At 38.2% G+C, this 144,179-nt stretch overlaps 3 protein-coding genes across 6 annotated transcripts in view; 1 reads left to right on the top strand and 2 right to left on the bottom strand.

Moving 5' to 3' along the window:
• Positions 1 to 8,120: 8,120 nt before the first annotated feature.
• APLF (aprataxin and PNKP like factor) lies at positions 8,121 to 90,141 on the bottom strand. Of its 4 annotated transcripts, none has more exons than XM_019943189.3 (10): positions 89,857 to 90,141; positions 74,984 to 75,055; positions 64,001 to 64,173; positions 54,692 to 54,836; positions 54,025 to 54,157; positions 45,397 to 45,581; positions 33,091 to 33,446; positions 28,123 to 28,248; positions 13,600 to 13,646; positions 8,121 to 8,642 (listed from the first exon to the last, which is right to left on the bottom strand). In XM_019943189.3, exons 1-10 carry the CDS (start codon positions 89,950 to 89,952, stop codon positions 8,440 to 8,442), a joined length of 1,536 nt encoding a protein of 511 aa, XP_019798748.1. In that variant the 5' UTR covers positions 89,953 to 90,141; the 3' UTR covers positions 8,121 to 8,439. The 4 variants fall into 4 exon arrangements, with proteins under 4 accessions (XP_019798748.1, XP_019798747.1, XP_073647399.1 ...); XM_019943188.2 differs by lacking the exon at positions 89,857 to 90,141 and adding an exon at positions 80,629 to 80,745; XM_073791297.1 differs by lacking the exon at positions 89,857 to 90,141 and adding an exon at positions 80,629 to 80,745 and having other exon boundaries at positions 8,457 to 8,642; positions 13,600 to 13,642.
• A 214-nt stretch (positions 90,142 to 90,355) lies between these two features.
• FBXO48 (F-box protein 48) lies at positions 90,356 to 95,638 on the top strand. Its single transcript, XM_004330783.4, has 4 exons — positions 90,356 to 90,480; positions 91,204 to 91,328; positions 92,703 to 93,044; positions 93,481 to 95,638. Exons 3-4 carry the CDS (start codon positions 92,739 to 92,741, stop codon positions 93,640 to 93,642), a joined length of 468 nt encoding a protein of 155 aa, XP_004330831.1. The 5' UTR covers positions 90,356 to 90,480; positions 91,204 to 91,328; positions 92,703 to 92,738; the 3' UTR covers positions 93,643 to 95,638.
• Positions 95,639 to 138,459: 42,821 nt separating this feature from the next.
• The window catches only part of PLEK (pleckstrin), a 24,888-nt gene continuing 19,168 nt past the window's right edge, over positions 138,460 to 144,179 (bottom strand). The window contains exons 7-9 of the mRNA XM_019943344.3: positions 142,585 to 142,668; positions 141,671 to 141,740; positions 138,460 to 140,170 (exon numbers count right to left, since the gene is read on the bottom strand). Coding sequence (XP_019798903.1) covers positions 140,034 to 140,170; positions 141,671 to 141,740; positions 142,585 to 142,668 — 291 coding nt within the window. The 3' untranslated portion in view covers positions 138,460 to 140,033. The remainder of the gene's footprint in view (positions 140,171 to 141,670; positions 141,741 to 142,584; positions 142,669 to 144,179) is intronic.

The raw sequence follows: 144,179 nt of genomic DNA on the forward strand, positions 1-144,179 counted from the left end.
AATTGGTTTAAAATTGCACTTTTATCATAAGTTAAATTCCTATATACACATGGGTCTGTTTCTAGAATCTCTATGCTGTTTCATTCATCTGTTTGTCTCTTCCTGTATTGATAACAATTTTTTAAAAGCACGTATACTTCTATTGTTTAGATATAGACAATTTGACTAGGTGGTTGAGTCTTCTCATTGTTCTTGTTCAAAAATTATTGATTTGTGAAGTATATTTTTCTTCAAAATGAACTTTAAAATTGCAAACTTGTCAAAACTTTAGGTTGTAAAACTCTATAAAAAATACATTCAGGGCTTCCCTGGTGGCGCAGTGGTTGAGAGTCCGCCTGCCGATGCAGGGGACACGGGTTCGTGCCCCGGTCCGGGAAGATTCCACATGCCGCGAAGCGGTTGGGCCCGTGAACCATGGTCGCTGAGCCTGTGCGCCCGGAGCCTCTGCTCCGCAACGAAAGAGGCCATAACAGTGAGAGGCCCGCGTACCGCAAAAAAAAAAAAAAAAAATTCAAAATTTTACTTGAGATTTCATTGAATTTACTGATTAGAGAGATTTATATATTTTTCCACTTCATTGAGGTATGATAAATAAAAATTGTATATAAGGTATACAACGTGATGTTTTGACATAATATATATTGTGAAATGATTACCACATCAAATTAATTAAGGTGTCTTTCAACATTGCATTTTTAATCTAGAAATATAGTGTGCATTTCCATCTATGTCAGTCTCTCATGTCCTATAAAGTTTTAATATCTAATTCTATAGGTCTTACACATTTGTGTTAGGTTTATTACTAGGCATTTTCGACTTTGTTGCTCTTCTGAATAAGATACTCATTCATTACATTTTCTAACTTGTTCCTGCAGATGTATAGGGAAGCTGTTAATTTTTGGTGATCTTGTATCTAGCCAATTTTAAAAAAATCCTTGTTAGTTTTAATAATTTTTCAGTTCATGTGTTTCCTAAGTAGCCAAACATGTTGCAGATAGTAACAGGTTTTGTTGGGGTTTTTTTCCTATCCAATATGGAAAACTCTTATTTCTCTTCATTTCTATTACCTGGGGAGGAAGACTCAGAAGACCATGAAACTGTAAAGGTGATCGTGGAGACCGTCTTGTTTCAAACTCCTTCTCTGGGAACACTTCTAATGTTTCCCTATGAACTGCAATGTTTGCTGTAAATTTCAAATAAACACTTTCATCAACTTAAAGCAGTTTAATTCTACTCCTAGCTTACCAAGCGTTTTCTTCTTGTTATTTTGTTTTTTGAAGAACAATGTTGAATTATCCAGTACCATTTTTGGCTTTTCAGGAGATCATGAGAAGCTGTTCCTTCTTTAAACTGTTAGTGTGATGAATCACATTAATAGATTTACTGACACTGAACTACCCTTATACGCTCAGCATAAATCCTGGTGCATCATGATATCTTAATGCACTGTTGGAGACAAGTGAGTCATTATTTAGGATATTTATGTCTATGTTCAAACTGAGGTAAGTCTGTAAGTTTTTCAGTGCTGTCTTTGGCTGATTTGAAGAATTGGAGAGTTTTCCATGTTTTTCTATACTCTGTAATAGTTCTTATAACAGGAGGACTGTATGTTGAATAAAGGTTTAATAGACTTCACTTGTAATCCCCAGCATTTAGTACCACAGTAGGGGCAGATCTTTGAATACTTTCCATTTCCTCTATAGCTATTGATCTATTCAGATTTTTAAATCTATTTTAAAGTAAATGTTGATTAAATTATATTTTTATAGAAAGTCATACATTTATCTAGATTTACAAACTTACTGACAAAAAGTTGTACATATTATCTTACAAAAATTTTACAACATTTGTATGTATAGTTCTAACCATTTTTGTTTCTAATGTCTTTTTTTGCCACGTGTCTATTTTATCAATCATTTCAAAGAATCTATTTTTGTGTACTACTGATCAAGTCTACTGCTTTTTCGAATCTTTTATTTCAAGTTTTCACTTTACTAATTCTGTCCTATTTTCCTCGGGTTTATCTTGATCCTTTTATCTTGCTTCTTGCGAAAACTTAGTTCATTTATTTGTATTCTTTTTTCCTAATATATACATTTAAGGCTATATATAACTGTAGAGGCCAAAGATTGAAGCAGGGAGCCCAAGCTGATAGCAGTGGAAGTTCAGAGATAGAGTCAGATTCTGGATATATTCTGAAAGTAGAACCATCAAGACTCTGCTGAGTGTGGGAGAAAATGGAAGGTCAAGAATAATATCAAGTTGTTTAGGTCTGATCAGGAGAGGAAGGTTTGGGGGGTAGCGAGGAGGGCAGTTCGAATTCAGTATTGAACATGTAAAGTTTGAGATGTCTATCATACATTCAAGCGGAGATGTTGAGTAGACAATTGGGTATGTAAGTCTGGAATTTAGTTAGGGAAGAGGTCAGGTCTTGAGATACAAATTTAGGAGTTATCCATACATAGAAAAAACAAAACAAAACAGAAGATTGCATGAAATCACCAAGCAAATGAATGTAAATAGGAAAATGAAGACCAAGGACTCTGCTGCAGGGTACTCAGCATTAAGAGCTCATGGAAAAACTAAATACCCAGCAATGGACACTGGGAGTAAGGCAGAAAAATCTCAAGAAACTCTAATTTCCTAGAAGTCAAATCAAGGAAGTGTCTCAAGGAGGTAGGAGTGACTTATTGTCTCAAATGTTGCAGAAAGTTCAAGAGGAATGAGGGCTGAGAACTGACCATAGGATTTAGAAGAGTGATCATTGATGCTCTTGACCAAAGCAGTTGCAATGGAGAGGTGATAAGGAAAGCTTGAGTTTCAAAGGAGTAGAGGCATTAGTGACAACAAGTATAGACAACACTCTTGGGGAATATTTCTGTTAAGGGGAGAAGAGAAATGGAGTAGTAAAGCTGCAGAGAAAAGTGAAGTCAGAGGAAGATTTTCATTTGTTTTCAGGATGGAAGAAATATTCTTTATATGGTGATGGGAATGGTTCAGTATATAGGCAAAGACTGATGAGATGAGAGCAAAAGGGAGGAATTACCAGTGTGATATCCACGAGCATGAAAGAGGTGACTGAATATGGGGGATTGGCTTTAAATAGGAACACAGACAATTCAACTGTAATATCAGGAAAGACAACAGAGAATATGGGAATAGCTGGGAGATAGGTAGATACAGGTGAGAGTCTGTAAGTTCTCATCTAATGGATTCAATTATCTCCATGAAGTACGAAGTCAAATCTAATCTCAGTACTTAGGCTTGTATCCATTCTGTAGCAACTGACATTGTTCGCTACTTTCTAATAGTTCCTCAACTTTTAGCTTCTGCAACACAGCAAGTTCCTGACATCTCTCTTCTCCAATTCCTTTGAAGTCTTCTTTATCTTCCTACTCCTTAAATGCTGACACACAAGATCTTGTCTTCAACTCTCTTCTCCCTATTTATCACTCACCCCTTCAGTGATTGTGGACATTACTAGTGTTCACTCCATCTGGTTCTCATCTTTTCTGGGCACCCAAATTGTACTTTCCAGGGCCCTTTCAGTGGGCAAGGCGATGTGACTACTTCTGGCCAATGGGCTGTGAGCATGAGTGACACTCCCAGCATGAAGCATTTAATTAACAGGGTACAACCCTCCACTTTCTTTGTTCCCCTTGCAGTCATGATTGATAAGTTTTCATATTCCAGTGGTGCAACTACAAGATGACAGGTTCTGAAAGCCTGGAATGATGAGTTGCCACATGAAAGACACTGGCCTGGAGAGTCACCCAACACAAAAAATCTTGGCTTATGAAAACTTTCCTTGTGTTCAGGCACTGTGATTTGGGGGTTATCCCACCATAACTAGCCTAGTTGAATGGTACAGTGATCTAATTGAGTGGTTCTCAAAACATTGAGGCTTAAGACTCCTTTAACTCGTAAAAATTATTGAGGACCCTAAAGAGCTTTTGTTTATGAGGGTCATATCTATACTTACCTGTTTTGAAATTATAATTGAGAAATTTAAAATATTTATTTGCTAATGCTTTTAAAAATAATAAATCCATTATACATAAACACAAATAATATATTTTATGGAAAATAATATTTTAATTTAGTGAAATGAGTGGCATTGTTTCACATTTTTGTAATCTCTCATTTTTTAAATCTCTTTAATGCCTGTCTTAATAAAAGACAGATTCTCATGTTTGCTCTCGTATGTTGTTTTGCTCAAAGTATATAGAGAAAATTAGGCCTTATACAGATATATACTTAGAAAAGGAAGTATTTTAATAGGCTTTTCAGATAATTGTGAATATTATTTTCAAAAAGTCACCCAAAATAGACAGATAGCAGCTTCTGAGATGTTAGGTGCAATGTGTAACCTGAAATCATATTAATGAACTTTACAGACTCTGTTACACTAAGTTTCATTGGTCTATCTTATGCCTTGAATGTATCTTTTACCCATGCCTGATTTTATAACATACATGGGTCATTTGTAAAATAATGGCTTGCTCAGTTTTGTAGATCTCCTAAATGTGGACACATTTCATTGTATTATATCACCATCAATATCATCAGAAGAGTTTTAAAAGTTCTGGGAAGCTATCAAGCTCACAGCGACATACACAAGTTTTCTAAAATTCTAATTTTTTCTCTGAAAGCTCAATTTTTACAATTACAACATATACTGTTGGTTGCTTTCCTTGAAAAAATAGGCTAAGTTCATTTTTGAGGAACTGTCTGCCACATACTCAAATGTGAATAACCACAGTATGTCTGCCAGTCACTACTGAAGATAAAAATTGTGTACCATGAAAAAAATTTGCTAGTTCAGATTGCAACTCAAATCAGACAAGGGCTCTTCCTCAAGAATGAGACTGTATTTCAATATGCAGCAAGACAGGACATTTAAATTATACTCCAGTATTCCTTTCTTGGACTATTTCATTTCTACCCATTATGCTATTTGCATACTTGCCTCACTGCCTTTGTGAGCTCTCTGACTGTAGACCCCATGTCCTTTTCTTCCTTGCATTCTCCACCGTGTTCGGTAGTCACCGTTACTGAATGAATAAATATCCTATCTTCCCAAATAGACTGTAAGGACACTGAAAACAGAAACTCTGTGTTATTCTTCTTTGAATCACCAGCACCTAAGACAGGGTCTTGGGCACAACAGAGTACAACTGTGGTTGTTTATGATAATCAAGTTTATTATGTATATTATATCAAGATGGCCGGTAACAATCTCAGCAATAATTACTCTTTATCATTTTTCTTTCAATAACTACTGTAGAGGAGCAGCTTCATAAGTTAGGTTTGCAGATTGGCAGGAAGAAACCAAACACATATACACACACATGAAAGAGAAATTAATTGCAACAAGGTGGTCACACAGAGCAGGGTTGGATATAGCATGTTGGTGTGTGGTTTCCGCCTCCATGCGGTGTGTTGGTGACACTGAACTCTGCATAGATAAATCAGAAGAAAGTCACTATCCATTTATTGTCAGCTTTATATCACCATTCTGGAAAAATTATGCTCACAATCTATTTGCTTTCATTACAATGAATGTTTACAACCACTAGGATCGTCTAGTTCTAGAAACCAACAGTATCAACAAAGCCATCCTCAACCTGGGAGAAAAGCAGAATCAGCACCCATGTGTCACTGAAAAATCTTCATCTCTCCAGCTTCCCAAGGTCCCAGAAAACCCACCTCCCTTCAAGAAGTCAACAAAAAATATCTGCTTTTAGAATTAAACATGTAGGTGAGAAATGTATATGTGATCATTTTTAGCTTGAAGGAGGAGGCTGGGATATAGTTTAAATTCCATGAACACCACGATAGGGAGAGTTGGCTCTTTTCCACGTTCAGGACAGCAATTAATTAAAGAATCAAGTTTTTGTTAATATTGCTTTTGAGCCCACAAATGTCATCAGTTTTCCCTCTATTTCGAGAATCACAGACTTAAATATAGTCCAATTACAAGTGGCAAATTTTTCTTACACTTTAGTCAATTGAGTTACATATTTATACATTTGTTATACTCAAAAGTGTCTTCAGGATGATTATGAAAGGCACATCAAACTATCCTTAAAAAACAGCTACCATGAGTTATCATATTACTCTACTTCCAGGAAGAACATATTCTGATATTGAATGCTTTTTTTTCTTTCTAAAAGACGAGTGTCACCTTTTGCATTTTTTTATAATACCCTTATTGAGATATATAATTCATATGCCATAAAATTCCCCCTTAGAAAGTGTATAATTCAGTGGGTTTTAGTAAATTTACAGAATTTTGCATCATCACCACTAATTTTAGGATATTTTTATCAATTCATAAAGAAAGTCTTCTATGCATCAGGAGTCACGCCCTAGCCCCTCCCTCCTCTAGACCCTGGCAACCACTCATCTACTTTCTGTCGCTATGGATTTGCCTATTTTGGATATTTCATAGAAAAGAGTTTACACAATCTGTGGCCCTTTGTGTCTGTCTCCTTTCACTTACCATAAGGTTTCCAAGGTTTATCCACGCTGTAGCATGTTTCAATCCTTCAGTTCTTTTTTATGGCCAAAAAATATTTGGTTGTAGAGGAAGACCACATTTTGTTTATCCATTCATCAGCTAATGGATATTTAGGTGTCTCCACTTTTTGACTATTACGAATAAAGCGTCTATGGACATTGTGTACAAGTTTTTACATGGACACTTTTTAATTCCTTTGGGATAGATCTGTAAGTGGATCAAGAAACACTTTAAGGATTAAGTTAGTGCAAAATGAGAATAAGTTCAAAGAATTTTTTTCACAGGTTTTTCAAGCCCCCAAGACTAAAGGGACATTAGGAAAGAACATTAGTTCCTAAATAACAACAGACAGAAAAACAGAATAATAGACAATAGAGAAATACTTACCTTTTCCTTGCTGTAATTTAAGTAAATTTTAGTATTATACAATTTCTTGAAAACAAATTTAAAGACACTAAGAAAACAATTATAAATCTGTCTTGCTCTTTCTAGATATACATTTTTAGGTTCTTTTAGAATAGAAAATATTAGTGTTTAACAAGAAAACTTTTGGTTTATGATTTACGATTTCAATACTGTATCTACTGCGTTGTGTACATACCCAAATTAAAGATTCTAAACTATATTTCAAAGATTCTAAGTCATCTAAAATGAAGAGTATTACAGAGCCTAAAGTAGTTTAACAACAGAGATACAGGGAGTTCCCTGGTGGCACAATGGTTGGGAATCCTTCTGCCAGTGTGGGGGACGTGGGTTTGATCCCTGGTCCAGGAAGTTCCCACATGCCACGAGCAACTGGGCCCGTGCGCCACAACTACTGAGCCTGCTCTCTAGAGCCCGCATGCCACAACTACTGAAGCCTGCACTCCTAGAGCCTGTGCTCTGCAACAAGAGAAGCCACCTCAATGAGAAGCCTGTGCACCGCAACAGAGTAGCCCCCGCTCGCCACATCTAATGCAGCCAAAATAAATTAATTTTTAAAAAAAGATACACTACATAAAATTGGAGAAGAAGGAGTTTCTTCTTGAAATAAAAGGCCAGCATCTTGAATGCTGGCAGACAACTTGCTACTTTCATCTGAGGATAAAAGAACTAATATCGTTTGAGAAAATTATGGTTAAAAATACTGTCTTTATTCTTAATATAAGGACAGCACATTGAGAGCTAAAATAATCAGGCAGGACTTCAGTTTGTAAAAGAAATGGTCAAATTCTTTGAGTTTTCCTAAATACTTTTAAACTCAGACATACAGTAAATTACAGAGTTGGGACGCAAAATAACATCCCCGACATGGTGGACATTTCTCTTCTACAGTCTAGTTGAATCTATTTGCAGTATCCATTTGGTACTGATTTCCCTGTTTCAAAGAATAAAAGTGGTAAATGAAATTGCAAAGCTCACATCTAGGGTTCTAGAAAAAATAACAGCCATTAGATGATGGCTGTTATTTTTTAAAGCCTGGTTCTGCTCGAAGAATCACTTTTAATAGGAATGAAAGAAGCATGCTTTCCCACTAATTATGCAATCTGCCTGGTTATACTGGCATAAGTATTCTATATAAAGACAGAATCTTTGGAAAAAAGAAAAGAGACCAATGTTTTGTGCAACCTATGGCTTTTAGTTTTATTATAAACACACGAAGTACATGAAAAATATCAAATTATTTCTTTTTAACTCTCTGTCTGCTTATTATTTCCAGATGCTTTAAATAGGATAGAAAAAGCAAAGCAACAAAACAAATTCCATCCACTACACTGAAGGTTGACATTTCAGTGTTTCACTTGTAAAGAGTCAATAGTAAAGTCGTAACTATAAAAAGAAGGAAAACAATTATCACTTAAGTGCTTCCGTGGTTCCTGAATTATTTTTCCACAAAGAAATGGTAAATATGAGCCATATATTACTGCAGAGGAGAGTTACTTTTTTCTTTTCATGAACTTTTTCGCTTCTTTCAAAAGCCCTTCCACATCTTCCTTTTCTAGGTCTTCCTGTCCTGGTTCCCAGTCGGAATCTTCATCTGTTGGCTCATATTCTTCTCCCTCATCATCTGTAACGCTGTCATGCAGGTTGTACTCACTGGGTTGGCCAACACTGTCATCTTCATCTGAAATGTTTCTCACTGAAAAACAGTTTAGTACATGACACAACAATTGCCACTCAACCTGGGATTAGAAACATCTAACTGTAAAATATCCTTTTCTGCCAAGAAGAATTAATTTTACTTAATACAAAGCTAACTACTACAAATTTCTAGAAAGGGGGCTAAAGCTCTCATTTGTTATAATTCTAACTTTTTTTTAACATTTGCTTAATTCTAACTTTTCCTACCATGAGGCTCCCAAGACTAAAATGTCCTCTGAGATTCATAATGGTTCCTTAATAATATCATAATCATATTCATGCTACCCTACCTTCCACTGTGGTAGAATGTATTTTTGTCCCAGTTATTCACTGTCGCTCCCTGTGATGTGATTCTATTTACCCACCCCCACTGACATCAGACTTGGCCAAAGAAAAGTGAGTGGAAGTAACAGCTTCCATGGAGAAGCTTTAAGGGCCTTTCTGTGGTTCTGCTATTGCCATTTCCCCTCTGCTAGGAGAACAGTGTGTCCCAGATAGAGGCTGATCCTTCAGCCTGGAGTTAGGATGAGAACACACATGAGACAGAGCCACAGCCAACATGCAGCTACATGCATGTAACATGAAGGAGAAATACACCTATTTATCGTTGTAAGGCACTAAAATTTGAGGACTGTTTGTTTTCGCTGCAAACCTAGCACAATCTGATTGTGACCAAATGAGGAAATATAAGCTTCCAAACTTTGGAAAATTGAGCTCATGCTTCAATAAGACTAGGATTACTATGGTAACAGCCATTAGACTTTACAGATTTCTAAATAACATTATAATAGTAGAATTATAATTCTAGAATTCTTCTGTCTCAAAGATCCTTTGACCTCAAATGACCTCAAAGATCCTTTCCAACTCCGAAGTTCTAATTTTAAGGACAAAACAGGAATTTTCATTTTCTCTACAGGAATATGAAATGCAGAGACAGGCTGACAGCTTGACTACTTGAAAGCAGCACAAGAGAAATAAGCTGTCACTTTTTTAAAAAAACTGATGGGTAACACTGTTCTACCATAATAATGAAAAATAACAACCTCTAGAAAAAGTAACAAACTCTTTAACATATTTGAAACAACATGCTATTAACTATTTGGTATTAGGATATGGTAATTTCTGACTTTTCTATTTATGCAGAGGAATTTATAATAACAGAATGACAACTCTGAAGTTTGTATCCAATATTTCCTGTACAATTTAAAATTTCACCATCAAAGTCTGCAGAACCAAGAACCAAGTCTGCAGAGCTACTGAAGAGTATACTGTGTCACATACATGCTGGAAGATTTTTACATGGAGAAAAAAATCTTTCCAAATTGCTGATTTTCTCCAAATAGTTTTCTGGTAATAGGCAATAATAAGACAGATGTCTCACTACAGCTTAACATCAATAATTCTTCAGGTTTTATTTTCCTTTCTTTTCCAGTATATCTTAGGATTAGTTAGGATATTAATTTTCATTTAAGTGAAAAAATACTTTAGCCCAGCATCTCTAAAGATGAAAGCTTACTACATACTATAAGAATAAACATTTTTAAATGCCTCATTTTACTACTAAAGACCAAGCTACTAGTTGGGTATTCATATTTTTAACTTTGGGAAAGCAGTTTGTGCAGGTCTGATCCACTTTATTATACATTAAGTTTATTTCTTTTTTAAAACACCATTGCATTAGCCTTTTATATGTTCCAAAATCTCTCAGGTTTCCTCACAGTAAGCAGCAGTTTACAGAATCTCATTTAAGTTTCACCAACCTTCCTTAATAGCTTTCTTTCTAGATCTTTTAATTTCTACTTCTGAAAAGAAAAAAGTCTACATAAGCACATGTGTGCATACAACTGCAGAACTAGAGAAATAGGAAAATAGTTATCAGTAGGACATTCTAAATTTTGAGTCATGAATGGTACTGATCACCTAGAATCATGACTATCACATAATAATCAAAGCCAGAAAGAATGACTCCAATAATCAAGTAATAAAATGCTAACAACAATTTCTTTCAAATGCTGTCAACAAGCAAGGTAGCTAAGAAAGTTTAAAATAAAATTTTCCTGGCATTGATCACTCTTGTATTCAATATGTTGTGCTAAAACTGCAGCACTATGAAAAAGTGTGGAAAGTTAGTGAAATTTTAAACCAATTAGTTATACAAGAAGCTTAACAGATGATAGCAGTCAAACCTACAGAAATTGGAATACACTGCATAAACTGTTACATGTATGGAAGAACTTTACAAACTGAAGTGTCTTAGGAGTGCTACAAATCAGAAATTAAATAAGGATTTCATGTAGTTATTCTGTATTATAAAATTCTATAGTATTTGGTATATAGTATATGGGTCTATATTAACTTTTACTGTTTTATTATGTATTTATGATACCCCCACCTCAAATTTAACATGTGTTAAAAAAAAACAACCCACAAACTACCTAGTTCTTCCTCCTGATCTCTATTATCATCTCCAGCCTCCTGATAATCTGTACTTCAATTTTCAGTCGTTCCTATTTCCTTTACCTCACCCCACCCCCCACACCACAACCAATCAGTTGGCAAATCCTATTGACTCTTAGTTCAAAATCTCACTTGTATCCAATCCTATCTTCCTACTCTCATGGTAGCCTAGTTCTGGTCCTTTATTCAACTACCTAACTAATCTCCAGAAGGCTTCCCCTACTCTAATTCAGACTGCTCATCATCAGGGGTAAAATACTGGCTCACCATTGTTTGTCAGTGCACAATACCTCTTTGGTCTAGCTTTCAAGAGCTTCTATAATCTGACTTCAATACACCCCTTTAGTATCATTCACAGTAACTAGAGAGACTCTCCCTGTCAATTAAACTGATCTACCTTCTAACTCCAAACACAACTTTCCATTTTCTACTCAATGTCCTTGACTCATCTATTATTCACTTTGTCTGGGATGGCCTATACCCACCCACGCAAAGCTAAGAAACAAAGATAATTGAAATCCTACCATCATAAAGACCAACTTAAAATTCCCTTATCAAGTCCACCCTGATAAACCCTGGCAAAAAGTGCTCCACCCCTTTCCTCCAAGATTTTAGAGCATTTCACCCCAAGCATGTAGAGCCAGAGCTGGTTCTCATGTATCTCTGTAACTCTGCTCACTTGGAAGACACATAATAAATGAATAAATGAGTGAATGAGTGTTACATAAATCAGATTAAGATCTTGGGTAATGTTAAACTTTAAAGATTTGGGAAATAAGAAAAACAAGTATGTTAGCATTTTATTTTAGATATCTCTAAATTAAGAAATATGAGACCTCAACATTTAATATTTTAAATACCCCAGACACCTTAATTTATAGGATTTTAGAGTAGGAAGAGATATTCTGACTATATTGCCACATAACAACTCTTGAAAGTACATTAAATATACAAGGCTAAACTGTTACATTAAAATATCATACTTAAAAAAAAAACCACAACTGTCTTTCCAACAAAATAAACAGTTTTTTTTTAAGAAAAGTTAATTGTTCTAAAAATACGTTCTTCATTCAGAAGACACTTCAATGATAATTCAAAGAGATTTTTCAAAGAAAATTCAGATACTTTTAACTATGCCATATGATGCATATTGTCGGTTTTAGGAAAATGGTTCCTAGTTCTGTAAAGATATACAAATGTGTCAAATGCTCTTTCATGGGGCAGTGCTGAAATCTGTCAATAAAATAGAGTTTTAATCAAATATTATTACATTATTGTTCAAAGGAAAGTTAATTTAACAACCATAAAAGCTATAGCTTGAGATACAGCCCCAATAAAGAAAAGGATAACATATAAACTCCATACCACATTAGCTCAGATAAAGTGATTAAATCTGTATCCGCAGTATTAAAGCACTGAAGTGTGTTTCAATAAGAAACAGCAAATAGAATTCCCTTGTGGTGAAATTAATTATTTTTATCACTTGGTTACAAGTTGGCTGTGTTTATACATATACAAAGGCAAGTGAGCATAGCCCGGATAGTACATTTTATTCTCTCACTCTGTGGGCAGAAATACTGGATGATGAATTGGCCTCTGCATTATATAAATGATATGAAGAAGCCAGAATTTGTTAACGGGAAAAAATATTAGAGTTCAGAAGCAGGGGAAACAGAAGGTAAAACAGACTGATGTAAACAGGAATGACGGTCATTCGATAGTTGCATCTCTGGTGTCTATCTCCCCTTCTTCCCCAAAACTAGCTTCTACTGGGGATCTCTGTGGTTCTGAAGAAAGGGACTCTGAAGAAAGGAACTCTGCCTTGGTTCCAAGGGTGGAACAAACTAATCAGTGGTCACAGTGATTAATTCAAGAATAAGAATGTAACCTAAGCCAGTTTAAAAAAAGTTAATTTTATGATTTTTCCTAGGAATAGCAAGAGTCAAAGTTGTTCTCTCTCTCTCCTTACATATAAACATGGGGAGTTTACCATGTTAAATGGAGTTTAGCCAGTTGAATAAGGATGCATATAGTTCCTTGGTGGGGAGAGGAGCCAGTCTTAGGATAAAAATCACCCCTCTAAAGACAGGATGATGGAAGGAAATTGGGTGTTGGTGAATTATTGACATTATTAATGAGCCAAAGCAACAAATCTTGTCCAATCTAGCCTTGCTTCTGGACCTTTCAGTTATAGAAGCCAATATGATCTCTTTATCATTCAGGCCAGTTTGAGATTTTGTTTTAAGGTACCTGCAAACAAAAGAATCATAACAGATACCAAGGCAACTATATACTGTTGGACAATGATTGTAGAAAACATCTGCTATATAAAAACTCATCAGTTATTAAATCTAAGAAAATTATTAAAATCAGCAATTCAACAAATTCACAGGAGCAGAGATTTTAAAAATTCACAATAACTGGAAACTGTATCTAGGTTTAACAGGAGAATCCATTTGAAAGTTTCATTTGGAGTTTCCTGAAGGAAAATTACTTACCTGGAAATGTACTATGTCTATATTCTATCTTGTGCTGGGGATTCTTCCTTTAAAAAAAAAAAAAAAAAGGGAAAAAAAAGAAAGAAAGCAAATATAAGGTCTAGTTTGACAATCACTGAAAAGGAATAGGACTGTTCAAATTAAACTAGAGCACTCACTAACCTATGAATAAAATTATCAGTAAACCTCTTACTGAAAAGCATTTGCCTTGTTATTGTTGTTGCTGTTAACTAGAGTCACCATGCTGCACAAAGCATTTGCTTTTTAATTACATTTACTGAGTGCCTACTCCATGCCAGGCATACTTCTAGATGCAAAGACAGAGTGATGAACCAGATAAAGTGCTGCCCTCATGACTGACATTCTACAGAAAAGCAGTATGAGACAAATAAAATATAATACAATATACTGTATCTCTAAACTGTCAATGCCATATATCACATATATAAAGATATGAGGTAAATTAGTATATAAAGTATATAACACAAAATATCAAATTGTGTGTGTGTGTGTGTAATATCTAAAAGGATACTTCTAAGGCTCTTCTAGAATCCAAAGACAAAAGCATGTAAGTCATGTCTCTCCAAAGAATACCAATCAACTGTTATGAGAAAACAAGAAAGTCAGTTTGCATCGAGAAATTTATAACATATCCCAAAGTCAAACAGAAACTACTGTTTGAATATCTACTTTTGATTATATACATTGATGATCGCTTCTATCATTTCATTAAACAAATGTTTGGGTACACTGTGTATACAACACATTCTCCACAAAGTACAAAACTACCCAGGCAGCAGAACCCCAAAGCGGCAACTGGTTTATCATGATCCACTTGGTGGGTACCTTTCTCTTAGGGGACTGACAAAGGAGAGCCGGGGAGCGCTGACAGTAGACGTGTGCTGAGGTATACAGTTCACATGAAGCTGTTGTGAGGATTCAGGAGTAATACACAGTAAGGCCTCAGTTTAAGGGCGTAGTAGGCGGTAAGTAATTAATCTTAGCCATTGATTCATTCATCAGTGGTCCAAGTAATAGGCATGGGCCACTTATTACATGCCAGGCTCTGTGTCAGGTGTCAGCAACGTTTCTTATTGCTAATATCTCTTCTTTTGGGGTAACTTCTCCTACGATATGAGCATTAAACACAGTACGAGACCACACAATTAACTGGGGTCATAACTCAATAGTTTTGAAAAGTGGAAAAAAGATTCACCAAAAGATTGTGTGTTTGGGGTAATTAACCCAAATCTGACCTTTTGATGGAAAAGAAACTTCAAAGTTGAAAGAAATAAACTGGATAACTTAAACGTGATGAAGGGAGCTGCAAATGAACAAAGCTGCCATGATGCTTCGTGGGAAGATCTTTCCTTACTGAACATGCTGGCACAGGTCATTAACTTGTTTAATTCAGTCTTTATTAAAGTACAATTAATGTTGGACATCAGGGGAGGTAGAACAGAAAAATGGGGGACATTAATACCAAAGGTATTTTCATCAATAATCTGGATAAAATTGCTGATCCTTTGAGATTGTTTTTGGTAACCTTTTTAAAATCTTTTTTTTTTTATTGTGGTAAAATATACTAGTAACTTTTTATTTTGAAAAAATGTCAAACTACTGCAAAGTGGCAAGATTAGTACACAGAAATTCCATATATCTTCATCAAGATTCTTCAAGTGTTAACATTCTACACAGATGCCTCATTATTATTATTATCTATCTACAGTCATTTGAGATTTAAAGGCTTTTTTCTCCTTCCTTTTAATACATGTTTGCTTCAGGTCCCTAGAAGTCCTAACCTTTTCCTGTTTTGCCCTTAACAGAGCAGGATTATTGAAAAGTTCATTATGGTCTTCATTGTTTGCTACTGGAGCCTCCTTCAAAAGCTGCTTTAGAAACTCTCAAGTAACTAAATGTCAGACTTTAAAAACAAGTATAGAAATGAAACCAAGTGAGTTAATGGAGACAAGTACAGTTTGTGTACCAAATACCAGTTAAAAGACTGTGGACATCCACTGGCAGGCTAGCAAGACTGAAAGGAAGAGTAACTTTTTAAAAGGCCAAATGAAGACACAGTATCAGGATTGACATATATATATTAATATGTATAAAATAGATAACCATTGAGAACATGCTGTATAGCACAGGGAACTCTACTTCACTGTACAGTAGAAACTAACACAACATTGTAAAACAACTATACCCCAATTAAAAAAAAAAAGAAACCACGGTGGGGATGGAGGTAATGGTTCAACCCTAAAGTTGCAGAAGGTAAGGTTCCCCATCATCTTGGAACACATACACAGTTGCACTCACATACTCCATTTACATTATCTAACCTCACACACTACCTAGGAAAAGGCAAGCCATTTCAGAATAAACGAATAGGGAAAAAAGTTTACCCTGGTATATTGCAAAAAGGAAGAGCAGAAATATGTGTTATGAAATTCTGTGCTCAGAAAATTTCAGCTCCATGTGCAGATTCTCATCTGCCTTAGAGGGGAAAAAGCTGTTTCTCTGAGGTTCTGCTAATAGTTTCCATCCTTTCCTAGGAGAACTTGCTATTTTCATTAAAAGGCAGGTGTTAAGACTGCAATGTAGACCAGAAGAAACTAGCTGAGTTGGTACTTTTCCACATTTAACTTAGAGATCAAACTTCCCATTTAAAACAAAAGTATTAATTAATTAATATCAATAGAGATTCTGCTAGTTAATTCATTGAAAATGAAGAAAAAATATCCTCTGGGACAGGTTCAAAAGTTTCCTGTTTTGGGGTATTTTCAAAAATACTTTATTCTTTCTTGATGCTATAACTCACAGAATAGATAGACTTCAATATGAAAATGAGCCAAAGCAGAAACAAAAATGTATCATCACATTTATGTGCAAAAGCACATACTCAAAAACAAATTTTAGGCATGTTTTGTTTACATAGCAATTTAAATGTAAAGAAGTTAAGTATTCTGAATGTTAAATTATCCTCTCCTTCAAGGTCCCTCCACCTTTATTTGCAGCCCAATCCTTCATTTCTACGTTGGGAAAAAAGTTTTTGATTTTTTGCCATTGATAGGCACTTGCTCACAGCCTTTTTTTTTTTTTTTTAACATCTTTATTGGAGTATAATTGCTTTACAATGGTGTGTTAGTTTCTGCTTTATAACAAAGTGAATCAGTTATACATATACAAATATCCCCATATCTCTTCCCTCTTGCATCTCCCTCCCTCCCACCCTCCCTATCCCACCCCTCTAGGTGGTCACAAAGCACCGAGCTGATCTCCCTGTGCTATGTGGCTGCTTCCCACTAGCTATCTTTTACATTTGGTAGTGTATATATGTCCATGCCACTCTCTCACTTTGTCCCAGCCAGCTTACCCTTCCCCCTCCCTGTGTCCTCAAGTCCATTCTCTAGTAGGTCTGTGTCTTTATTCCCATCTTGCCCCTAGGTTCTTCATGGCCTTTTTTTTTTAGATTCCATATATATGTGTTAGCATACGGTATTTGTTTTTCTCTTTCTGACTTACTTCACTCTGCATGACAGACTCTACGTCCATCCACCTCTCTACAAATAACTCAATTCCGTTTCTTTTTATGGCTGAGTAATATTCCATTGTATATATGTGCCACACCTTCTTTATCCATTCATCTGTTGATGGACACTTAGGTTGCTTCCATTTCCTGGCTATTGTAAATAGAGCTGCAGTGAACACTGTGGTGCATGACTCTTTTTGAATTATGGTTTTCTCAGGGTATATGCCCAGTAGTGGAACTGCTGGGTCGTATAGTAGTTCTATTTTTAGTTTTTTAAGGAATCTCCATACTGCTCACAGCCTTTTTGCCAAGAATATTCTTCTAACTCTACACTGCTTGTCTAAGTACCTTGCGCAGGAAAACAACTCTGATAATTACTGGGAAATATCTCCAGAACATCTTGTCCATATCCACCATTTGGTACTTATCACATAATTTCTTATACTGCCATCTAAATTTTCAACACAAATGTTTGTGTGTGTGTGTGTGTGTGTGTGTGTGTGTGTGTGTGTGTGTGTGTGTGTATTATCTCATCATCTGTCAAATAAGCTGCTGGAGGTCATGGGTTTTTCTTACATTTTTAAATATCTTTTATAGCACTTACAAGAGTACCTTTTACAAGGTGGCATTCAACTATATTTTTCATAAATTATCTACCTACTACAATATAATCAACTCTTTTCCTTCAAAAAGAGGTTTTTTTTAAATTGAGCTTTACATGAGTTTCCAAAATGATGAAATATTTTCTATTTTCCTATTTAAGAGGAAAAAAGACCCTTGTTTTTGCTACCTATACTATTATTTCTTAAGAAAATGATTGTTGAAAAGAGCTTGAAAGAATCATTTGTGGGACTTCCCTTGGTGGCGCAGTGGTTAAGAATCCACCTGCCAATGCAAGGGACACAGGTTCGATCCCTGGTCTGGGAAGATCCCACATGCCGCAGAGCAACTAGGCCTGTGTACTATAACTACCGAGCCAGCGCTCTAGAGCCCACATGCCACAACTACTGAGCCTTCGCTCTAGAGCCCGTGCTCCACAACAAGAGAAGCTGCCGCAATGAGAAGCCCACGCACCACAATGAAGAGTAGTAGGCCCTGTTCCCCGCAACTAGAGAAAGCCCGCGCACAGCAAAGACGACCCAACGGAGCCAAATAAATAAATAAAATAAAATAAAAATGCCAATCTTTAAAAAAAAAACATTTGCAATAAAATTCTCATTGGCTGGTACAAAACACGATTTCTAATAACTTCTAGACTGATGAGTTTTCCTACATTAATGTTAATTTTATTTTTTGGAAATTGTAATCCATGGATCGTGGTGTTTTCAGAAGTCTATCCTTTGAAAGGCAGTTTTTCTGTTGGATATAAGCCAAAGAATGCCTATTCTCATTAGGCTGAAAAGAATGTCAATGTGCTGAAATTGCTCTGCGTTCACACCTACAAAGTTAATAATCAAAGTGCTCACGGAAGCTTTTTACACAAACCTAGGACTGAAATATGTTAGAATTTCCTGCCATTAACAATTCATATTACTTCCCCAGGAAACAATGAAAATCCGACAACCATATTAAGCAGACACCACTGCAGTCAGGTTCCTGAGATACTGACTGCTCAGCATCATAGGACACTTAGCTCTAGTCAATCAATCACTCCAGTTGACAGGAACACAGAGTGTGTCCTTCACAAACGCTTAAGAGGCAGATGCCACTGTGACTTGGACCAGTTGTCATCTGGCTTGTTAAACTTTAGATCACCAGCATTATGTTGTGGAAGGGGTTCAGGTTTCGAGATCAGAAGAACCGAGTCTAAATTCAAACTACAGTTTACTGGTTATGTGATTCAGGGCAAGTCCTGTGACCAAGTCTCCACTTCCTCATCTGTAAAGCAGGGAAAATACTGCCTACCTCACACAGGGTTATTTGAAGCATTAAATGAAGTGATGTGCATAAACATTTGTAGGCCATTAAGCATTTTACAGGTGTCAACTATTTTTATAGAAACAGAAATCAATTTTACTTTAAGATAGCCAACAGGGTTTCCCTGGTGGCGCAGGGGTTGAGAATCTGCCTGCCGATGCAGGGGACACGGGTTCGAGCCCTGGTCTGGGAAGATCCCACATGCTGCAGAGCAACTAGGCCCGTGTGCCACAGCTACTGAGCCTGCACGTCTGGAGCCTGTGCTCTGCAACAAGACAGGCCGCGACAGTGAAAGCCCTGCGCACCGCGATGGAGAGCGGCCCCCGCTCGCCGCAACTAGAGAAAGCCTGCGTGCAGAAACGAGGACCCAACACAGCCATAAATAAATTAAAAAAAAAAAAAAAGATAGCCAACAATGTCTAAAAATTCTATATGCCAGTAAAAGTAATTGCCAACTAATACTAGAAAGCTGAATTTTTCCTTCAATAATACATATAATTATTATTGTTGAATATTTCCCCAATTGCATTTCACATATTTATAGAATATTTTATAACATTTGCCCATGCATATCCTATTTTTAAAAATCAGTTATTAATAATAAAGCAGAAAGTCTTTTTCATATAACCCTGGGTTAAGGCTAAGTGGCAATACTGTACAGCTCTTTGGGGACATATGAACCTCTGAAATAACTTTCAAGGACAATGCAAAATTCCACCCAGGACTTTTTCCTAATAATGAATGGAAATACTTAGAATTCATTCATAAAAGATTTACATCAACCTTTTCCACAAATAGTATTTTCTGTAACTCAGCAGGCCTCAAAATCCTGTTTTTGGACTTTTTTTAAATCTTTGGGTTCTAAAGATAGACGTATACACCCAAAACTACACCAGGTTTTTATGAGCTGTTATATTTTAAAATATACATTTTCGAAAGCATTTCTGGTGTTAATGATATAGACACATGAATAACAAATACCTATCTGAAGGAAGAACACTCAGTAAGAGAAAATAAAAAATGTCTTCAAATTTGCCATGGCCGTAGGGTATCTGGAAAAACAAAGATTTGTATAGCTCAAGGAGAATGAGGGAGAAGGACAAGAAGTCCTGAATGAAGTCAGAGAAGAACTTGTAAGCCATGGGAAAGAGTTTCGTGGGAGGCTATCGGATGATTCTGAGTAAGAAATCAACATGATATGACTTATTTTTAGAGAACTGCTCTGGCTGCTGTGTGGAAAATGAACTATTAAGGGGCAAGAAAAGAAACAAGGATATCAGTTAAGAAGCTACTGCGGTACACCAGGTCAGAGATGACGGTGGTTATGACTAAGACGACTGAAGTAGAGGAAGTAGGAAATGGTCAGGTTCTTAATGTATTTAAAGGTTGAAATGGCAAGAACTGCTGATGGATTGAATGCGTGATGTGAAGAAAAGAGAAGAATCAAGGGCATGTCTTGGTTTGGGGCCTAAACACTATGTGAATGGTGAAGTCATTTACAAAGGTGGAGAACACTTGGGAAAGAGTTGTTTTCATGACCAAAATCAAGAGGTCTGTTTCTGATATAAGTTTGACCTATTTTACAACCAAGTGCAGGCATTTAAACATTTGAGTCTGAAGCCATTACCCTGAATTAGCTCACCTAGGGAATAAACAGAACAGAGAAGGGAAAGGATCAAAGAACTGAACCCTGAGGCTCAGCAATAATTACAGGTGGGAAAAAGGAGACAGCAAAGGCGGCTAAGGAAGAGTAGCCATGAATGTAACTGATCTGACTTTATGAATATGACTATATTTCTCTCTGTTCTAGATTTCCCCACTATTGAATGGAGGCCCCCAGAGCACAAATGATCCAACCTTCTTGTTTTCATGAGGAACTGAAGCCTAGGAAAATCAAACGACATTGAAAGTTTTGCTACAGAACTGGCATAACCATAACTAGAACCTAAGTCTGCTGATTTCAAAACCCATTCTCTCTCCATCATAAAGAGCTACCTAAAGATTAACTAGGCAGTAACAAGAACAGAATAATATTTATTTTTGTTTACTTCCAAAAATTTGATAACTTAATACCAAACCTACCACTCAAAATTTTAAAATGAACCTAAAGTACTGTTTTACATCAACTTCTATAAAACTGACTAGTATATCAGATGCTCAACATTCACTCAATGAATAAATGATCATACTATATGCTTTTCATTCCAAAATAATTTATCTTGCACTTCTGAAATTCAACACTTATTTTAAAACCTAAAGCAAAAACATGAATCCTATGTTTTCAAATATCTAAGTCTCAAATTTAGGAGAAAAAGGAAAATTAACAAATATGGTCTTTATCAAATACTGAAAGAGTAAGGCAGCATAAAATAAGAGAAAGTAGTCAATCTGCTAATTGAAAATCATTACAATTTACTATCTCTGCCAAGAGAGCTCTGAAAATTTGTATACATGTGCAGTTAACACTAAATATAACAAAGAAAAACAAACATTAATATGAAAGGGAATGTATATTCAAATAAAGGAGAAAGAAAAACAAAACCACAGAAGACACTCCAGCACATTTTGTCAAGGCTATATGACACATTACATGTCAACTAGCAATGTTGTTACTGCTACTTCTTTTTTGTTGCTGTTACTGCTATTTCTAAATGAAGTTAAACAAAAATTTATAGCCAAGTCTCAGGTAAAACTGTGCAGCCAGTGATTAACATTTACTTTAAGATACTTTCTTCTAAGATTGTATTCTTACATATGATTAAAGAACCGTAAGCGTGGCAAGTGATGACAGGTTACTTCCTATATATGCAGATCCTATAAAAATGCGATCAACTTTGATTATTCTTAACTACAAATAAAATAATCGACAGCCTCACATGACTGATTCTGGGAATCTCAACTACGAGGCAATTAGAGTTTCCCTATTAAAACCTACTTATTTTGCCTCAAATAATATAATATGAATTTACACTAAACACACACATTCCTATTTTTTTAATTAAGCAGCTTCTAAAGATCAGTATCTTGTAGTTTAAGGTGTACATTTGCATACAGGATCTATTAAGATAATACTGCAATAACTTGGAACACTTTGAAAATAAAAGAGAAAATAGGAAAAGACTAGATCATAGCTATAAATCTGGATCAACAAATAAAAAAAGACAGTAATTTTAATATCAACGAATTATGCTTGTGGCAAAAACACTTATGTTTTTTCACACTATACAGATCATATTGCAGATTCACTACAATGAGAGCACTTACAGTTGATGACTGATACACTTCCTTATGTCATCCCTCTTAGAAGGTATTATAATTAATATTTTAAAAAAATGGGGCATTGGCTTCTGGAAAACATGAAGGCAACAACACTTTCATTTGTATAATACATGCCTGCCTAAGGTTTTGTAAATCTAAGACAATATACGTGTTTGACTTGACATTTTTACACTAAGCTGGTTGAAGATGGATTCTGTTCATTTTAGTGTATATATATTTAAGTTTAGTGCTTAATTTAACAAATAAGAACAGGAGTAATGCACTGAATAAAATCCTATTATGCACCAGAGGAGGTAGGTCAGAGGCAAGCACAGCAATCACTGGATTATCCTGGACATTAAGTATCTAATGTTCTAATTTAGACAAGTACCTTAAGCTAATCAAATGCATTAAACAGAACAAGTCTTCTGACAGGCTGCAGTGTATAGCGCAAAGGGAAGAAAACTGGTTAAATGAGTGAGATACTGAAAATGATAACAACTAGTTCTTTCAAATTATCATTTTTCAAGTTGATTTAACTTTGTTAGAGTTTTAAAAGTATAATGTCAGAGAAAATATTAATAATGCCTGTAGTTTTAGAAGAAATAAAATTTAATAATTAAAGATCCTTTTTTCAACATCAACCTCCTATATTATATGGGCTATGGGAATCTTTGTTTTACTATAGATTCAGATTCAGAACTTAAGTCTCTCAGACCTCCCAGGAACTCAGCAAATATTTCTTGGGAAAAATCAGCCTTGTGTTTGGAGTTCCTTTAGTTTCTAGACTGTTGTGACAACACCATGAGATCATGATAAGCTGTACTAGCTGATACAGTATAAGATTAAGATTATTTAATGTATTATACAACAGTTGAGATCACCTAGATTTATCAAAACGAGAAACTGACTTGGACACGTTCAAGGGATTAGAAGGTAAGATTGGGAAGCAAACAAATTAAAAGCCAACCTAGTATTTCACTTGAGAGAATACTTGTTTTTACTTGAGAATAATTCTTATCCTGTTTTGTGAAGGCAAATTTTTAAAGATAAAAAGCAAACAAAGATGTTTTAGCCCATGAATTTCATCTCTCTTCCAAATGTGTCAACCACCATGGAATACAGGCTTATCACAACTTTACTTTTAAAACATATATATCTTTACTTTTCTAAATATATTAATTTCTGGCTGATTTCGTGGGTTATTTTATGATCCGTGAGGCTTCAATATTTTTCTTCTATGGCTACAGGAAAAACCTGCCATGCATTTACCTGAAAACTTGCTTTTAAGCAAAAGCTAATTTAGAACATTTTATCATTCTGATACAGTAGGCTTATATTCTAGCGCTACTGAAACAAACATCTAGGACCAAGATGGAGCCGCTCCTGCCTAGGGTGCCATGTCAGCAAACTGAAACTTAAGATAACTTTCAGGTCCCTGTAAATGCTCTGCTTGACCAGAGACACCGTGTATCCAGTCAGCCAATCCCCACAGGCCAAGCCAATTCTCGGCTCTATACTTATTTCTTTGTTCCTTCTCACCCCAAACAAGGTTGACTATGGGGCCCCAGCCAATCAGACATTTTCTATTTTTCTCTTCCTTGTTCTTTATTCTTCATCCTATAAAATCTTCCTGTCTTCTGCCCCATGTTGCACTTCTCCAAATGGAGACTGTCTGTTTCATAAAGTGTTAAAGTTAATTTGTATCACCCAAACTGTCTTCTTTAAATCATTTTTTAACAGCACTAAACAGTATATGGCTAAAAAAATAATTTATTCTTGCAAATCAATATTGTTAAAGAAAAAATAGCTCATAACATTATATCAATTTAGTTATAGAAATGATAAAACATAAATTTACTAGATGTGTTTTTTGCCTAACTAAAAATGATAATGTGACAAGAAAGGATATATAAATATATATCATGCTTCTACAATCTAGTTTCTAGTATCTTGTTGATTTGAAAAACTCACGATTTCTTTAAGGTACTTTATCTGGGTTTTGTTTTTTTTTTTTTTAACTCCAAAATATTATTTTGCTATGTGGCTAGAAAGGCAAGCACTATCAATACTTTGGAAGCGCTAACAATGGTGGAATCAGGCCACAACACAGAGAAATGCTGGACCGGAGGAGAGAGGAGACTTGGTTTTGAGCTCACTAGCTTTGGAGTCTTAGGCAACTCAATCTTTCTTTGTTTCCATTCCCTTATTTGTAAAACAGTAGTCAGAGTAAGCAATCATATCTAACATTCTCCAAGAGTCTCTCTAAACTGTAATTAAAATTAATGAGGGAGAAAAAAATTTTACGATTTTATCTTCAAGTGGAAACAATGACACCAAGCAGCTCAACAGATGAAAAAGAAAAATACAATATACATACATATAAATATATTTAGATACAGATATGAAAGTTTCTACTAGTACATGTGAGTCACTGGTCTTTGAGTAATTTCTCCTGACTACTCCCTACTCTGCCCCCATTTAAAGAGACTGACGAAATAAAGGCAGCAATTTTTGACATCACTATTCTTAGCAAGGCTTTGCATTTTGTTTTTATTCTCCTTGAGAATAGGCATATTTGTATTTTGCTTCCGAAAAGGGTGCAGGACATCATGGCAGACCGATACTCTTGTTTTAACAACTAGAAAAGAAACCCTTGATAAATGGTTAAAAATATATTTATGAGAGAATTGTGGGAGCAACGAGAATTTTATATTATCTAAAATTCCAAAGAGGAAAAAGTCCTTCCTAGGTGAGCTGACAATAACTGGCTCCTTTCTTCCGTAGAAGCCTTTGACGATTCTTAGTGTGGGCTAAGGATAAGATTTGGACCAAGTGGAGGCACACTATCTTAGGAAAGAGAAATTAGTACAGCTTATCATGATCTCATGGTGTTGTCACAACAGTCTAGAAACTAAAGGAACCCCAAACACAAGGCTGATTTTTCCCAAGAAATATTTGCTGAGTTCCTGGGAGGTCTGAGAGGCTTAAGTTCTGAATCTGAATCTTCAAAAAGGCAGAGTGAAATGTCTAACTCAGGTAGTGTTTCAGAGACAAAGTACTACTAGAAGTAAGAGATCTGTAACAAACACATAACTAGCTTCTAACAATCAATTATGAGGAAATACAAGGGAACATAATGACAATTTGGTAATGCAATCAGCAAAATACAGACTAAGGGATACTCCTCAGTACAAATGGTCAGCTTTCTTACACAAATATATTGCAAGGGAAAAAACAAAGAGGAACCTATTGATTAAATAACTTAAGAAACATGGCCACTTTTTGTCATACATGGACCTTAACTGGATCTGGATGCAAAGATACAAAAGGAAAAAAAAATATTATGAGACTGTAAGGGAATTGGGATACCTGACAGAATATTGAGATATTAAAGATTTATTTAATAATGGTATCATAGTATTGGGTTGGCCAAAAAGCTCCTTCGGTGTTTAAAGTAAAACTAAAAGACGGATTTTTCATTTTCACCAAGAACCTTACTGAACAACATATTCGCCGTTTTGTTCCACTACCATCTGCCAGTTTCCAGGCAACTTCATAATTCTACCTTCTCAAAACCTTTTATCTTTTTGAGCAAAGAACTGTTCCAGGTGCCTTTTACAGTCTTCCAGGGAACTGAAATTTTTTCCATTAAGAGAATTTTGTAAAGACCGAAATAAGTGGAAATCTGAAGGTGCAATGACTGGTGAATATGGCAGATGAATCAGGACTTCCCAGCCAAGCTCTAACAGTTCTTGCCTGGTCATCAAAGAAACGTGCAGTCATGTATTATCCTGAAGGAAGATTATGTGTTTTCTGTTGACTAATTCTGGATGCTTTTTGTCGAGTGCTGTTTTCAGTTGGTCTAATTGGGAGCAGTACTTGTTTGAATTAATCATTAGGGTTTCCGGAAGGTGCTCATAATAGAGGACTCTCACCATATACACAACATCACCTTCTTTGGATGAAGACCAGCCTTTGGTGTGGTTGGTGGTGGTTCATTTCACTTGACCCACGATCTCTTCCGTCCCACATTATTGTACAGTATCCACTGTACAAAAAAAAGTGTACAATGTACACTTTTCATTGCCCGTCACAATTTGTTTTAAAAACGAAACGTTTTTGTTACGTTTAAGTAGAGAATTGCACGCGGAAATATGGTCAAGGAGGATTTTTTCGCTTAACTTACGTGGAACCCGAATAAGGTGACATATGGTCACCTTATCTTTGATTAAGGAGGCAAGAATATACAATGGAGCTCAATATCAAAAAAAAAACTACCCTATCAAAAAATGGGCAGAAGATCTAAATAGGCATTTCAGCGAAGAAGACATACAGATGGCCAAGAGGCACATGAAAAGATGTTCAACATCACTAATTATTAGAGAAATGCAAAGCAAAACTACAATGAGGTATCTATCACCTCACACCAGTCAGAATAGCCGTCACCAAAACATCTACAAACAATAAATGCTGGAGAGGGTGTGGAGAAAAGGGAACCCTTCTGCACTGTTGGTGGGAATGTAAATTCAGCCACTATGGAGAACAGTATGGAGTATGGAGGTTCCTTAAAAAACTAAAAATAGAGCTACCATATGACCCAGCAATCCCACTACTGGGCATATATCATGCCTTCTTATTGAAAACCAAATCATAGAAATAGCAACAATTTCAAAAACGGCAGTAGGTTCAGTAACCTGTATTCCAAAATTATCTAAGAAAGACAGTTGTCTAGAATTAAAGCTCTCTAAGAATGGAATCCTACTTCTTTCTTTGGTAGTTTGATTTATTTCAAGTTCATTCATTCATTCAACAAAGTTGCAGATAAAAAAGTCCTTACTGGAGGGACTTCCCTGGTGGTCCAGTGGTAAAGAATCTGCCTTCCAATGCAGGCTTCAATCCCTGGTCAGGGAACTAAGGTCCTACATGCCGCGGGGCAACTAAGCCCACACGCCATAACCACTGAGCTTGCGCTCCTCAATGAGAGCCCACGTACTGCAAACTACAGAGCCCACGCGCTCTGTACCCTGCGTGCCACAACTACAGAGCCCACACACCCTGGAGCCTGAGCACCACAACTAGAGAGAGAAAACCCGTACTCTACAACTAGAGAAGCCCGCGTGCCACAACGGAGAGCCCACACTGCAACAAAAGATCCCGTACGCCTCAACAAATACCCCAATGCTGCAACTAAAACCCAATGCAGCCAAAAAAATAAACAAAATAAATTAATTAATTAAAAAAAGAAATAAAGATGCTTAAAAAAAAAAGTCTTACTGTCAAGGAACTTACTGTCTGGAGGAGAAGCCAATCCAGGAAAGAACTCAACACAATCTCATGAGATAAATTCTACTGTGCATGATACAGACGAGTACAAGATGCTATGGAAGGAGAGAGGGGAGGTACTGTTTCCTTTTAGGATTGAGTTTCATGTGCTGGCAAGAATGGTGGCCTGGTGGGCGATGAGGGAGGCAGAGATAACATCCTGAATTGATTTATGTCAAACTAAGGAGTCTGGATAGAAGGTATAATGGGGTAGCACTGACAGCTTTTAAATTATCTGATTTACACTTTAGAAAGTTAGAAATGAGGAAAAATTTTAGGCATTTATAATGTTAGTAACTTCAACAATTTAGAATTATCTAAAAGAAACATTACAATCCTACCTATTAACAAAATGAAAACCTATTATCTATGGAAGTTTAAAAACTAAAAGTTAAAGGCTTGAGATGAGAAGCTTGCCTGCAGTTTCTCCTGAATAAGTAACAGAGATTAAGCAGAAAAGGAGTATAACCAAACACTTCAGGTTTACGTACCTATAACAAGATGCTCCATAGGGACATTCGGGCCGGTCATCAGCCTCACCTTGACACGTGATGTGTACACCTCCATAATCACTATCACCAGGGTGACTGAAGTGTTGAAAATGGACAGGATTCTTCCTATGAGAGTGATAAACATACTGTCAGAAAAAAAGAATTAATAGGATATAGTAGACTTCTAGATAAACTAGAAAAAAATAATTAATAGGATATAGCAGGAAACCAAACAATACACATTTGATTATTCTAGAACGTGAACCAACATGCTACATGACATTTAGTCAGTGCGGAACTCTCATGGTAGCAAATTAAATTTCTGGTGACATGGGGAAGACCATGAATGTCAACGGACAATCTGAAAACAGTACTTTATATGGGCTATATACAACAGAATATACAGGATAATATAAATAGTATCAGCATACAGAGCTTTTAATTAAAGACTTTTAATAAAGTGAACACATCTATACTCCCTCTGCTAAGATAAATAACAATATTACCAACATTCTAGAAGCCCTGCATGTCCCCTTCGAATCATTAAACCCATTTTACTACCCAAAGCTAACCACTATCCTGTCATCTGCAACAGTGTTTCTCAAACTTTTCAGTCTCAGGAAAAAAACTATTAAAACTCCAGAGAACTTTTATTTATGTGAGTTATTTAACCTATTAGAAATTAAAAATGAGAAAATTTTAAAATAAATTTACTTTATAATAGTAATAAACCCTTTACATATTATGATAAATAGCACATCTTAATGTAAATACCTATTTTCCAAACAAATTCGTGGAGACATTGTTTTATACTTTGGAAATTTCTTTAATGTCTGGCTTAAAAAAGGGCATCCGAATTCTCCTATCTGCTTCTGCATTCAATCATTAACACAAATCATGTAGCCTCTGGGAATACTGTACACTTGTGAGTGAGAGAATCAGAGTGAAAAAGGCACACACACACAAAGTATTATTATGAAAATGGTTTTGGCCCAACAGGTTTCCTAAAAGCATCTCGGGGACCAGGACCTGCAAGGGCCTCTGGAACATACTTTCAGAAGCAATGTTACGAACAACATATTAGTTTTTCCTGTATTTGAATTAAAATGGAAATATGTAGTATGTACTTCTTTGAGAATGACTTTTTATGTTTGTATGATTACTCCACATTACTGCATGTAACAGTAGTATACTTTTATTACTGTGTAACATTCCACTGTATGAAAGTGCTACAATTTATTTGTCCATTCTACTATTAATAGACTTTTGGATTCATTCTAGTTATTGGCTTTTATAAATAATACTGCTGTGAACATTCTACTTTTGGCGTACTGTTAGAAGTAATAAACTAATTCAGCAAAGTTGGAGGATACAAAAATCAACACCCAAAAACCAGTTGTGTTCCTATATACTTGCAATGAACAATCCCGAAAGGAAATTAAGAAAACAATTCAATTTACAATAACATTTAAAAATAAAATAGGAAATAAACTTAAGGAGGTGAACGACATACACAGGTTTAATTTCTATTAAAGAAGACACAAATAAATGGAAAGACATCCCATGTTCATGGAATGGAAGACTTAATACTGTTAAGATGTAAATACTACCCCAGGCAATCTACAGATTTAAAGCAATCCCTATTAAAATCCCAATGACATTTTTTTGCAGAAATAGAAAAATCCATCCTAAAATTCATGTGAAATCTCAAGGGACCTCAAATGGACAAAACAATCCTGAAAAAGTTGAAGGTTTCACACTTTCTGATTTCAAAACTTATTACAAAACTACAGTTATCAAAACAGTGTTGTACTAACATAAAGACAGGCATATAATATAGACACATGGAAGAAAACAGACAGCCCAAAATAAACTCTTGCTTATATGGTCAAATGATTTTTCAACAAAGTTGCCAAGACCATTCCAAAAGGAAAGAATACTCTTTTCAACAAATGGTGCTGGAAAAAGAGGATATTCACATGCAAAAGAATGAAGTTGGACCCTTCCCTTACACCATATACAAAATTAACTCAAAATGTATCCAAGACATAAAAGTAAGACCTAAAATATAAAACTTCTAGAAGAAAACAGGGGGAAAGCTTCATGACATTGGATTTGTCAAAGATTTCTTGCCAAATGCAAAGGCAAGAAATGTAAAAGTTGCCTAAGTTCCATGAGACTGCCCCAAACTCTGCCTGTCCTCTTAGCCCTCAGTCTGAAACACTAAAAAATTGGCAAATGTCACAAGAGAAAAAGAAGCCTCAAGGTCCTGACTGCCTCTAATGTTCTCAAGCGTGAGTGTTTCGCTTTGCTAGTTGTTTTCAGTGGGAGCTTTGGTCCTCAATAAGACACATCACCTTTACTAGAGACAAAACGCTTATTTTATAGACTATTAACTCATAATTTATATGACCTTATGGAGATAAAATCTACAAGTTTTAATTAAGGTATAAATTTCTTACAAGTTAATAAGAGACATTTCAATTTCTATCCAATTTTTAAAGGCAGTTTACTAATGGAATCAGATGCTATTAAACAGAAAAACTATATGGCCCCAAAAGAACAAAATTTTCAAAAAGAATGTTTTGGAAGCAACAGTTTCTATAAAGTTAAATGCTATTTTGTTGTTTTTTTGCTTCACAAAGGATTGAAATAAGATGTGACTGCTTTAGACAGGTTGAATTTGAAGTGCCTGTGATTTAAGTGGTGATTATCTGGATCTAAAATTTAGTACAGAAATCTGTGTTGGAGATACAGACTTGGGAGTTAATACCATAACATCAAGGGATTGAATAAGACTACCCCTGAGCAATAATTTTCTATTAAGACAGAACATGTAAATAAATAATTAGAAATCAATGATTAGATAGTAAATATCAGGTCTAATATCAAATATTAGAAAGTGTACGAGGAAATGTTGTGTAGAATAGAAGATGAGCAATTTAGGGAAGAATGAACATGTTAGAAAAGGGCTAAGAAAGGAACTGAATGTGTCTTTAAGCAGGACAGGAGACAGGAAAAGGGAACAACACATCCAAAGGACCTAACAACAGCATGACAGCATGGTGCATCCAAAGAATTACTGGGAGTTCAGGGTCTTCTAGACTATGCTAAGAAATCTGGCCTTTAGCCACTGAAGGATTCTGTAAAGGAGAGTAATATTGTCAGATTTTTTTCTCTCTCTTTTTTTTTACCTTTGTTTTTATTTTCTTAGCCAGATCATTCAGGCAACAATGAGGAAGGAATGTGAACCTGACGGAAAGTTTGGAGACTTACGAGATTATTCACTTGTCCCAGAGAGATCATTGCATGAGCTAAAGCAGTAGCATTGAGGCTGGAGAAAAGATACATTTAACTAATTGTTAAGATGCATGTATATAACAAGAGCTCAATATAGGTTATTTTTCCCCCTTTGTTACAAATATAAACATTTTGTTTTCAAGATTTCAGTGGCAAATATTTCTCAGGTATTAATTATGTATATCAAAATTAGGGAAGAAGTAAAAAAAACTATTCATAAGCTATGACTGGTTAAAACTAACGTGTATCATCATCAAATATGTATGAATTCATTATGATCTTGATAAAACATTCAATCACATTTAACAAAGACAAGTACCAGCCAAACACCGTTATGGACTGAATTGTGTTCCCTACCCCCAAATTTATATGTTCAAGCCCTAACCCCTAATGTGACTATATTTGGAGACAGAGCCTTTAAAGAGATAATTCAGACTAAATAAGGTCATGAGGGTAGGGCTTTAATCCAAAATGACTGATGTCCTTATAAGATGAGGAAGAGACTCCAAAGATGTACATGTACAGAGAAAAGGCCATGTGAGGACGCCATGAGAAGGCACTGTCTGCAAGCCAAGGAGAGAGCCTGCAGGAGAAACCCAACCTGCCAACACCTCGATCATAGGCTTTCAGCCTCCAGAACTGTGAGATAATAAATTTCTGCTGTTTAAACCACCCAATCTGTGGCATTTTGTTATAGCAGCTCTAGTGAACTGATACAGATACCAAACAGGATTGTTCAAAAATCCAAAATAATAGAAGGTTTATATACTTCCATTTCACAAGTTTATAAATTATGTTCCATATGCAGGACTAAGGCCATTGCAAATAGACAAAATTGTGAAAAAACGCATAAATTATAATGGTTGAAATTGAAAAATATAATTATTCAGGTGTTATAATGGCACTGCATTTTAAAGAGAGATACAATGAATGAGAAATTAACAGAATATGTGATATAAATATGCTATCGAATAGAAGACAAACTGCACTAGAATGTACTGATAAGATACTTGGTTTGATAAGTTGGAATGGCAAAGAAATACTTCTGAAATAGGGCTAGGTAATTACAAACATGCTAGAATAAACAGAAACTATAGCCTAAAACTAATTCACAAAGCATGAAATTAGAAAATATGGTACAGTGTTATCAAATGAAGTAAGTATAGGAGTAACCAATCAATCCAGAAAATATATATTTAGTTGTTTCAGAAGGCATCACGGTGACTCAGAAGCACCATTAGAAAAATATAAAGGAAAATGCACAAATATAAGATGCTTAAGCACAACTTAGAATTCTCTTGAGAGTTATACTGTATACAGCAACTATTTATGAAGGCATCTTTCCAACAGCTAAATAAGACGTTACATAAGCAGGTATTTTGATCTGAGTGATTCTGTTTTCAAGTCTGGATTCCCCAGTTCAGATCCCTGTATTAATCAGCATATCTACAATGAAACATTTAATTCCCCACAATATTTTAAAAGCCTCTAGCAGGATTTGCTAGAATGCATACTGAGAAAGTGCAAACCAGGAGAAACATGATAAAGCTCCTAACCTTTAGGCCAATGGGTTTTATTAGGCTTTTAACACACTATAGCATGTATCTACATAGCTGTTATGCTGTTGAAATAATGGAATTATATGCTAGCTGTAATTTCACTTCATACCTGTAGCAGTTTGCCCCATACATGCAGGATGTCCTCTTGACCTTGTTTTCTTCAGAACCCTGTGGAACTGAATCAGCTGCCTTTGCATGCAAAGTTTCAGGATTGGAGGGATCAGAGCCAGACTCAGGATGAGATCTTTCAGGCTCGTCATGGAAGGACTTGCCTTGGGCACTCAAACAACTCTCAGAACAACTCCTCGCCTTGCTGTCTTTATTTGGTGTTCCCTTAGTGGTGATTTTATGTTCAGGAACCTTACCAAGTTCCTCTACTGGGATTTCATTTCTCTGTGCATTAGTCTTGATGTTATTTACCTCTGTGTTATCTAACGTGATTGCAGAAAATGACTGTGACATTTCCTATAACACAAATCAGAAAGTAAATAATAAAGCATGTTTCAAAAGAAATATGTAAATTTAAGCATAAAAGCGTGAAACTACAAGATTCATGCAATATGTATATTTTAAAACTTTAAGATTCACATTTTAAAGTTATTAAAAATACCATTATCTCTGTCTCTAATTTAATAACTTTGAAATGGTCTACCGTTATCAGAAAAGGAACTTATAGCTGTATCAAACCTTTACAATCGTGTCAAACATTCAGTGACAAATAACCAGAAAAATACAAACGAAACATAAGAGAACACAACAGTTGCTTTCATTTGAATATAATCTTTCCCAAAAAACCTACTAGGCTCTTAAATTTCCTGTTCAAGAATGTGTCACACTCTTATGCCCTGTTCTTATAATTTCTTATAAGTTACTGTAATACTTTATTTCTACCCTCTAAATATAATCATGATTTTTTTCCTACAGCTGCATGATGAAATTGCTCCGCCTTCACAGAAAAATTTGCATTAAGTTATGAGCAACTTAGAAAATAAATGATTCCTTTGAAGTGGTAGGAATAACAGTTTCAGTTTAACCAATTAAAGGCATCTTGAATCAAGTAAATATTCTCATTAGCACTACAGAACCTTTTTTAATGTGTACTTACCACCAGTAAGTACAATGAGTAAGCCTAGTCTTATCCTATTAAAAATGACCTATTAATTTCTTATACTTCCTGTGGAATGAAAACATTGCTCAGATAAACCCCAGTCCTCCTGGTAAGGATGTGATGACCATGTACTAGATACACGTGAATGTTCACTCCCATGTATAACTAAGAACTCATGTATGCTGGCTGTCTTCTGGGAAAAGCTGGTTTTAATGTTATGTGATATCCAACAGCTCAAATTTCTTGAGAAGGTATCAGCATGACTTTTTTTTAGACTAATTACTTAGGTGTTTTGATAGTTTTTTCTTTTCTAACACAGTATGCCAACTTTAAAATGTTATCCAAACTGACTAAAGACCTTGCAAAAAGAACCTAGATCTAATCATGGCTCTCGTATAGTAGGTAAAAGATAACCAATCGTGTGACTACCTCTTGGAGCTGGCCCTCAGGTGGTGGCATTCATGCCACATCCCGCTAACATATACACTATTTCCTCCGAAGCTGCTCAAGTACACCCCAATCTCATCTCCCTCTGCTATAGGACCAACTAACACATGCCAGGATCTGGACCTGGGGGTGGGTGGGGTAACAGAGCAATTCTGATCCACCTCCCCACTTGGCTGTCCCCACACTGGGTTAACTCTCACCAATTTTCTTTTTTTCTGTTCAGACAGTAATGGGGTAAGTCAGCAAATCCACTGGCTAAGCAGGTCCAATAAAATGTCAGTCTCTTCTTCCTGTTGGCATCTCGAAATGCCACAATAAATTCTCTTAGAGCACATCTCTTCTCTTGATTTTAGAAAGGGAGAAAATAACTTCTTCCCCCAAACACAGCCCTCTCCCAGATCTTAAAACCTCCTTGTCTCTCAGTTCTCTTTGTATAAAGCCTGAGGGTGGAACAGTGAATACTTCTCACCCCTTTCAATAAGCCCCACAGGGAAAGTCTAGCTCTCACTGCTGGGGTGCTCTTTTCAAACATGAGATACTTAACAGTACTTCTGTCCTCAGTGTTGGGCCTCAGCAACAGTTTTGTTGACAATAGGGAAAAATATCCCATTCAACGTCCTGTCACATTTAGTATAGGGGAAAAAATACAACACAACTAGGGAAATGGTTAAATAAAGTAGAATACATTCTTACCATGAAACACTGTGCAGAGGTTGAGAAGAATGAGGTAGATCTATATATATATCTCTAAGGATTTTTTAAATTAAACAATATATATATACTATGATTCCATCTAGCTTGTAAAAAAAAATTCCCTATATATCTATGTGAGTACTTACTTGTGTAAATCCACATGAAAAGATTTAGAAGGATGCAAACTGAAATACCAGTAGGCAATAAGACTGAAGGATGAGGCAAATCAAGATTTTCATTTTACTTCACATGCGTCTGAATAGTCTAATTTTTGACAATAAGCATCTACTATATTACCACTTAAAAAATGAAAAGCAAACCAAAGAAATGAAATAAAAGATATGAAGTGTAAAGCATCATATTTCAACTCCCTCTACTTCCATGAAATGTAAAGAAGGATTTGTTTTTTTAATATTTTCACAAGGAATATGTTGAACATGTTAATTTATTCCAAAAGAGAAAGGAGTAATAAAGTCACAGATATCAATACTATGGATCAGGGGTTCTCAAATATTTTAAGAGGCATAAAAACTGGAATTCATAATGTTCTTTATGGAACTCCATGAAATATTGATATTCAGTAGGCCCCTGGCATTTAACATTCGTGGTTTCAATTATTCATAAACGGTCTCAAAAATCTATTACATGCAGTATTTTGTAAGTTTGCTGAGACATAAATTCGTACTGTGCCAATTATAAAACTCATGAGCCAGAGCAAGTCACTGAACTGGCAAATGAGAGAAGAGGAAAGATGGAGGGTGCTCTGTGCTGGAAGAAGTAGGGGAAGGCAGAGCTCCACATTTTATGGTACCCACATGGCTTATGTCCTAGATAAGACGAAAATGTGAAGAATGAAGTGTGGCAGGCTAGAGATTCATGACAGAAGAGGCAGATCTACACTTTATAAAAATACATGCTAGAGACCTCAGGGATCGGGGAGCATGGAGCTAATGGAAGGTGGCCCTGGTGCTTGAAGGTGGCTAAAATGCACCATATTAAGGCTATTAAAGTAGCCTGTTAACTTGCCCAATAAGCCCTTCCTTGTCCCTCAACCATCTGAAGTTGTTTTTTTTTTTTTTGGCCCCGCCATGCAGCCTGTAGGATCTTAGCTCCCCAACCAGGGACTGAACCAGTGCCCATGGCAATGAAAGCACAGACTCTTAACCACTGGACTGCCAGGGAATTCCCCATCTGAAGTTTTAATACACTACAAGGGACAGGATAAAGAACTTTCCCCGATACAAGTTCAATGAAGTAATTTGTTGTTGTTTCCAAGCTGCCCTTGGAAAGAATGTCTGTGCTAATAAATTGCCTTAAAAGTCCTGCATCAATCCCATTAGCACCCACATGCTAAGGACTAAAAAATCCTAAACTCCAGCCCCAGCCTCACTCTTGAGCTTCAAACTCATATACTCAACCACCAGCTAGACATTCCTTCCTCAATATTCTATGCAACTCAAACTCAAAATGTCAAAATTGAAATCCTCCCTCTGTATTCTGGCCATAGTTTTGGCCAACATAATTTATCTATTCATTCTAGCCAGAACCTTGGAAGTCTATCTTTCATTTCTTCTTTCCTTCACTTTCCCCAGATCTAAGCAACTAGTGCTGCAGCTTGTTTCTTAAATATTTCTCTAATCCAATGCCTTTGCATCATTCTTCATGTCAGTGCCTTGGGTCAGATTCTCTTCATTTCATGACACTGTCAATGCCCTTATCCCCCATTTTTATCTTATTCTCTTCCAATCTCTCCTCTGAAGAGCTGGCTTATGTAGTCCTCCTCAAGGCTCCCATGAAAATCAATGTGTTGTCACTTTATTTTAGGATTTGAATCATGTCCCCCATAAGACTATTTGCTTCTTATCAACTATATCTTATTCATCTTTATTCATTGAATTCCATATTCTAGCATACTGCCTTGCATATAACAGAAAGACTGCTTTAGTGTAATGATTATTAGAATGGTCTTTGAAATAAAAGAATCAGATTTTGAATATCAGCTTTGCTATTTCCTAACCTTTGACCTTGAACAAGTTGATTTAAACTTTCAGACTCCCCTGGTCTGTAAACCAGGGATATTATCAACCAACTTTACAGGATTTTCTAAAAATTAAATGAAATAAGTATATCTTAGTACTGGGTATAGCCGATAAAAAGGGCTCAATAAATGACTGTGGGTGTTTTTTCAGTTGTTGTTGTTAATAGCATTATTAATGCCACCATATTACTACTATTTGCTTAGTGAGCGCTTGTTAAATGAACGAATGATTAAATGAATGAAAAGGTGTTTCTGTGGGACTGATCAGAGACATGCTATAAATGGTACAACCTAAATGGCCGATCAGGAGCAAAGGATATAGGATTCTTTGACGCAGTAAACAAACACTAAGAAGCTCTGGGGGACGCAGTCTTACTTAAGAGATAGCTATGTACGTAAGAGTTACACTCTTCACCTCTCCTGTTATCTTGGTCAGCCAAGCCAAGAATCTAGTGTACTCAAGACAAATGAAGATATTCTTAAAATATCACCTCCCTACCAGCTTTCAGGAATAAACAACCTATTTTTGGTAATGTTTCAAAGATTTTATTGAACATCTAGATCTTTTGATATTCCTGATAACTTAAAATGTTTTCTTTCTGAATAACCTTGATTGCAGTCCTTACAGTTGGCAGAAAAGGTCTGACCCTTCTTAAAGGTTCACTTGTGATTATCATACTTTATGGGTTGGTATAAACATAGGAAAACGTGTATACTACAGATTTTCCTCTGAAAAAAAATTTCTCTTCTTGGAAAAAAAAGGGCAGTTATATTGATATTGTAAAAAATCAATAAAAAGAAACCTCAATTAAATAGAGTCAGGATACCAGAAGATGGAGCTCTCATGCCCTGTGATGAGAGCAAAGCCCAACAGAAAGAAGACTCCTCTTCTTTCCTGGCAATGATTCAGCCAATAAAAAGCCATGGACTCTTAGTTTACTATAGTCTGCCAACCTCCTTTTCCTCTCTATAAAAGAGTTCTCCTTCCCTTGTAAAGCGAGAACTTGCAGCACATGGCTTGCCATGGTTATAGATCTCGAATTGCTGATCACAAATAAAACCATTTGTTTTAGGTCAACATTTTGGTGGCCTGTATGGGAATCAGAGAAGACCCCCAATAGCTCCAGGGCTGGTGAGCAAACAGGTGCAGTCCCCACAATTGAGTCCACTGTGCTCACTGATTTTTCTCACAGACCCTGGAGTTCGCAGACCCATGTTTCTCCAGGATCCGAGCTCATATCCTCTTTGCATTTGAAGCTCTCCAGGCTTTATCTGGAATCTATTTTAAGGTTCTGTCTTCCAGGTTAAGGCCTTGTTCTGCATGAGGGTACTCATTTGGCACTTTGGTCCGACTCTGAGATCAGATTGTTTTAACTGAAGCTGGCTGAGAAGCCTCTAGCCTGGCTTCTCCAGGACCAAACTGTTTCCTTAGAACTGTCTGGTATTAGACCTGCGAGCTGTTTGAGTTGCGAGCTGTTTGAATTGAGCTGCTTAAGCTGTTTGAAAATTGTTCTTTTATTATAGAGAAAAACCTCTGAGAATTGGCACCCACCAGTTCAAATATTTTGAGGGCAACCCACCCCCACAACAGGTACTTCAGCTGATTTTGTGTTTAAAAACCACAGTCCTTCCTCACGGGTATTTCCAACTAAATGGACCAACCTGACCAAAGGCAATTTAGAATATCAATGGCCATTATGGGAAACTTTTGAAATCCCCTAATTAATTTTCTTAAAACCAAGCTGGATTACAATAGCTCAAAAACTTCCAGAGCTGAATGGAATGACTATTTTGATTTGAAATTTTGAGGCTTCCCAATGTTATCAGAAATCTAAAATTGACTCTCTGCAAAATAAGATTTTAAGATTAACTGAGGCAAATGATTAAAGAAAAACAAAATAGCTTCTGAAGCTTCAGGCTCTTCTCCCTTAGCTTCTTCATCTCAGGTTCCACCTCAGGTGCCATCTTGTCTTTCTCCCTCAGCTCCTATGGTCAGACTCTGCCTCTGGCACAAACTTCCTCCTTCCTTTTATACTGTCTATACCTCCTCTGTACCCTCAGTGCCCCCATACTAATTTTCTTGCTAAACTTCCCCTTTTGTCTGAAACTCTCCCTACTCCCTCTTCCTTTGAAATTGCCAGAACCTGTTGCTTTAAAATTAAGCCTTCTGAGGAGCCAGAGGCTAAACCCTTAATTTCTTATATTCCCTGGACTAAAGCTGAACTGTGAGCAATAGTCAAAGGTTTTCCCAAAGTAACAGAAGATCTTCATAGATTTGCTGAGGAATTTAATATAGTCATTCACACTTGACAACCTGGTTTCTCTGACTTACATCACCTAGTTCATACATTTGTCACTGAAGGCCAGGCCCAGCATTGGATAAAAACTACTAATTGGGAAAATCTTGAAAGATTTTAAAATTACAAGTGGGAGACCAGCCCAGTAACTTATTATATGATCACACTTAAGCAATCATGAGGCGACTTCATCAGGTAATTCCTACGGCTTTTCCAAAGCCTGTTGACTGGAACAAAATTCAGGCTTGCACACAAAAATCTGATAATCCTGTTTATGACTATTACAATCAACTTCAGATTGTTTTAAAAGAAAGTTCTGCTCTTCTTTCAGATGTGGATTCCACCTGGGTATCTGTTAACTCTATGTTTATTACTAGGCTGAACTGGGTCCTTTCCTTTCTAGTAAAAAGGAGCAGGATAGAATGGAAAACAATGTCTACTCCAGATTTAGCTAACCTGGCAAACCAGCTCACTCCAACTCTAGGTGGGTAACCCTGCCCCCCCCCCCAAAAAAAGACTACTAAAATTCTTAATCTTCAAATCCAGCAACTAAAAGACTCCTAAACAAAACCAAAACCCTCCTAGTTTCTGCTATTATTGTGAAGAGCCAGGACATTGGAAAGAGACTGTTAACAAGTGTAAGTACTTCAGGCCTTCAGCCCTCTAACTAGCCTTTCCAACATCTGCCCAATTCTCAATGACAGGACTCTGATAAACTACAGGGGCTCTTCCCAATCCTCCCTCTCAATCGACTTGGAGAAACATTTCTCCAGATTGGGGATGAATCTCTTCTAGTCTTAACTGACCCTGGAGCCATACTCTCAATGCTCAACCCCACTACTATAAAGCAGTCCCTAAAACAGCTCAAATAGTGGGCTTTCTAAAGAGCCTCAAGAGTTTCCTCTCCCTGAGCCTATTCCCTTGTTTAGGCCCTTTGAGAGACGCACACCCTTTTCTCCTTAGTTCCTCTGCCCCTATTCATTTATTAGGTTGAGACTTCTTAAAGAAGTATCATGCTGGAATTTCTTTCTCCCAAAAGGGGGAAATAATTCTAGAATTTAACAATAGTCATCAAAGTAACCAATCAGGTGAATTAAATGATCCTTTGACATCTTTTATTTGTTTTGCCTCTGATGGCACTAGAGCTAATTCTGGAAACACTGATCATTTGTCCCTAGTGAATCAGCTGCCACCCTCCTTACGGGCAAAAACTCCAATTGATACTGGCAAAATTCACAGCGCACCTCCCATCAAGATTCAAATAGAGCCCTCAAAACCACTTCCAGAATTAATATTCCATAAGAAAAGAAGCCCTTAAAGGCATAAAGCCATAATAGAACATTACAAGGCTCAAGGCCTCATTATCCCTTACACCAGCCTGGTAAGAAAACCTAACGGCTGAGGGTGGAGGTTCATCCAGAATCTCTGAGCAGTAAACAACATTGTTATCCCTTGACACCCCGTTGTTCCTAATCCCCGTACATTACTAACATCCATTCTTACTGGAAGTAAATTCTTTACTGTTACTGATTTATGTAGTTCATTCTTTAATATTCCAGTTGATGAAGCTGGCCAATACCTTTTTGCTCTCACTTGGGAAGAAAAACAATTCCCCTGGACAGTGATGTCCCAGGGTTTTGCTGAGGGTCCTTCTAATTTCTCACAAATCCCAAAGGCTGATCTGGATTATATAAAGTTCCCTAGAGGTTCTACTTTGTTGCAATATGTGGATGATTTGCTTCTTTGCTCTCCTTCTCAATCATCCTCACAGGAAGACAGTATTCACTTGCCAAAGTTTTTAGCCTGAAAGGGACATAAGGTTGTCAAAGAAAAATTGCAGTTTGCCCAAACCCAGGTTCAATATTTAGGGCATCTGATATCAGAACAAAAGCTACATGTAGATCCAGATACACTTCATGATGTCCTAAGTTTTCCCAAACTCCAAACTAACCGCCAACTGCAAAGTTTTCTCAGCATAGTTGGTTACTGCCAAAATTGAATTCCAAATTTCTCTCTTATGGCCAAACCTCTGTATGCTTTATTAAACAATAACAACCATGACTCAAACTTATGGGAAGAACCAAACAATATAGCCTTTAAGGCCTTAAAGTTGAGTCTGATGAACCCGCCTGCCCTTGAGAATCCCAATTATCAAATTCTCTCTTTTCCTTTTTGTATATGAAAAGGAAGAGAATGTCCTTGGCGTACTCACCCAAAACCACGGGGTCTACCATCAACCCACACTGCATTATTGCCAATAACTGGACCCTGTGGCACAGGGATATCCCGCTTGCCTTAAAGCCATTATGGCCACTGCCCTTTGGGTTAAGGCCACCAAGAAAACTGTGGGATCCCCTCTAACTATTTTTGTACTTCATGCAGTAGAAGCCCTCCTGAATTCTCATCACCCTCAATATTTCTCAGCCAGCTGCCTCACCTCCTATGAAGGAAGTCCTTTTGTTAACTGCTCCTCGCATAACTCTTTTATGCTATCATAACCTTAACCCTGCTACTCTTCCCCCCTCTGTCACGGAAGAAGTCCCTCTTGACTGCTTAACACTGACTGATCACCTCCTGACTCCTCATGATGATTTACAGGAAAGATCTCTCAGTAACACTGGCTTCTCATGGTTCACTGATGTTCTTATTTAAAAGGTAACAATGGCAAATATTATGTTGGGTATGCTTTGCAACTCCTTTTGATGTTGCTGAGGCAGCATCTTTGGCCCAACAGGCTGAATTATACACTCTCAAATGGGCTTGTACTTTAGCTAAGGGCAAAACTGCCAATATTTATACTGACGGTACACACTTTAAGAGTAGCTCATGATTTTGGAATACTGTGGAAGCAACGTGGCTTCCTTACTTCTAGCGGAAATAAAATTTTAAATGGCTCTTATGTTCAGGAATGCAATATTTTTATCTGCCACTTTAGCTATTACTAATATTCCAGGGCATTCTAAACTTTACTCTATGGGAGCTAAGGGAAATCACTTTGCTGACATTTCTGCAGGGAATGCTGCCCTGAAAGGGGCTAACAGCATTCTGTTGGTCCAAAGGAACATTTCCCCAGATGATAACTTAGAAAAACTGGCTAAAGAAACCCAACAACTGGCCTCAGAAAAGGAAAAACAAGATCAGAAATTCAAAAATTATTGGTTTGATAAAAAGAGAAAGCTCTGGTTTAGACTAACTAACAACCCAGTCCTACTGGAGACTCTAAAATCCCCATTCAGCACCCCTGTACATGCATTAAACCACTGGTCTACTGACAAAATGACAGCATTCATGAATCAGTATTGATGGGGAAACATTGACAAATCCACCAAAAGTATCTACCTCACTTGTCCCACTTGTCTGAAATACAACCCAAAGAAGTCTGTTTGTACTGCTCCTAAACAATTTAAACTGTCCAATGGACCACTCAAGTCTGACAACTTGCTCTGGCTCATGGATATAAATATGTTTTAGCAATGGTCTATGTGTTTTCGCATACAGACAGGCCTCCCTTGCAGACAGGCTACTGCTTCTTCTGTGGTTAAGGTCCTTTTAGAAAAGAGTATCCCTACCTGGGGAATTCCTCTCAAATTTCATGGTGATCAAGGAACACATTTTACTGATCAGGCACTTCAACGAGTCTGCTATTTAGCCAGTTTTACAACACTTTCACTGTGCTTTCCACTCTCAATTCTCGTTTAGGTGAATGCGCTAATGGCATTATTATGACTCAATTGGCAAAATTTGTAAAGGCCCTCCAGATACCTCGCCATTGGTCCTTCTAAATCTCAGATCCACCCCTTTTGGAACTCATAAAGCTCTCACCCTTTAAGACAGCCACAGGATGCTCAATGCACTTGGCTCTTGCTTCTTTTGACTCACAACTGATAAGAGGAGAGATACTCCAATATTGCAAAGGCCTAATTGCTTCTATTAAAAATAACCATGTTTTGGTAGAGCAATCTTTTCATAGTGTACTTGTGGGAGATGATGACCTTAAACGTCACCTGGCAACCTGGATATTTCGTCTATTGGAAAGAAACACCTCCAGAAGAACTCTCTTCAACCTCACTGGAAAGGCCCCTATCAGGTACTGCAAACCAGCCCTTGTGCTGCCAAACTCCAAGGAGTGGACTCTTGGATTAATGTGACACACTCAAAACTGCACTGAACCCTGACTGGCCCTGCACATCATCTGATGACCTGAAGGTAAAGATTTCCCATAATTGAAGCCACATCTGATGAGACAGCTTTCCCAAGATATCCAGACCAGGCCTGTTGGAACCTTGTCTGCCAAACCTCTGATGATGACATAACACTTCAGATGCTCTCCAATCTCTATGATCTTTATAACATAGAGACTTTAGATTAAAAGTGCCTGAAAATTCTTCCTCCTACCTCTCCTTGATACTTGAATGTGACTTCAATAGGTTTCCAATCTGTACTTTCTCTCCAATGTGAGACACCACACCCAGCAAAGGCCCCTCCTGGCATTAAGGGACAAAAAGCCACTGAAACCAGAAAACCTGATTCTTGATCAGCAGTGCTTTCAGAGAAAGACCTTGATCAAAAGGGGTAAAATGTAAAATATTAACAAACAGAAACTTCAGTTAAATAGAGTTGGGAGACCAGAAGGCAGAGCTCTCATGCCCTGTGATGACAGCAGAGCACAATATGAAAAAGAAAGACTCCTCTTCCTTCCTGGCAAGGACTCAGCCAATGAAAAACCATGGACACTGTTTACTACAGCCCTCCCAACTTCCTTTTCCCCTCTCTAAAAGCATTCTCCTTCCCTTGCTGTGCAGGAACTTGCACGTGGCTCATCCAAACTGCACTGATGACCTTATTAAGCCTTTATAGCCAATATATGAGTCAGAACACATTTTGTTTTCATTTATTAAACTTGACTCCATAAGTAAGCAAAGGAGTTGAGCCTATAGTGATTATACCCCACTTCTCTAGCTTGAGGAAAGGATCCAGTGAGAAGCAGGATCTCCTCTAATGGGAGAGGAGGCAAGAGTGAGGGGAGAACTGTAAAAGGTCTGACTCTCTGGGATAACTGCTGGAATTTCCATCAATCCAGTGCATGCTATTCTAAAACCAATCCTACTCCTATGGCTCTCAATGAGACTAAATAGATGGGGACCCACAAAGCTTAGCCATCGGTCTACAAGGATCATGAAAACTGTCATCTAAAGCCACCCTACTCCTGAAAGGAAGAATACCTGATCTTTTTGTCCTAGGGCCATCTCCCTCTCTCTTTTTTTTCCCCTTCTCTCTCTCTTCTTAAATTCATCCAATAAATAGGCCTCATTTTCTTAGAGTATCCAGTATCAAAGAATGCTTCAGTCAGCCAAACAATTCTAGTGACTTAGCAAAAACTGAAAGAGGAAAGAAAAGATTTATAAATACTGCAAGTTAGCCCAGAAGTAATCCTGCAACAGGCTGTTAAGAACTGCCCATTTGTTGTTCCTCTCTTCACACTTATCAAGAAGGTAGTTACAGGCAGTCTGAGAATGACCAATAGAATAGAAGAAACCAGATTTTCAAAATGGAGGTACCAAATTATGACCAAAGTCAAGTGGTCTCCACCTTTTTTTCAGTCTGAAAATGTCTAAATTAAAAGCTTTGTTTTCTACATTGCAAGTGCTATATTAAAGATTAGTTTCAGTAAGCCAAAAACAAACAAAAGAAAAACTGGGGCTAGTTTTTATCTTGATAAACTCAATATAAAAAGCATTTTTGGTTTTTCCTTGATATATACAGCATATAACTATTCCTAACTAGAACACCTGATGAAGAAAGTAATCAAATTATGAATTTTTAAAAAATCACCTTGGATGAAATGACAGACTCTTCCTGGTCAGCATTTTTGCACTTTTTTCCTGTGTCTTGCTCTGCTGATATACTTTCTGTACTTCCTGATGAAATTAATCGCTTTCTTCCTTGCTGTGTGATGTTTACTTGGGTTTTGTCTTTGCAGATTCCTTCTTTTCCACTTTCTTGGATTACATTATTATCTTAATCACACACAAGTATATAAACACAAAGAAAAAGAAGAAAATTATCTCCTGTACCTTCAAATGTCAATAATCCATACCAAAAAAAAAAAAATACAGAAGGAAAGAAAAAGGATAAAAGAGCAAGTAAATTTAAAGTTCTATTTATATTAAGGCCAATCTCCCATCTGAAAATGCATATTTGCAAATCTCGAAAAGTATTAAGCAGCACCATGGCCAAGAGCTCCAGCCCTGAAGTCATCCTGGCCAAGATGCTAATGTGGGCAGGCTCCATCCTCTGTTTCACCTCACCTTTCTCAACTTTGGTTTCATCATCTGGAAAAAGGGAGTTATAATAATAACTGATGGAGTTATTAGGAGGAGTAAATGAGGTAAGATACATAAACTCTCAGAGTACCACATGTATGTTAGTTATCATATACATTTTTTTAAATTTTGGCATTGAATTTCTCTAACAGAAAATCTGACATATAACTATCCAATGAATTTTACATACACTTACTGAGCCTCTATCATCCACAGTGAGGAATACAACTTAAGTTACCTTAGATACAGATTAAGTACCTAAAATAACTGAAAAGGAAGAGCAACCTCTACAAACTTCACTGATAAAGAAAACAAGTCTCAACAACAATGGACACTGCATTGCCATAATACTTATTCAAGGTTCAATGTAGTGGGGAAACTTAAATCAGCATCATATTTTGTTAACAAATTCATGAATTGTCTAATCAGAAAAGAAAAAAGATCTGCTTATTTTAAGAGGAAAATCTTCATGGTTAGTTGTCTTTCTCCTCTACTTCATGAGGGCAGAGACTTTCTGTGCCTTGTTCATTGTCCCCCATTTTGTGTCTCTAGTATCTAGACCTATGCCTAACACAAAACTGATACTCAATGAATATGTTTGAGTAATTGAATTGTTAGCATACACAGAAATTGTCCAAAGATCCTTTGAGAGACTGGATACAGGTATGTAAGGCAACCTGTAGTCACTATTTTAATGTTCTAAAGCAAAGGTTAGCAAACTTCTGTAAAAAGCCAGAGAATAAATATTTTAAGCACTGTGAGCCATATAATATTTGTCACAACTACCCAACTCTGCCTTGTAGTGTGAAACCAGCCATAGACAATACATACATGGATGAGTATGGCTATGTTCCAATAAAACTTTCTTTACAGAAACAGGCAGTGGGCTGAATTTGGCTCATGGGCTGTAGTTTGCTCAGAGCTGTTCTAAAGGATATTCAAATGCCCTGAAATGACACACCCTCATTAAACTCAGAAAAGAAATACTAATAGAATACTGTCCATATTATTGAACAGGAAAATCACTGAACCAATATAAAAGTAATGTATTTATCAAAGGAAACTTATGAAAAAACTATCTAATAACTAAACTCAGCCTCAATTGTTTAAATCTTTGTTTTGAATCTAAATTAGGGAACATTTCACATCATTTTAGAAACTGGCAGAAATAGGACTAAATAAAACTGACTATACAGTTTGGTGAAGCAAATGACCAAATATTACAACAGTTATGAATTAGTGAAACCAAGGGAAATAATCAACTATGATACTGTTTACTATGCTAGGAACTAAAAAACTGTATATTAAATAAGGCACAGCTTTTCCACAAATGACAGTTCACCACATTCCAAGTGTCACAGATGTATATAAAATTCTAAAATTAAATATATATATGTTTAAAATATCCAATTCTTTAAAATTCCAAATGATATACTACAAATATCCCTTCTAGGGACCAGAGCTCTTTTTTTTTTTTTTTTTTTTTTGCATAGGAAGAAGTCATTTTGATACTGTTAAAATGTTCTTCACAAAGTGTACATAAAATATGTAAGTTAATTGGCTCGTAACAATCTTTATATCTGGCATATAAAATATTTTTCTAAATCCAGGATAGGTATACTTAAATGATAGAAATATAAAAGAAATTAGCTATTAGAGCAAATCAGTTTATTTTAAACAATTACTAACTGCATTTACTTACATGATCAGTTACACTAATACTATATGAATACTAGATCAACTATATGCATATATGTCATTAAAATCACAACCATCCAATTTTATCTTCCAAAGAAACCACTCCTAACAGTTATAGTAACAATTTGATGCATATCCTTCTCAACTTTTTCATAAGTATAAGCAAATATATTTACAAATACATAAATATATACAGGGCTAAAAGTATACATGCTATTATTTCTCTGGGATAAATACCTAGAATTGGAATTTCTGGACCAAAATGTTTTATACATTTAAAGATCTAAGAGATATTGGCAAATATCTCTATTTAATGTCTCTAAATAACTTTAAAAGGCTATACCAACTTATACTTCCACCAACCATGTTTGCTGATACCCATTGTGGTCAGTACTGAATATTATCAATTGCTTAGATTTTGATGAGCTTAATAAACAGAAACTGGTATCTGGTTGTTTTAATTTACATTTCCCTATCTGATAGTAGTCATATATTTATTGGCTGTTTGTATTTATTCTTCTGTAGTACAGCATATAAAATGCCCCAAATTTCTACCAAGTTCTTTCTTTTGTGTTACTAAGTAGACAATCATTAAAAACCTTCTATCTATTTTATAACTGTGACAGATAATATCTCCCAGTATATTGTTTGTCAGTCTGCTATTTGCCTCTGACTTCGTTTACAGTGTCTTTTGCATTAAAATTTTTTTTTACCTTTAATCTAAATAGATCTGCCAAATTTTCCCTTATGGTTCTAGGCTCCCCATCATCTTAAGAAAGTCTCCCAGAAGTAATAAAAAATATTTCCCCATATTTTCTTCAAATGCCTTAATAGTTTCAATTTTTACATTGGTTATTAATTCAATAGAAGTTTATTTATGAATATGGCATGAGCAGTGAGTGCTCTATTATTATTTCTTCCAAATGGAAAGCTGATTCTCCCAACATCATATTTAATAATGATGCATCCTTTCCCCATCAATTTAACTGATAATTTCTTATATATTAAATGTGTGTTATTCTAATCTGCTTTGGGGTGTTTCATTCTTTTTTACTGGTCTAACTTACCTATTCCTATGCCAGAACTATCAACTACTAAAAGTAGGCACCAGCCTAGATTGTGAAAAAGGAAAGTTCTATAAAGAAATGAATATTTCTGTCATTCAGACTGTCCTTGAGCATATATAAAAAAATCTCCTAATGCACTTTATACAATGCTGACATAGCTCTAATGTCAAAATCTGACATGGATGGCACAAATGGAGAAAAATACTAACCACACTTATGAATATAGATACAAACCTCCTAAACTAAATATCAGCAAATCTAGCACAGCATGAAAATAATAAGTCACCACAATAAAATTAACTTATTCCAGGAACACAAGCATGGTACAACATTAGGAAATCTACCAACATCATTAATTACATTATCATATGAAAATGCAGGACTGTTTCTATAACAAAATTTCTTTTCAAAGAATTCAACAGTTATTCCTGAAGGAATCAGTCAATCACCCTAAACATGATGAGTATCAGAATCAAATACCAATCATATTAAGTGCTGAAACACTAACAGAATTACTGTTAAAATCAGGAATACAGATGCCAATTTTATCCATTTTTATTTAAAATTTATAGGATCTAACTTATGAAATAAATGTTTTTAAAAGCAGTAAATAGATCAGAAGAGCCAAAATTATCATAATTCTGTAGATATGACTATACAGCTAGAAAATCCAAGAGGCTAAAAAATGATTAGAATTAGATCATTTAACAAGGATGAAGTAAATGTTTATAAAGAATAAGAAGAGCTTTAAGTAAACTGAACCATAATCAAATTAAACAATGTCAGTTAAATATTTATAATGTGTATTGAGTTGTCAAACAGAAAATATTCAGAGTACAAAATTAAGTGTAAACTAAATGGTTTGGGGACTACTTACTACTTCAACCTTTATCAGCATGTGCCATTTTTCATAACTCCATGTTGGAGGATTAGAAGATGGGGAAAGAATACTAAAGGGTTGCATGATAACCAGTGAAAATATAAAAGCTGCCTTTTCAATCTAGCAAGAGTGTCATACCCTAGGAGTTCTAACTTGTCCTGGGGTCTAGAAGGTTGAGGAAGCAAATGGAAGCAAAGAGAGGGGAGGCTCTAATACCCTTTGCCCAAATATTTATATTCACTTACCAATCACTAAGGGACATGGAAAAATTTTAGCCCAGGCCTGAGAAGCTCATGATAACATCTAAGGGCTAGTAGCTGGGGACCCAGAAAAGTAAATAAATTAGAAGTATACTGGTTGAAAGACAGAAAGGATAGCCTGATCACAGCAAACATTCACGTACATATAAGAATTAAACTAACAGTTAAACTGAGAAAAGATCTAGGAAAGAATGCAAGGGCATATTAATAAAATAAAAAGCAAAACCCAAACCAAACCAAACCCCCAAAGCATACAGAGGGTAAATTCAGGTGGCCATCCAGGTATAGTGGTATGGTTCAGAGCATGGGCTTCAGAGCCAGACAGAACTAGGTCTCAATTATAGCTCTGGCATTTATTATGATCTTAAATAAGTTAGTTAACATCAGTTAACATTATTATTTGTCCTGTAATTAATGTCACAGATGGTTCCAAAATATCAAGACGGTTTCAGATAGTCTAAATAAAGATCAATGAACACAACAGAGTACTAAAGCTGCAAAAGACGTAAGAAAGTATCCTACATCTAAATGAGCCTAAAATGCATCTTGGAAATTGATTTTTCAAAATCATTAGCATCCGTCTATTGACCTGGATGATATATTACTTAAACAAACAGAACAATAACAATAATAAAAACTACACAGCAGAAAAAGTCAAATTATTCCAACCTTTAATTAGCTGGATTCAAGTACGAAACTGTCCTTTACTTCTAGATCTTTCTGTCTTTAAAGGAGTTAAGTAACCTAACTTCGCTTTTTTAAGTATTCCCCCAAAGTCTGAATTTTTAAGACATGCCTGAATGCAAAGACTTTTTTATCTTATTTTGAAGCGTTAGCATTTTAAGTATATTATGTACTATATAATATTCCTGTCCAAATCAATGTCAAATTACTCTCATTTGTATTTTCAAGGTGAGGTGCCAAAAAAAGTGCTTCTTATTTTATATGGTGCATTTATCAAGTGAAAATTAATGGATATTTGCTTCAAATTTATAATTTGAAGCAAGTATATTTTAGACGATTATAAGTCATGTAATAATGGTAGTACAGAAGCAGATAGAGTACAAAATAACTCTGAAAGAAAAGAACTTGTTTGCAAGGAGGCAGTTCACACTGGTCCAAGTTTTGGTCAAATAATATTCTTTCTATATTAGAGAAAAGGTTCTACTGAGGGAAAGTGCTGCCCCCTCTCCACTACCATCCCCCATTCCCATCCTGCAAACTGAGAAGAACCACACTTAATGAGAAATGTTACTGATAAAAATATATTATACATGTAATGATGGGGGGTGGGGGATTGAAAACCACTGTCCTGGAATAAAACACTTAGCAGGAAATCTTATGATTTAAATACGAAAATTCTCTAGATTAAATCACATCTCCCTTACCACATGATATATAAGCTATTTTTGCCACAAGACCACTCCTATCCTACTACAATCTAAATTAGCATTAAATAAGGAATATTCTGTACACAACATATTTGATCAAAAACTTTAGAAGACTTCTATGACCACTATGCTGAACATGAGAAATAGTAAGAGTCGGAACATTCAACTAACATATACTGTGCTGTTAATTGTACTGTCAATTGTGCTGTTAATTTATAAAAGACAATGTTCAAGGTAAAAAGGCAAATTGACTGAACTGATCATCCCAAACAAAACCATTACAAATTTTAGACAAAGTATTTTTTTAAAAAAACAACTATTTGAAGGCACTAGAGAGTAACCAAAAAGGCAGAAATGACGAGTCTGACCTTGAAAAATTAACTACAGTCTGCGAGGTTTATCAATTTATGGCTTTTTCCCTGAGGGCATCTCCCAATTCGCAGGTGACAGAAAGCTGCAGCCTTACTGGCTTAAGTGCTGGCTGAGTTTGAGGCTAACAGAGTAGGCAGAAAGTTAAAGACAAAATTCCAGAAGGAAGAAAGGCTTAGAGAGCCAAGAACCAAAATCTACATTTAAAACTGACCCAAATCCCTGGCTGTTGCTAAACTACATGCGCAGAGACTGCAGCTGCTGTCCACATGGAGGAAACAGAGTTTAGGGCCTGAATTAAATGCCCATTAAGAAAACAGGAAGTAAATTTCCTATTAGGCCCAGTTAATTGCCTATTAAAATAAAAGTATTTATTCAGAGGGATATAAAATCAAAGTCTCTATACTCTATCATTCATAACATCCAATAGCATAAACAAGAAAATGTGACCCATATAAAGGAAAATAAGCAGCCAATTGAAACTAAACCTGAGATGATGAAAAGCTGCAAATAAAATGCAGACTGAATAATACAATGTAGCAAACATTTTAACAATCTTGAATCAATGGGAATACCCAGCAGATGACACAAATCATTGTGGTATCTGCTATAACAGTGAACTATGCTAGGACACTGCTCTCATCTTTGACTCCTTCAGCACGTACCATTGGGTGCCTGTAGTTTTTTGTTTAATTAAATAATTAAATTAATTTTAAACACGCTTACTGTGCTTGTCTTTTACCTTAGACATGACCCCAACAGGTCTGTTTGAAAACCTACTTTAATAAGTCGTCTGTATTGCTTTCAGTATTAAAATGAATAGTATTTTTCTACATATTAAATAGCACATATTGTAATGGGTGAAACCTAGAGTTGACCAGGAAACAATTTTTCGAAATTTTTTTTTCCACTGTAGTATAAAGGGAGTGCTTTAGCAACATATATCATGATCCTTTAATATTTACACTTTTTGATAAACTAATTTCCTTTCTACAATTTATACCATAGTAATAATAAGAGTAGACTTCTAAGATATTCACAGTTTTTAATTGCACTTATTAATGAAGCTGCAATTTGGGACAGTGAATAAATATTCAATAATAAGATAATTCTTAAATGATGATGTATTAAGACCATGTATTACTGTGGTTGGCAGAATTCTAAAATGAACCCTCCCCAAGATTTCCTGCCCTAATCCCCAGGACTGTGAATAAGATGAGATATCATGCCCATGATTATGTTAGGTTATATGGCAAAATAAATGTTGCACCTATTTTTAAGGTTACAAATCAGTTTATCTTGGGTTAATTAAATGGGAGATTATGTACATGGGCATGATCTAGTCAACAAATCCTTTAGAGCAGAGAGTTTTCTCAGCTAGCCAACGAGGGGAAATTAAAGAGACTCAAAGCTGGAGAAAGGTCTGTTGTGTTATGCTGGCCTTGAAAATGAAATGCAAGAACAGAAAAATGCCCTCTAGGAGCAGAGTGAGCTCCAGCCAACAGTCAGCAGGAAACCAAGTCCTTTAGTCCTCCAACTGCAAGGAAGCAAATTCTCCACAACTGGAATAATCTTCTAAGGGGATTCTCCCATGACACCCAGGTCAGAACCCAGCCTGACAGACACCTGGATTTCTCTTGTGAAAATCTCAACAAACAACTCAGTTGAATCTGCCAGACTTCTCATCTTTAAAACTGTGAGCTAGGGCTTCCCTGGTGGCGCAGTGGTTGAGAGTCCGCCTGCCGATGCAGGGGACACGGGTTCGTGCCCCAGTCCAGGAAGATCCCACATGCCGCGGAGCGGCTGGGCCTGTGAGCCATGGCCACCAAGCCTGCGCGTCCGGAGCCTGTGCTCCACAACGGGAGAGGCCACAACAGGGAGAGGCCCGCGTACCGCAAAACAAAACAAAACACAACGAAACAAACTGTGAGCTAGGGCTTCCCTGGTGGTGCAGTGGTTAAGAATCCGCCTGCCAATGCAGGGGACACAGGTTCGAGCCTTGGTCCGGGAAGACCCCACATGATACCGAGCACCTAAGCCAGTGTGCCACAACTACTGAGCCTGAGCTCTAGAGCCCACAAGCCACAACTACTGAAGCCCGCATGCCTAGAGCCCATACTCTGCAACAAGAGAAGCCATCGCAGTGAGAAGCCCGCGCACCGCAACGAAGACCCAATGCAGCCATAAATAAATAAATAAATAAACAAACAAACAAATTCATTTAAAAAAACCCTGCGAGCTAATAAATGGGTACTGTTTTAAGCCACTAAAAAATAATCATAATCATAATAATTAGCAGAATGGTGTTTGATAAATGGCATAAAATAATAGTTTATGTTTAAAATTAGACTTCATGAACACATCTAAAGAAATGTTAGGCTAAGTTATACACTTACATAACTGCTATTGTGTCTTCATTCGTTCAGAAAAACTTTCAAATTCTGTTAAATATTTTCCTGAAACAAAACCTACCTCCACTGATGACTGGTAATGAAAGGTTCTGATCACTTAGATTTTCTGTTAACATCCACGCTGGAAGGATTCTTTTCCTCTGGGAAGGGTTTGGCTGTTGCTTACTCAAGTCTCTACTTTCATCTAGGAAAGACTAAAAAGGCACTTATATATGAATTGCTAAAAATAATCCTGCATCCTTAATAAAACCATAAAAATTATTTACTTTGCAGAAAACTACCATTAAAAAAATCCATCTGGGCTTCCCTGGTGGCACAGTGGTTGAGAGTCCGCCTGCCGATGCAGGAGACACGGGTTCGTGCCCCCGTCCAGGAAGATCCCACATGCCACCGAGCAGCTGGGCCCGTGAGCCATGGCCGCTGAGCCTGCATGTCCGGAGCCTCTGCTCCGCAACGGGAGAGGCCACAACAGTGAGAGGCCCGCGTACCACAAAAAAAAAAAAAATCCATATGCAACTGTGGACTGAGTTGCTCAAAGTTCTCAAGGAAAGAAATTCAATATCTCTGTTAGTTGAAGTGTTGGTCTAGTGTGATATTCTCTAGAGCTTAACTTAAAAACAGCAAAAGCAGATCAATGCTAGAAATTTTGTCATGATATGTCTAATACCAGTTGTCTTTTCTTTCCTTAAGGAACATGTTATAAATGGATGAGCTCTTAAATTTCTTACCACACTATTTGCAGCGGTCTGGGTCTTTCCTATTTCTGTGCTTCTTTCCAGCTGTGGGGCATCAGGTGTCTCATCAGGCAAATCAATCGAGGAAGATTTTGGCGCTTCATTCAATATATCATCTTCATCATGTATTTGACTGTTTCTATGAAATACAATTGAAATTCATTTATTAATCACTTAAATTTAAAACATTTCTATTGCCTACCATGCCATTATGTGATTCGCCCAAGTACATCTAACTAATGGGTTATGCTACTTTTCTCAGACTTAGGAAGACAAAAAAGCAGATTATAGTATGCTAGAATAAAATATATAGACTAGAATATGTTCCTCATCTTCTGCCCACTCTATCACCATAAAATACATTAATCTTTCCAAAACATGGGCCTAGAAACCACAGCTATTTATAAGATGGGCAATGGCCATCTCTATGAAGGCTTAAGAGTTATTTACTTACTATATAGTATTTGTTCAGATTGTCCATAAAAGTTAAGATCTCCTCCAAGTATCCAAAAAGAAAATGCAAACTGTAAGAACATCAGCTAAGCTAGTTAGGCTCTTGAAGAAAAAAGAAATAAAATCCTGAGGTCAGGTTCACACACAGCTGCTACTGGGGTCCTGGCCAGTGCAGCCACTTGTGAAATCTCCCCAAACTTGTAGTCCGACACAGGAGCATCCACAATCACATGTGGAACATACTAGCAGAACCAATTACCTCCTACTTGCTGCAAAGTGTGGTAAGATCATCCAAAGTTCTGGATCATTATTCTTTATGTATGCATAGAGATGATCCAACAGACTTATCTTTTTTTTGTTTTTTCTTTTTTTTGTTTTTTTTTTGCGGTACGCAGGTCTCTCACTGCTGTGGCCTCCCCCGCCGCGGAGCACAGGCTCCGGACGCGCAGGCTCAGCGGCCATGGCTCACGGGGCCCAGCCGCTCCGCAGCACGCGGGATCCCCCCAGGCCGGGGCATGAACCTGCATCCCCTGCGCCAGCAGGTGGACTCTCAACCACTGCGCCACCAGGGAAGCCCCAGACTTTTCTTTTTGAAAATTTGAAAATATAGATGGAAATACCACTCAGAAATAAAAAGGAAAAAAGTATGATATGTACATTAACTTGGATGAATCTCAAAGGCAGTTTGCTAAGTGAAAGAAGCCAGACACAAAAAGTACATATCGTATGAATCCATGCATATGTCATTCTGAAGAGGTAAAGCTACAAGGACAGAAATCAGATCAGAAGTCGCCAGAAACAGTGGGTGGCGGAGGGGAATGACCACAAAGAGGCAAGAGGGAATTTTCTGGGGAAATGAAAATGTTCTATATCTCACTGTGGTGGTACTTACATGACTACACAAATTTGTCAAAGTGCATTGAATTATACATTTAAAAGGGGTGAATTTTACTATTGGTAAAATGTTCCTCAGTAAACACTAACATTAAAAAACTTTGTCTAGCTGAGAAAAGAATAATTAATGGCTTGTTTTATTTGTTTTAGTGTATCTTATAGGAATAACCTCCTTCAAAGGCCGACTCGAATTCATGGCAGGAATCAGTCAAAAGAGAACAACTTACTTAGACTAAATTTCCCTGCAACACCACTGTTTTAGTTCATTCAATAAATATTTTTTAAATACCTAGGGTGTGTCAGACACTGTGCCAGGCACTGGGGACTCAGAGTTGAAAATGTATGATTGCATGAAATTGCACTCCCATCACAATATTCAAATCCATTTTACTCACAACACACAGGTGTGCTTCCAAATTCTGATTTTTTTCCTCAAATTTTCTTAATATTTAATTTGAAAAATATTAAGAAACACTCCAGAGAAATGCAATGGTTTTTTACAACTTACAGTGTTACAAATTAAGCAACATCATCCATTCCATTTCTAGTTTTCCTATTCTGGCATAAATTCAAGACTAATACACACACATCCTATAGCCATAGGGAATTTTTATTAATATTTACCAAGAATAAATATAACAACAAAAAAAATCCTATCCCAGAACAAAATTCCAACATTTAGTTTCAAATAGGTCAAAGTGCAAATTATTCTCTTATACTTTTATTTAAATATAAATATTGTCACTGTGATATGGACATATTCTTATATTATCTTCAAATACTTCCTCAAGCAATCAACTATCACAGATTTATAATACAGTGTAATCAGAATTTGTTAAAAAATAAAAACTTGGAATTTAATCTAAATACAATATAACAAAGGTAAATGAGTTACCCTTTTCTTTGGTAATAGCTATCAAGACATAATTCACATAATCATGAAATTCATGCTGTTAAAGTATAAAATTCAGTAGTTTTAGTATATTCCAAAGTTGTACAATGATCACCAATATCTAATTTTGGAACATATTCATCACCTCAAAAAGAAATCCCATATGCATCAGCAGTCACTTCCCATTCTCTTCTCCAGCCCCAGCAACTGCTAATCTACTTTCTGTCTCTAGAGATTTACATTTTCTGAAACTTCATATAGATGGAATCATACAAGTTGTTTGTATACAGATGTTTTCAATTCTTTTGGGTACATTCCTAGGAGTGCAATTGCTGTGTCACATGTAATTCTGCGTTTAAAATTTTGAGAAACTGCCAGAATGTGTTCCAAAGAGGCAGTAACACTTCACAACCCACTACCAAAGCATAAGAGTTCCAATCTCTCCACAACCTCATCAACACTTGTTATTATGTCTTTTTTACCATAGCTACCCTACTGAACGTGAAATGGTATCTCATTGTGGCTCTGATTAGCATTTCACGTTGAGCATCTTTTCATGTGCTTGTTGGCCAGTCAGGTATTTTCCCTGAAGAAATGTCTACTCAAATTTAGTATGCATTTTGAAATTGGGTTGTCTTTTTATTACTGTGCTGTAAAAGTTGTTTACATATTCTAGATAGAAGTCCCCTATCAGATATATGACTTGCAAATGTTTCCTCTCCTTCTGTGGGTTGTCTTTTCACTTCCTCGATGGTATCCTTAGAAGCACAGAAGTTTTTAACTGTGATGAAGTCCAATTTATCTATTTTGTTTGCTTGTGCTTTTGTTCTTCTATCTAAGAAATCATTGCCTAATCCAAGGTCACAAAAATTTATACTTGTGTTTTTTTCTAAGCATTTCATAGTTTTAGCTCTTATATTAGGTCTCTGGTGCATTTTAAGTTTAGTTTTTCTATGTTGTGAGGTAGGAGTGTAACTTCATTCTTTTGCATTTGTCCCAGCACCACTTATTGAGAAGGCTACTCTTTTCTCCATTTAAATGTTTTGGCACTCTTGTAGAAAATTAATTGGCCATAGTGTAAGGGTTTATATCTGGACCCTCAACTGTATTCCACTGACCTGTATGTCTTTCTTCACACCAGTACTACACTGTCTTGATTACTGTAGCTTTGTAGCAGGTTTTGAAATTATGAAGTGTGAATCTTCCAACTCTTTTCTTCTTTTTAAAGACTGTTTTGGCAATTAAGTTATTCTTAACTCTTAAAGATATATTCCAAGTTATATTTAAATATAAGTTATATATTTTGTCTTTAATACAAAATGTACTGCTAATATGTATGAGCTGGATCTAAAAGTAAGTTTTAAAATAATTATAAATGAATTGTAAACATGCACACTTTCATATTACAATGGCATTTTCATCAACATTTTATTGTTTTGTCCTGTCCAAAATTAAAGTGATTAAAATTAGCTATTTATATGGAATCTAAGTATTAAGAACTTTAACAATTTGAAAGAAAAATGTAATTTGGTACAAAAGATTTACTTTCCTTTCCTCAACAGTGTTTTAAAGAAAATAATCCCTCTAGAGAGAGAATGTTATACTTCCTTATCAGCAATGAAATTCAGATAAAGAAAATGTTATACAATATTTCATTCATGTATTCAAGAAGCCAATGCCTGCTAAGCACCCACTACTGGGGAAGCAATAGGAATGCAAAATTAATGTTGGTCCTTCTATATGAAATACGTCAAAATTTAACTAGCTAAAATTTAAAACTTTTTTTTGGCTTTCTTACTTTGACTTCTCAAAAAAGTATGGATTTTAGTACTTCTCACAGAATAATTTCACAGAAACATATACAGAAAAGAGTGAAAAATGAACACACTAGAGCTGATATATATGGACCCATATGCTCTCATTGAGTTCATTATGAATGGGATTTATTATACAGAATGTAAACACTACATGAAAAGCATGTTGACATGAGTGAAGTGAGAACCTAAAGAAATGACAAGCTTTTGTACAGTTGTTTTGTTGTTCAAATCTCTTTCTTAAATTCATAACTGGTTGGAAGAAAAAATTTACAATGATATCAGGGGTCCTTACAACTGACACAAAGCACATAGGTTTTCTTTTCTGTTCTTATTCAAATTTAAAAATATTTCAACATGTAGAAATATAGAGAAAATATAATGTATGTATTCTATCTACCTATCTATTAATATAAATACTTCTGTATCCACCACCCAAATAGAAACATTTTGTCACATTTGCTCCAGATTAATTATAAATACAATCAAAGCTTCCTCTGTGTCCAGTCTCAATCTTGTTCCTCTCCCTCTCATCCCTTCTTTGAAGGAAAATTATTCTGATTTTATTATTCACATGCATGTCCTTATACTTTTACTACTATATGTATATATCCATTACTTGTGTATATATATATATACACATAATGTATATATTATTCATGAAGTAATCCAAATAATCCATAATACACAGGTATAATATGTAATATATATCTATATACAAACGGTGTATGCTTTATATATATGTAATCTTTTTGGGTTTTTTTTCCTCAACATTACATTGTGGAGATTTATCCACATTTTAACCTGGAGCTCTCTCTAGTTCATTCACTTTCACTCCATTTTAAAACTACACCAAATTTATTTAGCCACTCCCCAAGTGTCTTCACTATTAGAATGACTGCTACAGTAAGCTTTCTTATACAGTCAGGGAAGTCAGTAAGAGCTATAGTCCTAGTCAGCTTGTATTTGAATTCTCTGTCACATATTAGCTATGAGACCTTGGGCAAGTCTCAAACCTTCTGCGTCTCAGTTTCCTAATCTGTAATATAGGGATTTTAACAGTACCTATTCCTTATAAAGATGGTTGTGAAGATTAAAAAGTTCATACGTGTAAATCTTACACAACAGTACAACGGTGTTTTTATGAGGTAGACAGTACAAAATGGAGCTAGTTCTAAAATATATGAGAATCCCAATGGTATCAAAAAATGTCTAAAGTATACTTCAATACTTCCACAGTCTAAGACATGGTTCACTCCCCCTTGCTAGAGGATAGCAGCCTTTCTTTGTCTGGAGACCAGGCAGCTGCCTCCTAATGGTATACGTGTCATGATGATACTTGCCTTCCTCAAGACCTGCCCTCCCACCCCTCGTGGCTTCTATTCCAATAACCAAGGTCAACTCATCATTACCTGACTAGAAAAGTACTGTCCCTACTTCAACAGGAAAGCAAATATTTACTAAAGAGCTACAGGACCTGGCTAATATGTACTGACAGAAACCAGAAGACCATGCCCAAGAATAGATCTTGAAGATGCTAAAACAGGGGATGCAGAATAAAACTGGAAAAAAAAACACTGCAACCTGTCCTGCAACCTGGGATTTAAGGTACTGGCAAGGACACCTGAAGCCAGTCGTAATATACAGCTGAAATGGCTTGTTCATGCTTGGAAAAAGAATATGTTTACAGTAAATAGGGTAGAAATAGAGAATGCCCTGGCATGATACTGAAAAGGGGGTCAATAGGCTCTAAGAGGTGGGCATGCTAAAATGGACTTATTACATGAGACTAGAGAATCCCCCACCTGACCATGTTCCCCAGAAGGGCCCAGAACACTAAGCTATATACTAGTGAGGCAGTGTTGAAGAGCTCAATGGTAACTGCCTCTATAGGTCAATGTTGATGGTAGGAGAGGCTGCCAAGAACAAGGCTCTTTAGCATCAATGGAGATGACAGCATTCTAGAATTGCAGAGGCCAGGTGGTTAGCATTTAACTATCAGAGGCTAAGTGGACATTATTTGCATAACAGTCAGCAAAGTTGTAATGGCACTGATCTATAAGCACCTTTAACAATGGCTATCCACCTAGCTGGAGATTACATTGCCCAGCTTTCCTTGCAACTCCGTGTAGCCATGTGCCAAACAACCCGATCAAAACGTGGGCAGAAGACTTAAATAGGCATTTTTCCAAAGAAAACATACAGATTACTAACAGGAACATGAAAAGTTGCTTAACATCACTAATTATTAGAGAAATGCAAATCAAAACACCATGAGATATCACTTCACACCTGTCAGAATGGCTATCTTCAAAACGTGTACAAATAACAAGTGTTGGTGAGGATGTGGAGAAAAGGGAACCCTTGTGCACTGTTTAAGACTATAAATTGGTGCAGCCACTATGGAAAACACTACAGAGGTTCCTCAAACAACTAAAAATAGAACTACCATATGATCCAGCAATCCCACTCCTGGCTACATATCCTAGAAAAACAAAAACACTAATTCGAAAAGATACATGCACCCTGATGTTCATAGCAGCACTATTTACAACAGCCAAGATATGGAAGCCCAAGTGCCCATCAACAGATGAATGGCCTGTTGTTATACAAAGATACATACATACATACATATATATATATATATATATACACACACACACACACACACACACACACACACATACACACACACACACACACAATGGAATATTACTCATCCATAAAAAAGAATAAAATTCTGCCATTTGCAACAATATGCAGGGACCTAGAGAGTTTTACATTAGTGAAATAAGTCAGACAGGGAAAGACAAATACTGTACGTTATCACTTATATGTGGAATCTAAAAAATACAACAAATGAACGTATATAGCAAAACAGAAAGAGACTCACAGATATAGAAAACAAACTAGTGTATACCACTAGGGAGAGGGAAGGGAGGATGAGCAAGATAGTGTTATGGGATTAAGAGATAAAAACTACTGTGAATAAAATGGATAAGCGAAAGGATATATTGTACAGCACAGGGAATTACAGCCATCTCTCAGTAATAACTTTAAACGGAGTATAATCTATAAAAATACTGAATCACTATGCTGTACACCTGAAACTAATATAATATTATAAATCAACTATAATTTTTAAAACGACAGAGAATATATCCAGCACCCCCAAAAAGCTCCCTTGTGGCCCCCCTTCCTAGTCAATCCTCCAGAAATAAACATTGATAGATTAGTTTTCTTATAATAGAACGCAATATAAATGTAACTATACAGTAGGTATTGTTTTGTGCCTTGCTTCCTCAGGATTTTCTAAATAGACAATCATGTCATCTGCAAATAAAGACAGTTTTGCTTCTTTCTTTCCAGTATGATGCACTTTATTTCTTTTTCTTGCTTTACTGGACTGGTTAGGACCTCCAGTCAACATGGAATAGAAGTTGTGCAAATGGATATCTTTGTTTTGTTCCCAACTGTAGGGAGAGAACTTTTCAATACCTCACTACTAAGTATTTTTTTATAGGAAGGAAATTTCCTTCTTTTCCTAGTTTTCTCTAAGGTTTTTTTAACAGGTATTAAATTTTTGTCACAATTGTTTTTAGGCATCTACTGGAATGACAGTTCTTTAATCTGTTATAGTGAATTTCACTGATTGGTTTTTTTTTTATATATATGATAAATTCACCTTGCATTTCTCAGACAAATTTCACTTGGTCATAGTGTATTAAAATCTATTTCACACATTGCTGGGTTTGACTTCTAAATATTTTGTTTTAAGGAATGTGGGTTTGTATTTACTTTTCTTGTAATGTTCTTGTCTGATTTTGGTATCAGGATTATGGAAGCTTCATAAAATGAGTGGGGAAGTGTACTCTCTTCTATTTTGGAGAAAAAAGTATAATATTGGTATTATTTGTACCTTGTAAGTTTAAGAGAAATCACTAGTGAAGTTCCTTGCAGGAAATTCTTAAATCGGGAACTCAATTTCTTTAATGGACATAGGATTCATCAGATTTTCTATTTCTTCCTGTATCAGTTTTGGTAAATTGTGTTTTTCAAGGAACGCATCCATTCATTTAGGCTATCAGTTTTACTGGCATAAAGTTTTATGTAATTATTTCTTCATTATTCTTTTAAGGTCTGCAGGATCAGTAGTGATATTGCCTCTCCCATTCCTGATACTGATAATTTGTGTTTTCCAGCTTCTTTTTCTTGGTAAGCCTTGTCAATTTTATCAATTTTATTAGTCTTTTCAGAAAACTAACTTTAGGCTTTGTTGATCTTCTTTGTTATTTGTCTATGTTCTATTTCATTGATTTCTAGTCCTATTCTTCTTATTGTTTCCTTTTTTCTGTCTATTTTGGGATTAATTTACTCCTGTTTGTCTATCTTCTTAAAATAGAAGCAAAGGGCATCAGTTTTACCTCTTTCTTCTCTTCTAATATAGGCATTTAATATAAATTTCCCTCAAAGGACTACTTTAGATATATTTCACAAATGTTTTTGTTATGTTTTCAGTATTATTCTGTTCAAAATGTTTTCTAATTGCCCTTTTCTCTGGGTTCCAGAGGTTACCTAGGTATGTGCTGTTTAATTTCAAAACACTTGAAGATTTTCCTAGATATTGTATTTTTATTGATTTTTAAATTTAATACCAGTGCCGTCAAAGAACACACTCTATATAATTTTGTCCATCTACTTCTATAGGTCCAGTTTAAGTATTCTATAATTTAAAAACTAAAACAAAGGGGAATAATCTGCTAATGACTGCCTCAACAAAACTAGTGTATTAATTTCAATTTTACATCAGCTATTTATTGTAACCTCATTTCATCCATTTCCCTATTCTATATTTTCTGTTATTTTTATAAGAAATAAGAGTTATACAAGCATAATCTAAAACAGAGGTTAATACCTTAAGAAAATTTTTAAAACTAAAAAAAAAGATTAAGAAAATGTAGTCAGTTTCAAATTAACTATCCTGGTTATTGTTAGATGCGAAATATATTCTAAACACAATGGTAAAAGATACAACATATGGAAGCAATCACTATTGAAGCATAAGTTTCCAAAATCTAATGTTTTCTAGAAAAACACACACACACACACACACACACACACACTCACCATGTAAGACCTATCGCCAATTTAGTTGAATTCTAGAGTGGTGTCTACTGAAGCTTTTGTGGATGACTGAGGAATTAGATTACAAATACCATTACTTAATTGCATTTCATCAGGCAATCTTACCTTAAAGTACATTCCACTTCCGTTTCAGAATGTGTAGACAAAACACGAAAAATGTATTTGTCAACTAATAAAGAGAAACTATCTCCAGGATTCAACCAGTGCCATAGATTTGTCTTCAATGGTAAGAGCTGGCTCTTCTCAGAAGACTGATAAAAGCACGGATTTGTATGTATCTAACAAATTAAAGAAAAAGAATACAGTGATGTAGTAACTTAAAATCATGACTAGTTAAAACTACAACTAAATACGAACTGATTCAAAATTTGTGTCAAAACAATTCTAAGTATAAACTTACACTTAAAAGTCTAATAAATCTGGCACTTCTAAGTATCATAATTATTATCTAAACATAAAAAAATAGTTGTAACATACCTCCCATTTCTCTAGGAATCAAAGAAAAAAGCAAATTTATCAATTAACTGGTTAAAAGATACTTCTATTTTGTTTGAGAGATGACTGGACATTGGAAAGAGAAACATGAAAAATAATTATCAGTATGGAAACTGAGTCCCCCAATTTTGATATCCAAAATTCACTAATCTATTGAAAATTCTCTTCTGCTTATTTTCCCCTAATAATTTCTTACTATGATTAAAAAATGAGAAACTATGGGAAGGAAATTCTTGATCAAATTTCTCAAGCAAACAACATACCTTTTTTCTTTACTCCTCACAGAGGAATCTTCTTATTTTGTTTAAATGAAATTCCCCTCTGAAGATCATCATCCATATTCAAATTGCAAGAGGTAAATATATCTCAATGTCAAAACTATTACAATATCCCCGATTTTGAATTATGTTTCCACTGATTACCTCACGTTAGCAAAGATAATGAGAGCTGCCTCCATAATTAACACCTATTGAAAGGCATCTTAAAAATTCTAACTAAAATCAAGCTGAATTTAACCATCTCCAGAATAGCCTTCTTGTCATCTAAACCACTGGGTCTTTTAATAAGCTTTAGCATATACCAAAGCAATCCACATTAATGCAGATCTTCAGTTTTTTAAAAGAATTTTACATAGAGCAACTCCCCCTACCACCCATTCATCTGTCTACTTCATCAGTATAAATGACATTTTTTTCTAGAGACATCAACCATCTCTCCATTTATAGCAAGGTAAATGTCACCCTGAGATTGGACATATGCCAAACATTCTCAGTTTTTCTATTTATACTTCATTAAAGTATCTTGAGATGCAACTAAATTTTCACACATCAAAACCTTTTCTGATCCCAACCATTTAATATATCTATAGGTGTTAAGATACGTTTTATTCACCCTGAGTTTGAACAGACTAGAAATGAGTATAAATTCAGTAGGTAAAAACTTCTGGTCCTACTGTAAAAAATATTCATTATGGAAAAATTAAGGAAGCTTATAATAGTCCTCTTTTTAATGTATTTTGAAATTCTAGAAATGCATCAGTATTTTTTTTTCTTTTTACCCCTCAAAAATTTTCTTTTCATTGGGAAACTTGGTTAAAATTTTTTATTAAATATAGTTACTTTCATTTTTTAAAAATCTTAATCATTTATGGAATATAAACTAAGTAAGATATAAACAAGTCTAGAATATTGCTATAAAACATGAAGCAAATAATGTTGTTAAGTTAGGTAGATTACTTTGCATTATAATTTATTTTTCATTTGTTTTTATTTCTTAAAATGCCTATTTCTATGGGAAAAGAATAGGGTATTTCAAGTGTAAATACAAGATATTCTGATTTAGTTTCAATTATATATTAAAACACACCAAAATATCCACAAACTTTTACTGAACATCTACAACATTCTTTCATTCCATTCACATGTCAAGCCCCAGATCATTTACCTCTGAAGTCCATCTCTCTTTAGCATTTGCAGTCACTGCCCTAGTTCAAGCTCTTACCCACTGCTTGCGTTTCTTGCTTGTGCTAACATCATATCAAGTCTCCCTGATTTCCTTTACTTCACTGCTTCCTAAGTTTTTTTTTTACATTTCCCTACATAAGGCCTCTGATGCTTCTCCAATATAAGCAAAGCATAGCAGTGAAGGCTCTTCATAAAGCTACAGTGGTTTGCAACCTCATCTCTCACCTTCATACACCAAAATCTTCACCCTATACACACAATCTTTGATCCAATCATTGAGACCTACTCAAAAATGCTCTTTTGTTTACTACAGCCTCAGTAATGTCTTATCCCACCCCACCTTTCTGCTTGAACTATTGGAACCAGTCCCTATCAGTTCAAAGATAGTCATCTGATAAATCACCACTAGACTCCAAGGTCCATGGGTGCAGATAACTACCTAACACAGTTCTAACAGTCTATGATTAAAATGACTACAGAAGCCTCTAGCAGCAGGAAGAATCAATGATAGTTCAACTGTCAATCATTAGTGAATAATCTCAGGAACGGTTCCAAATAGTGTACCATAAGAAGTGAGGCTTGAAGTCTAATGTACTTAATATAAATGCTACCTGTTGAATCACTTAAATAGAGTCACCCCTAAAACTGTTTGACTGCATTCTCTATAAGATGTCATATTAAATGATTTTTTAAAATTATAATTGGTACAATTAGGTAAACTAAATTTCAAACAGAATCCACTTTCATCTGCTATAAAGCTACTGGAAGCACGCAACTCGGCACCTGAGCTTACTGGCTTTCAAAATCCCAAGAAAATCACAAAAGTAACTTTAGTTGTCACTTCACATGACTTCTTCTGATCAAATACCATAATATACTTTTTTTAAAAAATTATTTACTTATTTATTTTCATTTGATGACTTGAATAATATATATTTTTTTATACGGAAGGTTCTTATTAGTCATCCATTTTATGCACATTGGTGTATACATGTCAATCCCAATCACCCAATTCATCACACCACCACCCCCACCACCCGCCGCTTTCCCCCCTTGGTGTCCGTACGTTTGTTCTCTACATCTGTGTCTCAGTTTCTGTCCTGCAAACCACTTCATCTGTACCATTTTTCTAGGTTCCACATATGTGCGTTAATATACGATATTCGTTTTTCTCTTTCTGACTTACTTCACTCTGTATGACAATCTCTAGATCCATCCACGTCTCAACAAATGACCCAATTTGTTCCTTTTTACGGCTGAGTAATATGCCATTGTATATATGTACCACATCTTCATTATCCATTCATCTGTTGATGGGCAGTTAGGTTGCTTCCACGACCTGGCTATTGTAAATAGTGCTGCAATGAACATTGGGGTGCATGTGTCTTTTTGTGTGTGTGTGTGGTATGCAGGCCTCTCACTGTTGTGGCCTCTCCCATTGCGGAGCACAGGCTCCAGACGTGCAGGCTTAGTGGCCATGGCTCACGGGCCCAGCCACTCCGCGGCATGTGGGATCTTCCCGGACCGGGGCACAAACCCGTGTCCCCTGCATCGGCAGGCGGACTCTCAACCACTGCGCCACCAGGGAAGCCCTGCATGTGTCTTTTTGAATTACGGTTTTCTCTGGGTATATGCCCAGTAGTGGGATTGCTGGGTCATGTGGTAATTCTATTTTTAGTTTTTTAAGGAACCTCTATACTGTTCTCCATAGTGGCTGTATCAATTTACATTCCCACCAACCGTGCAGGAGGGTTCCCTTTTCTCCACATCCTCTCCAGCATTTGTTGTTTGTAGATTTTTCTGATGATGCCTATTCTAACTGGTGTGAGGTGATACCTCATTGTAGTTTTGGTTTGCATTTCTCTAATAATTTGTGATGTTGAGCAGCTTTTCATGTGCTTCTTGGCCATCTGTATGTCTTCTTTGGAGAAATGTCTATTTAGGTCTTCTGCCCATTTTTGGATTGGGTTGTTTGTTTTTTTAATATTGAGCTCCATGAGCTGTTTACATATTTTGGAGATTAATCCTTTGTCCGTTGATTCATTTGCAAATATTTTCTCCCATTCGGAGGGTTGTCTTTTCGTCTTGTTTATGATTTCCTTTGCTGTGCAAAAGCTTTTAAGTTTCATTAGGTCCTATTTGTTTATTTTTGTTTTTATTTCCATTACTCTAGGAGGTGGATGAAAAAAGATCTTGCTGTGATTTATGTCAAAGAGTGTTCTTCCTATGTTTTCCTCTAAGAGTTTTATAGTGTCTGGTCTTACATTTAGGTCTCTAATCCATTTTGAGTTTATTTTTGTGTATGGTGTTAGGGAGTGTTCTAATTTCATTCTTTTACATGTAGCTGTCCAGTTTTCCCAGCACCACTTACTGAAGAGACTGTCTTCTCCACTGTATGTCCTTGCCTCCTTTGTCATAGATTAATTGACCATAGGTGCATGGGTTTATCTCTGGGCTTTCTATCTTGTTCCATTGATCTATGTTTCTGTTTTTGTGCCAGTACCATATTGTCTTGATTACTGTAGTTTTATAGTATAGTCTGAAGTCAGGGAGTCTGATTCCTCCAGCTCCGTTTTTTTCCCTCAAGACCGCTTTGGCTATTCAGGGTCTTTTGGGTCTCCATACAAATTTTAAGATTTTTTGTTCTAGTTCCGTAAAAAATGCCACTGGTAACTTGGTAGGGATTGCATTGAATCTGTAGATTGCTTTGGGTAGTATAGTCATTTTCACAATACTGATTCTTCTAATCCAAGAGCATACGATAATATACTTTTAAATTAACCACAGAATCATGGAATTTGGGGAAAGGAACCAAAAACTACTTAGCTAAATTAGGAAAGAAAATGACTACATTTTAGACGCTAAACCATCTAAACAGTACATTTAACCAAGGCCTGGGGCAGGCCGGTGAGACTAATACAGAATAGGGAATGTTAAAGCAAAAGCTGCCAGGAAAATTAGCACTGTTACCTACATGCTCAAATTAAAGAAAAAGAAAAAAAAGACAATTCTGAAAGCTGCAATGAATATAGTCTATCCAGTTCTGGCAATTAAAATTCATGAGGATCTGGTTAAGTCCTTCCTAGGTGTTTCTGCAATTGGAAACATTTCTATTTCCTTTAAGTCTGTGTTAAAAGAAAGCAGTAAAATAAAATTTGGAGAGAAAGGGTAGAAGTAGAAGTTAAAAACAGAGGCTATATAAATTTGGTAGGCAATTATTTCATTTATCAGTCATTTTATAAACTAATATAAAATTTTATAAACAAGATGGTATAACATTGGAGATGCAGTGCAATTTATGCAACATCATATTCCTAAAAAGAGCTGTGAATGTTTGATTTTTTTTTAAGTTATAACTGAAATGTAATGTTTAGAAACCTTTCATTATGTTATCAGCCACCCCTAATTTATCTCTCAATGTGGTTCTCTGGCATATGGCTAGAGCTTTTGAGTGTTTTTGCATGTTGCTGGGCTTGGAAATGTTCCCTGTTACTCCTCAGCCTTTAAAGTGAAGCCTCCCCTTCCTCGGGTATATGCCATGGTCACCCGTGAGGAATGGTGGGTAGCAGGAAGGACAAGAGTCAAAACAGGAATATACATATCTTCTGCCTGAACCCTGAATATTCTCTAAATGAGGTTTCCTGCTTATAAGCTAAGAGAAGACCATGTTCTTATTCATGAGTATTTTAAAGATTCAAATGAATCTCTAAACAATATTAAATAATGATATAGTCCTAAGTTTATAAAAGCTAAGATGTTCAATACAAAGGCATAAAATTGTAAGAGAAGAAAAGATAAAATACTTAAGAAAGGAAAATGATTATGTTTCTTTAAAAACACATCACAAACCCAAAGTCAAGAAAACAGTCAGTTTGAGTATTTTTTCCTCAGCTGAAAGCACTTAATATTTAAATGATAGGTGGTTAAATATTAGGCATTTAGCAAATCATCCACAAAGAAAGTGGACCAATCTGTGTGGTCCATGATCATCTTTTTCTTTTCCTAAAAATGTTCATACAGGAGATCCCAGAACTAAGAGCAAAAATGACATACCAAGAAATCTGATGTTCGCTCCTAAAACTCACATCTAAATAACTATTACTCATTGAGTAAGCTTTTTAAAAAAATCTATATCAAACAATATACACTCCAACTAAAAAGCCACACATACAAGAAGTCCAAAAGGTTGTTTCTTAAAAGTTATAAAATGACAAAAATTTATCAATATTTATAAAAAAGGAGAAGACAGACACAACATTTTCTGCCTCTATTCAAAAAGAGTCATGTACCACAATGTTCACTGCAGCTCTATTTACAATAGCCAGGACATGGAAGCAACTTAAGTCTCCATCAACAGATGAATGGATAAAGAAGATGTGGCACATATATACAATGGAATATTACTCAGCCATAAAAAGGAACGAAACTGAGTTATCTGTAGTGAGATGGATGGATCTAGAATCTGTCATACAGAGTGAAGTAAGTCAGAAAGAGAAAAACAAATACCATACGCTAATACATATATAAGGAATCAAAAAAAAAAGAAAAAAAGTGGTCAGAAGAACCTAAGGGCAAGACGGGAATAAAGATGCAGAACTACTAGAGAATGGACTTGAGGATACAGGGAGGGGGAAGGGTAAGCTAGGACGAAGTGAGAGTGTGGCATGGACATATATACACTACCAAACGTAAAATAGATAGCTAGTGGGAAGCAGCCGCATAGTACAGGGAGATCAGCTCGTTGCTTTGTGACCACCTAGAGGGGCGGGACAGGGAGGGTGGGAAGGAGGGAGATGCAAGAGGGAAGAGATATGAGGACATATGTATATGTATAACTGATTCAGTTTTTTATATAGCAGAAATTAACACACCATTGTAAAGCAATTATACGCCAATAAAGACGTTAAAAAAAAAAAAGAAATGGTGCAAAGGATGCATCATCCCTGAAGGACTAGAACTAAAATACAAATCAATTTTCTATAGCTTTCTATTGGAATTATCATTGAATATTAAACAAAGATTGATGTATACTGAAAAAAGCGCTCCTCTTATTTTGTGTTTTTTTAATTTGGAAAGCATTTTTTTAAAAAACAAAATGAGTTGTGGAAAAGCTATTTTAGTATTTTATAGCTATTTTACAAGTGCACCCATAATTTCATGGGAAGCAAAACAATCACAACTCAGAAATTTCATTGTGCAATAGAAAAGGTACAATCACCCAAAGCTGCATATTTTGAGAATCAATACCAAATGGCAAAAAATACATATCTTTTGCAATTTATACACAGTTTAGAACTACTCTCTCAATCATCCAAGAACCAAAGAGTAAGTTTTTATTAAAATGAAATAAAAGCATTGACAGGGCTTCCCTGGTGGCACAGTGGTTGAGAGTCCGCCTGCCGATGCAGGGGACATGGGTGCATGCCCCGGTCCGGGAAGATCCCACATGCCGCGGAGCGGCTGGGCCCGTGAGCCACGGCCACTGAGCCTGCACGTACGGAGCCTGTGCTCTGCAACGGGAGAGGCCACAACAGTGAGAGGCCCGAGTACCGCAAAAAAAAAAAGAAAAAAAGCACTGACAGCTATAAATTCACCCTGATGACATAACTAACCACTGGTGATACAGTCATTTACAAAGAACATCATCATTTTGCCTTCAGAATGCATCTTCTCCCTGCTGATACCAGACTGTACATCAAATTTAAACGACACACAAAAAAGCTAGCATCATCTCCCCATGAGCTAATATTATCTCCTCATGCACTATTTCCAAGAACTGCTAAGAGCTAGAGGCTTTTCTAAAGGGAAATATTAGAGCAGGAAAAAAAGACAAATTCATCCAATTTAAAAGTCCAAATTAGTTACTCCCCTAATTGCATTCATCTATCATTGTCAAAGCTACTTTTTTATTTACTTAGATTTCTAATTTGAGGGAAAGCAAAAAAACATTTAATTACTTAAACATAAAGTGGAATATACAGCATACAGAAGGGATCATCAAAACAAAATATCTGCTATATTTATTTATATAATTTTACAAAGTTTTTTAAACTAAAACTTCTCTCTCAACACTTTATTACAGTTGTATATATAATTTGCTTTAGCAGATCAAATAATTTGTGATTGAATAGAACAGAGAATAAGTGATATTTAGCACACATGATAAAATGAATAAACTGGAAGTCATCTGTCCATCTCATACTCATTATTTCTAATCTTAAACTTCCATTAACAAAGTCAGTGTTAGAATTCCTCTCAACTTCTCTAAATTGCACCTTGAAGGTGCAGCTACAATAAGATGCTGATTAAATAAATAAATCTATTTCAAGGGGATAGGTATTTTATTGAACCTATATTAATATAGACAAGAAATCAAGCATTACATAAAGCAAAGAACCCATACGTATATCACTAAGTCCAAGAAGCAGCTTTCCTTCAACTAATATAAAGTGAATTTCGTAATTCTTGGAATAAAATTCAAAACCCAATTAAATATTTTTCTAAAAGAGCAATCAAATTCTAGTACTAGAACTGCACATTTCCTTAAAAAATCATTTTTAATGTCTTCCAATGTTTGGTAGTTTGGCATTACAGAAATAACTGCAATATACTGTACTATTCTTTACCCTTTTTTGATGTTATAAATATTCCATAATAATTTTTTAGAGACATAATACATGTAAGATATTATGTGTGGACCCACCACCCAGTTTAAGAATATTACCATTACCTTTGATGTTACCAATGCGTCTTTACCTAACCACTCTCTTCTCAGTTTCCTCAGATGTAATTATCCTGATTTTTGTGTTTATCACTTCCTTGATTTTCTTTATGGTTTCACCACCTATGTTTATGACCCTGAATATATTGTTTACTTTGTAGGATTTTTAATCTTACATAAATGAAGCCACACTGTAATATTCTTCCAATGCTTGCTTTCATCATTCAGTATTATGTTCCTGATTTTGATCCATGCTTTTTCAGCTTTCACAGTAATGTATCTTCACTGTTGTACTACATTTCATTAAATTAATATATCACAATATATTTATTGATTTTACTGTTGGTGGAAATTTATGTTGCTTCTAGTGTTTTGCTATCACATAAACAATTTTGCTCTTCAGGCTCTGGTACATATCTATTGGTACCTGTGTGTGCGTGAGGTCTGCTTGCAGGGAATACAAGCCTTCATCTTTAGGAAATAGCGTCAAGCTATTTTCCAAAGTGGCTGCACCATCTAAGCTCCCAGCCACAGCTCATAACTATTCCACTTGTTCTACTGCTCCTCCAACACTTGAAATTGTTAGACTTTTCATTTTTGCCAATCTGTTGGGTGTGGAATCGTATCTCATTGTGGTTTCATTTATTTCTCCATCTAATAAGAAGGCTGAGCACCCGCTTTTCATGTTTACTAGCCAGTCAGGTTTCCATTTCTGCAATGTGCCACTCAAATCTTCAGCCCGTTTTTCTATTGGATTATCTTCTTCTCATTGACTGAAAGCATTTGCTTTAAATTCTGGATATCATTCCTTTGTCAATTATATGTGTTTCAAGTATCTTCTCCCTGTTGTATTTTTCGTTTTCATTATAGTGTCTTTTGATCAGCAACGGTTCTTAATTTTAATGTAATTGGCTTTTTTTCAATCTTTCTTTTACAGTTTCTGCTTTTTATATCTTATTTTAAAACCGTTCCCTACTCTAAGGTCATAAAGGTTTTATCCTACGTTACCTTCTAACAGTTTTACAGTTTTGACTTTCACATTAATCTATCTGGAATTGATTTTTGTGTATGGTTTGAGGTAGGGGTCTAATTATTTTTTTTATTTTTTTGCCCAAACAAACAACAAACTGTCCCAGTACCATTTACTGATAAAAAGTTCTCTTCTCCATTTATATGCAATGCCAGCTCTGGCCCAAATCAAATTCCCACATACAAAAGCCTGAATCTAAGATTGCTTTCAGTTCTAAAGTTCTACTCAACTGAAGGCACTAAAATGTCTTGTGAAGATAAGTTGAAACAATTAGTTTCAACTTCAAGAATTTTTTTTAAAGAAGAGAATATGGCAAAAGAATCCTGACTTGGAAAATGTGATGAAAAAAAAAAAACTGCAGAGGGTTCAAAGAACCTGAGTTCTAATTCTCATTTAACAACTTACTGACTATGTAGAATTAGACATTCTAAGTTGTCAAAAATAATAGTACCAAGAAAAGGGTAAAAACACTTACCTTTTTCCCATGTGTATAAGGTCACTTAATAAAAGTTCATAAAATTATACTAAACAATATTTAAAAGATAAATATAAACAAAGGTATAGTTTAAATAAAATGTTACCATCCCAAATTTTATTTTTAAAAGTCTATAATCTAATGTGGAATTTTTGCTCTAACTTCTAATTTGGTATCTACCACAGTTTGGTGCTCAAAAGACACTTGTTGACTTATATCAACACAATCTAATTAAAGACCAAGCAAGGTACAGAACGTTTTCTAAAAGGTGTCTTCTTTGTTTGAACATTGTTAAACACCCATACAGAAATCTGACCCACTTCATAAGGGATAAAGTTTAACCTGAAGAAAGAATTTTCCATTAATAAAATCACCTTTAAGTATATTTATCTTATATTATCGATACTCTTTTAAATAGTCACAGAAGTTCAAAATACACCTGAATACTTTTCATCCAAGTATAGACATGACTCCAATTAAGCATCTCTATTAAGCCAATTTGGAAAATACTCTAGGTACAGAAATCTATTGAAACAAGTCTATAACACTTAAGTGACTTTGGTTGCTAACCCATCCCCCAAAAGCCAACCATTACACAGTTATGGACTTTCTTATAGAATCTTATTTGTAATACCTACTCATGAACAAAATCATAATGTACACATGAACTGGTAGTCACCTTTCATTAAGATTCTAACTACATAAATGTAGCACTGCCCCATGGGAAAAAAAAGTAGCTTAAACAGTTTAGATCTTTATCTCCCAATTATCTTCTGGCAATAAGAAAAACATATTCCGACATTAATTCCCTATTTTCATAACCTTAAAAATAAGCCCCTCCAATCAGGAGCTGGAAACACGTGAGAGAGAAAATGTTAAAATAAATCATTAATAACATATTTACCGGTTTGATTCGAAGCTGACCACCCACCACTTCAAGAATGGCATGTCTTCTGGACACTCTCTTATCTGTTATCTACAGGAGAAAAAAAATTAAAATTTCAAACACAGCCACCTGCCTAAAAAACAATAACAACAAACCCCACAGCAACGTTTCTGAAATCAGTAGGCTAGATATGAAATCTATTATTCATTCAACAACTGTATATTGAAATGACTGTCCTCACTGAACAAATAACGAAACAACTCAGAGATTAAGGGACCTTAATCACAGAAAAATAAACAGTGAAGCAGAGACTCAAGGTTGGAAACTAACAGATCCCAAAACCTTTCATGATGGTTTCCATTCAAGACAGACATTTAGTAGGGATTCTTATCAATAAAATTCATAAAATGAGAAAAAAATCTATATAATATGTACTTAACAGGAAGCATTCCAAATACAGATAAGATAAATTATGTTATAATGACAGAAGGTCTCAAAAAGCAGCAGTCTGGTAAATGTAAAAGGTAAGACTACAAGCTTTGGTGTCAAGCAGACCCAGGTCAGGCAGACCTGCATTTGAGCTCAGGGCCATTAGCAGTAGTTAAGAGAACAGGAAGGTAGGAGAGGGAGCAGTGAAAACCAAGTATTTACAGTGAAGAAAAAAATTTTAATTATATATTTGCTTCCTGTTTTGAGCCAGCACTGTTCTACTTACTCTCACAATCACTTCTGCACACCAAAGTTTAAAAATTGAGGACCTCCCTGTGGTGCAGTGGATAAGACTCCACGCTCCCAATGCAGGGGGCCTGGGTTCGATCCCTGGTCAGGGAACTAGATCCCATATACATGCCGCAACTAAGAGTTCACATACCACAACTAAGGAGCCCGCCTGCCACAACTAAGACCTAGTGCAACCAAATAAATAAATAAATATTTAAATAATAATAATAATAAAATAAATTGCAACCTTCACTTCTGCACTTTCTATCTCCCCTCTCCACAATTAAAAAAAAAAAATTGCTTGCACTTTCAATGTTGAAATTGCCAATCAAGCCTTCCCTGCATGGCTATTAACAGAACAGTTAAGATTACCTTTGTAATTTGTGACTTTACGTAATGAAAACATTTTAATCACCAATTTTACTTAGCACCATAATTATCCGGCCTACCTCTTCATTACCTTAGTATCTATCACTTCATCTCTGACCTTATCCACATCAGGACCAAAATTATCAGTAAAAGCAGACTGTAGCAAAGCCTAAATTCAAGTAAACCCATTGGTTCTACAAAAACTTGCAAAAATATGAAACTTCCAGGAATCAGTACTCATTATTTTAGCCAACGACTCATTCCACACTTAAGGCTGTGACTATATAAAAACAGAAGCATCGCAGTGGAATAAATTCCACATAGTGAATATTCCACACAGCTACAGTTGATTTTTAGAACATTTTCTAAAATAAAATATCTTAAAGGTAGCCTATTTAAAATATATCCACTATTAGCCACAATGGCTATTTCAGACAATTAAATATAAACTAGTAGCCTATTCAATCAGAAAAGAGAGGACAGAAATTTGGAGGTTCCTATATTCTTCCCATAATATGCCTTAGTGGGCCCAAAACAGCAGTTATCTAATAATCCACTTTACCATTTGCACAAACTTTATCATTTGCATAGAACTTTCACTTAAATATTGAGCTTCACCCTAATACTGTCACAGCTATTCACATTTTACATATTTGGAAGCTGAAAGTCCAGAGAATTTAAGTTGCTTGTGTAGGTCACTCTTCAAGCAGGTAGGACTCCAAATCCATACTTATTAACAAAAATAAATACCTGAGAAAAACAGTCGTATATTACTCTATGCCTACATGTAATCATTCAGAAGTAGTTTCAAGAACTGCAAATTACTGTGTGGTGAGGAGTAAGAAGTTTCTATTTATAACTTGGAGAGTAATATCTTATTGTTAACTTCAATAATACAAATTGATTTTCTAACCAACAGAGTAAGAAACTGCCCAATATAAAACCATGACATATAAGGATGGTTCCTGTAATAGTCCAGCTTGGGTTTCTTTCTTTTTCAAACCATATTTTTGCAGGAAGCTATAATATAAAAGTATAATGTGACCTCTAGTGGACACATGTTTCTACAACAATGTAATTTCATCACAAGCTGTGCATTTCTATAGTACCCACAAAAGTGTTTTAAAGAGTCTTTGAAATTAACATCATTCAGGCATTTAGCTATACCTGTCCCTTTTAAACCACACCTCTAAATAATGAGTAAGTTACAAAATAATAATTTATGCTTTTTCAATGGAAAGTTTAGAGATTTAACAAATTATCATTAAAGCTTATTTGAATTTCAGGATGTGGATGGTGAGAAGCGGGTAAGGTCACAAACAGATCCTAAAGATCTGATGGCCTGCTTTATGTAACAGCAATCACTGCTCCTTGTGCAGAGTAAATATTCATACATTCTTATTAACATACTAACTGTAATGGCAATTATTTACCAAGACCAAGGCACTGTTCCATATTTATCACATATATCTTTTTTCATCTTTTTTCATCTTCACAAAACCTGTGGAAGGTTTTGTTTTTCAGGTGAGAAATGGAAGTGCAGATAAGTTAAGCAACTACTTAAAGTTACACAGCCAATAAGCAGCAGGACCAGGATTTGTGATTCTAAAGACATCTTTGCTCTTGGTACTGTACTGCTTCCCTCATTATCATTATGTAAAATATCATTTTTAGATGATTTAACATCAGCTTGACTGTAAACTAAAACATACTAAACAACTGGAAATAAGGAAGAATGGCTATTTATTAAGCAAATAGACATTCTAAGAAAACTCAAGCCCTAGATAAAGCTCCAAGAGGCCTTCAGGCTTTCACGTGGTCCTGTTTATTCTAAGATCACACCCAAGTCTAGTGAGATGAGTTATCTGAATTCCCAGCTGTCTATTCACAGCAGATAATAAAGTGCATAGGGTTTAGTAGTCAGTGCATTAACAATGATGTTGGTCTGCAGGTGGAAAGGAAAAGGCTGTAGAAAAACAAAGAAACATAAAGACTCAAAGGAGTACACTGGCTAGAGACTCCTGGGAGTAGGACGAATGGCATAACATCCTTCTCAAGGTACTAAAGGCTTATCTGAGTTAACTTACTGATTACCAAGAGTCATCAGGTTTAAACAAAAACTTCATTTGAAAGTCAGACATTTCGCATCTTAGAAAACCATAGAAGTAGTTAAAATAGAGGAATTCCAGTGTCCTACCAAATAATTGTAGCCACCTAACTTCTAATCACACCACACATTCTCCAAAAAAATCAGAGATCAACAAATACAGCAAATAAAACCACCTATTTTCCACATCTAAAGCACAACTAGGAGACAGGTTACCACTAACTTTAATTTACATGTAAGAGGGGAAAGAAATGCCAAATGCGGATGAAGCTTCAGGATCGATGCTGGAACAGAATTTAAGTGGCAGTTCGGAGGAAGAGAGAAGATGGGAGCGAGAACCACAAAAACGTCACCCCTTGAGTGGGAAAGGCTGAAAATGCATCCCACATCCAAGAGTTCAGAGATCCAGCAAAATTGAAAATAATTTGGGCATCAATATGAATAATAACAATAATGGAATATAACACACTCAATACAAAATAATCTATGAGTTCATACTGAACTCAAGAAAGGGGCTGGGGTCAGGGCTGGGAGAAAAAGCCTTTCTTTATAAAAGAATGACAGCTAACATAGAAGAAATGATGGAATGAGGAAATCACAATTTTGTAACTACTAACATTAATTGACTCAGTAAAGTAACGATGGATGTTAATTTTCAGGTGAAAGCTTGATGGGAAGCAGAATACTCCTGAAGTCTCAAAGCATCACTCAGATTACTCACAAAAAGAATAGCATCGTCTCTGGAGAAGTCTGATAGACACCACCTTCCACAAGTGATCACATTTATAACCAACAACAACAGGACAAAGAGAGAGAGACCTGGGCCTCCTGACATGCTGCTCTAAGTTCATATCACCGATGGAATGTTCTTGCCCAAAGTGTTTAACCTGAATCTAATTATGTGGAAACAATCAGACAAATCAAAATTCTGGGCATTCTATGAAACAACTGGCCTGGACTGCTAAAAGCATTAATGCCATGAAAGACAGCTCTAGATTAAAGAAGATAATATATATTTGATTGGATCCTAAATTTTTTTAATGCTGAAAAGGACATTATTTGAAAGTTGGGTAAAACTGAATATGGAATATTAAAATTTACTGCACCATTACAAATTTCTCGAGTATAATTTATATAACTTACATATATAATGTATATAGAAATGTCCTTGTTTTTAGGTGATACATGTTGGCATATTTGGGGATGAAGTGCCATGCAATGTACTTTCAAATGAGTTCAGGAGAAAGAGGAAAAAAAAATGTGTATATATATATATATATATATATATATATATATATATATATTTATACATATGAGAGATAAAGAAAAAGTAAATGGGACAAAATGTTAACCATTAACTAACCTAAGTTAAGGATACATAGGTGTTAGTTGTACTAGTCTTTCAACTTTTCTGCAGGTCTGCAATCTTTCGAAATGAAAAGTTGAGGCAAAAATAGTTAAAATTTCAAAAATGTTGGTACATTTTTGGTTGGTACTAAAAGGGTTATCATCAGGTAATGGAAAATGTAGTGTACACAACTGCTAAATAACATAACTGAAGTGTGATTTAATTTACACCTGTTCCAGTGAAATTAATAACCCTCTATTTTCTACATGCTCTTTCTATTTTCTACATTTCTACATGCTGTTTTAAAATATTCCTTTGATTTAGACTAAGCACCACAAACTGGTAGCCAACACACCACAAGTCACTCAGTATCTTTTTTAATTTTTACTTTGAAGAGTGTATGTACCCTCCACCTCCCCAGAGTGCCCAGCACTCCCTATAATCTTCCACTTAGCCGGCTTCACTCTTTATTGCATACCTGGCCTCTGCAGGCACGTGAATTTGTAAGTCATGATTTAAACTACACCTATACTTTTTAGATGCTAATTCTTCACACATGACACTGTGTACCAGATGCTACTAGTTGCTTAATCAATATCTATTCATTTCTTCTTTCATACTACTATTACTTCAATTTTGTTTAGGGTAACAATGTACCCAGTTAAAAACATCCAAATGCCCAGAATTCCTCATAGCTATGGATGGCCGAGACACAATTCTAGCCAAGCACATAAGGAAGAGTGTGTATTAACCATGCTTTATAGTTTCTGTATCTGATGCTTTGATAGCTAAGACTTTGCTGACTAGGGAAAGGCTACCCCTCCCAGGGTTACTGATTCTAAGAAACAGTAAATGACTCACCGCAAGTGCACCTTTCATATGCAAACAAATCCATCCAAAGCCACACCCCCAATGATGGCTTTACCTAGTTCTTACACTGCCCTAACCACCCTAGGACTAGGCATCAGACAACTAGGGGTGGGCCCTAAAGCCCAGAGCCCCATAAGATTATTCAAACTAGATCATCCTCTGTTTACACTGCCTTGCCCATTCACTCCAAAGAGAACCACAATAAAGGCTTTCCTGCAGTTCCCCTAGCTCTCTCTGCCTTCCACCAACCTTGTGTGGCCCTGTGTGGCATGGTGTGTCCTTACTTCTCTCCGGAGCTATGAGTATTAGTTTTTCAACAATAATCATCTCCTGGTCCGTTGGCCTCACCATACCTAACAAAACAATAAGACTACATTTCAAAATATAGTGGAGCTTCTGGGAAGATTAGTGTCTTCCTGATAAAAAGGAACAGGCTCAACTGGCCTGCACCTTTTTCCCTCTGCCTTTCTCTTTTTCTTCCAGCTTATGTGTAACACCTCAAGGTACAGCAGCCATCTTATGAGTACAGATGCGAAAGCCATACGCAAAGGATGACCAAGGAGAAGCACAGAAAAGCCTGTTCCTTGAGCAGCTGCACCAGCCCTGCACCGACTGCCCAAGATTCTGTTACAGAAGAAAAATTAATTTGATTAAGCTGCCGTTTGTCACATTTCTGTTACTTGCAGCCGAAGCAATTACGATTAACACACACTACTCTAACAACTGTTATTATTGATACTGGACACCAATAGCAAATACGTTTATGCTCAGCCAGTGAGAGAAGGAGTATTAGAAAACAGAGAAGCTAACTAAATTAAGCATTCAAATACAAGAACATTTAATATTAAAAGAATTGCACAGCATACAGCAGGAGCTTAGAAAAGAAATTCTGAAGGATATACAGACTGAAGAATTATACTGAAATCACTCCTATCTCTTGTTAGCAACAGCTAAAATGACAGTAATTTTTCTTCAGACACTATAGAAAAAACCCTTTTTTACTTGAATTCTTCAGACTGTGTCTTGAATGGGGACAGGGATCTCTGGTGTTTTTTTTTTGCGGTACGCGGGCCTCTCACTGCTGTGGCCTCTCCCATTGCGGAGCACAGGCTCCGGACGCGCAGGCCCAGCGGCCATGGCTCACTGGCCCAGCCGCTCCACGGCACGTGGGATCTTCCCGGACCGGGGCACGAACCTGTGTCCCCTGCATCGGCAGGCGGACTCTCAACCACTGCGCCACCAGGGAAGCCCGGGATCTCTGTTTTTATATGACTTTTGTATTAATACAATGTGGCTCCCTTATCTTTGATTTTCTGGTTTTGAATTGGATATTTCATGTATTATGACACATGTACAAGTTTTCTCCATTTTTAAGACATGGAGCTTGTGGTAGAAGAAAAGACATGAAAACATAAAAGAACTGTTTGTGATTTGTTTGCCAAATATTTATTTTTGGCATTTACTGAAGTCAGACAAAATGAAGATTTTCTTACACTATCAGCAGAAATGTTTAGATATTTTGAACCAAGGTCTCTGACCTATTTGTTTATTATGTCCAACATCCTAAAAGTAAAAAACAAACCTGAATAAAGTAAAAGTAGAAAAGCTACTGGACCTTTCATTTCATTTTTGTCCATATATAATATTTACTGAAAAACCAACATCAGTTAATTTTTCTGACAATGTCTTCCTAGAGAAATTTCTGAATATCACAGACAGGAATAATATATCTCAGAATTCAGTGTTCCCATTTAGCCTGGTTCCTATAAATGGAAAAACAGAGAAGAGGAAAAATTTGTTTTTTTCAGAATAAGCTACATAACAAACCACAGGCTAAGATAATAACAATTTTCTTGTACAATACTTTATAATTTACAGTGCTATCACATAAGATTATCTGGTTTGCTCTATCAACGACAGACAAATTCAAACTTTCATAGTAGAGAAAAACAGAAAATCATCTGCTATGGGATTTAAGCCTGTATTATGAGAAAATGCCTAAACCTAAAGAAGCATGGGATCTATTTTAGGCATAATTTCCATAAAATTCTTTCCCCAAACTTATATTGTGGGGCAAGTAAGCAAAATCTAAAATTAAGACCTGAAAATCACAGCAAGATCCTTTTTGACCCACCTCCTAGAGGAATGGAAATAAATGCGAAAATAAACAAATGGGACCTAATGAAACTTAAAAGCTTTTGCACAGCAAAGGAAACCATAAACAAGATGAAAAGACAACCCTCAGAATGGGAGAAAATATTTGCAAATGAAGCAACTGACAAAGGATTAATCTCCAAAACATACAAGCAACTCAACGCAGCTCAATATCAAAAAAAACAAACAACCCAAACCAAAAATGGGCAGAAGACCTAAACAGACATTTCTTCAAAGAAGATATACAGATTGCCAACAAACACATGAAAGAATGCTCAACATCATTAATCATTAGAGAAATGCAAATCAAAACTACAATGAGATATCATCTCACACCGGTCAGAATGGCCATCATCAAAAAATCTACAAACAATAAATGCTGGAGAGGGTGTGGAGAAAAGGGAACCCTCTTGCACTGTTGGTGGGAATGTAAATTGATACAGCCACTATGGAGAACAGTATGGAGGTTCCTTAAAAAACTAAAAATAGAACTACCATATGACCCAGCAATCCCATTACTGGGCATATACCCTGAGAAAACCATAATTCAAAAAGAGTCATGTACCACAATGTTCATTGCAGCTCTATTTACAATAGCCAGGACATGGAAACAACCTAAGTGTCCATCAACACATGAATGGATAAAGAAGATGTGGCACATATATACAATGGAATATTACTCAGCCATAAAAAGGAACGAAACTGAGTTATTTGTAGTGAGGTGGATGGACCTAGAGTCTGTCATACAGAGTGAAGTAAGTCAGAAAGAGAAAAACAAATACCATATGCTAACACATATATATGGAATCTAAAAAAAAAAAAAAAAAAGAAAATGGACAGGAGAACCTAAGGGCAAGACGGGAATAAAGATGCAGATCTACTAGAGAATGGACTTGAGGATACAGGGAGGGGGAAAGGTAAGCTGTGACAAAGTGAGAGAATGGCATGGACATATATACACTACCAAATGTAAAACAGCTAGTGGGAAGCAGCCGCATAGCACAGGGAGATCAGCTCGGTGCTTTGTGACCACCTAGAGGGGTGGGATAGGGAGGGTGGGAGAGAGGGAGATGCAAGAGGTAAGAGATATGGGGACATATGTATATGTATAACTGATTCACTCTGTTATAAAGCAGAAACTGACACACCATTGTAAAGCAATTATACTCTAATAAAGATGTTTAAAAAAATAAAAAAGATAAAAATAAAATTAAGACCTGAATTGAAGAGAGACTGGTTACTGTAAACCAGTTGACAAACCATAAACTTTTCTTACCTAGAGTGATCCCCAGTATTGGGTCCAGCCCACACTCCAGAGGTCAGACATCAACACTAAGGCTGCCATCATATTAGATGATAAGTAGACCTTATTTCTGAACAGAGCAAAAGCTAGTTGACACAAGCTGTTTAATATCATCCCACGTGGAATGTATCAAAGTGCAATTTCTGATACTAAGAAAAGACAAGTTTGAGGAAGTGGACTTGATTTTGACCAGAGGCTCTCTAGGCAGACTCCAATTTATGCATGATCTCTCTTTATAAGGTTATTAATATACTGGATGTGGTCTTTGAAACTTGTGAATATACTTTCTCACATGAATAATGATGTAAATAAGAGGTAGGTTATCAGACTACCTCACAAACACCCATGTAATCCACAATACTAATGAAATATGGATCATTTAGACTTTTAAAAGTAAAATCCAATACTTTCTGAGCTCCTACTTTAAGGTTGCCGAATTGTTAGCCAATATGATGAAACTGTGCTGACTCACTGCCACTGAAATTTCAACTCACTCAATCAGTTTGGCTTGCAATTCTGCTTGCACAGTGAATGCTATACAAATGTGAGAACATCATCCTCAACTTTAATATATTATGACAGAGGCAACATAGTGAGTAAAAATACAAGCAAAGCTTAGTAAGATAAAACTGGGTCTAAATCCCCACTTGGGACTTTGGTAAATGAAGCTTTCTAAATACATTTAGTTCAGGCCAGCAGACATTTCTTAAAGACCTATTCTGTGCCAAGCATTCCACTTAGTGTGTCTAAAAGTGGTTTTCAAATCTGGTTTCTCGTATTCACATTGAGTGGTACCCGGGAGATGACAATTTAAAGAGTTAAATTGGAAAATACATATGAAAAGCAATTTACTGCACACCTATTAGAATGGCCAAAATCTAAAACACTGACAACACCAAATGCCGACAAGGATGTGGAAGAACAGGAACTCTCATCCACTGACAGTGGGAATGAAAAATGGTACAGCCACTTTGGAAGACAGTTGGCAGTTTCTTACAACACTGAACACACTCTCGCCATACTATCCAGCAATTGTACTCCTTATTATTTACCCAAAAGAACTGAAAACTTATGTTCAAACAAAATCCTGCACATGGATGTTTATAACAGCTTTATTCATAATTGCCAAAATGTGCAAGTAACCTAGATATCCTTCAGTAGACACATGGATAAACTGTGGAACATCCAGACTGTGGAATATTACTCATCACTAAAAAAAACAGGAAAAGACATGGAAGAACCTTAAATACATACTATGAATGAAAAGAAGCCAATCTGAAAAAAAGTCTACATATACATACTGTATGATTCCAACTATACGATACTCTGGAAAAGGTAAAACTATGCAGATGTGGTTAAAAAGTTCAGTAGTTGCTAGGGCTTGCAGGGGAGAGGGAAGATGAACAGACAGAACAGTGAGATTTTTAGGGCAGTACTCTGTAACACTACAATGGTGGATACATGTCATTACACAGTTGTCAAAACCTATAGAATGTACACCAAGAGTGAACCCTAGTGTAAACTGTGGGCTTTGGGTGATAATGACATGCCAATACAGGTTCATCAAATATACCACTGTGGTCGGGGATGTTGATAGGGGAGGTTTTATTTTTAAGAAAAATAAGAAGCCTATTTTTAAAAAAGAAAGAAAACTAGTACATGTTGTAAAAGCAATGTCTGTAAAAATTAAACAGAATCACTGATGTAATGTGATCATCCCACAAGTCTACTCAACGCTTATCCAATTATCCAACGTGCCTTACCCTTTCCAACCTTAGAGCCTTAAATCATTCATTTAGCCTTAAGGGCCCTTCCCTTCCTATCTACTGTCGACCTATCAAAATTCTAACTGTTCTAACATTTAAAGTCAGCTCAATATGTCAGTGAGTTCACGAAGCCTTCTCTGAGCCCTCATCTTAATTGTGGGTTCATTCCTACACCTCTCTGTATCACGTTACATCCTTCTGTTTGGCTCAAGGTATTGAAACAAAACTTTTAATGTGACCTTTTAAAAATCAGAGGTTATATCTAAAAATCTAGATTTCTTACTACTTTTGAGAAAAATGATATGACACTTACTAGGTAGGAATGGGGGTGAGTAGCAGAAACTGCATTACACAGTCCTCTCCTTGTGGCCTCAACACTGAGGCAGTTGTCATTTACGACACCGCTGTCATCTATCAGTGTGTCCCTGTGTTACTTTTTCTTACTCTCTCCCACTTCACTCACTGGAGGTGCCTGCCTAGCTCCCCTTTCTAGTTACTTGCTTCTATGTCTCTCATACCTACTAACTGTAAGTTTCCTGAGAGCAAGGACTTATTTCTCCTTCATTCCTCCCATCTAACTATAGTATATATTCATTAGCTATTTTCTGAATTTACTAATTAGTCAATAAAATAGAAAAAATGCTAACACAATCCACCATGAATGTTGCTCCTTAAGCTTTAGCAGTTGGTAGCACTGCCTCGTTACTATATTTATATTCACTTTAAAACTCTACGCTCTCCTTTTTACACCTAAGTTGCAAGTAGGCTCTTTATGAGGGTTGGAAGAGTGAGGCTGAGATGCAGAAAAGGAAGAGATCATGTGTTGAAGGCCTACCATACGTCAGGAATTGTACTAGGCTTGATAACTGAGGGCAGGGCAAAGTAGGAGTGCTTGGCACGTCCCTAGGGACAAACCTTGTCAGACCAGACAGCTGCAGCAGGTGAAGTCTGGCAACAAGTAGGAACAGTGCAGAGTTGCCAGGCCTGGGAGTGCTTACTTTGTATAAACTTTGTGGGACACTTACAACAGTCTTAGAAGTGGTGAACTGATGCCTGGTGAAGAGTCTGCACTAGAGCCCAGGACTAACTCCATCCCCACCTGGGGGCCCTTTCTCTTTTTAATTAGAGCAGTAGCTTCAATCACATCTGCCTTTAGGAAATCGCACTAGATACCAGGTGCTGTCCTATTTCCTTGGAGGAAAATAGATCATAAAGGAATGGTTCCTATAATCCCTGCTATCAAAACAGAATAAGGAAACTTTGAAATCAGAAAGGGCAGTTTTCATTTAAGAGCAAAATCGGATTTAATTCAAGAAAAACCGTAAAGCAAATAATTGGGCCTAATGGTATTCTGTTGTTTGAGATGCTGTAAAATCTTTTTTTTAACTAATTTTTTTACTTAAGATAGTTGTAGATTCATGGTTAAAAGCTACATTACAGAAAGATCTCTTGTACTGTTTACTGTTTCCCCCAGCAGTAACATCTTGCAAAACTACAGTACAGTATCACAACCAGATATCGATATTGACACAGTCAAGACACAAAACAAATCCCTCATTGTTGTTTTACAGGCATACCCAATTCCCTCCTGCTCCCCTCACCTCTTCGTTAAGCCCTGTGAACCACTAAGCTGGTCCCCATCTTTATAATTTTGTCATTTCAATAACAGTATGTAAATTAAATCATACAATATGTGACCTTTGGAATTGTTTGTTTTCACCTAGGAAAACTCCCTGGAGATTCATCCTGCTGTAAAACCTTTTAAATGGTGATCAGGAAACAGAATTACAACTTAGTTAAATAAAGACCTTGGGTTCCCTGATGACTTACACTAAAGCAAAGGGAACAAGAAAATGAAATTTCACTGTGCTCTGTTGTCTACAAGTGTTCTCTATAAGGGTTTTCCTGCCACTGTAAAGATACGAAGGCATTCCCACGGTCAAACTGTTTTACCACAAAGAATGCTTTACACATTGGAATTATAAACCTAAAGGTTGTGGCCATGAAGGTTCGTGAAACTTGTCTCCAAAAAACATGGCTAGTTAAGAGAGTTCAAAAATCATCCTGATTATTACTAATCACTTCAGATAGATATGAATTTACAGTAAACTCCCTGAGTTTACTAAGTCTGCTCTCTCACACACTACAAACAAAACAAACCAACCAACTCACTGGAATTGCTGTTGTTTGAAACAGCAGCCCTCAGGTGGAGTTTAAACCACTGCAGAGAAGAAACACCTGTCTGTCAGCTCCAAAATCTTGAGAACCACAAGGTAATTTGTTTTTCAAGGTTTTCCTTCCACACATCTAGTATCGTTCGTAACCACTTCTAATAACCTGCCTTGGCAACTTAAATCTCATCACTGAATGACTATTCAAAAAGGAAAAGCTAAATCCTGACCAGATAATTGACTTTCTATTCCTTACCATTTTTAAAAAGAGAAACCGGGCTTCCCTGGTGGCGCAGTGGTTGAGAGTCCGCCTGCCGACACAGGGAACACGGGTTCGTGCCCCGGTCCGCGGCTGGGCCCGTGAGCCATGGCCGCTGGGCCTACGCGTCCGGAGCCTGTGCTCCGCAACGGGAGAGGCCGCAACAGTGAAAGGCCCCGCGTACAGCAAAAAAAAAGAAAAAAAAAAAAAAGAGAGAAACCGAATAGGCTCCTCTCGCATTAGCAAGCCTATAACACAAAGATCAAGCTACAAATAATGAATCGGTCTGTGACCCGATGTCAAGTTTATAAAACAGAGGCCTAAAATTCATCCATCATTTAACCGGATCCTCAGCACTCGGTGTTAGTGATACAGTATGTTAAGGAAATTAAAACTCATTAGTAATCAGACATAACATTTCTAGATGAAGCACATACTCTGTTTCTAACTGAGATAAAGTGAGAGAGACAGAAAAATAGGGGGAGGGAGGGGAGGAGGGACGAAAAGGGGAAGGAAGGAAGAAAGGAAGGACGGAAAGAAGGGAGGAAGGGAGGGAGGAAACCTCCAGACAGTTCCACCAAACGTTTGTATAGGTTAATAAACTTTGAAGAAAAATAACAAACATTTAAGTAAAAACAAAAAACCCTACAAACAAACCAGCAAGTGAACTTGGAACTTTCTCAAAAATCTTACCACATACACATATATGTACGCACACATACACTCACACCCCTTTAGAACTGACTTCCCCATCACCACCTTGAACCACCACTCCTTTTCCTGCTTGGAGAGGAGTCCTAAGGCTAATACCTATGGTTCTATTTAGACACTGGAGGTTAACCAGGGTAACAGACAACACTCCTTACTCCCTGGTATTGGCTCACTGACACAGGTGTGTCGGGACAGTCCAAGAGAAAACTGGAGGGCAAGGACCCATTCATCCCTGTGTGCCCCGCAGTGCTAGGGTCTGCACGACATGCTGCGCAAAGCAGGCGCTAAACAAGACATGCTGAATGTTGAGAAAACAATATATATGTATTTAGGATGAGATCTACAAAATTCCAGAATGGTACAGGCAAGTTTTCTAACTCCTAAACATCCCAGAGGAAGAATACGTAGCCCAATGGCACTCTGCGTCCAAAAGCTGTGTGTGCCCTTTAAATAACCAATCCATAGCTCAATTTTCTCATCTGAACAATGAAGATAATAAGAGCACCTAATTCATAGGGTTTGGAAAGGATTAAGAAGTTGGTATAGGTAAAGTCCTTAGATCAATGCCTGGAATACTACACACTACAGAAGGGTGAGCCACTGTTGCTGAAAAAGGCTACTACAATAAAAGTAAAGCCGACACAGTACCACCAAAGGAGCCAAAGCTTAAAAGAAATTATTCTAGAAAAGCTAATATCAGAGGTTGGCAAGCCTTTTCTGTAAAGGGCCAGAAACTACTGTAAACACTGTGGCTTACCAAGCCAAGAGGCAATATCCCCAACCCTCAGAGCAATTATTCTCCCTGAAAAGCTTAACATGGATTTTTTGTTTACGTTTTACAGTTTAAAATTTGAGAATCATTCTTAGTATGTGGGTCCAAACAAAAGCAGGCTGGATTTGGAGCCAGAGCCACAGTTTGCCGACCCCCGGGTAAGATTATAATGATGATAACCCAAGTCAAGTTGACTGAAAAACGTGCTGCCCCCAAACTTCTAAAATACACATAGGCCAGGCCGGCGCCGTGGGGAATAGGCGCAGGACCCCGAGTAGGGCCTCAAGAGCCGGCCAGGATCTCGCGGCTCTCCGGGGCCGCCGAGCCTCCGCCACACTTACTCCCAGCAGCGGCCCGCGGCCGACCACCGTCTCCCCCGGCGCCAGGGCCACCCGGGGACCGCCGTCCTGCGGCTGCAGCTCGAAGACCCGGGACATGGCCGCGAGGATTAGACCCCTTCGCGAGGAGCCGGACCCCGCAGCCGTTTCCGCCTTCCATGGACGGGCGCCGGGCCTACGCAGGCCCCCGGAAAACACAGGGGGAGGTGGAGCAAAGACTGCCCCTGAGTGTGACCAGGCCGCGCGGAGCTGGGGCCCCAGCGCGGGTACGGAGTCCCGCCCCTCCACTCAGACCAGTGACTAGCTCAGGGATTTCCCCCTTCACGCCGCCTCCAAACTATTGTTTAAAAGCCCCGGTTAAACCCCCCCAGCCCTTCTCACCGCCCACCTGTCTCGGAGGACACCGGTCCTTGTAGTCCGTGGCGCCTCCACTTCTCCTCGCTTGCCGAGCTGAGACGCCCTGGGAAAACTACCAATCCCAAGAGGCAATGCGCGCTCCTCTCTGCGCCTGTGCGAAATACTAGTCAGCAAGGCGGGGCTAGAGTGGGCTGGACGTGAGGGACTTGAAGGGGCAGGGTTCGAAGTCCGGAAGGTTTAAATCGTTGAAGGAGAGGTCGCCAAGGCCCGGTAGGTAGGAGGGTCTTCGCTTCCGGCTGACTTTGGGCGGGCGTGCTTGGGGGCGCGGCCCTGGCGCTAGCACAAGCGTCCGCTTAGCCGGCCGGAGCTGCGGTGACATTTGGTGCTGACGGTTGTTATTGTTTACTTGTCAGTGCCCCGTATGGTTTGGACTCCGGCAAATGCAGTCTGGGCGGGACACGCCAGGAGGGTGGCTCAGAAAGGACGTGGGGTCATTCCTTCCGACCTGCGGGGTCCGCAGGGGGTGAGGGCTCCCCGAGAGCCGGGCGTCTGCGCTGCCTTCCGATCCCTCCCTCCGTGTGACACCCGAAAGAGGGGCGATCTGTCACCTAACTAGAGAGGTAATTCAGCAAAGTTTGGTTCAGAAAGAAGAAGGGGCAGAAGAGGATAGGTTTCTAGGCATCCAGGCAAAACTGGACTTAAAAGAAGAAAAATGCCTAGTGGGATTTTAGGAACCTCACCAAGGCACCCCCATCTGTTAAATTCAAAAGCTTTCATCTGCCTCCTGTGGTATAACTGTAAAGGCAGGACGCATTTCATCCCCAGTGAGATCTTGGGAGAAGTAACAAATGTGCATTTAAATGCACAGTAACTTTTTCCTAATATGAGATAGAGTAGTTTGGCTTTGGTTTATATTAATGGGGCAGGAGGGTGGGGTGACAAAAACTTGACTCATGAACTTGTTTTTACCAGTTTGCTTTCTTGCTTACCCAGACTCTCAAGAGGAAGTCCTCTGCTGAACTCAGACATTAAAATCCTAACCACCAGAGCTAATTTGGATCATAAACCACCAAATGAATGGGAGCGTCTGTGGTCTTGGCAAGTATAGAAACATATAGGTGAGTAGCACATCTGGAAAGGGGAATTTGTCATTAGCTGAGCTAGAAGAAGTGTTTAGCTGTATCTGAAACCTCTCCTGTGATGCCACCCCTCATTATAAAAGGAAGTGCAAAATGGAATAATTTTAAGTAATTATGATTTTAAGTAAATGTGAACTGTCTTTATAAGCCAAAATAGCTCCATGCTTTCAACTGATTTCAGAAGCCTGCACCATGCACCTTAGGTAAATTAGCTGAAACTGGACTTTAAATTTTTAGTCACGTGCTATACCTCGATGAGTTATAAACATTGTTTATAGTTGTTAGTCACTGTTGCTTAATGGCCTCAGTGACTGTTATCTTAATTCATAATTGACTATGCATGTAGTGTAGCTTCAAAAAGCCATTTCTAGGGGCTTCCCTGGTGGCGCAGCGGTTGCGAATCTGCCTGCCAATGCAGGGGACACGGGTTTGAGCTCTGGCCTGGGAAGATCCCACATGCCGCGGAGCAACTGGGCCTGTGAGTCACAACTACTGAGCCTGCGCGTCTGGAGCCTGTGCTCCGCAACAAGAGAGGCCGCGACAGTGAGAGGCCCACGCACCGCGATGAAGAGTGGCCCCCGCTCGCTGCAACTAGAGAAAACCCTCGCATAGAAACGAAGACCCAACACAGCCAAGAATAAATAAATAAAAACCATTTCTAAAACACTACTCTTATTGAATATTTGAAATTTTGTCAGTATAACCCAGACCTCAACTTCTTGTCTATTTCAGTTAGTATTTGTGTCAAATGTGAGCACCTACCCATTAGATGTAAGTAGATAAACAATTCTTATATAAACTACTAAAAGTTGATCAAGTTTATGATTAAGTCACAAACTGTAGATGAAGAATTTAATGACAAGGCATTGGTTCCCACAGACAAATATTAATGAGTTAAATAGAATCGAATACTTTTCAAAAGTATTTTCAATCAGTACTTGGAATCGAATGTGTTCTCACAATATTTGTTTCTACTGCTAAAAATAAATTATAGTCTGACTGTGAAGAATCCCTTCTCTTTTTTAAGATAATGTTCTTTGGGAGTAAAAAAAACCCAAATATTTAGAAACAAACCCATTTACCAAAAATGTCTAAAAAGAAGAAAGGAAGTAACATGTGTTGGGTGCCTCCCACATGCAATTCAGATGTGGGGCTAGATGTTTTACACATTATCCCTGTTTATGCTTGCAAGAACACACCCCAGAGAAGCATCATTGGCCCCATTTTACAGACTGAGAAGCTCAAGTCAAGAAAGTTAAAGTTCATTAAATCACACCCAGAAAGTATCTGGCTCAGAGTAGGATCTATAGTCTGATCTAAAGGGAGTGAGTCTTTTTAACTTTTGCCTTTTAGCTTACTTATGAGGATAATTCACTAAAACATCAAGCTATGAAGAAAAACTCCAAGAGGAACCACAGTTCAAGGGTTTCTGATCTAGAATTGAACTCTGCGGATGCTGAGAAGGAAAAAAAAGAGCGTCAGAATAACTTTGTTGAACTGCTGCCTCCAGAAGTTACTTTTAAAATTTTCAGTCAGCTGGACATCTGGAGTTTGTGCAGGGCTTCAGTGACGTGCAGGAGCTGGAATCACACAATAAGACACAGCGATGCCTTGTGGAAACCTCATTGCCTGACTGTGAGAGCTGTATGCCAAAGAGAGATAGATGATGATCTAGAGAGTGGTTATCCCTGGAGGGTAAGTTTAACCTATGGAGTCTGCAGTGTTCTTGACAATATGGTGGTCAGTTTGAGCCCAAGCCTACCTTCTGCTTGGAAGAGGGAGGATTTCATATCCAGAATGACATACAGAGTTTGTTGGCTTTGGGAGTTAAAGTTGAATTTTATTATTCTTTTCCTGCAAACCACACTATCTCCCATCCATCTTTTTACATTTTGGGGGCATTTACCTCTGTTAACCACAATAGCTACTTCATTTCACTCTACCTTATCCAAAACCCCCGGGAGACTCTGTGAGTCACTCTGTTCTGTACACACACACACACTTATTAGTATATGTGTATATCGATGTAAATAATCTTTTCAGCCCTCTCAATCAGCTTCTCTAGTTTCAAACAAACTCACTCACCAACCACTGACTACCTTCTTTAACAATGGTGGTTTACCTCTTTCAGGTAATACTACTGAGGAATTACCAGAAGAGTAAAGTGAAACATGAATGGCTAAGTGGCAGATATAGCAACATATGTTCTCCTATCAGCCTACCAGAAAAAATCATGTACCCAATGGATGCAGACACATGGGGGGAAATTCTAGAAGCAGAACTGGAAAGATAAGCAGAAAAATCACACACAGATCTCCTAACTTTGAGAGTTTAAAACTAAAGTGACTCTTAGTTTATAAAAGGTATATCTTTAGCCGTCCATTTTTTTGTTTGCCTTTTTACTATTTAACATTTAAAAGAAAACTAAGTAGAACATATTATAAAAATATAGCTTTGATTTTATTTTGCACTTTAGTTAAAAATACGTTTCTGGTTTTATTGTAATGTGGAAAAATCATGAAATGCTATTTATGTAAAAAAACTATACTGATAGAGTGATTTCAAAATGTATTGTTTCATGTATTTGTGTTACTCTGTTGCAGTACTTTAATGATAAGAGAGTTTGATTGGTATTTTCTGCTTAATGATAATTTGAAAATTCAGGAAACCATTTGAAGAAATTGACTTAGAGATTTTTTTTTTTTTTTGCGATACGCGGGCCTCTCACTGTTGTGGCCTCTCCCGTTGCGGGAGAGCGTTGCGCAGGCTCAGCGGCCATGGCTCACGGGCCCAGCCACTCCGCGGCATGTGGGATCTTCCCGGACCGGGGCACGAACCCGTGTCCTCTGCAACGGCAGGTGGACTCTCAACCACTGTGCCACCAGGGAAGCCCTAGAGATTTATTAATTAGTAGACATAACTTGACTCATGGGGAGACTCCCTAAATGAAATTAATAGCAATATGTTTAAATGTATAATAAATTTGTATTTCAATAACTTTAAAATTTCCATTTCAGTGGAATCAGATTGAATTGTCAAACACTGAAACCATTTTGTGTTAAACTTGTGGTTTAATTTAAAATGAACCTGACCAGAGGGCTAAAGCTTGTGAGATTAAGACTCCCGTTACTTGCCTACAAACCTAGAATTGCTCTCAGGGACTGAAAATATATGGAAAGTTTTCAGCACACATAACGGCCCTCAGAACCTCCACACTATTTTTCTTGGTGAAACTTACCTTCTTTTTGACAGCCTTATAGCACCATCTAGTGTACTCCTTGTAGATAACCAAGACAAAGGACCGGCTCCTTTCTGTTTTCTCCACACTGAAGAGAAAGAAAAATATTATTTTCGAGAAACCTGTATACTTTGTTGAAGTTTAGAGCTTTATAGGAGTCTTTAACTTTTATTCTCTTTTTCTTAAAAGTAGATGATATAATATTCACTATTCCAGATTCTTCATTCTGAATCTGTGATCAGCACCATAGGTAAAGTGTCTACAAAACCTTTAGTTAGCATGGGATTTTCTTCTTAAATGGTGCTCTATAGCATGAAAAAATGAGTCCAGGAAATCGGTATTCCACGAATAGGCAAATATCAGGAAGGTGCCCCACTCTATACAAATTCCCTTTGTTGGATCAAGTAGATGATGACTGATTGTCTCCTACTGTCTTCTTGGGGTTGGAAGGGGCCTTGAAGATCAGGCAGTCCAGTCCCTAGGACTATTCAGTCATCCCTGCTATAGGAATGTTCTTCTTCTCACCCACCATTACTTCTTTTCTTGGCAAATTCTTTTGTAAAATATGTCATCCTGACCTGGAAACCATCTCAAACTTCTACCATTCTGGATTAAGTGACCCTCTTAAGGATCCCCTAGTTCTTTGCACATACCGTTCTCAAAGCTGCATACTACATTAAATTGTCTGTTTTATTTGTCTGTCTCCCCTTTTAGGCTGTGAGCTTCTTAATAGCAGGGTCCATTTATTTATTTTTGTGTTCCCAAACCTGGAACATAGTTCCATAAAGATTTGTTAAAGTATTTCTATATTATTTATTTTAATCCTACCCAGAATGTAAAATAAAAATAATTTAACATTGTTAGTGGATAAGATTGTATTGAAATGCAATGTACAACCTATAAGATATATGGGATGCTTAATATTAATGCTAATATATGAAGAATTATTCTTGTTTTCTCAAAAGCTGTAAGAGAAAAATAGGAAAAGTTGAAATATTTTTTTAAATTCTTTGAATAAACACTTGCAAATAAACTTCACCCAAAAGTTTCACTTATTTTTAATTATTGGGTCACCCCAATCAGTCTTAAGTATTATTTTGTTATATGAATACTCTTTAGTTTGGTTTTTGTTTTAGTATTATACCACTAAAATAATTCTATGTATAATAAGTTATAAACTATGATCACAGTCTACACTGAAAGGAAAGTTTTGGAACTTAATGACAGATTTACAGAATGGGCTTAGAATGAATTGTACATTTATCAGACCAAGCCATTGGCATCTGAGGACATGTGTGTGTGGAGTAGAATGAAAGGAAGGAGTGCTTTCACTCAGAGATAAATACATATGTTACATATGTATTTATACATATACATATACATATTTATACATATGTATTTATACATATACAACTGTTACATATGCACAGTTTGTAAAAAGAGTTAAGGTTATTGGGGATAGAGGATTAAAGAATTTCCAATGTTGTATAATGTTTGATCAGCTGAAGACCTAGTTTCTTTGTTTGTTTGTTTGTTTTTAGAAACCTTTCCTTAGTTGCTTCTAGTTTATAACCCAATCTTAAACCAGGATAATCATTAATAAAATCTATGGGAATATAAACTTTAGACCTTAGAATAGTCATGTATAGAAGCCTAATTTGAAAAATATACCCCTAACCAGTTTAATTTCATCTTTGCTTTGACTTTACATGATATCTTCTCTCCAAAACTTCCAGTGCCCTAATAATATTAACAAAAGTAAGATGAGTATTAACACTAGGAAATGGCTTGGGAAGAATATATATAAGATGGAAGATCACACATTTTTATTTAAAGTAGAGTTGAAAGAACAAAACCATCAAATGGATGAAATTAGGTCAACAATGGACAAAGTTGATTAATTACAATAGCCAACATTTATTGAATGCCTACTCTGCCCCAAGCATTGTGCTTATGTGGGGAGTACTCTAACTCTATATCCATTTTATGCATGAAGGAACTGAAAATTAGAGAATGATCTTATCTGTCTAGTTCAACCCCACTCCTCAGCACCTGTAAGAATAATACATAGTAGGTGCTCATTAAATTTTTATTTTGAACAAATAAAAACTAATCTGAGAACAAGTAACTGAAATGAAAGAGCCAAGAATGTTCCTTCAGCTTTTTATTTTGAAAAATTTCAAACCCCCAGAAAAGTAATAATACATGACAAAAAAACTCTTACATGGGAGGAGCTTCAAGATAGTGGAAGAGTAAGACGTGGAGATCACCTTCCTCCCCACAGATACATCAAAAAACTCTTACATGTATATCTTCACCTAGATATACCAGTTGTTAACGTTTCCACATTTATTATTTATTTTTGCTGAAACATTTGAAAATAAGTTGCAGACATGATACTTCACTCCTAAATACTTCAGCATGCATCTCCTAAGAATAAGTACAGTTTCCTAAGTACAATTTCATTAGCACATTTTTTTTTTTTTTTTTTTTTTTTTTTTTCCAGTACGCGGGCCTCTCACTGCTGTGGCCTCTCCTGTTGCGGAGCACAGGCTCCAGACGCTCAGGCTCAGCGGCCATGGCTCCTGGGACCAGCTGCTCCGCGGCATGTGGGATCCTCCCAGACCGGGGCACGAACCCATGTCCCCGGCATCAGCAGGCGGACTCTCAACCACTGTGCCACCAGGGAAGCCCAGCACATCTATTTTTTTATATTAATTCAATAATATCATCTAATTTACAATCCCTATTTAAATTTACCCAATGGTTCCAAAAATATGTTTTATAGATTTTTTTTCCCCAATTCAAGATCCAGACAAGGTTTACATATGCATAGCATTTTTTATGTTCCTTTAATCTCTTTTAACCAGAAGCATCTCCCTGCCCTTTGATTTTTTTTTTTCAGGATATTGACTTGTTTTTTGTTTTTGATTTTTTTTAAGAATTCAGACTGGTTATCTTATAGAATGTTCTGTAATTGATTTGTCTTATTCTCCCTTTATGATCTGATTCAGGTAAAACACATTCAGCAATTAGACTACATAGGTGATGTAATATACTTCTTATTGTACTACATTAAGAAGCACATAATGTCCGATCACTTTACAATGTGAGAGGGTAATCTGATCATTTGCTTGAGATGATAATCACCAAATCTCTCTATTTAAAGTGTTATTTTTTCCCTGGAGCTAAGATTTCTTTTTTCAACAATGTGTTTCTAGATTATTCCCCCATGGCTGCCCTATGCTAAATACTTTATAATTTCATCTTCACAATTAATTAGATTTTTAAACAGCATAGGAAATCATCACCAAGTTCTTTGCCAGGTAATCTAAAACATAAGTATAAAAAGAAAATGAAAACCTACTATTTAAACACAAATCTCTGATTTCAGAGAACAAGCTTTTAACCACTAGAGTAAAGTGTCTTTTATAAATTCAGCACTTTGTTCTTATGTTGAGACAACATGACAGACTAAGACTAACGTGAAGCATCTCCCATTACAAGTATAAAGAGAATCTATGGGAAATTAATATTAAATATATAGAACTTACATTTCTACTATTGGCAGAACAGATAATTCTGACAAGATATCCTACTCAGGACAACTCGAAAACCTGGGGGGGAAATTAATCTATTTGAAGGCATCCCAGAGCTAATAAGATAGAAAAGAAATATTGGACCAGTTTCTGGGGAAAGAAAGAGAACCAAAGAGGTAAGTCAATAAGTGAGGTTAATCTTGCCATGAAGCATTTGCCAGTTTCTGCAGGAGCAGCTGAGAGATTAAGTAGATTTTGAAAGCCTGCAAGGCCACGAGGACAATGAGCAGAATCCAGGATTCACTAAGAGAAAGGGAACCAGTAACCCCTCTCCTTAGTAATCTACCTTCTTGTGGTTTGGGACCCAGAAGGACAGCATCCTAGGAATGGAAGTGACCTGGAAGTACATAGTACCTCACAGGAAAACCATGCACCTTCAAAACATCTCAACCTCTGAAACTGCAATGAGAGGATCCCAGAAGAATAATGCCCTAGACACCTGGCAGAAGCAAAAAAAAAAAAAAAAGTCCTCCCTGGAGAAACATATCAACATTTTAGGCTTTATATTATCTCTATAAGCATTTTAAAAAATCAGTGTCTGATGTGCATACACACACACACACACACACACACACACACACACACACACACACGAGGAGACATTACAATGAATAAAATCAAAGAGAAAAACACAATGGAAAAGACCCACAGTTGGAATTATCAGATGCAGTCTCCAAAATAACAAAGCTTGAGGTAACCAATGACATAAAAAGCAAGTTGAGAATTTCATCAGAGAAATAAAAATAATAAGAAGAGCCAAATGGGAATTATACAAGTAAAAAGTAAAATGACATGCTAAGAAAGCAATAGATGGATTTAACAGCAGATTAAGCACAGCTAAGAGAGGAGAAAGTGTTAATGAATCTGAAGATAAGTACAAAGAAAATATCCAGAATGAGGCAAAAAGAAAGAAAGGATGAAAAATACAGAAAAGAGAATAGTGGAAAAACATTTATAATGAAGTGAGAAGCTCTATACCTGTGTAATTAGAGTTCAAAAAGACAAGGAGAGATAGAATGAGGTAGAAGCAATTTTGAAGCAATGACAGCTAAGAACTTCCCCAAATTTTTGAAAGACCTTAAGTCACAGATTCAAGAAGCCATACAGTCTGCAAACATGCTAAATAAAATATATACCCCCTCTTAAGCTAAATATGCTGAAAAGTAAGGACAAAGGGAAAAATGAAAGCAGTCAAAGAAAAAGGACAAACTACCATTGGATGAACAATAATTGAATGATTTCTTCTTAACAAGAACAAAAGGTTGTTATCTTCAAAAAGCTTTCCAAAGAAGAAAAGTACCAACTGAGAATTCCGTACCCAGAGGAAATACTTTTCAAGAAGAAAAGTGAAGCAAAGACATGCTCAGGAAAACAAAAACTGAGAGAGTTCTTCATGAATGGACTTGAACTAAAGTATATATTGAAAAGGTAAAAAGAATATGTTCCCAGATTTAATCTGGTTGGAATACAGGAACGAATAGAAAGCAAGAAAAGTGGTAAATATGTGGACAAATCTCAATGAATGCCAAGTATAAGGCAATAATAAAATCTGCAATGGAAAGACAAAGGTATTAGACTGGATTTTTTTTTTAACTGTGTTACCAAACTGAAGTTGGGTCTGCTTGCCTGATGCACAGCAAAGCCAATTTACTGACACCAGGTTGTGGTGAAAGAAAATACAGCATTTATTTCAGGTGCCAAGCAAGGAGTACAGGCAGCTCATGCTCAAAAGACCCGAACTCCCTGATGGCTTTCTGAGAAGCACTTTTAAAGGCAACATTTGGGGTTGAGGGTTTCAGGATGCATGAATTTCTTCAGATTTGTTTGTGGTGGGGTAACAGGGTGGTTTTCAGAAATCTTAATCATCAACTTTCTGGTTCCAACCAGTCTGGAGTACCATCCTCCACCTGAGTGAGGGAGGGGAGCCTTAGTTCCTGAAGAACAACTTAAAAATATCCATATCTATCAGATTTTGTAGGTATCTAGATATCTATAATATCTGATAGATTATGATATCTATCATATCCTTTGAGAAGGAACTAGGACTCTGTTTTATTGCTGAATTATTGTCATTGCTTTTCTTGTTTAACTGCTTTTCCTTTGTTTCTGCATTCCCTCACTTCCCTAATTAGTAACTGCCTGTGCCTGCTCTTTAGAACTCAGGGAAGACCTAGGAGACTAAAGTTTTTTTCTACAAACAAGAAACAGGGGACACAGAAGGGCTTCTGTACACAGGAGGGCCCCAAAGTGTCCTGCTCAGTTTCATTCCCCTTTTCTTTGGTACTCCTCAATCTTGAGGGGAACAGGTGTGGGACAAGAAAGGGAGTAAAGTTTTGTATAGAGAGGTTAATCATAAACTCAGCAGAGGAACTCAGTTTTAGGGGGACTTGTTTTCAACTACATTCATTTTACAAGAGACACATCAAAACTTAAGGATATAAAAAAGTGTTAAGTAGAAGGATGGAAAACTATATGCTATGCAAACACTGACAAAAGAAAAAAGTTGATGTATCTAATATCAGACAAATTAAACTTTAAGGAAAAGTATATAACTGTAGTATTTTTTACAAAACTATACAATTATAAAAAACACAATTCACCATGAAGATTGTCTTTTCTATTTGTATGAATTTAATAATACAGCATGAAAATATAGAAATAAAAATTAACTACAAGAACAAGTAGAAGAATCCATAATCACAGTAGGACATTTTATCACACCTCTGTCAGCAATTGATAGAAAAAACACAAAAAATATAATAATGATATATAAGAGCAATGCTACTGCCTCAAATAAGTAGAAAAGACATGAAACAGAAAACATCAACAGAAAGGTAATGGAGAGTTGCCAAAGCAACCAGAGCTAGAGGGACCAAGATTCTGGAGAAGGAGGGACCTGGAGAGGTAAGTTGATATTCTGCAGTTTTCTTTTCCCTGAAAACATTTGGCAATTCCAGGTGTGATGCAAAAAAACTGAGAATCTGGCCTTTGTTAAGATAGAGGACCTTGGCAGAGGAGGCAGGGGATCTAGCAGAGCTGTGGGTGGTCTCAAGAGGACTGAAGAGACAAAATTGGAGACTTGAAGGCTCAACCAGAAGGGAGAGGTGGAGAGCTAAGTCTTAAGACATTTGCCAAACTCTGAACCCTGCAGAATTGGAGGTTAAGAAGCTAAGCAGAGAGCCTCTGAGAAACAGAGCAGAGTTTTCACACGGTCTCACACTGCCAAGGAAACTAATTAGAGTTGGGGTCCACCAGACAGAGGGGCCCAGGTGAGCAACCAGGTTCTCAGTTTAAACCCCTGGAGGGCTCCACAAAAAAGTCTGCAGCCTCAATTCAGCTAAATCTAATTTGATTAAGATGAGCAAATCCCTGGGCCTAGCAGAAGACACTTCCTCTTTAGAGGAAGATAATATCACTTGGAGCCTCTATAGGTTATAATATACAATGTCTACATACAATAAAAAGTTACCAGGCATACTAAAAGACAGAATTAAATGATGGAAAGTCAAGAGAAAGGACCCAAGTCAAAGGGAATTAGTGGAGTTTGCCAACAAGGACTTCACAATAACTATATTTAATAAGTCCAAGTAAATGGAAGAAAAGAGATAACAATGAAGAATTTTACCAGAAAATTCTAGAATAAAAAAGAACTAAATGGAAGTTCTAGAACTAAAATGTATTAACAGCAGACAGGAAAACTCAGTATGTTGGTTTAATGGCAGACTAGAACACTGCAGAAAAAAGACATTTGTGAACTGAGAAATAGAACAATAGGAAAATGTTTTGAGCCAAAGCACAGAGAGAAAAATTATTTTTTAAAAAAAGGATTTAGAGATTATGAGTCAGAATACAAAACTTTAGTATATTTATAATTGGACTTCCAGAAGCAATGGAGAGAGAGAAGTAACCCTCAAGTTTCCTCAGCTCAGTGGGACATGCAGGAGACCATTGAAAAGGATCCCATGCTCTATGAGAGGGCTATAGAAGTAGCTGAAAAATAAGGCAAAAGGACCCCAAAGTAGAACCCTGGGATTGACAACCGAAACCAGGAGCCAAATAGAGAATGCCACAGGGTTGTTACAGCACCATCAGTGCAGTAAGATTTGCAGTGGGCCAAAGGCAGCAGTGGGAGGACACCCATGCCCTGAGCCCTGATCACTCCCAGAGAAGCGGCTGCAAATTACAGGGACAAAGGATACAGTGTGAGGAAAAGCTACTGCCCACAAGGCAAGAGGCCTTTCAGGAGGCTGTTAGAAGTGAAGGCCTCACTTGGCTCGCAGGGCAACCACAGGCTTTGCCCTTGACGCTGTTACTCAAGCTTCCTGCTCTGCCTGGATGCCAGGAAAGGGGAAGGAAAAAGGAAAGAGGAACTCCAAATAGGATTGCCAGATTTAGCAAATAAAAACACAAGGTGCCCAGTTAAATTTTTATTTTAGATAAACAACAAATCATTTTACTATACTGAATAGGATATACTTACACTAGAACATAAATTGTTCATTTTTTTATCTGAAATCCAAATTTAACTAGGCATCTGTTTTTTCCCTGGCAACCCTAACCCTGAAAGACGAAGTGAGGTGCTGAGCCTGAGTGAACCTGGAAATGACTGGAGAACGTTTAATAGGCAAGGTTAGGTTTCACAGCATGTCCCGTCCCCCCTCCCAACTCCACACCCCTCAATGAACACAAAATGGTTGCTGACGAAGCCATGACCCTGTAAGGTAACCCAGCCTCTTCTCAGGCCCACTCTGCCTACGGACCCGCAGCATGCCCCTTTCCACTCCCCTGCTGCTGCCTCATGCTGTTATAGAACACAGGAGTTCTCCCAGGTTTTTGGAGGAATATAGAATGTTCTGCCGTGAAATCCCTCAAACATGTCTGGGATTGGGGGATTCCACTCTCAGGGAATGTATGAGCAGGACTCTCAGAGGCGCCCCATATAGACATCCTTTAGTCTTCTCTGATTTTCTTCTTTCCACCAACTGGCAAACATCTCAATTGCTTTTTGAGTGGGAATGCTGAACTTTAGTTGTATCTTGCATCCTTCCCATTTTATGGTAGTTCACTTAGTAAACCCTGTTCTAGATTTATTTAAAGTGAATCTTTTGGAATTCAGAACACGCTTCTCAAGTGCCTGGGTCTTTGCATTGAAAGCCTGACTAAGAAAACCTTTGTTTCCTCTGTGCTTTTTTTTTTTCTTTTAGTCTTTTGAAATTCAAAGCAGCTCTGACTCCTTTGTTCTTAGCCAAATCCACTCTACCCACAAAGCTCTGGAGGCCTGCCTTCACAGGTGGAGAGCAGCAGAGAAATAAGACTCACTGGGAGTGGAAAGTACAGTGCAAAGTGTTACCAAAAAATCAACTCATTCTATTATTACTCTACACAATAAAACAATTCGGGAAAAGGAAGAAAGATTAAGAACGACAGAGACTGAAACGAGACCAAAGAAAGTCATAGTACAAATGAAGGATGCAAGTCAGGTCTGATTAAAGCTCAGCATTTTTGTATTCAACCCTACTATAAATAAACCCACTTTTTTAATAAACCCATTTCGCATTTTTCCAACACCTCCCTAGTCCCTGACAGTCAGGCAGAATGGATGGTAAAATAAGATAAAACTAGAGGTTTGCAAACCACACCAATTATGCTGTGTTACCATAAACATTAACTTGTCAAGGGAAATTTTTTTAATATCCATTTTCTAAGGCCTGTTTTTCAGCTATGGGTCTTCTGAGCCATGTAGAGAAGAAACCGACTGCTGGTTTCCCGATCTGCTTGTTTTGATTTAGTTTTAATAGGACAAAATTATCTATTTGATCATCAGTGAAAGCCTGGGAGAAAATATTTACATAAACTCATAAAAGAAGTTTTCTAAAAATCACATTTGAAATTTTCTCAACTTAATGTGATGTCTTGTGGGTTTTGTTGCCAATAAGTAGATTAGGCAGAATTTTCTGTCTTTTCTTTATTCTCATAAGAATAATAATAATAAAAGAATTTTTACCATTGTCTTTCCACGTGTGGCCTATTGTTTTAATCAGTTCAACTTCTTTTTTCTCTCCTAGACTTCTTTTATTATATATTTATGAAATTTACCTTTTCCCTAAATGTTTTGTTGAAAAAATTCAAACATACAGAGAGTTGAAAGAATAAGATAATGGTACAATCACCTAGATTATCCAGGCGTTAACTTTAGCCACATCTGCTTTATCTACACCAGGTTTCAAAACCTTGGCACTATTGACATTATGGGTTCTTTAGGGGGCTGTCCTGTACTTTGTAGGATGTTTAACAGCATCTCTGGCCTCTACTCATTAGATGCCTGGAGTACCCCTTCCCAAGTAGTGACACAAAACTGTCTCCACACATTGCCAAATGTCCCTGATATAGAACTGGTCTATGATAAAAATACATACCACTTCCGCTGAGCTGAAGTATTTGAAAGTAGGTTTTCAGGCCTCCTATTTTACCCATAAATACTACAGTATGTTTTTCCTCAGGACACACACATACGCACTCCTACAAAATCACAGCCCCATAATCACACCCAAGAAATTTAACTTTCATACAATAATATATCATCTAATACCCCCAGCTCAGATCCAAATTTCACTCCGTTGATCACAGAAGTATGATTTCAAGCTTTTGAACGCTCGCAATCTGTTAGTAGGAAATGATATCTTCATGTAGCTTTTTGCAATGATTTATTATGAACTTTTTCAAACATACAGTAAAGCTGAAAGAACTTTCTCACTGTAGATTCGATTTGCATTTCTCTTGTCAAAACAAAGTTCATATGTTTAAAGGTGCTTATATTTTTGGTGTGTCTGAATCTTTGCTTTTCTCGACTTCTGAGTGCTTTGTAAATAGGGAAAGTTAGCTCTTTATCTGTGGTATATGCTGCGGCTATATTTCTCCCAGTTTGTCACTTGTCTTTTGATTTTGCTTATAGTGCTTTTTCCAGAAAACTTCTTTCTATTAACATAGTCAATTTTGTTGATTCTTTCTGCTATTGCATCTGGATGATGTGTGTATTTTAAAAGTTTCCCCCCACAGCAAGACTATGAATAAATTAACTTGGGGTTTTTTCCTAGTGCATTTTTGGCTCATTTTGTCATTTGAAGTATGAAATATGAAGTATCTTGTGGATCCCAAATATTTTTTTCGAATAGCTGTGTAGTTGTCCTAACAGCATTTTTATAAAATCTGTCTTTAACCCAGTGATTTGAGATGCCACTCTACTCATTAATAAAGTTTACTTGGTTCTATTTCTGAATTTTCAGTTTTGTTCCTGATCTATCCATCTATTCATGCCATATTGTTTTAGTTATAGAGGATTTATAGTGTATTTGTATTTAACAGGGTTATCTCTCCTCACTGACCCTTTTTTCCCACAGATTTTCCTATATATGTGTGTTCATTTTTCCCTGCAAATTTAGAATCAATTTGTCTAGTTTCTAGAAAAATACTTGTTGGAATTTTATGGAAGTACTGTTAAATTAAGGGTAAGTTACATCTTTTTGATGTCAAGTTATCTTATCCAAGACCAAGGAATTTGTCTTTCAGGAATGTTTTACATTTTTCCTAGACATTTCTTTTTAAGTTTATTTTTCAAGTATTTTTATCTTTTATGCTGTTATTGTAAATGGGATTTTCTCTTATTTTATCTTCTAATTGGTTACCATTACAAACACACACACACAAACGCACACACACTATTAATTTTTGTACGTTAGTTTTGTAGCCTGCTAACTTACTGAATTCTTTTGTTCATATCAGTATTGGGTTTTCCAGATGTATTATTATATCACTTGCAAATGGAATTTTCCTTTTTTTCTGATATTTATATATATTTTTTCCCTTTAATGAGTACACTGACTAATGCATCCAGTATGTTGTTAAACAGTGAACATCTCTGCATTGTTCCTTACCTCAGTAGGAATGCTTCCAGTATTTCTCCATCATAACATTCTCTCTCTTATTTTATATATATATATATATATATATATGTATATATATATATATATGTCATACATATATAATATGTATAATCATGTTGGGGGAATATCCATTAATTTCTATTTCATCTAATACTCTCATTAGGAATGCATACTGTATTTTATTAAAGGACTTTGGGACATCTATAATTTAAGTTATGCATTTCTCACTTGAGAATTTTTAAGAACTTTACACATGTTATGTTAATATTCTATACACTATGAGGATAGCTTCTTAGGTTGACATAACACATGTATGTTTTCTCAGATCCAGAAAACCAACAGTATTGAAGATCATATGTTACAACTTTGAAAAACTTGCTGAACAAGCTGGCTTTCTTCTCCAAAAGTGTCTTATACCTTTCATTTATTAAGTACCTTTTATGTGGCCATTTACCCATAAAACAGTCTTGAAAGGTAGTCTTTTTAACATTACTATTTTAAAGATGCAAAAATCAAGGCTCATAAAAGCAAAGTAACTTGAATAGTATCAAACAGCCTTTACATGGAGGAGAGACACCCTGACCCTAGGTCTGACTCAAACTGTTTCTGCCGCACAATCCTTGAGAGCTGGTCAATGCTAACCGGCTGCCAGCAGAGGGAGCAATGTTTCTATTGAAACCTAGACAGACAAAGAACTTGAGTCAGAGAGCAAAGAGCTCATTTCAACCCTGTTTGCTGATTGGAAAATTTCAGACATCAGAATTTGTCCAAACGCTTTTAGTTGCAAATGACAGAATTAAAACTAGTCCTGCCCATCCCAGGTGACAGGGATGGACTGAGAGTGGAGTGGAGTCTTTCCTGGAAGAGAACATTTGTCGATCCAAAAATGACAAACAGATTCTACAGCTAGAAAGTTAAGATGTCAGGAAACATAATACTCCAGTGAAGAGAATCCTCATCCTAGACCATCCTCCACTCCTGGCCTGACCATCCAAAGGGTTTCTACCTTAATCTAGAAAGGCACAATTAAGAACATTTGAATCCAACTTTTTTTTTTGTCAAAAAAAAATGTCCAAGTCATTATTCCGTGTAGATGTTTTTCCATAGGGGTATTATTTCATTTTCCATGGGTTTGTTCTCCAAATCTCCAGTTCAGTGCCTCCACTGATTCTGTAGCTCTTTGAGGTTGAGCTGTAGTAGTGAGTATATTATACTGAAGTAATGAATGCAAGCTCTGAGGTTGTTGGCTCTAAGAGCTTAGAATTAAACATTCATGGTTTAACAGCCTTTAGGTGTAAAGAAATTTCTCACCATTTTACTAACATTGTGAATAAATTCCGCTCCCATATATGAAAAGACTATAAAAGGAATTCACCTAGAGGTCAAAACACTTCTAGAATCATGTTTGATTCTTTCCCTTTGAAACTTACTCGGGCAGATAGAGTGAGCCAGGGACCTTGAGGGGCTGAGCAAGGCGATCAAAATTCACATGCAAGAGTCCATTTCATTTGAAAACACACCTATCATATGTAAGTTCTGAAATTCATCTCCTGAATTACACACTTTATTATGTATACAATATCCACATCTCAAAAGGGAAAGCAAATGTGCCCACGTATGATGTAGAATTTCGTCTCAATATGACTTAGTTTTGACTCAATATGACTACTTTCCTGACCTTGCTTAAAGCACAGTGTATTTGTGATACAAAAGTCACCACTCAAGTTTAATGCATAGATATTTATAGCTACCCTAAGGTGTGTGCTTACTATGGAGAAGGTATCCTCCCAACAACCCTTGAAGGTATTTCATTCCTGCAACTGTCCCCTATTAACTATGTGGGCAATTTGTGTATACTTCTGATTTTCATCTATAAAATGAAAATTACAAAAGTGTCCACCTCATGGAGCTGCTGTGAGGGTTAGCAGTCATGTCCCATCTCCCCAAACTTCCTGCTCTGCCTCAACCACTACGAATCTACTTTCTGTCTCTATAGCTTTGCCTATTCTGGACATTTCATTTCGAGTTAATTTCTTGATACAGTTGACCCTTGAACAACATGGGCTTGAACTGCAAGGATCCACTTAGACGCGAATTTTTTTACTAAATATGCACTATAGAAATGCATGATCCAAGTTGGTCAAATCCATGGATGTGGAATACAGAGGACAGACTATAAAGTTTTGTGTGGATTTTGGGCTGTGCAGAGAGGGGGCACCCCTAACCCTTTCGTTGTTCAAGGCAACTGTATAGTATGAATTAGGGGACTTCATTCTTTTGCACCTCACTCTCTGGTTGTCTGGGCACCATTTGTTAAAAAAACTGTTTCTTCCCCATTGAGTGGTCTTGGCATCCTTGTTGAAAATCAGATGACCATAAAAGAATGGGTTCATTTCTGGACTTTCAATTCTTCTCCACTGATCTATCTATCCTTATGCTTTATCTTGATTACTGTAACTTTGTACTAAACATTGAAATCAGGAAGTGTGAGTCCTCCAACTTTGTTCTTTTTAAAGATTGTTTTGACTATTCTGTGTCCCAGGAGGATACTTTGTTTTTGTTTTTTGTTTTTTTTAACTTCACCTTAGTTGGCTGAGTGCTTCATAAAGAGGAGAGAGAAAAACTGTCCCCCGAAAAACAAAACAAAAAAAACTTCCAAGTGACTGAGCTGTCTTTCCCGCCAATCTCAGCCTCCAGTATATCTCTTTTGTAGCTGAAGTTGCAAAGTCATTAACAATTCACTGATACTCAAGGAATATTGTCCTTCTGGTATTTTCTATATTACACACTTCTGTGCAGTAATAAATAGGAGCAGAGTTAGGGCAATACAAATATTACTAACACTAGTTCGTAGTGACACTTCAGGCTGATTACTTGCTGTTGACCAATAGCTGCTGGCACTAGAGGCACTTGAGGAATCACAGACCCTGGCAATTCAGGCCATCTTGACCTTCTAGATGCTCTGCTGGAGACCCCAGCCCACGGGAGTAACTTCAGCCCAGAGGTCGGTCACTCTGAGTAACTCATGTCACTTGTCATCTTTGTTGGTTTTTTTTTTTAAGTAACGGGAACTTACTTTTCCAGACCTTCATTCCACAAATACTTGGGGACTTGGAGTTAGATTTTAACAGGTTTTAACATTTCGATTTTATACTGTATACGTCTTCCTTTGGTCTTTTGTCACCTTTTTATTTTGGTTCTCTGTATTTATCATTTAACTTATTTTAGCTTTGTCATGATTTTACCCTTTTAAATCTTGGGATCTAGAATTTTTACCTTTTACTGTGTCTATTTTTGACTTTATAGTGTATATTTTATCCTGTTTATATTCTTTTTTATTTAGCCCTAATTTTTATCCTTAATCTGTGCTTCACTTTTAGTTATGTCCAATTTCATCTTTCCTTTTTATTTTTTAAAAATTTCAGCCAAGTATATTACTTTAATTTTCTGATTCATTCTGGGCTCAGACCTCTTATTTATAGTTCTTTTTTTTTAAATTCTTTTAACTTAAATTTCTGCTCACATGTTTTTCTTTTTAAATGTTTTCTCTTGTGTCCACAGTAATTTTTAAATCTTTTATTCTTTTTTTTAACTCTCAAGCTATAATGGTGGGCAGGATTTATGGGTCTAGGAATAACATAGCTGTGGCGAGGTCCACACCACAAACAGAAATGTTGAATACTCTTTTCCTTCTAGCTGTCTCTACGCTTACCTCTCTGGCTCTGCTCGGCAGATCATCTGTCTTAGTGAGTGTTTTTCTCCAAAAACAAATGTTAACTGGGTTATACCAGAAACTCAGGAACGAGAACTCCTTCACGTGCCTCTAAACTTCCTACTTAGGTAAAAAGCATATTTGAAATGCTGGAATGAGGGCCCTTTATAAGGAACTACATGTTCTAAAATCTATGGTCTATGACATATATAGCTAGTCAATATATGGGGTAGAGATTTAGGCCGAAAATACCTCTTCTTCCTCCAATTTTCCCTTGAGCAGTAAATCAGGTACCAGATGCTCAAGCCAGAACCCCGTGAGACATCCCACAGCAAATTCTATCCATTCTGCCTCCATACATCGCACATTTGTCCCCTTCTCTTCAACTTCACTGCTCACCTGGGCTACTGTCATATCATTCCAACTTTGCTTCTAAATTTGACCCCTTCTATTCATAGAGCAGCCAAAGTGATTTATTAATGTATCAAATCATATCACTCCCTGAGTAAAACCTGTCAGTATCTATTTTCCCATTGTACCTCAAATAAATCAGTACTCTTTTTTTTTTTTTTTTTTCTTTGCGGTACGCGGGCCTCTCACCGTTGTGGCCTCTCCCATTGCGGAGCACAGGCTCCGGACGCGCAGGCTCAGCGGCCATGGCTCACGGGCTCAGCCGCTCCGCGGCATGGGATCTTCCCGGACCGGGGCACGAACCCGCGTCCCCTGCATCGGCAGGCGGACTCTCAACCACTGCGCCACCAGGGAAGCCCTCTAAATCAGTACTCTTTACGAGAGCCTCTGCTTGGTGACCTGGTCCCTGGCTGTCTCTTCCCCCTCAGCTTGTTCCTTGAGCTTCCTCCCTGCACTGACTCTTCCCTGACTATGCCAAGCTCTTTCCCACAGCAGAGCCTTTGTACTTGTGATTCCTTCTTCCCGGAGTGCTTGTTTCCTACTCTTTGTAAAGCTGGCTCTTTCTCATCCTTCAAGCAGGGGGAGCAGCCATCCTGGTTTGCCCAGGTCTAAAGGGATTCCAGGGATGCAGGACTTTTAGCTTTAAAACCAAGAAAGTCCTGAACAAACTGTGTCCGTCAAATTGATCACTTATTTTCAAGTCTCCGCTCAAGTATCATTCCCTAGCAAAGCTTTCCAGGCCCATGATGTCCTCAGCGGGTTCCCACCCAAACGCCCATTAGTTCTCATTTCAACGTACTGTTGCCTTCACGAGGAGGACCTACTACATACACTTTGCACTTACTTTATGTATGTCTCTATTTGCTTTCTCTTTGTCTCATTCCCAAATGTCTAAGTATCATGGGGTACCAACATGCCTGTCTTACTCCCCATAACATCTCCAGTGCCCAGCACTGGCCAGGCACACATGTGTTGAATGAAAGAATGGAAAAAGGAAGGATGAAAGGAAAGAAGAGGGCGGACCCCTTAACTTAACATCAGGCTTACTTTTGTAAGGAACCGTATCATGTTTAACCTTCCCCCAAAGCCCTATGGAACCAGGCAAACCCATTCTTCACAAGCCTACTTCTGTGTATTTTAATTGGATTTGTGTCCACTTTTTAGGGAATTACTAAAAGAACCTTTCAATGTGTGAATTTAGTGTGTGGGTTTTCTTCACTCTCCGCCCTTTGAATTCCTTTCAGAGTCAAGTAGCTCCTGGAGAGTCATTTGATTTCTTTATATACAGAAATTATAAACCCCAAAAGCCCTCAGGAGCCAAACCGGCAATGTACAGGAACGAAGCAGACTGAACGTAAGAAAAGTCAACTGAGGAAACACATACTCACACATATTTTGTTTTTATTCAGCTGTGGCTTAAGCACACAATCTCATACACATTTGTAAAATATTGGAAATTTTATTTGAAAAATGAAATGGAAATCCAACCCAAACAATGAAACATAGAAATGTAATTATCCTGAATACTACCACAGGTTTTACACAACTTATATACACCTAGAATGGTGTTTTTCCTTTATTTAGCTCAGTGGTCCCCAACCTTCTTCTATGAGGGGAATGGTTCAGGTGGTAATGCGAGTGATGTTTCAGGGGGTAATCTGAGCGATGGGGAGCGATGGGGAGCGATGGGGAGCGATGGGGAACGGCAGATGAAGCTTCGCTCACTCACCCGTCGCTCACGTCCTGCTGTGCAGCCTGGGTCCTAACAGTCTGCGGACCAGTACCGATCTGTGGCCCAGGGGTTGGGGACCCCTGATTTGGCTGATATAACTGTGTTCCTTGCAAACCCCTACCTCTGAGTTTCAGAAGGGGAAAGATTTACTATCCAATCCATTGTTTAAACCTTAGACCAATCCAATAACAGAAAGTATTATTAAATTTCAGACTTTTGAGAAAAATGCTCATTACCTTGTATTTCCATTGCTTTCTACCCTACTGTCATTCAAAATGGTAAAGGATTCTTGGGGACAGAGGGATTCACGTGATTGTGCACCAGAAGAAGTCATGTGACATCTGTTCTCCTGTCATCCGGTCTTATGGCTGCTGAAGCATACGTACTTGACTGGGACTGTCCAAGGGCTTTCTACTGGCATCTGCTACTGACATACATCTACTGCATACATGGTCTTTTCTCTGCAGTCTCATGTGCTCAGGTCTACCTTTGGCCATCGCTTGGCTGTAGACCTGAGAGTCTCCTCCGGGTCTTCCACACAGTCTCATAGCCAGTTGGTCTCCCACCCTCAATATCTGCTGTGGGGCAACCTGCTCCTACCAATGGCAGGCGTGATGACAAACCCCTTAGCTCTCAGCATGGAACCAAGAGAGACTTGGTGTCTAAACTAGAGCTACTGTTGTCTTGGCCATGCCCAGCAGCTCTCTTGGACGCTTTGGTTCCCCCATATTGGCATGGAGCCTCTACACAGGAGTCTCCTCCAGAAACTGGAGGAGAAACTGGAAAAGCCACTCTCCCTTCAATTTATCTGAGTCTTGCCACTGTCCACACCAAGACCCAAAGATGGGCAATCACAACACTCTCCCTCTATCCCTCCTGATTCTTTCTCTCTGCCTTTCCGCACAATCCCAGAGCTAGAATGGGTGGGTTTCCATGACCACCAGTGCTTTCTGTGCTCTGGCTTCACCACCTCACCATCCCAGCAGTGTCTTCTTTACAGTAATGATCTCAGTGTTCAGACCTTAAAAAAACTTAAACCCTTTCTCTCTCACCTTTAACTGGATTTTAAGCCTACTGTCTGGCAGTAAGTTTCAAAGAATGTCATGAAAGGAATATTACCTTATTCTTACGCTCACATTGCTTCTGTAACAGATCAAGGTTAACCAGGGAAATGATCATATACTAGAAAAGGCACAATAATACTTTCCTCTAAATGTCACCTCTGTTAAATTACATTTTTTTAAAAATACGTTACTCCTTTAATTTGGAACTAAAATCTCACACATTTCCTTCCTCACTAAGACATCACTGTCAGGTCTGTATTTCTTGTTACAGTTTGCAATGCAGAATTTAGCCTTAAATCCTTTAAGTAAGGGAGATACTCATTTTTATTCATAATGAAATCTGCCGACCACAAAAATAGGTATTTCCAAATATGGATATAATTTTTGCCCCATGGTTTTCATATCTAGACTAACCACTCAAGAGATTTGTAAAATTCTGTTCTTCTGAAATCCCCTTATTTCTTCTTTATGATTTTGTTTAACTGCAATTTAGTAACTTCCCTTTGTAGCAATTTTCCACACTATCAATATTCAGTTAGCTGGTAAAAATAACAGTTTTAGCTCATTTTCATAAAATTTTAAATCAGAGAACTTTTTGAAATTTAGTTCTTGGTTTCACAATTATACTTCATATGATGATTTCTATTTTTGGAGACTGAATTCAGTGTAGCAAAGTGGGTCAGATTATTATGCACCAGTTGAGTTTCCTCAAGAAAGACTTCTCCAGGAATGAGTAGATTACATAATACGTTTATGTCACCACCTAAGGATGCCCAGGCAGGATAATATTCAGTGTGGTCAGTTGAAATGTCAACTAAATGACCAAGCCTTTGATCCAATCTTGCTGGTTATTTAAGGTAGGGATTCTTTTTTTAAAGGCATAAAACAAGTTGGTTTGTTTGCTTTGTTTTGTTTTACATTTTAAACAGTCTCTTCAACATTTTTCAGAACTAAATCATTCAATTGCTGCTGTCACATTGTGCGGCTAATTTATTAAGCAGAGTAGAGAATTATTTGGGTATTAAGCAATGGGGCCATGTTAGTTCATAGTGATGCTCTCATAATGTTTTCCATATTTTATTTTAAAGACACAGTATTCTTGATGACTCTGTAATGGACGTCCGAATGCATCAGATCCATGCAAAATATTTTGTCTCTGAATTTAAGTTTTGTAATAAGTCCAGCATTAACACTCACCTTCGCAGGAGCATAACCATTTTGATCAGCTTACATTGAAACATTTAATTCACATTAAAACATTAATTACATTAAAACATTTTCACAACACAGGATTAAGTAGATAAGGTCCAAGGATTGAGCCCTGAGACACCCCATGATTCAGAAATGAAGAGGATGAAGAGGAGACAGCAAAGGAGACTGAGAAGTGAAGTAGAGGGAAAACTAGGAAGTAAAGTGAAATACTTTAAGGAGGTAGGTGGAATCAATGAGGTCAGGTGCCACTGATAAGTCAAATAATAGGACCACTGGGACCATTGGTTTGAACAATGTGGAGGTCACTTATGTGTCTAAGAAACTGAGAGGTGTAATTTATTGCATTTATAAATCTAATTGGAAATATTGTTGCTCAAGGGTTGAGAAAATGCCTGAGAACTTATAGGACACATTGCATGGAAATTTTCACTTATTTGTGGTATTTCCTAAAATGGTCCCATATGACCTGGACTCCACTGATGCTCTGACCTTAACTCCAGGACCTTTTTCTCCCCCACCTCCCACTCATATTTGCCTTTGCTGTACTGGCATCCTTGAAGTTCCTCAAACATACTCCCACCTCATGGCCTTTGCACTTGCTGTTCCCTCTATCTAGAATGCTTTTCCTCCAGATCACCATGGCTCAATTTCTTCCTTTATGTTTCTGCTCCAATGCCATCTTATTGAAGAGGATTTCCCTGACTCCTTTCACTAAAAGAGTACGCCTAGCCACTGACCCCCCCAACCGTTTATTCCTATTAACTAACTTTTTATGTAACAATTATTGCCATATTATAATTTATCTATTTATCAAGAATATAAATTCAATGAGATCAGAAGCCAAAACAGTGCCTGACACAGTGGTTATTCAATAAATATTTTGAATGAACATTAATTAAATAAATGAAATGAATGAAAAATAACTGGCCAGGATATTTTCACAGTAACTAGATACAGCATAATTATTCATCTGCTAAGAACGGTGAAAACACCAACTTTGGTTAAGGGGCATATTTTTAGAATCTACAAGGCAAATGTCTTGCAAACATCCCCCCACACACACACTTTTATCTATCAAGATGTAAATGGCTACCTGAGAGCATTCTCTTCAAAGCTCTAGTGTGAATTCTTCCCCATTTTCTGAAGACCATCCAGTAACAAGTGTTTCTGAAGTTTTTGATTCCATTTAAAATGAATAAGAAAATATATACTATATAAGCTTTTGTTTAAACACTGGTTAATAGAAGAATTATACAATAATAATGCCTATATATTCCTTTCAATTTTCTTTCTTTTTATATGGTAATTTGCCTAAGTTAACTCTTTAATAAACTATACATCCAATATCTTATTTCGAGGTTTCACTATAATAGCTTCCCTTTAACTTTTTACTTCACTTTTTTTTTTTTTTTTTTTTTTTTAATGCGGTACGGGGGCCTCTCACTGTTGTGGCCTCTCCCGTTGCAGAGCACAGGCTCCGGATGCGCAGGCTCAGTGGCCATGGCTCACAGGCCCAGCTGCTCCGCGGCATGTGGGATCTTCCCGGACCGGGACACGAACCCGTGTCCCCTGCATCGGCAGGCGGACTCTCAACCACTGCACCACCAGGGAAGCCCATACCATAAGCTCTTTTAAAAAAAGAAGTTTAAGTCAAATCCAAGCTTAGGATTTTTTCAGCCTTCATCCCATTGCCTTATTTGTGATCAAACTGCGTGTTGGTTTTCTACTTCTAAATTACACAGGATTACAAAATTACCGTCATAATAGCGGTGCTTCACCGATGGAACATTCGAGATTCTATGTAGTTAAGAGAATGAGGACCAGTCAATCTTGCTTAAAATTAAATGCAGCATAAACAACCTTAATTGTGTGCCTTATCTTACCCAGAAAATATGTTTTTTATAAGTGTTGTCTAAAAATTTGGAAACTGCCCCATATATACTGAATCATTACCATTGAAGAACTTTTGCTGGACTGTCTCACCAGGAGAATGGCATAACAGGCAAAGGGCAGAAGTCTCAGAAGACAAAGGCCCAGTCCACACCAAGGACAGAGCCAGCCTTCTGGGTTAGTCAAGGAGGTCGCTGCGTATTTGTGATGCTTCTGGAAAGGTCCTTCTCCATCCAAAGGAAAATAAAACTATTTGAGGGTTGAGTTGAACTTGGTGTTTCTTGAAATGGAAGTCACAACCGATTTTTCTTTCTTGATGTACATTTTGCCATTCTTTTCCCCACAGAAACCTCTGTTTCTTATTCTTTATAGCTGAATTTTCTCTATCATATTTCAAAGAATGGCCAGGACAAGGAGGTTGGATCGTCATGAGGCATGTTATCAACATGAGAGCACTAAGTAAGAGGACTCTTTTATCCAAGAATAATCGGTACTAGGAAAAGCCCATTTAAGGAGATGCCACTTGAAAATGGGATCAAATTTGATGGTGAATAGTTAAGAAATTTTTTTGATTGGGACTTTACCTTGAAAACTTTAATTATAAAGTAAGAAACTATCATAGGATAATAATTGTGGCAGGCAGGATAAGAGCCCCTTCAAAGACATTCATATCCTATTCCCTGGAACCTGTGAATGTATTAGGCTACTTGGTGAGACTCTGAAATAGAGAGACCACTGGATTATTCAGGTGGGCCCAATGCAATCACAAGGGTACTTAACTGGGGAAGCAGAAGACAGAAGAGTCAGAAGCAGGCAGATGGCGTCAAGTGGCCATTTTTGGCTTTGAAAATGGAAAGGGATTCTGAGCCAGAGAATGTGAGAAGCCTCCAGAAATTCGAAAAGGCAAAATAAAACACAGCTTGTCCCCCTAAAGCCTCCAGAAAGGAACGCTGCCCTGCCAACACCTCGAGTTTAGCCCAGTGAGGCTCATCTGGGGCTTCTAACCTCCAGAATTATAAGATAATAAATTTGTGCTATTTTATTTGTTTTGATTTTTTTTTTTTTTTTTTTTTTTTTTTTTTTTTTTTTTTTTTTTGCGGTACGCGGGTCTCTCACTGTTGTGGCCTCTCCCGTTGCGGAGCACAGACTCCGGACGCGCAGGCTCAGCGGCCATGGCTCACGGGCCCAGCCGCTCCGCGGCATGTGGGATCTTCCCGCACCGGGGCACGAACCCACGTCCCCTGCATCGGCAGACGGACTTTCAACCACTGCGCCACCAGGGAAGCCCTGTGCTATTTTAAACCATTAAATTTGTGGTAATTTATTACCATAGCAACAGGAAACTAATATAATAAATTTTTATTGAAAGACAACATACAATTAAATTCAAAAAGCACATTAATCTTAAGTGTGCAGATCAAAATTTTGTCTTCCACATATTAATACACAACTCCCAGTTATAGAACGTTCCAGCATCCTATAAGATTCCGTCCTGCAATTTCCCAGATTATATACCACACCCCTAAAAGTAATCAATATTCTGACTCTCATGAACATTCATTTTGCCTGATCTTAGACTTCACATAAAGAGAATCATACAGTATATATTCTTTGGGGGCCAGTTTCTTTCATGCAACATAATATCTATGAGAGGAATCCATGCAGGGTAACAATTTGAAATATTGTCAGAGCACATTTTATTCCTGGCAATTTTTATTACTCCCTTAGGCTCTTCAGAGGGGTGAGCAGAACCCAGCTACAGAAAAGGGAAACAGTGTTCAGCCTTTAGTTCCAAACTAGGCTTTTGATACCCATTTTCGAGATAATAGTTACGAAAGCCAATGTTTTCATTAGCAAGTGCTCGGTTTTATTGGGAGAAGAAAGGAATTTTATGTTCAATTGAGTCAAAGCTGCAAGACGAGATGGAGTTCATTTAAAAGTTAACTAGACACAAGGGAAATCTCAGGGTAAGATATAGTAGGACATTTTCTGAAATGCTTTTTCAAAAATCCATATAGGTAGGCCAGATACCTTCCCCCAACTGCTGTGGTGGTGCATAGACACCACAGCCCTCACACAGGCAGATATCACCTTAGGGAGAGGCAGGGAAACAGCCCTGAGTCTGAATCTTGAATATTTAGTGCAAATGAAAAGAGAATCCAGGGATGATTCTTTTTTAAGGACCTAATTTTTGTGACTAAAGAGTATGTTTGCATAACACAAGATCCTTCTTTTCAGTTTACTTTTTCAGCATGAACTTAAGGTGTTCTGTAGAAATCTTTGTGGCCTCAACATTTTGATCTTCAAATCATTCTCTTTTGAAGTGTCTATCTCGCATCAACACCGCTGAATTTTGCATCTTCCAATATAATCTTTTTTTAACATCTTTAATAGAGTATAATTGCTTTACAATGGTGTGTCAGTTTCTGCTTTATAACAGAGTGAATCAGTTATACATATACATATGTCCCCATATCTCTTCCCTCTTGCCTCACCCTCCCTATCCCACCCCTCTAGGTGGTCACAAAGCACCGAGCTGATCTCCCAGTGCTATGTGACTGCTTCCCACTAGCTATCTATTTTACGTTTGATAGTGTATATATGTCCATGCCACTCTCTCACTTTGTCACAGCTTACCCTTCCCCCACCCCATATCCTCAAGTCCATTCTCTAGTAGGTCTGCGTCTTTATTCCCATCTTGCCCCTAGGTTCTTTACCGCTAGCTTTCACATTCTTTGAGCCACTGTTGAAACGCTTTTATTGGTTTCCTAGAACCCTGCATCCTTTGGGATTCCTGCAATTTTTTTTTCACTCTATTACCAGATATTTATCCCAGCCAACATCCTGGCTGACCAACAATACAGTCATGTGATGTGAGGCCATGGACATTAATATTAAGTGGGAAGGATGTTTGAGAGGCATTTTATAAACGGTCTGCTTTCTAGTTAAATTTTTGTGTTGTATTGGGTTTGTATCCAGTAGAACCTTCTGGATTTGGTGATTGAAATAAGCAGTGCTTGACTAACGAGGACTCCCCATAGTTCACTAGTGTTTATCACAGAGTTTAAGCAAGGGAATGGTTAGAGATGAGGCTGAGACTTGGGAAACGGGTGGGATTAAATTTTCAAGAGTCCTTCATCCTAAGTGGAGGAGTTTAGAGTTAAAATAATTGACTCTGTAGGTACAGAAAATATGTTGAAGGGAGCCAATAATAAGACAGCAAAACCAGTTAGGAGGCTCTTGACAAAATCCAGGCAAGCTAATAACAGAATTGTGAAGATGGAGAAAAGAGGGTGGCTTCAACGTACATTAAGGACTTGGCAATAGCTGGACTAGGATAGGCTCAAGAAGGACAAAAGGGGTTGGGGGAATGTGTCAGTTATCAATTTGTTCACTCTCAGCCCCAGATCCACCCTTCATTGCCTGCTCCATGAAAATGGAATGGTCCCTTTAAATGATTTTCTTTGCCAGCTGGTGTGATGCTAAACTTTATCAGCAGAAGGGAGTGGACACTTAGGTTTCCAGTGTGTTCTCTCTGCAGGTTCCTGCCACACGCACCCTATCTCCAGCATCAGGCACCTACGTGCAAGATGATCAGCAGTGCCCTTTGGCCAGCATCTTGCCCTAGAACCACCTGCAGGCCATACCCTAGCAGAATCCCTCCTCTGAGACCTCCCTGTGAACAGCTTTCCCCAGCATCCTGGAGGGTGGATTTCCAGCAAGTTCTACCAGTGGGGCACCTGAGTGAGGAGTGAGGTTACTCCTCTTCCACCCCTTGGTTCTCAGACACAGCATCATATAGATGTCTCTGATTCAGCTGATATTTGGTATCCTTTTATGGACCCCATCTTTGCAGAGTATTACCTCTGAACTGTCATTTCAGCTATGTTTTAGCAGGTCATTCCAATGTTCTACCACTCCAGCAGCTTCTGGATAGTATAGCATGTTATATGACTAATGGAGCCCATGGCCATGGGCCCATTTCCTCACTTGCCCCACTGTAAAGTGGGTCTACTGGTTGGATGCTATGTTGTATAGGACCCCATGCCTCTGATCAGGTACTTTGTAAACCCTTGGATAGTGATGCCGGTTGAGGACTCCAGGGTCAGAAAAGGGAAACCCACACCCAGAATCAATGCCTGTTTGTATGAGACTAAATCATTGGTCCTTCCAAGATAGAAGGTGTCCAATTAGTCAACTTGCCCAGTGGCTGGTTGGTGTCCTTGAAGAATAGTGTCATACTGGGCACACAGCATCATTCTCTGTTGCTGACAGGTTGGGCATTCAGAGGTGACATTAGCTAGATCAGCCTTGGAAAATGGAAGTCAATACTGTTGACGCTATGCATAGCCACCATCTCTGCCACCATGGCCACCATCTCTGCCACCATGACCACTCTATTCATGTGCCAGTTATACCAGTTCTGTAGTGACTTTAGACAAAGACAGGCAAACATCAACTGGCCAACTAATTTTAGGGTGGATGCTCTTGGGGTGTTGACATACGTACAGAAATCTTCCCACTTCGGGCCACTCCCATATGACCATACGCCACTACCCCAGAACTTCTTGGCTCTGATCTTCCAGTCTTTTTCCTTGCAGGACCCTGACTACCTGTACAGGCCATTTGCCACTGTTCACGAGCGCATATGTATCATCACCTTGGGCTGTTTCTTCTTCCACATGAAGCTCAAAGATCTGTCCATCGACCATGTCTTTCAAGGCCACCCTAGACAGATTTGCATTGCTGTCTGAAGGCTTTCCTTACCCAGCTCTGCTTTCTTCTCCTTTTATCGTTCATGAGATTCCGCCCCCTCCTCCCCAGTAAACCTCCACCACTCCTGATTCTGTCTCAGTTATCTGCTTTCCAGAGAACCCAGCTGATGCGTTAGACCTTTGGCAGCGGGGTGTGTGAGGGAATGGAGGAGGAGGAACTGTGCGCACCTGTAGGATGAGGCTGTATGTAGACAGTGAATAATAACTGCTGTATTTTAGGGGGCAGGTGATGAGACCTAAGACAGGAGAAGAACTCAGAATGAGAAGGGATGAAAGAGTGGCAGTCTTCTCCCCTACCCTTGAGAATTTTTGGAAAAATTGGTGAGGTTGCTAAAGAAAGTTATACAGGGTTAAGTCATTTTTATTTCGCTGCTAAAAGAAAGGGTAACCCTAGAGGCTAGAGAATTCCTGCTACAGTGGATGCTAAGGAAAGCGATGCATTTGAATGACATGCCCAGGAAGAGTGTGAGGAGTAAAAAAAGAGAAAACGTAACATTGATGAAAAGTGCAAAATCTGGGTTTGAATCCCATTTCTGCTAGTCTAATCGTGTAACCTTACTTCACCCTTCTGTGCCTCAGGGTCCTCATCTGTAAAATGCGCATCATAGGAGGAACTACCTCAGAGGTTTAGAGGGAGTTTGAAATAAAACAATCCTTGCAAAGTCCTTAGCAGAGTTCCTGACCCGGGCTACATATTCTGTAAATGGCTGTTATTTTATCAAATCCTAGGAAACTCCAGTATCACATGTGTCACACCTCAAGGAAAAAAATGATAGCGTGCATTTTCCCCCAGAAGAACTGCAAGCATGTGCTTACTATAGTGCCCACCCAAATTGTACCACCTTTGCCCTTGCAAACAAATCTGCCAGTCCACAAAATAACTTCAATCCGTCATTCGTCCCCCAAGGAAGACAAAGGACGCTAAAGAAGCAAGACCAGGATCCTTCATCATTCTCTCACGCATATACACAGTATCGCTATAGCTCAGGCAGAACCTATAATCGGAGGAAATTTCAAAAAGAAGGACATATTCACTAAATGTCTTAGAAGGTATGCATTCTTTCTACCCGACATGTGCCACATGGCAATTTAAACATTTCATGTAGCCTCACACATCATTACTTTGAACACGTAACATAGTGCTTCATCAGTGCTCATTTAAATGTATGGACACGCCACCATCAGGAAATGGGAGATTTCCAAATTGCTTACCCTCTAGTCAGGGGCAGTGGAGGGCAGCTCATCCCCTTACTTCCTGATTTTTCTGGTTTTCATTTGTAACTGGGTTACTACAAAAGCGATTGCATTGCTGCTATGGGCTTATGTAACAAAAAGAAAAGATATAACAAGTAAAAAGTGGAAGAGGCCCCAGGAAAACCTTGAGTTCCATCCCAGGACCTGGGCTTTCCCTCTGTTGCTTCTAATTATCCACATCAAAATTTCCACATCTTGTTCGCCTTTGCATAGACCTTGGTTTTTGTTTCCTGACCAGCGCCTTCAGATCAGGGGTGTATCTTGTCTCCTCAGTCCTCCAGGGTTCCAGGGTTCTCCTAAACTGGCATGGCTGGTGAGGACCTTCAAGGCAATAGTCTGTACCTGAAGTGGCCCAAAGACCTCCAAGCAGGAGCATGTTACATTGTGCTAAAAATTTGCTTTGCTTAGTGATTTCTCATCCTGGTACAGTCTTATTATATAATGATAACTTTTTTTTTTTTTTTTTTTTTTGGATTATGTGCTGGGAACTGTCCTAAGGCATTTACATGAATTTTTTTTTTTTTTTTTTTTTTTTTTTTGGCGGTACGCGGGCCTCTCACTGTTGTGGCCTCTCCCGTTGCGGAGCACAGGCTCCGGACGCGCAGGCTCAGCGGCCATGGCTCACGGGCCCAGCCGCTCCGCGGCATGTGGGATCCTCCCGGACCGGGGCACGAACCCGTGTCCTCTGCATCGGCAGAGGTGGACTCTCAACCACTGCGCCACCAGGGAAGCCCTACATGAATTTTTAATGGAATTCTTACATTTATCCTATGTGCTATTATTTGCATACCCATTTTTCTGATAAAGAAACTGAGGCTGGGGTAAGTAACTGACAGAAGGTCACCTACCAGGAAGTAGCTGCTCTGCGGCTATACCACCTTCCAGGGATACTTCTTGGGGGAGACGGAACATCTGAGAGACCCTCCCAGTTATTATTCTGTTCATTCTACTGCTGGAACAGGCCCTGAGAATGTGGCTGAACGTCCGCCTCTCCGCACATATCCATATTTCCCGCTTCTAAAACAAGAGTATGTTCTTTTTTTGTAAATTTTTATTTTATATTGGAGTATAGTTGATTTACAATGCTGTGTTAGTTTCAGGTGTACAGCAAAGTGATTCAGTTATACATATACACATATCTATTCTTTTTCAGATTCTTTTCCCATATAGGTTATTATAGAGTATTGAGTAGGGTTCCCTGTGCTATACAGTAGGTCCTTGTTGATTACCTGTTTTATATATAGTAGTGTGTATTTGTTAATCCCAACATCCTAATTTATCCCCCCCACACCTTTCCCCTTTGGTAACCATAAGCTTGTTTTCTCCATCTGTGAGTCTGTTTCTAATTTGTAAACAAATTCATATGTACTATTTTTTATATTCCACCTAGAAGTGATATCATATAATATTTGTCTTTCTCTGTCTGACTTACTTCGCTTAGTATGATCATCTCTAGGTCCACCCATGTTGCTGCAAATGGCATTATTTCATTCTTTTTTATGGCTGAGTAATATTCCAGGGTGTGTGTGTGTGTGTGTGTGTGTGTGTGTATACCACATCCTCTTTATCCATTCATCTGTCAATGGACATTTAGGTTGTTTCCATGTCTTGATTATTGTAAATAGTGCTGCAGTGAACATTGGGGTGCGTGTATCTTTTCAAATTATGGTTTTCTTCACACATATCCATATTTTCCACCTCTAAAACAAGTATATGTTCTTTTTTAAAATCAGAAAAACATAGATATATGTAAAAGTAAAATATATTAACCTATAAGAAAGATCCTCTGATCTGCAGCAGAAATACACAGATCTTATTTTTAAAAGTGTTTAACCTTTGAAAGCTCATTCCCTAGAGCAGCTCATTACAGATTGTAATATGCATAGGACATCACCTGATGAGTCTAGTTAAAACTCATGTTCTGACTCAGAGATTTGGGTTGGAACTCTAGCTTCTGCATTTCTAACAGACTTCCAGGGGTACTGATGCTGCCAGTCCGTGGACCACACTTGTAGCCACACTTTCACATCTCTACCCCACAGAGGATTCACCCAGCTTTTGCCTACATCAGGAACCTAACCGCTCAGCCCCACTCAGCACGCTAAGGCTCTTCTGGCTACTCCAGATCCCCTCCCCGGATCCCACACATGTCCTTAACCTAGTCTATCAACACACCCTTGACCTCCTTCTAGCGTCTCTACCCCAACCTGTGTGCCCAGGTCATTTCCATTGGATTCCTTGTTCTTGTTTAGGGTCACTAAGGACTTCTGAAAGATGTCAGTTGCTTTTCTCCCTCCTTGCACTACCTAGAGATTGATGCTCTTTACTCTCAACTGAGTCTCCGAAATACCTATTCCAAACCTTTCTCCTCAAGCTCCCAACAGTTCCTCTCCCTCAAATCCCCCTCTGCAGGTGACTTCCTCTCTTGCTTTAGAGAGATGGCAAGGGCAGTCAGCATAAGCTCTACCCTCTTTCTTCCTCATTTCCTCCCTTCTTTTCCCCTCCAGCATATTCCTACCCCCAGTCTACGATTTACAAATATTCAGTGTTCCTCTAAGAAAAAATTCTTTCACTTGGTTTTAACCAGTCCTTCGGACCTCACCTCTACTTTGATGACTCAGAGCATGCCGCATGTGAGCAAAATGAAACCCCTGATGCTACCACACCCCACATCTGCACTTCCCCCAGTCTCCCCCTATCAGCAAATGGCTCTGCCATTTGTCCAGTCACTCAGGTCAAAGACCTAGGAGTCATCCTTCATTTGTCTTTTCCCCTTATCCTAACGTCGTTTAGCAGATCTTAATTGATCATCCTACCACCAAAACATATCTCAAATCTGACCCTTTCTCTCCATTTTCAGTGCTACCCGTCTGGTCTAAACCAATCTTACCTCTTGCCTGAGCTAGTCGGCAGCTTCCCATGTCCGCAAGCTTTAATTCTTGCCTTCTGTAGTCCATTCTTGATGAAGCCAAAGAGAACTTGAAAGTTGTCAATCTGATCATGTCACTTCTGTAAAAGCCGTCAGTGATGTCCTCTTGCACTTATAATAAAACCCAAGTCCTTTCCCTGTCTCTCTGATGTCTCCTATCACTTCCCCCCTAGTTTATCAAACATCAGACACACTGGCCTTCTTTTTGTTCCTTGATCAGGCGGCGCTCAATCCTGCCTCAGGATCTATACACTTTCTCTTTCCACAGACTGGAATGTACTTATTTCTTGCCTTGTTTTATTTTCATCAATAGCACTTTCAGTATCTGAAGCTGTCTTGATTGTTTATGGACTATCCCTCCACAGTAGAATGTAAGCTCCCTGATCGTGGGGATCTTGCCTGCCTTATTTACCTAGCAGTGAACAAGCACTAGTGGACTCTAATTAATATGAGCCTGTTGAACAAATAAATGAATGAGTTACTATGAGTTACTATACTTCTGGAAGCTACAGCCCAATCCTCTACCCTGTAATGCACTGTAACGAACTTCTAGAATGAATCAGTCATCTGCAACCATTGCTTCCCCTTTTAACTACCCGCCCCATTTTCTCTGTGTTGCGACTTTTCCCCACACCATCCTTCTGAAACTTCTCCCTTGAAGGTCACCATGTGCTTTCATGACCACACCCAACTGCGTTCTGGAGGCCTCGGCCTTCTCACCCACCGTGTTTTGACGCTGTGGAAGGCATGTCACACGTGCCTTCTTACGGAATCACGCTTCTCCCTAGGCTTCTGACAGTCTTCTTCTCCTGACCACACCTTGATCAACCCTTTTGCTGGCCCCTCTTCCTGCTTCTGATCTCCATCCATGGCTCTTCCCAGTTGCCCGACATAAAGCTGTGTTCATCTTAATTCTACATGTTCTCCTTTGGCGAACCCACCTCCTAGGTCTGCAGGCGTTCTTTGCTCATGACTCGAAGCAGACCCCTACATCACCAGTCTCTCTCCTTACAACAAACTCATGTCCCAAGCCCACCCTCATGCTATGATTTTCTTTTTTCTGCTAAAGAACTGCTATTCTCAGAGGATCGAAATACTACAGTCCTCTCTGAGTACCTCTCAACTCTCACCATCTCATTCAGTCACTACCATCTGTGGATTCTTCCTTTGAAATGGTTGTGTTCATCCTTATTTCTACTGCCTACACTCTAATACCTGCCAGACAGATAAAGGACGAGAGTCCACTAACTGATTTCCTGGCCCCTGAGTCACCTGACCTCAAGCTACCTCCAATCCAGGCCCCCTTGAACAAATGGCTCCCCATTGCCTCCAAAGAAAAAGGGAAAACTCTAATTCTTTAGTTATTCATTCAGTATAAACAGAGCTTCAAGCCGGTGTTCTAGACTTTTCTCAACCATTCCACTTCCTTACTTTTTATGGTATTAAATGAAAGTATAATCTCGTCACAGGGATCATCTATACAGTTCACGCATATTAAGCTTTTTATACAGATGCTGTGGCCCAGAGGGCATGACTGGGTCTTGACTCTTCTGCCCCTGCATAAGGAGATGGTCAATTAAAGTTTGTCTAGCAAGTTTCTTTTGAAGCAGAAGTCTTCTATGTCCATTTGCAAAACAGAAAAATCAGATAAGACATAGATGTGAATTCTTATTATAATCATTACTAAAGATTGAAATCTCTGCAGATTTAACAACTACGTGTACAATCAACTGAAATTTTTAAGCTACATTTCTCTCACTGGCAAAAAATTTTTTTTCAAGTGTAGGCGAAATTCAACTAATTTTTCAACTACATAAAGTCTCTCTCATCCTTAAAGGGTGTTCTCTTGGTTTTCTATCCCATTTCTAATTATCACCTATTTATCTATTTCTCTGCACCATCAAGAGTCTTGAAAGAAGAGTCTATAGTCCTGTTTGTCATTAAAGTACTGACCCAGGCAGAACTCACATTTCTTCAGTTACCACGAAGTGGGCACACAGTAAACATTGACTGTGTGAGTGAATGAATACACGGGCTCTTGGTCTCCCTGGACATTCTCATTCGTTATTACAGCTTCAAATGTACACAGACAAGCTCATGACTCCAAAACCTCAAATTCTACTTTGACCCTTCTTCTTTGCTCCTGTCCTGTAGATCCCTAACTGCTACTGGGCAGTCATTCCTAGATTCTAAGTAGGACTTTAAATTCAGTATTTTTCTATCTAAATAGAAAAATTATCCTTTCCACTAACTAGGCTGGGTTTTTTTGTATTTCTTACACTCATCAATGAAATGATCATCTTCCAGGTCACTAAGTCAGAAACTGGAAATCATCTTAGATTTCTTACCTTCCTGTTGGTTCTTCCTCCTAAGTATCTGTCAAATCTGTCTCCTACACTCTTTGCCTACTAAATCTTATCCATCCTTCAAAACTTCACTCAGTTATCACGATCTACGGGAAGTGTTCCCTAAACAGCCCATTTCCCCTTCTTTATCCGCCCATAATAGCACTCAGCAATCACAGGGTATTGAAATCATCAGCTTAGGGGCTCTCTGAGGGCAGAGAGTAAGGCTAGGCTACTTCTCATGCCAGCACAACTCCAGATATACGATGGACCTTTTGTAAATATTTGTCCAACTGTTGACTGAAATGGACTCTCACCTGCTTTACCTTCACGTGAGGCTGTGATTCAGTTACCTCTCACCTGGATTACGATAACAGGCTTGACTGCCACTGTTGTCTCAGGGATACTCAGCTCCAAATACCCTCCACACTGCGGTCAGAATGAGCTTGCAAAATGCTAATGCAAACACTTCACAGAGAGGGCCTAGAGAGCAAGAGGAATAGGAAGGGAGGCATAACAGAAAGAGTGGGCTGTTTATCCAACTGGATCACTCACTGTGGCAGGAAACAAATGACCAAACTGGGACACTGAGTCTTCTGGCCTTATGTTGACCTCATTTACTAACCCAAAGACGAGACAAGTGGAAGGTTATCTTCCTGTGCATCAAGACACTGCCAAAAAAGAAAAATCCACACAATGTTATTGGATTTGCCATTCTCTTCTAAATGACTGCTAGACCAGAGTCCACTTCAGAAGACAAGGAAAATCCTAAAAGATTCTGACATTTCTGGTCGTTGATCATGGAGATGTGGAGTCCAAAGAAGAAAAAAAAAACTTTCATGGAAATTTGAGAGGATAGGAGAGTCAGGAAATTCACTTCTGCTGCCTTTTCTTTTCCATGTTGACCCAATCAGAACAGCTAGGTTATTAATGCTGCCATAACAAACAAACCCAAACACCAATGGTTTAAAAGAGCAAACTTTTATTTCTTGCTTATACTACTCATTCATTATGGTTTGACTGTAGGAGCTTCTCCATGTTTTTGACATCCGCACTTTAGGAATCCTCCAGGCTGATGGAGGAAACACACTATCCAATAAAAACATTATACGCTTTGCTGTACAGCAGAAATTAACACAACACTGTAAATCAACTATACTTCAATAAAATAAATTTTTAAAAAACATAATGCAAGTCACATGTATATTTAAAATTTTCTCATAGCCATATTTTAAATAGTAAAAAGAAACAGATGAAATTACTTTAAGGATATTTTCATTCAACCCACTATATTCAAAATAGTATCTTTTCAACAAGTAACAAATGTAAAAATTATTAGTGAGATATTTACAAGAATTTTGGGGCTACTAAGTCCTTGAAATCTGATATGTCTTTTACACTTACATCTCAGTTTGGACTGGTCACTTTCAAGTGCTCAGGGCTTCCATGTCACTACACAGTGGCTACAGGGTGGATGTGGACGTTGATAGAGAAAAGAGAACTCCGGAGGGTCTTACACCACAATGAAATGCTCCATCCAGAGCAGGTCACATGACAATACCCAACCCCGAGGGGCTGGGAAATGGCAATCCTACCAGGTTCCTGGAAAAGAGAGAGCTGGGACTATGCAGTGAACAGCCTTCAGGACTGTCACATACGCCTTCAGGAATAATACCTTCCTATCATAACCATAGCTACTGTAACCATTATGTTGGAAAGCTGGTCTTGTAAGAAGCAAACAGAATAAGTCTTTATTTTTTCTCTCCCATAACCCATTCATATCAGTTCTCTGTTTACAACAAATGCTAAAGGAACTTCTCTAGGTGGGAAACACAAGAGAAAAAGACCTACAAAAACAAAGCCTAAACAATTAAGAAAATGGTAATAGGAACATACAAATCCATAGTCACCTTAAATGTAAATGCTCCAACCAAGAGACACAGACTGGCTGAAGGGACCCGTATATGTGCTGTTTACAAGAGATCCACTCCAGACCTAGAGACACATACAGACCGAAAGTGAGGGGATGGAAAAAGATACTCCATGCAAATGGAAATCGAAAGAAACCTGGAGTAGCAATACTCATATCAGACAAAATAGACTTTAAAATAAAAGCTGTTACAAGGGACAAGGAAGGACTACATAATGATCAAGGGGATCAATCCAAGAAGATATAACAATTGTAAATATTTATGCACCCAACATAGGAGCACCTCAATACATAAGGCAAATGCTAACAGCCATAAAAGGGGAAATTGACAGTAACACAATCATAGTGGGGGACTTTAACACCCCGCTTACACCAATGGACAGATCATCCAAAATGAAAATAAATAAGGAAACACAAGCTTTAAATGACCCATTAAAAAAGATGGACTTAATTGATAGTGATAGGACATTCCATCCAAAAGCAGCAGAATACACTTTCTTCTCAAGTGCTCATGGAACATTCTCCAGGATAGATCACATCTTGGGTCACAAATCAAGCCTTGGTAAATTTAAGAAAATTGAAATCATATCAAGCATCTTTTCTGACCACAACGCTATGAGACTAGAAATCAATTACAGGAAAAAAAACTGTAAAAAACACAAATCAGTTCTCTGGGGCTAGAACTTTCCCCACCCTGGATGGATTCTCAGGCCGGTTCCATCAGATTTTCAGTCTCTGGGGTAAAGAAAAGTCCTCCAGTCACTTCAAGTCACAAAACCATCTCAACTGGGTAATTAAAATGTAGCCTTCCGTACAATACTCTAAAACGCATTTAGAGGTAAGGAGTCTGCCTTTCACGGATCAGGCCTGGGGGCCTTGAGAACCCTGCAGGAGAAAGGGTGACAGTACGGCAAGTTCTGCTCCATTTCTCTGCCTCGTACCCCCGCCCCTGCTTCTTCCAGCTCCTCCAGAAGTAAAAAGCGTTGGGAGAGGGGTGGTGAGGAAGGCGAGGGACAGGAAAGGTTCTACTTTCCTGTTACCAACCTTATCTTGTGTTACTCTCCTCTCAACTTGTGCAAGTTCAAAGCTGCCTCTTCAGGGAGGTTTTGGTGGGTTCCCAAAGACACTGCCCCCCATCTACCCCAAGCAGCATTAAGATGCACTTCTCATGAGGCTGGCCGTGTGTGTTCCCATGGTTGGCTGCCTACATTTTCTCCTTCAGCCCCTGAGGATCCGATGGCCCATTCCATTTGTTGAGGTCATATCCTTCCTGTTCAGGCAGTCCTCTCTGGCAGAATCTTTTAAAGCCCCACGTGGCCCTCTCTCGCCTGTGACCCACACTGGGACTCACTCATTCAAACAGGCTTTGCCCCAACAATCCAGGAGTAGAGGCTGATTCCAGAGTAGCCTCTGTTCCTTGCCTCTGCCACCAGGGCACACCAGTCACAGCCTCTGGACTTAGGCTGTTTCCAGGCGTGATCTGCCACTAGCTTCCGGGCTACGCGGATTCCATCGGATACAGGTCAAGGTCAGAGACTTCTTAAAGCCTTTCACGGTCCACTTAGGCTGAAGGGAAATACCCTCACGCCACCCCCATGTAGTCAAAAGGAAAATTCCATTGCGTTGCAAGTGCTTTCCCCAAAGAAGCAGTCTCCCTGGTTTCCAACTGATCTCTCCAAATTCTTCTCGTTTAGGTCTTCCAGATGGGAGAAGAGCAAAGTGTCGTACATCTGGCTTTCATCCTTCCTTTGCAAGTCCCATGTTGTTTTGTTTGTTTGTTTGTTTGTTTTTGCAGTATGCGGACCTCTCACTGTTGTGGCCTCTCCCGTTGCCGAGCACGGGCTCCGGACACGCAGGCTCAGCGGCCATGGCTCACGGGCCCAGCCGCTCAGCGGCATGTGGGATCTTCCCAGACCGGGGCACGAACCCTGCATCGGCAGGCGGACTCTCAACCACTGCACCACCAGGGAAGCCCCCTATGTTATTTTGATGTGGGAGTACCTGGACTTTTTAAGGGCATCAGCCAAATAGAGCAAAAAAGAATCCCATTTTAACATCTTGCTAAACTGTTGTACGTTGACCATTCATGCCCGCCTAAGTCATTTTACTTCCATGATCTCATGTAATCCTCAGGTCAACGGTGCAATGTTGGTGCCAGCCTCCCTATAGTACAGATGCATGTGCAAGGCTCAAAGAGGTTAGTTAGGAACTTGTGAAGGAGGTCTGGCATTTGATCTGCCTACTGACTAGGAGATAAAACTCCCTTCTGTAGTAGGGGTAGAAAAATTCACAGTCATTTAAAATTATTCGACTTCAGTGGGTTGATCTTCTGTCAAAAGTGCCCTGTTAGAAGGAACTACAGTCTTCCTTGTCTGAACGTGAAGCCAACCACACTTCAATTTTAATGTGAGCTCATCAGCTAACCCATCATTTTTTCTGTCATTCTGGCCTTTCTTGGAAGTGTGTTCAGCTTCACAGATTTGCACACATCAGACAATCTATTTCCTCTGAGCTGCCATTCAAAGGGAAATTTGATTATGGGAATTATAGGAAACACTTGACTGGACGAGACCCAACTGATCAGCACTCCAAAATAACAGGAACTTTCTTCTATATTACAGTTTAAAATAAAGACACAAGTCACAAGACAGCAGGTCAATGTGAGAGATTGGGGGCGGAGAAGGGGCATGGGGTGTTTCAGAGAAAGCTTCCTAGTGGTGCCCTGACTCTGTCCAGTTGCAACCACTTCCTTCAGCATTTGCCCATTCCCTTCTCCTGCCCCCACCCCCGGCAACGGTAGCTGAAGCCCAGAAGGCCCACCTCCAGTAAGGCAAGCTCCAGAGTCAGCAAAGAGAATCTCAGGCAGCTTCACTGCACTTCTTAGGAAGGCAGGAGCCTGGCCTTACAGCTTTAGGAAGGTTATCAAGTTAAACACTCGATATTAGGAAGCTGCCCGCTTAATATGCAAAGAGCAAGAAATCTGCGTTCGCTGGAACACTCCCAAAGCATTCTGGGTATCCAGATTGTACTCTCAGCTGCTCCTCGTTCCACTAGGAAAGGAAACAAGGGAAGGTGCTTTAAATTCCGCTGACTTCTGAACTAGCCCCTCAGGAGTGCTGAGAGCAGGGGGGTCCAGCTAAAAAAGTCACGAGCAGCTACTCATGCTACAGGACACTTGTGTCTGCCAAACCCCAAATATGAAGCCTCTCGTGTGCGAAGCATGGCTTTATTGAGATAAAACTGACATACAAGGAGCTGCGTACATGTAAAGTACACAGCTTGGTAAGTTTTGACCTATGTGTGTGCCTGCGAAATCATCACCACAATCAAGATAAATGGACACATCCGTCGCTCTCAAAAATGTCCTTTTCCCTTTGAAATTCTTATCCACCTCCACTCCTCTCTGCTCTCCTCCGCGTCCCCAGGCCACCACTGTTCTCTGTCACTGTAGATTCATTTGCATTTTGTAGAACTTTATATCAATACAGTAGGTACTCTTTTTTGTCTGGCTTTTTTCACTCACCACACTTATTTGGAGATTCATCCATGTTGAATATTCATTTCTTTTTATTGCTGAGTAATATTCCCTTGTATAAATATACATCATTTGTCTCTTTATTAACCTTTTATTGTGTATCTGGGTTGTTTCCAGGTTTTGATTATTACAGGTAAAGCTGCTATGAACATTCCTGTATACGTTTTACATAGTCATATGCTTTCATTTCTCTTGAAATATATCCAGGAGTGGAATGGCTGGCATATGTTTAAGTTTCTTAGAAACTCTCAAACTGTTCTCCAAAGTGGTTGCAAATATTTTATTTTCCCACCAGCAGCCTACGAGAGTTTCAGTTCCTCTGCACTTTTGCCCACACCCGGAGTGGTCAGTCTTTGTAATTCTGGACATCCTACTAGGCCTGCCTTGGCATCTCATTGCAGTTTTAATTTGCGTTTCCCTCATGACTAATGACGCTGAGCACCTTTCCATGTGCTTATCTGTCAACCACATGCCTTCAGTAAAATGTCCCCCTTTTTATTATGTTTTGTTTTCTTATTATTGACAAAACATGGCTTTTGACCACATAACAGTTTTTCCGGTGATACACCCGGTGATATCAGTACAGTTAGGTTAAAAAAGTTTAAATACACAAATAAGCGCATTACTGTATATACAGTAATCAACTCAGGAAAATGTTTCGCCACATTAGAGGATAAAATCCTCAGAAGCCTCAAAACCAACATCAAGAGGGCAGAGCTATTTGCATAGCTTTATCTAACCACAGAGGTTTCCCTTTAGATAAAGAAAAGCCTAGAGGGTGGCCCTGGCCTAACGGGAAATGTTACTGCAGCTGACAGAGCATGCGTGGTGGGTGCAGTAAGCTGGGTGTTCCCATGGCAACAAGATAGAGAGTCAAATGGTGGTCAGAGCCAGATATATCCACGACAGAGCAGAGCACTTGAGCACCAGGATTCAGAAGCCAGGCTGACCTGTGTTTGAATCTCACTGGGCGACCAGCTTGGGGCCCTTGAGCAATATGATTAACCTCGTTTCCTTCATTTGCAAACTGGGGACGCAGCCCAACAAATGTCTACCCCATTTCCAATTGTTCCTCCACTCTCTGCCAATGGCATCACTTCTATAGCATGCAACTTCTCTCTTTCCCTGCCGCCCTTCTTTCCAATCAAAATAATGCCCTTGGGCTTCCCTGGTGGCGCCGTGGTTGAGAGTCCGCCTGCCGATGCAGGGGACACGGGTTCGTGCCCCGGCCCGGGAGGATCCCACATGCCGCGGAGCAGCTGGGCCCGTGAGCCATGGCCGATGAGCCTGCGCGTCCGGAGCCTGTGCTCCGCAACGGGAGAGGCCACAACAGTGAGAGGCCCGCGTACCGCCAAGAAAACAAAACAACAACAAAAACAACAAAAATAATAATAATAATGCTCTCCATTACCTGTAGATTAAGTATAAGGAAGCTAATATTTATCAAGAGTTTAGCAGATTAATTCGGAAAAGATGATGCAAAATAGCCTTCTAGACAAAGGCAGATATGGAATCACAACATGGTTGGGTTAATTCTAAGTGGGGTCATTCTACCATAAACTGCTACTAACTGTAGTGAAATGATGCAAGTTAAAATCAGAACCTGGACTCAAATATATCTCCCAGTTTTTTTAAAAAAATTGATTGTTGTACAAATTAAGTGAAAAACTTGTGTGGTATGTAGCCAAGTTCCTAGCACTCATAGTCAGCACTAATTAAACTTCAGCTCTTATGAAGGGGAAGTCTGAAGTAGGGGTTAAAAGCATGAACTCTGGGGTCAACCAGAGCTGGCTAGAAGTTCAACTCTGACAATTTCTAGCTGTGTGTCCTTGGACAAGTCCCTTCACCTCTCTGGGCCACAATTTTCTCATCCGTAAAATGGGAATAATGTGGGATAAATGTCCTAGAGTTATTATGAACATTAACTGAGTTCATGTCTGCAAAGTCCTTAGAATGGCGGTAGCAGACAGGAATTGTTTGCTCTTACAGCTTCAGTGATCTCCCTAAGCTCAAGGCGATGTATCAGGAGCCTCCTGACTGTGACTAGTGATTACTTCATTCACATTACTTAACCAACAGCTATTTATAGTGTGCCTGCTATGCAAACCACTCAACTAGGTATTAGGAGGGATTGAAAGAGTTGTAAGACACAGGTACGTTTCTTACCCCAAAGAACACAAACCCTAAATCAGGAACCATGGTTGGTAACTTCAAGCAACACAGTATGCAACTGTTCCTAAATGCTTGATTCAAAAGATGATGGAGAATTTCAGAGGTGAAAGGTCTACCATAGACTTGGAGAGAAGGACAAGGGAGAGGCGTGGGGAGCTAAGGCACGGCATCGAGCTGGATCTTGAAGGAGGAATAAGAATGAGAGAGCCGGACTTCCCTGGTGGCGCAGTGGTTGAGAGTCCGCCTGCCGATGCAGGGAACGCGGGTTCGTGCCCCAGTCCGGGAGGATCCCACATGCCGCGGAGCGGCTGGGCCCGTGAGCCATGGCCGCTGAGCCTGTGCGTCTGGAGCCTGTGCTCCGCAACGGGAGAGGCCACAACAGTGAGAGGCCCACGTACCGCAAAAAAAAAAAAAAGAAAAAAAAATGAGAGAGACAGGGAGCAGGGTGCTCTATGCCTCAGGGGTGCCCTTGGGGGTGCTGGTCTCCGAAGGACCAGAGAGAGGGCAGGTGGAGATTAGGGGGCAAAGGAGCAATCAATTAGGAAAGGTAGGTGGAGGCCGGTTCTTGAAAAGTCTTTAAAGCTAGGCTATTGCTTCAATGTCTACACTAGAAGCAGTGGGGATTGAAGGACTTTATTGGTAGTTTTTAACTTTAATGTTGATTAAAATTACACGTCTCGTTTTTGTTGAAAAGTAGAAGTGCAAACTTATAGATCCCACTGCACACTTAGGAAATCAGAATCCCTGACACTGAGGCTCAGACAAAGAATTCCACAGGCTGTTCTGACATTATTCGAAAGTTGAAAGCCGTTGCTACAGAGCCTTGAAAACCTGGATTACCACGAACAGCTTCTATGGCAGAAAGGTCAGAAGGAAGGAAACTAGGATTTGCTGAGTACCCACACGTGCCAGGGGACTGACAGGTATTCTTTCACTGAGTCCTAACAACAGTCCTATTAGGGGGACGTTATGATTCTCATTTTAGGGATAAAGAAGCCAATAGTTGGACGTGTTGCAAACACAGTAAGCCGCAGACAGGGCTTTCAAACCCAGGTCCCAGGCTCCAGGATGACTGTACTTCCCACTGTATCACCTGATTGCCCCAGAAACACCCGTGTGCGTCTTTCTCCTGAAACTTAGTGCAGGTCAAACAAAGTCCAGTAGCAAATGTGGCGTCATAAGCACTCTTCTCCCATCCTCATTTCTCTCCTCCAGTGAAATCTGAATTTACCTTCCCTTTGCCCTGAAGCTGGGCCAGAATCACTGAGGGCCATCATTTCAAGTGGAGTTTATTCTTGTAACCGAGCTTCTTCTAACTTTCTTTTTCCTCCACCCTTTCCTTTGTGGTATCTCCTAATTCACCCTGTGCAGTTTTGTTTTCTTTTATAAGTTTCAGGTGTACAGCATTACAGTGTAAAGTAAAACTCTGGAGAACATCAAAGAAAAATGGCCATGCATTTGCTCTTTAATGTTTTCCTACGATATATTAAAATAAAAACAAAGTATCAATCTCTTCACAAGTAGTAATTTATATTCTCTGGATTTTTTCAGCCCACAACAACTGGATTCTCTTTTCTCTATACCCTACAGAGTGATCACCATGAGTCTAGTTAACATCCATCACCACACAGTTGACCCTCTTCACCCATTTTGCCCATCTCATAACCCCCTTCCCCTCTGGTAACGGCTAATCAGATCTCTGTATGTAAGAGTTTGTTTCTGTTTTATTTTGCTTGTTCATTTTTTTTTTTTGGTTCCACATATGAGTGAGATCAGACAGTATTTGTCTTTCTCTGACTTATTTCAATCAGCATAATATCTTCACTGTGTATCCATGCTGTCGCAAATGACAAGATTTCATTCCTTTTTATGTCTGAGTAGTATTTCACTATATATATACACACATACGTACATATACACACACCATATCTTTATTCATCCATCAGTGGGCACTTAGGTTGCTTCCATATCTTGGTTATCGTAAATAATGCTGCAGTAAACATGGGGGCCAGCACCCTATGCAGTTCTGAAACTCCTCATTCATAGCAGAACACACAATGAAATCTTAAATAATTCCTTTTGTGGTTTCCTTTTTACCCTAAGGGTGACGTGGGGTGGCAGCTGGCGGTGGAGGAGGGTTTGTCCATAGGAGGCTTCCCTTGAAATCCACAGGAAATGATGGGGATGTGCTGTTTAGCGTTCTCGAACGTCTACAAACAAGCCCTGGGACACTGGTTGTTATTTTCAGCTAAGCAAGTTCCTCATTCTGCTTTCGAAAGCCGTCTCCCTTTGGTAGGATTTTAGTCACTGTATGTGTGTCTGTGAGACACTTAACGTCTTTCCTTAAATTAGTACTCTGTTCTCCACCTGAGTGGAAGATTCTCACCTTACAAGGCCTCCTTCTACTTTTTTTTTCCCAAAAGGATGTTAGATTTATCGATCTATCAGATTTAATGCTTTATTTTTCTGACTTGCTATCAGTCACATGACGCAAGAAGCCATTTCCCCCCTTTATATATTCTTTCCTAATTCTCCCATAAATGATTCTCTTCCAATTTATTTTTCTCCCCACTCTAAATTGGAACCCTGGGTAAATGCTGAGCAGCCCTTTTTCCAGCTTCTAATGTTCTTCAAATGGAATTGACAGGTAGTACTTTCCTTGACCCATATCACTGAGGGCAATCTCTGTCTCTCTGGGGCTCAGCCCCGTGTGGGTTTGCTTATTTCTGTGCTGAAGGGGCCTGAACATGATTTCTAAGCCAAAGGGGTTCAGACATAATATGTATACCTATACTCTAAGTATTTACTTTGGCAAGTGACACCTTCATTCCAGTTGCCCCTGTTAGGAAGCCATAATGATGCTTTGAATTCTCTGCAGACCACAATATATAAATGTGCAGATTGTACAATGCAAATCCCAAGAGGTGACAATCACCTAGACCACAGCGTGACTAATGCTCCCTGGAGTTAAGCAGTGCACACCCTGCACAACCATACTTAGAAACTTCTTTTCCTCTAATGTAAATCATTTTCTGCATTCTTAAAAATAATGGTCATTTATAGACTCTTTTGCTTGCCTAAACATTATAATCAAGGTCTCATAAATTTTAAATTACTGATAAAGACTTAGGGAATAGGAAGATATACTGTCTGTATATCTTCCTTTTCCCTATGCCTTATCTTTATTTTCCCCATATTTTATTTTCCCTATCATCTTGCTCCCTAGAATACACTTTGTTTTTTAAAAAATTGCAAAGTCATTGGGATAACTTGAGAGATGACAGATGGTGTTATCCTCAGTAAGGGAAAGTAGGTGGTAAAAAGGGGGAGTCACTAATGTCAGGCAAAACATCAGAGTCATGGTACCAAGAAGACGCTAAACATGGTAACATTTATTTCAAAACTCAAAACTGATTCCATATTAATAAATACTTTTAACACTGAATATAGGAAAACTACTATGCATGTTCTAATACAGTTTACTAAAGAATCAGAGAAAAGGTAGTCTTCCATCTCTCGGCCATTGAGAAAACAGTCTGGAGGTAGGAATAGCTTCAAGGATATTGTGTAGAATTGGGGGAGGGAAAGAGAGGAGCTGATAAAACCAGGAAGAATTTTCTACTCTCCTTTCCTTACTAGGGCCTTAAAATTAAAAATCTGAAGTTGGAAAATACACCTGCACAACATACCAGATTTCCTTCTCAATTTTGGTTTAGAATCACTAGTTGGTGGACGGGGTCAAAAATTGGAAGCAGGTACCCAATTTGAATCTAGGTCAGATCCCGCTGGCTGATGATGGGTCCATGAGGCCCCTCAGAGGCCAAGCAGGAGACCGGACAGCTTGTCCTTAAAGCATCTGCTTTAAGGCACAACCACAGTATCTTTAACTCAAGAATTGAAGGCATGGCACAATGTGACGGCCACCTCCACGTGCTGTCTAGATGTAAGTCCTTTCAGAGCTGTCTTTGTATAAACTCATCAGCCAATCAGCTGGCCTGTGATCCAGCCCTTCCACCCTCTGGAGCTGGGGGGACACTTCAGGCGGGCAGCTGTCCAGCCCCTTCACCCATGGAGAGACCCCATAGAGAAAACCCCTCTGGCCACTTTTTTCTGTAAACACTCAAATGAAACAGAATCTTGCAGATTTGGAGTTTCTGCTCCTAATTAGAAAAAATGGTAGAGAAATGCTCTGGAAAGGGACAAAGATAGCCCCGAGTCAGATCAGTCTCCAGTGCGAGTGGAACACGTCTGCTTTGGGCAGTTTCAGGACGTGGAGAGGACCCTGGTTTCCTCGGGTCTTTTTCTCAGAAGACATAATTTTCCAGGCTGTCGTCACAAGGCTTCAAGCTAAAGCCACCACTGCGGCGCTGGCTCTCAGGAAGTTTCTGGGTAGGGCAAGGAAGGAAGAGGGTTCTCCTTGACCGTGATACATAATCCTGTGGCCAAGAGCAAGGGAAGGCAGCAAAAGGGAAAAAAAGAGGTTTGTACCTAGTGCTCTTAGTACAGATGGGCAACAGTTTTAAAGGGAAGAGTTGTTTCGGGTTCTGAAGGCCACAGAGGGACTCCGGCTGCACTGCCATGGGTCCTAGAATCGTGGGGCTTTTGAAGCTAGGGAGGACCTCAGGGCTCTCCTAGTTCAACTCCTTCATTTTCCAGAGGAGGAACCTGAGGCCTGGAGAGGGTAAGCAACGTCCCCAGGCCACACAGCTTGTTATATCTGCCTGGGGGACACAGAGAGCGGCAGAGAGGCTTCAGTGAGCAATGCGGTCGGTGTAGGCGAACATCACGCAGCACGTGGTTAGTTACATTCAGGACCCCCGAAGATGACAATGTCCCACCCCTGGGCCCTTTCTCGCTGATCTGTCGCAGAAGTGGCCAGGTCCTGGACCGAGCTTATCCATGAGGTTCCCTCGGGAAGCGGGGTGGTGCAGGTCGCAGGCGTGTCCTCACTTCCCCGTCCGGAAGGCCACCTGGATGGCTTTGATCCACTCAGTACGCTCCTTGGGGGTGGCCGCTTGCAAGAAATAGTGAACTTCATCAGCCGTGATGATCTCAAAGAGGTTCTCGTCTTCACTCTTCTTGCCTGGTGAGAGAAAAAGTGACGGTGGGCATGGGCACCAGAAAGGTCCCTAGTTCACCCTCCTTCTGCAAGCAATGAAGTCCCCATTTTTCAAGCGTTCCAAAAAAATTAAATATGTGATTTTCAAACTTACTATCACTGTATGATCATACATATTCATGATATGATTATCTATATAGTGCTTATATATACAGGTGTGTAGTATGATTTTGTGCTTGTGTGTCTATGTGTGTTTAAGAAGTAAAACCTTCAAGGAGAAACATTTTATAGTTTATAAGCAAACTAAATTTCTCACTTTTGCACACAAATAGTGTTTAACCCTGTAATGGTGTCCAGTGAGTATCTTTCCTCCACTCACAACATAAACCAAGAGCTGACCTCAATATATTTTTTTAAAACATCAAAAAACCCCCAGATTCACCACCAGTGCCATCAGTATAGCCTGAACTGGTTTTTTTCTTTCTTTTTTTTTTTTTTTCGGGCCTCTCACTGCTGTGGCCTCTTCCTTTAAGGAGCACAGGCTCCGGACGCTCAGGCCCAGCGGGCATGGCTCACGGGCCCAGCTGTTCCGCGGCACGTGGGATCTTCCTGGTCCAGGGCACGAACCCGTGTCCCCTGCATCGGCAGGCGGATTCTCAACCACTGCGCCACCAGGGAAGCCCCCTGAACTGGTTTTTATCAAGGGCTAAGTGAGACTCTTCGCTGAAAGATCGGAAGGCAGCACGCTCTCCACCCCAACCCTAAGGAAGACCCTACGGGGAGAGGCGAGTGAGCAGATCCAGGAATAGTAAAAATCTCAGCTTTTGCAGCTGCAGTGTTTTCCTGTCAGCCTCCATAACCTCATAAACCCAAAATGACAAGGAGAAACCAGGGTCTGGATGTCTGAACCACATCTTCCCACTGACACCACTCCTCCCTACACCTGAGGAGACACGGTCATTTCATCACCAAATCATAGACTTGTGATCAGGACCCAAGGGTCATCTGGTACGACTCCATCATTCTCGGAGGAGACGGGAGAGCCCAGATGAGTTACGCAACTCAACGCAAAGTTGTGCCACTCACTAACTAGCCTAGACCTAACTATAACCCAGGAGCAGTTCCTGCTCCCCACACTGCCTCACGGCGCAAATGTTCCTTTTGTTGTGGGATATTTCCTGGTCTGTAAAAGGTCCCCTTTAAGGAACGTCATGGCTCAGTCTCAGGCATCAGGAGGGAACAAGTGTCTCCACCTAAGCCGGTTCTGAGGTGATGGATTTTTCTCAGCATTGCACTAGGATTTATTCAAGGCATCCACAAAACCACTCCAAGTCCCCGAAGCCCGGAGAGCCAGTGCAGCAGTTGGGAGAGAATAGCTTTGGGTCTCTCTAAAGTTTTCAGACAGTAAATTCATTCATGCCTGAGTGAGGGAGTGATGGAGTGAGTGCTGTTGACTCAGGGTGCCCAGGTGTGGGAAGGGAGCCTGGGTAGACACACCTCTCTCCCACAAAAATTCATTCTTACCATCTGGGTTGCTCTCCACTGAGGTCACCACACAGCCTCTCAGGCGAATCGCTCCCAAGGGATCTTCCCCCTAAAGGAGAGAGGAGTCCTTCATTATGTTTCCAAAGTAAAATGTATGGGTATTCTTTATGCTGTTGGTGCAAAAGCCACACAGACTCACTGTGGTGTAGATAAGAGCAGAAAGAGATGAAAGAGAACCCCTTCTGGAGCCTCCATCCCTCAGTTCACACAGCGGGGGGGTGTGGAAGCTGGAAGACGAGACACAAGTCGATCTGAGCTTCACATCCGGAGGAAAGTGGCAGGCAGAGGAGGCAGTGAGGCTGAACCATCACGTCCCATGAGAGAAGGACCACACGTTTCCGGAGCGCTTTGGCCCCAGGCAACAGGCATAGTAGTATAACCTCCACAGGAGGGAATCGAAGAGCCCTGCCCTGCAAGCAGAGGCTGAGGACCCGGTCCAGATAGACATGTTCATTGTATTGAGGAAAAAGCCCTCTTCTGAATAATCAACAGCCCAAATGGCTGGACTCAAACAATGTTCTCACTGAAGTAGGCCTAGAAGAGGAATTATCACTTTTTTGCATATCAAGCCAAGAGCACAGTGTTGGATTGGTTGAGTTCCTCTGAAAATATCAGATTGGGGCAAACAAAGAAAATTCTGTTGAGTTGACCAAATAAATGACCATAGAGTGATATTTTCTTCCATCCCTGTGATTCTGCTGGCCTCAAAGCCTACGATCTCAGATCTTTGCAATAAGAAGGGGTAGGACAAGGTAGAGGAGGGTGAGGAAAAAGAAGAGGGGATCGTGAAGAGGAAAGGGGCTTCAGCAGAGCAGAAAGGGGCCTGGGAAGCCCAGCGGATAGAAGCAGCAGAGGCTTCTAGTGGGATGGGTTTATCGAGCACAGCCTCTCACCCCAGCAGGGTCATAGTAGTGCAGATACGCAGGGTCTTCTCTCAGAATGAATTTCCTCACTTTCCAGTTCTTCCGCCTATGCCCCTGTATCCAAGATCAACACAGAAAAAGAAAGGATGAGTTCTTCGCATCAGTCAGTACACCTAGTACCTACGTGATAAGTCTTGTTGAGTTGAAATAAGAAAAAAATAAAGATGAAATCCTAACTCCAGGAGAAACCAGGCTACAACCCAGACCTTTGTCAGAGAGATAGCAGTAGATAGATGTTATTAAATCATGAATTAAGTTATTTCTAAGATTGTCTTACAGCTTTAGAATTATATAAGACAGTACTATGTACAGTGTATTGTGTTAGGTAATGGGGCGCTATCAAGAGATTTAAGACATGGCCCTGTGCTTCCAAGAGTTTATACCCTATGTGGAAATATAAAATAGCAAATGTCCAAATCAAATAACATGTATAGGTAATGAGTTTCAAAGAATTCTTTAAATATTTATTGTTTATTATTTGGAAAGTTAATTTGGGTTTTTTTTTGGTTTTTTGGGTTTTTAAAATTTTTACTGAAATACAGTTGATTTACAATGTTGTGTCAGTTTCAGGTATACAGCAAATTGATTCAGTTATGTACACACACGTATATATATTCTTTTTTAGATTCTTTTCCATTATAGGTTATCACAAGATATTGAGTATAGTTCCCTGTGCTATACAGTAGGTCCTGGTTTCAAAGGATTTAAATGAAGGGTATGTAATTGTGGGTTTGGGATGTCAAAGAGAGCCTCATAAAAACCTACGTTTATCCACGTGGGACACACAGGAGTTATATAGGTGAGAAAGAGGTGGGTGGGAAGACCACTGACAACAAAAAAAGCAGCGGTGGGAATGTCCAAGGCATATTCAGACCCTGATGAGTAAGACCAGTCAGGCTAGAAGGCAGGGCTCATGAGGAACAGCAGAGGCAAGTTTGGAAAAGTGGAAGCAAACAGTAAAAACTGAAACATGGGGGTATTTTCATTGGTGGCTTTTGAGTTGGAAGCGAAAAGATTACAGTGACATTTTAGGAAGATTAATATGGTGACAACATACAGGATGGACCAGCTGGCTAGATGAAAGATAAGCCAGGGGTAAGATAATATGGTAATAAGAAGATCATCAAGAAATGATTGCAACAATCCTGGCATAAAATCATTAGGGACTAACAATGGGTAGCAGCAATGGAAATTGGAAGCAATAGTGGTTGTGACAGACATGATGAAGAATAGGACTTGGCCCTTCCCCATAGAATTAACCATTGACACCATCTAGACTGTGGGTTCTGAGGCGGGATTTGTGTCTGTTTATCTTTGTTTCTCCCACACCCAGCACCGTGCCTGGCACACGGGAGCCCCTTCGTATCTGTTTGTAATTGCCTTGAATTACCCAGTTATTTCAATTCGCTGATAGCAGTTGTTTAAAATGTTATGTTAAACCTGATCCTATGATTTCCTACAGTAAATTCAAATGACAACTCCAGAAGCTAAAAAAGTTAGATTAGAAAATACATAGTTTCTATGTTGCCAATATGAAGAATATTGTCTGCTATTTCTGAAGCACC

This window comes from Tursiops truncatus, chromosome 14 (assembly GCF_011762595.2).
Source record: "Tursiops truncatus isolate mTurTru1 chromosome 14, mTurTru1.mat.Y, whole genome shotgun sequence".
Lineage (NCBI taxonomy): Eukaryota > Metazoa > Chordata > Mammalia > Artiodactyla > Delphinidae > Tursiops > Tursiops truncatus.

Bases quoted from the DNA above. Each gene is read 5' to 3' on its own strand.
- FBXO48 (XM_004330783.4), top strand. From the start codon at position 92,739: ATGAAGAAAAACTCCAAGAGGAACCACAGTTCAAGGGTTTCTGATCTA. The intron at 93,045-93,480 runs GTAAGTTTAACC...TACCTCTTTCAG, and splicing joins AGAGTGGTTATCCCTGGAGG to GTAATACTACTGAGGAATTA.
- APLF (XM_019943188.2), bottom strand. From the start codon at position 80,730: ATGGTGAGGCCAACGGACCAGGAGATGATTATTGTTGAAAAACTAATA. The intron at 75,056-80,628 runs GTTGGTGGAAGG...TTTCTCCTGTAG, and splicing joins GCCACACAGGGCCACACAAG to ATAACAGATAAGAGAGTGTC. The intron at 28,249-33,090 runs GTATGAAGTGAA...TCACTCTCATAG, and splicing joins TATGGGGCAAACTGCTACAG to GAAGAATCCTGTCCATTTTC.